Source organism: Mytilus edulis, chromosome 1 (genome assembly GCF_963676685.1).
Source record: "Mytilus edulis chromosome 1, xbMytEdul2.2, whole genome shotgun sequence".
Taxonomy (NCBI): domain Eukaryota; kingdom Metazoa; phylum Mollusca; class Bivalvia; order Mytilida; family Mytilidae; genus Mytilus; species Mytilus edulis.
In genome coordinates this window covers 4,625,330-4,736,212 of record NC_092344.1, presented here as the reverse complement: position 1 = coordinate 4,736,212, position 110,883 = coordinate 4,625,330, and the positions used below count along the sequence as shown (strand labels likewise).

General features: G+C 32.4%; 6 protein-coding genes across 8 annotated transcripts; 4 read left to right on the top strand and 2 right to left on the bottom strand.

Moving 5' to 3' along the window:
• The first annotated feature begins 3,133 nt into the window (after positions 1 to 3,133).
• Positions 3,134 to 17,003, top strand: LOC139522450 (PDZ domain-containing protein GIPC1-like). The gene is made up of 5 exons (XM_071315957.1): positions 3,134 to 3,942; positions 6,450 to 6,819; positions 10,105 to 10,205; positions 12,692 to 12,773; positions 13,630 to 17,003. The coding sequence occupies exons 1-5, from the start codon at positions 3,634 to 3,636 to the stop codon at positions 13,818 to 13,820; spliced, it is 1,053 nt and encodes a 350-aa protein (XP_071172058.1). The 5' UTR covers positions 3,134 to 3,633; the 3' UTR covers positions 13,821 to 17,003.
• A 4,753-nt stretch (positions 17,004 to 21,756) lies between these two features.
• On the bottom strand, positions 21,757 to 34,992 carry LOC139522439 (phenylalanine--tRNA ligase alpha subunit-like). Its single transcript, XM_071315949.1, has 12 exons — positions 34,593 to 34,992; positions 32,090 to 32,227; positions 31,313 to 31,402; positions 30,629 to 30,747; positions 29,344 to 29,436; positions 28,638 to 28,766; positions 28,186 to 28,301; positions 27,368 to 27,458; positions 26,684 to 26,783; positions 25,612 to 25,858; positions 23,601 to 23,715; positions 21,757 to 22,815 (listed from the first exon to the last, which is right to left on the bottom strand). The coding sequence occupies exons 1-12, from the start codon at positions 34,728 to 34,730 to the stop codon at positions 22,701 to 22,703; spliced, it is 1,491 nt and encodes a 496-aa protein (XP_071172050.1). The 5' UTR covers positions 34,731 to 34,992; the 3' UTR covers positions 21,757 to 22,700.
• A 3,811-nt stretch (positions 34,993 to 38,803) lies between these two features.
• LOC139522344 (phenylalanine--tRNA ligase alpha subunit-like) lies at positions 38,804 to 58,083 on the bottom strand. The gene is made up of 12 exons (XM_071315879.1): positions 57,900 to 58,083; positions 55,191 to 55,328; positions 54,147 to 54,248; positions 53,648 to 53,766; positions 51,463 to 51,555; positions 50,423 to 50,551; positions 49,870 to 49,985; positions 49,033 to 49,123; positions 48,637 to 48,736; positions 41,978 to 42,224; positions 40,279 to 40,393; positions 38,804 to 39,536 (listed from the first exon to the last, which is right to left on the bottom strand). Exons 1-12 carry the CDS (start codon positions 58,050 to 58,052, stop codon positions 39,428 to 39,430), a joined length of 1,512 nt encoding a protein of 503 aa, XP_071171980.1. The 5' UTR covers positions 58,053 to 58,083; the 3' UTR covers positions 38,804 to 39,427.
• A 122-nt stretch (positions 58,084 to 58,205) lies between these two features.
• On the top strand, positions 58,206 to 69,415 carry LOC139522366 (glutaryl-CoA dehydrogenase, mitochondrial-like). 3 transcript variants are annotated; one of them, XM_071315904.1, is made up of 11 exons: positions 58,206 to 58,371; positions 60,052 to 60,090; positions 62,740 to 62,874; positions 63,123 to 63,246; positions 63,915 to 64,024; positions 64,616 to 64,745; positions 65,792 to 66,014; positions 66,512 to 66,615; positions 67,486 to 67,611; positions 68,187 to 68,347; positions 68,873 to 69,415. In XM_071315904.1, the coding sequence occupies exons 1-11, from the start codon at positions 58,284 to 58,286 to the stop codon at positions 68,941 to 68,943; spliced, it is 1,311 nt and encodes a 436-aa protein (XP_071172005.1). In that variant the 5' UTR covers positions 58,206 to 58,283; the 3' UTR covers positions 68,944 to 69,415. The 3 variants fall into 3 exon arrangements, with proteins under 3 accessions (XP_071172005.1, XP_071171997.1, XP_071172010.1); XM_071315896.1 differs by having other exon boundaries at positions 62,737 to 62,874; XM_071315909.1 differs by having other exon boundaries at positions 58,219 to 58,401; positions 60,000 to 60,090.
• Positions 69,416 to 85,302: 15,887 nt separating this feature from the next.
• Positions 85,303 to 89,912, top strand: LOC139522332 (uncharacterized). The gene is made up of 5 exons (XM_071315870.1): positions 85,303 to 85,549; positions 86,188 to 86,331; positions 87,663 to 87,817; positions 88,346 to 88,494; positions 89,742 to 89,912. Exons 1-5 carry the CDS (start codon positions 85,347 to 85,349, stop codon positions 89,880 to 89,882), a joined length of 792 nt encoding a protein of 263 aa, XP_071171971.1. The 5' UTR covers positions 85,303 to 85,346; the 3' UTR covers positions 89,883 to 89,912.
• A 7,883-nt stretch (positions 89,913 to 97,795) lies between these two features.
• On the top strand, positions 97,796 to 107,574 carry LOC139522319 (uncharacterized). The gene is made up of 5 exons (XM_071315859.1): positions 97,796 to 98,042; positions 98,588 to 98,731; positions 103,753 to 103,907; positions 106,583 to 106,731; positions 107,405 to 107,574. The coding sequence occupies exons 1-5, from the start codon at positions 97,855 to 97,857 to the stop codon at positions 107,543 to 107,545; spliced, it is 777 nt and encodes a 258-aa protein (XP_071171960.1). The 5' UTR covers positions 97,796 to 97,854; the 3' UTR covers positions 107,546 to 107,574.
• Positions 107,575 to 110,883: the final 3,309 nt, after the last annotated feature.

The window sequence follows — 110,883 nt, the reverse complement described above, 5'->3', positions numbered from 1 at the left end:
CAAATTAATGTAATTAAAAGATTTAAAAACCTTATAGATTACTCACATTACGCACAGGTAAATTTGCTCTTTCTGCTAGCTCTCCACTGTAAATAAAAATTAATGTCCCTCATTAAAGGGAGACAACACAAATAAAGGTCTCTAATATAGGGTCAATTACGGGAATTGGCAAATAGCCTATTGTGTTGCTCATTAACTAATGAACATTTAATGAAGGGTGCGTCATAAAACTATCGTTAAATATTGGTTTTCCCCTAAATATTCCCCAAATTCCCCAAGTTGTAAACATCCGTCGTCTGCAAAGTTATCATCAACAAGTGTATGTAAATGCCTGCTGGTGCTTCTATAAAAACGCACATCAATAGATCTAAAAAAATAAATTAACTGAAATAACCTTGATCACGGAACTGGTACAGCAAAACAAATAATAAACGAGATTTAAACCAATTAATTGAGATCAACTGAAATAACATGGAACTGATACAGCAAATCATTTCATTATCAAATAACAAATTTAAGTCTAGTGACGGTACCAGTTCCGTGGCAGGTGAAAAGAAGCGTTTGGAATGGAAGCATATTACCGAAAAGGTTAACTCTTTAGGTGTGTGTCGCAGATCAACAACAGAAATGGCCCAACTTGCATTCAGTGACAAAAAAGGCATTTACGGAAAAGGCCCGTGACCAATAGAAAACTGGCGGTGGTCCACCATAAAAACCTTTGACGAAACACAACTTGAAGAGAAAATAGTGGCCACCTACAAGGATTGCGGCAATGCCCTAGTTGCGGAACCGTAGCTCATAGGTCCTTATGTTATCATTTGACTAATTGCGGACCATAGAGCTACGGATTTTTCCTATTTCAAAACGTTCAGAACTGTTTCCCAAAAATTTATTGTTTATAATCCATGCAAAGCTTGTTAATATATAGTTCGTTAAGTTATGGTCCGCAAATAGTAAAAAAAATAACATATGGACCTATGGGCTACGGTTCCGCAGCTAGGATTGCCGAGTTTGGGGATGGAACTCTGACCGAGGAGTGGAGTCACCAAATGAATTGATGCAATATTGACAAGGATTCCAGTCTTGCTACAACGGGATGTGCTAAAATGAGAAACAAATCAGTTAGAAACGCAATGAACCGAAACGAAACGAAATAACACTCATTTTATATGATGTAAAAAGGACAACACTGTGATATATGTATACATATTTGCTAAAATAATAAACGACAGACAATTATGACAGACAGCTACGATCGACAACAACTGAGTTACATGTACATAAAGAATGTGATAGGGTTTGAAATACGTTTGCATAATTTTCCGATTTGTAAATATTTACACATGAAGCACAGGATCTGCTAACCCTTCCCGAGAACATAGGATCAAGCATGATTATTTTATAGTAGGATTCATGTTGCTCAGTCTTAATTTAGTTTTGTATTGTTTTGTGAACTTATTTTTTTTTTTTTTTATTGCCATGGCACTGCATGAAAGTTTCTCTTCCACTTGTCAGTTTTGAAGAGTTCTTTGCCTCTTTTTTACCAATTCGTGGTATACTCGCGAACCAAATATTATATGGTCTCGTAGTCTAACATATATTATACCCCACGCAACGAAGTTGCGGAGGTTATAATGTTGTTTTACCGTCCGACTGTCCGTCAGTCCTTTTCTCGTCATCGCCCTTCCTCTTAAACCACACAACTGAATTTTATAAAAATATTGTACACTTTATTAAGGACATTCTATGTACAAAAATGTAGATGCATGAGCATATTGACAGGAAATTATAATTCGGGTTATTGGCTTCAATATACTACTGCAACAGTTTGTCATCGCAACTGAATTTTATGAAACTTTTTAGTTGATGAGGAAATAATTTGTAAATGTGCATATCCACAAGAAAAATTTTATCAGTTGACTTTTGTAGAGTTGTGAGTCTTTGGAATCTGGTGAGATTTTGTTTGTCCAGTTACAATGTGGGGTCGTTGGGTATGTGAACGTGCTCACAAAGGTCCGTTGCCAATGAAACAACTCTCCATTAGAGACCAAAACGAAATACAAGGTTGGCAACTATCGGTTACTGTAAGGTCTTCAGAAATGAGCAAAACCTTACCGTATAAATCGAAATAACAAAGATAAAGACAAAAGGTACAAATCTGAGAGTACTATTCTATATATGACTATCAATGGGACAATTATCCACAAGAGTTTCCTAATAAGTAATTAGCTAGTACTTCAATTCCTTCAATCCTAAATGGATTATATATGGCCGTGAAGTCGTTGTTACAAATAAGAATTTTAAAAAGGTCTATACCATGCTTAATCTGTTTTCAAAGACACAACTCTTGCTAAGTATTTGTCCTACATCCGTGCAAACTATGTTGTTTTCCCCACAAACAATATTGTTTTTGTTTGTGGATCATGTTAGTTTAATTACTGGACAAAGGAATTGCGCGGTACTGAGAATAAATTGAAAGAGAAAAAAAACATATACAGAACGATATTAAATAATGTTTCAAGTGTAGGAGCCAAGGTTCCTTGTCGAAGACCGTACTTTGACCTAATGGTTTACTTTTACAAATTGTGATTAAGATGGATATAGTTGTCTCATTGGCACTCATACCACATCTTCTTATATCTATTATAGTCTTCTTTTATTTGTATTTGTATAGTGATTAAGATTATAACACAATGTTGACTGCTGTACCCATATATTTGACTATTTTACCTATAATGTCTGTTTATTTTGCTAAAACAATATCAAACATTGTTGTCAATTTAATGGAATATGCGACTGTCATACAAGTGATAGATTTAGCTAGCTATAAAACCAAGCAGGTTCATTCTACCATTTTTACAAAAGGAAATGCGTGTACCAAACACGTCCTCCAAATATAACAAATATGTTGTCAATCAAGAGATCAAGTATCTTGATAAAGTCAGTTTAGAGAATTTTCTTTGAATCAGTTTGTATCTGACCTTCCTTATACATTTTTACTGAGACTATAGTAGTCTCAAATTTTTATTACCGTGATATCATACACGTTTTCCATTATTTCACAAAATTTCCAGACATGTTTCGCCACTGTGTTATATATACCGGTACCCTCACCGGTACCACTTTATTTTTTGAGGTTAATAGTATGTTGAACATCTGGTAATTAATGGTAAACAAACACAATGAAATCTTGATTGGGGAAACACCTGTCTTTGAAAAAGGCATTAGCTATTGATTATTGGGAGTATCAATCACAACAAATTAAAAGATTCAGGTAAATGAGAACTGAAACATTAATGTAAAATATGGATTTCGATAAATTTTTTAATTTCATTGAATTGATTTCCTTCTGAGCAGTATATATCTATTTTAGCCTACATGTATTTGACAAAATGTAGATTTCATATAAAATTTTAAGACGAAGGCAGGTTTGATCGATCTGAGTCGAACCGGAAATGACGTTTTTCGTAATCGACTGTGTAATCCCATAGACAGGTATAACTTCCGCTTTACCTATGTCACATTACAAAGGTGTAAAAACCAATATAACTAAGGAATATATAGCTTTTATTGATGGTTAGACTGGCTTAAAATAACCAACACCAGTGATTTATATACATTTAATACTTAAACATGCATAAAATATTCGGCAAGAAGTCTAAAAGTAAGGACAATTTAGCGGATTATACACAAAATTCCACGCAAAATGATTTGCCCCGCCCAGCAGCAGAAACCAACAGTGTGCCTGAAACAAATGGTACATCAAAACAGCAGCCACCAGTTGTTCAGAAGAATGACACTCCACCACAACCACCAAGACCAAAGCTTGTTTTTCATTGTCAACAAGCTCATGGCAGTCCAACAGGAATTATTTCCGGGTTTACAAACGTAAAAGAATTATACCAGAAAATAGCTGATTGCTATGACATGCCAGTTTCGGAGGTAAATAAACTTTTGTCAGTTTGTTATTTCCAAATGTTGTCTGGGAGTGAATATTTAACTCTACAAGATAAAAATAGATAATTTTACAATGGATAAAGCATCATTTTTTGAGACTGTCTTGTCATAGCTTTTGGAACTAAAGAACAAAACCCATACCTTATGTCAAAATAAAAAAAGATGTGGTATGATTGCCAAATGAGACAACTCTTCAAGAGAGCAAATGACACAGAAATTTACAACTATAGCCATAATAGGTCACCATACAGCTTTCAACAATGAGCAAAGCCCAAACTGCATAGACAGCTTCATGTATGAAAGGCCATGAAATGACAAATCAAGATATTAATGGTTCCAGGATAAAAAATAAAAGGAAAATCAATTCAAAAGCTACACTCAGAGAATGCTAGCTTAGGACAGTAGTGAAACATAAAAATGAACTGTGAAAATCATTTGGAAAGTGCTCGACTCATCAGATCAGTACAAAAACAAAAAAATGAAATACTCACAAGAGTCAGTTGAAGAGGAGGGTGGTAGTTACTGAAAGCTACAAAATGTAGCTCATTGACAAAGTTCAATTATTGTTGGTATCAACTTGGTAAGGTTATGTTTTCCTAGAATTAAATAACAATCCATGCACCTCCAATGGATTTAGTGTAACTTCTGTCATTTGTCTGTAAAGGTGAGATACATGCAGACATGTAAGCAGTTTGAAAAAAGTATGACCTTATAATTTAAATACAAATGACGTTGAATATAAACAGGATGTACAGTTGATGTAGTTTTTGATGTCGCAATAGCTTTATTTATTACTTTATTAACGTAATCGTTACATCCATGACTTAAAGCAGTGAACAGTTAGACTTTTTCCTCCATCCTCTATGAAATACAAGTAATGTACCAATTACCAAACCAAGTCTACATATTGATATTGTAAAATATGAAGATTTTTGGTGAGTGAGCCTAGCAAATGAGATCAAATAGCCTTCATATTGAGTCGATCAGCTGACATTTTACAATGTCAATATGCAGTTAATCTTATAATTGATTTTCCGGCTGTATTTGTGTCTTTTGGAAGTGTTTTCTTTGTTTCACCAGCAAACCAAAAGATAGCTTGATAAGTTCAGGTCAAACATTTTGACGTTGCTGGTAATTTGTCTGGGTCAAATTTATCAAGGCTGGGTCAATGTATTTGATGTCACAAAGCTGTGATAAGCAATGGTATTAGTAGCTGAGCAGATAGTAATATAGACAGTGGGACGACCAGTAAATGAAAGTATAAAAAATAATTACTTTCTGACATCATTATTATTAATTCTGTAATATGATATAATTATTCCATATTACAGAATTTTCTTTATTAAACAGTGATTACTCAATACCCACAACATGAACAATGAAAATTTATTATAGAAAAACTAATCCAAATATTCAAATTCAAAATGGGAAACCTGTGACCAAATTACCCAGCCGCAAACAACACAGTAATTAACACATATACTACACATACTCATTAAGTAATGTGTTGTTCCGTGATTTTTTTATTTACAAGATAATTGAATTGTTAGGTGAGTTATTCTATAATTTTAGTGTACATTTTGAGTGCATTGTAATTTGTATGTTTGTAGGTGGTATTATAGACAGAAAATTTCATGATTGAACTGTCTGTGTTGATTTAATCCAATACATTTACATGTATATATATTGATTTGTGCTGAAACAAAAATATACACATGAATGTTTATAATGGATGGGTATATTATTATCTATTATAGGTTTCTATGGCAATAGAAACTACTTATCTTAATATGTACATGTATATGATTAGAAGCTAGGTTCGATAATAGCATTCAATTTCTTCAATTTAATTTTTTACATGTACAATATACATTCAGCAATGTATGTTAAGGTTATAACTACATCTTGTATATATGACATAATATCAATTTGACAACAACTCAAAAAGCAATAAAAACAAAATATATCGTGCATTTGTATAATTTAGTCATTTTTTAAGTCTCAAAGTCTCTAATACTTGTTTAACCTTTACGCATTATGCTTCTATATATGCTTCTGATATTCTTTATAAAAATATTTGACTTTGAGTTATTGACAAGTTGATAATTTATGTCTATAATAACATTGTACAAATGTAGTTAATTACAGGACCATCTCTACTTACAGCATTGTGGTGTGTTGATTGTCTTTGTGTCTCCTTGGTAAGACAATGTAAAACAATTCAAACGAGAAAACAGTTACTGTTCTTGAGTTGTATGTATCCCTTTATAACTTTATTTGCAAGTGGGGCATCATCTGTGTCCCATGGAAACTGTCACTGTCACATCTTATTTACTTTTCTCAAGTAGAAAAAACATGTGATGGCAAATTCTTCTTGAAATATAATCTGCTGAATATTTTGGTTTCCTTAACCGAAAGGTTTTTCAAACAGAATAAGATATTCCATGGCTTGAATAATGAAATAGAACTACAAGTTCTTTTTTTCTTTTCAGATTTTATTTTGTACGTTAAATACACATAAAGTAGATATGTCCCGACTTCTTGGAGGTCAAATTGGATTAGAAGATTTCATTTTTGCTCATGTAAGAGGTCAACCAAAAGAATGTGAGGTCACAAAATCAGAGGATGCTCTTGGACTAACTATCACAGACAATGGTGCAGGATATGCATTTATTAAACGGATAAAAGAAAACAGTATTATGGACAAATGTCCGCTCGTTAGTCTTGGTGATCATATAGAAAAAATAGATGGTAAAAGTTTGGTCGGATGTCGGCACTTTGAAGTGGCAAAAATGTTAAAAGAAATTCAGAAAGGAACTACTTTTACAATTCGAGTTGTGGAACCAATGAAGTCAGGATTTTGTAAGTACATATTTAATGTATACAGTTTATAATTGTAAAGCCTTTTGATGATTTTTTTGTACTTGTCCCTTAAAATGGTTTTTCCTTTGAAGTTTTTTTCCTGATTTCCTTGTTTTTAGAAATGTAAGTAAAATATACATGATGTACACGTGTGTAAATGACATTGTCTATATATACAAGGAAACTTGTGATGTTTAAATGTTTAAAAAAATATTTCCTTTGTTTTGTATTCATTTTAAATTTAACTTTAATATTTTATTAAACATTTTCTGCACTTTGGATGAAAAATAGATTTGTAGTTTGAATTGCTAAAATTTGAGGAAATAAATTCCAAAAGGAGTTCAAGGATTATTTTCATTGTTTTTGTTGCACGCAGCGGACTTGTTGGGTAATTTGTGTTTTTATGGTTTTGTTGTGAAGTATGGAAACCTAAATTTTATTTTGTTTATTTATTTTCTATTGTCAACTGTGCAGTGGAGTTGTATATTTTAGATGTTTTATAATTTATCAAAAAGAATATTTTACAGAGCCATCAAGATTATGGGTGTTGACTATTTCTGCATTTTGTGCAGCTTCAAATTTAAAAAAATACCACAATTAAAAAAATCATTATCAAAATGATAACCATGGCAATATTCATAATGCAAACTGACAAATAACATTAAAAATGACATTACAATTTTAGAGTAGTCAATATTAAAAATGGTATTACATGTACATCTAAATAAAGAGCAGTCAACATTAAACTACATTGCACATGAAAGCCACAAACAACCGAAGGCCAAATAAGATGCTCTGACGTGTTAAGCAGTTCCTTTTTCTCTACTGTCACCTGACTTGTAAAACCTGATGATGAATTGTCTTTTAAAGTACATGTATCAAGCTGATAAAAGTCTTGTTTTTACATGCAGATGATGCATTTGTTTCTGAGGTAATTGTAACACATTCATCATGGGATCCACTAGTTAGGACATTTTATTTTCATGGATGAAAACACTTTGAAATTTTCAATTTAATTAAAGGTAAACTAATATTTAACCCATGAATGGTCATAGAGATGCCTGTCTTTTCTCTGTTTGATTACGATAGAATTGTTGATAGCAGAGTTGCATGCATCAATGAAATAATGTGTAAAAATTAAGACATTTAGTAAAAGACATTTATATTCTATAAAGAATAATAGAATTGAAACATGACCTAAGGCACCAATCTTTCATAATTTTTTCAAATTGTTGGATTTTCATTTTCACTTTCTCTGACAGTATGTTCCAGAGGGGAATTAAAGAATGAAAACTAATTGATTGAGATAAACTGTTGTTTCAGTATTGTTATAAAGACAACAGATTTTTTTCATTATTTGATGGAAATTGTAAAATAGTTGGTCAAATGATAGAAACTTAGAAACGTAAAATCAAAAGGGACCTTACATCAATGGATATAAACAATTCCACAAAGTTTCATGAAAATTGGTTTTAGTCTTTTTGAGGAATGGTTGATGTGTAAAGATTATTGTTTTTGCATTTTATTTAGACCAATACATTTAAATAGCATACATGTATTTCACTGTCATTCATCAAACATAAATAAAAGTTGGAATAGGAAAATTAACATGAGACTTTAATTGTGCATGTGATAGTTAACTGCCTGTATTGTATAAAATCCTCAATCCAATGAAGATCAAATACCAGTGTCTGTAAACTTGTATACGTAACATACTTAAAAGGACATGCAAAGATCATATCACATTGGGTAAATTGTTACAAGATTGGAAAACAAAAGGGTTTCCATAGAAACAAAAATAATATATCTCATAAAAGTCTGCAAATATAAGGGTGATATTTTGTTACATTAAATGTATCAAATGAACGGTAGACAGACAAGAAATTAACAAATAAACAACAAGCACTACTAATATCAAATGATCGGTAGACGGACAAGAAATTAACAAATAATTAAAACAACAAGCAATACTAATATCAAATGATCGGTAGACAGACAAGAAATTAACAAATAATTAAAACAACAAGCACTACTAATATCAAATGATCGGTAGACGGACAAGAAATTAACAAATAATTAAAACAACAAGCAATACTAATATCAAATGATCGGTAGACGGACAAGAAATTAACAAATAATTAAAACAACAAGCAATACTAATATCAAATGATCGGTAGACAGACAAGAAATTAACAAATAATTAAAACAACAAGCAATACTAATATCAAATGATCGGTAGACAGACAAGAAATTAACAAATAATTAAAACAACAAGCAATACTAATATCAAATGATCGGTAGACAGACAAGTAATTAACAAATAATTAAAACAACAAGCAATACTAATATCAAATGATCGGTAGACAGACAAGAAATTAACAAATAATTAAAACAACAAGCAATACTAATATCAAATGATCGGTAGACAGACAAGAAATTAACAAATAATTAAAACAACAAGCAATACTAATATCAAATGATCGGTAGACAGACAAGAAATTAACAAATAATTAAAACAACAAGCAATACTAATATCAAATGATCGGTAGACGGACAAGAAATTAACAAATAATTAAAACAACAAGCAATACTAATATCAAATGATCGGTAGACGGACAAGAAATTAACAAATAATTAAAACAACAAGCAATACTAATATCAAATGATCGGTAGACAGACAAGAAATTAACAAATAATTAAAACAACAAGCAATACTAATATCAAATGATCGGTAGACAGACAAGAAATTAACAAATAATTAAAACAACAAGCAATACTAATATCAAATGATCGGTAGACAGACAAGTAATTAACAAATAATTAAAACAACAAGCAATACTAATATCAAATGATCGGTAGACAGACAAGAAATTAACAAATAATTAAAACAACAAGCAATACTAATATCAAATGATCGGTAGACAGACAAGAAATTAACAAATAATTAAAACAACAAGCAATACTAATATCAAATGATCGGTAGACAGACAAGAAATTAACAAATAATTAAAACAACAAGCAATACTAATATCAAATGATCGGTAGACAGACAAGAAATTAACAAATAATTAAAACAACAAGCACTACTAATATCAAACTGGTTTAAAATGACTCGACCAATGTATTTATGAAGTTACAACGTGCATGGATTTTATGTTATTCCCTCTGTATATTTTACATATATTACGTTCAGTGTAACTGTTTTTTTTGTTTTTGTCTTATTAAATTACAGTATGCATATATATTAGACTTTAAAGTTGATTTTGATATTTAACTCCTTTATAGCATTTGTTGAACAAAAGCAGAGTAAAAAGGGCAGTAGTAATATCGGTTCAGGAAAACAGACATTACGACTACGATCAACAGGACCGGCCACCGTGGAGGACGTAAGTTGTTATAAATAAGATTGTCTGTTTTACTAATTTATTGTTAGCTTAAGATATGTTACATACATGGAGGTAGCTTTACATGATCTACAGAACATAAAATGAAAGTAAACGATTACATCCAAATATATAGTGATTATGAATATGAGTAATAGGAAATTCATGGTATACATCAGTGAGACAACCCAATAACAAAAATATTAAAAAACACCTAGAGTGCATATGAAGCAGGATTTTCATTTTGTTTCTATTGTTTTTTCATGATCATTGTACATACATGTTAAAAAAAAATGTTTGATTTCTCATCACCTTACTTTTAAAGATGAAAAATGTAACTTTTATTCAAGAGAAAAAGTAAACTTGATAGTTAACATTGCTATGATAAACTTCCTGAAACCAGAGATGTACATTGTTTAGATGGGTTTATACATCTATTATGAAACAAATTATTATTTTTATAGTTTTTTTTTTTTTTTTTAACCTTAAACTGTTCATAGTTATTGAACCATGAAATTTGAAAGTCAGTCACGTTTTTCAAATAGCAAGCTTCTGTTCATTTCAATGTTAAACACCAAATATAATTGACATTTCAAATTAGCAAATGTGCCATTGTATTTGTAAAAGATGATTTTCAAGAGGATTTTAAAATTGATTTAAGATTGATAACCTACTGAACCGTTCAGTTTAAATAATTTCATTTAAGAGGATGTTTATTTATCAGATTAAAGTCATGGTATTTAATTTACTTTTGGATAATTCTAGAGTAAAGTGGATTATACATGATAAAACAAGCCAAGCAAGTCATTTAAAATTTAAAGGGAGCCACACTATATAAATTCAACTTAACAAAGGGGTTTGTTCATAAAGGTCCCAATAGAGCCCCTACTTCTAATTTATTTTCAAATTAGGATTTAATGGCTGACATATCACAGTGAATCATATTTAAAAAAGGACTAGATAGAAAAAATTACATGTTGGTGGTCTTTTTATCATGTAAATTTCTCACCAATATATAGCAGATGGGGGGGGGGGGGGGGGGGGGATATGCCTTAATTACCTCTCCATTTTTTGTTCATAAAGAAGCACTCTTCTTATTCACTGATAATATTCCCATGCTTAAATCCATATTGATAAGGCTTTTGTGGATAGTTGTCTTTATTAAAATTCATACCAAATCTCCTTAATATTTACTGGAATCCAAGTTTTTGAAGTCAGAGATGTAAAAATCAACAATGAGTTGTTTGTTCAAGAGGGACACATATTATTGCCAATATCTGTTCCATATAGACATGTTTTTGTATAGATAAGACACTTGGATTTCCTGTTCGAATTTTTTAACACTAGTCATTTTTTGGGCCCTTAAGAGCTTGCCTTTCAGTGTGAGCAAAGGCTCTGGTTGAAGGCCTATAATTGTTAATTTTTTATAAATTGCGACTTGGATGGATAGTTGTCTCATTGGCACTCATACCAAATCTTTTTATTTATATTGACCTTGACACTTCTCAATAGCCTTTTATTACTTGTCATCTGAAATTAAACTTATGGTTTTAATAGATATTTTTATGAAAATGTATTTTAGAGTTCCAACTCTGATGAAGAATTAAATGAAACTGATGCAGACAAAGCTGTATGAACTTCCTCATATAATGAACACAAATCTACCAACCATGCACACATCCTTTTTTATTGTTTAATGATGTATTATGAAAAGGTTTTTTCCAAAAACTTCACTCTTGCCTGCAAATTATGATATTTTTAGTTTATCAGTACCCAGTATCAATTCTCTTAGTTAAGCTAGCTCAGTGTATACATAAAAGGTCTCATTGACAACAAACCCATATAACTTTTCCCAATACTTTATTATTGACACATTTCTCATACAATGTATATGTTAACAGCATTTCCATAAGTATATTGATACATTCAAGACATACATTTTGTGCATTTGAGTAAATTTTGACTTTATGTAGATTTCAGAAGAAGAAAAATGTTGCTATATAATTATTATCTGTATGGGTATTAGGTTATGTGTAATGATGATCACGAAAGCTGTTCACACATTCATTGTGAAGTTTTGTACATACATGTATCTGTCACTATTTGTGGGGGATTTCCCCCATGGAGGCTCCCAAATTGAAATTTCGAAAGAGCATTTTTGTCCACAATTTTAAACAAAACATATAATTTTACAATGACTTAAGGCTTATACAAGTATGAAGAAGCCAAAAAACAACATTAAAATGTATTTGAAGGCTCCCTTGAAGGTTTTGTAGGACTATGACAGCCATCTTGCATGCAAAACCCCCATGGGCATTTTGAAAAGTTGGCAGGTATGACAATGTATATGATGACAAATCTGCTTTCTATGTATTAATTGAACAGTTATTTTTTGCTACTCCTGTGAATAAGTTACAGTAATATTTACTGACTGCAGTTCTAGTAGTGTGATTTATGGTTGATACATTAAGGTATTTTTCTTATTTTAGGTTGACGACTCTTCTAATTTAGCTATAGACAAGATCAATGGTTTATTAGAGTCATTCATGGGTATAAATGATACAGAATTAGGTAAGACAAGATCAATGGATTATTAATCATTCATGGGTATAAATGATACAGAATTAGGTAAGACAAAGAAGTACAAAGAAGAACAAATATATTTATGTCCCACCTACAATATTAGAAAGTTTTCTGATTTGTGTGTTATTCCATTCATCCCTGTTGTATTAATGGGTTAAAGTTTTTTTCAAAGTAATTTGTGAAGAAGTTCAGAGGCACATTAAGTTCACATGTTTATTATAGTGTCAACTTTATAAATGGTATGTCAAATTACTACTGTGATACGGTGAAAATAGTTTTCTCAAAATAAGGAATTTTATAAGGTTGTATACTATAAAATTATGGACAGATCAACTTGAAAATGATTACACATGTTCATTATGATGTGAATTATTTGTCAAACAAGGAAAATGATAATGCAAGGGGCATATATATAGTGTAACTGTGTTATTTATAGTCATTAGGGTAATTGAAACCATTTGTCATAATTTTGCTTCATTCTATGTCAAACTTAAAAACAATTCCGAAAGTACATAAATGGTTCTGTGAACTTGGTGTTCAACACAATGAGAAATAATATTTCAACATTGTCAAACAAGATTTCAATTACCAATTTATGAATGAACTGATCCAAGTGACCTAGGACCAATTTGGGAAAACGTGCCATCGGAAACTGTATAACATAGAGTCATGTTCTTCATGATATATTTTTTTCTGAGAAAGAACCAATTGGAAGGTTGTGTTTTATGATCACAGCAAACTAAGAAACAAACTTTTTAATAATCTCTGCAATTGTTTCCCTTTAAGATTCCACTCACAGTCTTAGATTTTTATAATGACAATTTTTATCTTTACTCTTTTACAGCACAACAAATATGGGATATGGGGAACAAACTAGACAACCCAAGTGATTTTGCCATGGCAATCGACAAATCAGAAATTAAAGATTTTGGATTCGCTGATGATTTCGTGTTTGATCTATGGGGTGCCATAAGTGATGCAAAGAGTGGAAGGTTGAATAAGTCAGATGTCAAAGACTTCAGTGAACAATTTTAAACATGGGAGAGAGATAGTTAATTTTATCATTGAAATAATGTTATCAAGATATGTCAAAATTAACCGGTGGGGCATAGCATTATTTTATTGACACAGTCCTGATATTCATACTCAAAAAGCTCTATTAGATACTGATAGCATTCCTGATCAGTTCAAAAAATAATACAAAAATAAAAGTTTAATTATGCAAATGTTTACGAAAGAATATCGAGCTCGTTTTGGTTTTATTATTAATATACATGTTCCGCCTTATAAGAATTTTGTTTTGGATGAAGATTATGATTATTAATAAACTTTCCAAAAAGTTACTTAAAATAAAAAAATTAGAATCAGAAATGGAGAAGTTGAAATAACTATTATCAAACTTGTTGAAGGTTCTGTGTAAAAATTATTATTTATAGTTTCATTATATTTTTAGAACGACAAGGAACTACCATTATATAACGCTCTAAGAGTTGATTGATATGTCCCAGAGAATTATGACAATTCAGTGTTTTTTGCGACCGTATGGTCTTCATTTAAATTTTGTGATATTTGTTATGAATTATTGTTTGTTTTATGACCAATTGTTTTATATGTGTGGAAATTTTGCATTTGTTAATGTCTCATTGCTGTGACTAATTCCATCAACGATGAAAAGAACATTGATGATTTGTACAATTGGTAATTAAATCGGCTAACACAAAAATATGTAATTTAAATACCTGTATATAGATTTATTTGCATAATTAGCTCACAAAAAATAATTAAAATAGCTTGTTTTATAGAAGTTACAATGAACCAATTCAGAAAGGTGTTGAATTGTGGGAAAAATCCACTCTTTTTGACTTTTTGTTTGTCTAGACGTCATTCATGAGGATTCTGACACTGTCCAACATTATTTCCAAGGACGCAAATTGAATTTCTGAATTGCTGCATTGTCTATTTTGTGGATTTGAAATTTTTTTTGAATAGCCTTGATTTAGAAATTACATATTATTTTTGAATTATTTATGCCATTTAATGGCAAGGGAATTTTTCTTTAAGGGTTCATATATATCTTAAAGAAAAGATTGTCTCATTAGCTAAAGAAATCCTTTCTTTTATAATTTTCATTGGGCTGTTTCTGTCTTGTTTTTTTTATGAGTTTTTAGAATTTACTTTATTATAGTGCTCAAGAGATTTGAAAGAAGTGATGTCGTTGATAGGCAATTTTTAATAATGTTTAGATAGAAACATTTTAATTCTCTTACTTTAAACCAAAAATCATCAGATGCACTCATTTTAATTAGCCATTATTATAAGTGATTACAGTTATATTAAAAAAAAAAATGATCATAGAAATAGCTAAATATGAACATTTACATTCGGTGCATAAAATCATTTCTTCCATCTTACTTTACTGTTCTTTTTCATGTTTTTAAAAACTATTCATCGTTTAAATGCAAGAAGTATTTGCCACTGGACGTTAAGCAAATAACAATCAATTATAGCATTCAACAGTCGTCTGTCAGCCTGGTATTTACATTCATGATTCTTTTTATGTTACAAATATTCTGTAAATTCAGAAATTATTGCCTGCATTTATTATTGCGAGGTTTCAAGAATGATCACAAAATGTGAGATTTATTTTTGGGTTGTCAGGAAAATTTTTATATAGATATATTTGTGACTGAAATCAGAATGCAAGTTTTTGTCATTGCAAATGTCTCCCATTCACATTAATGGCATTAATAAAAACCTTGAATTAACAGTAGTAGCACATGAATGTCAAGAACTATATTTCTAGAGGTTTCAATTTAATAGCTATCATCATAAGGCAAACTTACTGAAAATATCATATACACAAATGTTATATTTAAAAAAATATTATAATGTCTATTGGTATATTCACTGAGAGGTTAAAATACAAAAAATATTTCAGAATGCAAGTTTGAATGAAAGAAACATTAATAATTATGATTTTAAAACTTATACTTAACAAGTATTAAGTATATATTTCATTTCATACATAAATTATCTTAAGTTACTTAAAAAGCAGAAATTAGTGACTAGCAATTTCTGACTAAGAGGCAATTTTACATCAAATTAATAGAATGTTTTGAAAAGTTACCTTATAATTTTTTGAGTAAATAATGTAATCTAAATTGTGAATGTTTAGTACATACAGCTGCTAAGACAGGTTGATATTTTGAGCTTTACGTCAGAAGTTTATTGTTGTGAATGTTAACATGTGTGATATCATTGTGGTAATTATTGTGTACATTCCTGTTATTTTACAATCTATTTCGTTCATGTGATTACATGTTTGTTCATGTTGTGTTTGTTGTCCATTCAGAATTAAGGATTGCTCACATGTACTTCACACATTCCTTGCCATAAATTTACTTTTCTAGTTAAAAACACACTCATTTCTTGACATACATTTACTTTTCTAGTTTAAAATGACTTAAAAGTAATTAAGCAAGCTTCTGTAGAAACTTATTTATTTGATCATTTATTTCATTTCTCAACCTTTGAATATTGTTCTAATCATCTTAATATTTGTAATCTAGAACATGTAGAAGAGGTCCACAAGTTATTTCCTAATGGATTATATGAATAGTAAAAACAATTGGTGTTTGTATGCTTCTATCATATATATATTCAGTTTAATATTTTAAATGATAATAGAAGAAATAACGGTTCAAATATCTAAGGAAAATAAACTGATAGAAACAGTACTTGTATAATATGAATGATTGATGTTACTTTTTAACAGCAAAAGTGTATTTTGAGCAAGCACCTGCTGTGCATTGATCACCATTAAGGAAAATGAAATATGACGATCATAAATGGTAATATGCATATCAGATTTACTTGACTAAGATAAAAGATTATCTGCACAAACAAAACCAATCATTTCAAAACTATTTTAAAATATTTCACTTGTGGAACAGGTTTTACTGTTACAGAATTTTCCTATAGATATATTTTTACTATATACTTGTTTAAGTGTTAATTTTGTTGTCTCTAATTCTCTATTTAATTTTTTACCAAAATTATTTTTATTGGAAACTTACAAATGGATTTTCAATCAAATAAATTGGAAGTTGAGAACCAATTATCTTGAGTGCTGGTCACTTTACCATATATATTTATTGATCACTCGACTCATGCTAGAATTGTGACAAATTGAGATAGGAATAAAATGATGAATGTTCATATTTGACTTCTATTATTTTTAGCCAATGCAGAAATTTAAAATGACTAATGAATCATGCAAGTTGTTTGTTTAGTTTGTCAAAACTACCATGACAGACTTACATATCTGTTAGCCTTTACCACTATGGTATGAGTTTGGGCCTTTCTTGGTTACATAAAAAAATCAATTGGTGCACCTCACAAAGGCTCACATACTGTAAAAATGTCTGTAAAAATCTTGCTAGTAATTTTCCAAAGATCATGGTTTCATTTTGATAATGATGAAGTTATTGCAAGAGAACTATAAAATTATAATTTTCTAATGATGGATTTTATCAATGTTCTGGGTCATTTGTGTTGTTTAGCTTCTGGTTGATTGACATTTTTTGTACATCCAAAACAATTTCCACAACACCATGATATGAAAAACAATGGCTTTTTCTGTTGCCTGTACAAAATCTCTAAACAAGGAAATACATTTTCTCCTTTCTAGCTGTCATCAGTGATTTTATGGGGAGATCATTTGCATTGATTGGTTGTTGCTTTATAAGAGCCAATCTGCATGATAATCTTGCAGTGGTGAAAACATGACAAACAAAAACAGGCTAAAACTTACATTAATCAAAGCTAAAAAAAAAATTAAGGGGAGATTACTCCGTAATTTACTATCATTCTAACCAAAAGTTTCTTGATTTAAATTACAAACATGCAGAAATGATACACCAACGATTTTGATCTCAGGATGCTGGTAACATCAAATATGATTGTAAGGATGGCTGGTTTTTTGCTGCTGTGAATTGAAATTCTTCAAAATTGCCTGATTCTTACAAAGACCGGCATGTAACTTTAAGTGACAAACATTTAATGCATATTTAGGACAATAGACTAATTTAAAAGTGAATAAAATATACATATGTAAAAAGTCCAAAGCCATCTTTAGTAGTGGAAATTTGAGAATGGATGTCCTTATAAGTGTTAATTCACGAAGTTTTCAAAGTTCCAAGCCCATAAATGCTGCACAAATCAGTGGAATGGAACCATACATAAACTCAATCTGTAACTCATCATAGTAAACAAAATCAGCTCATTATGTGAAAGCATTTATAATTGTTAATTTCACAAAAGTCCAAAGTCTGGATTCGAGCAAAAGTCAATGAAGTAGAATCACAAGTACAATAGATCTAACTCACCATAGTGGAATAAATTACTAAAAATCAGCTCAATATGTGAATGTGTTTAGATAAAAACTCTACATTACTGTTATTTTCATAGAATGTTCGAAGTCCAAAGCCTGCTGTTTGTGACAAAAAACTGTGGAGAGGAACTAATTGCAAACTTATCTGTAAATTATCATAGAAGACTCTATTCATGAAGGCATTTAGAAAAAAAAGTCTATAAATGTTTGTTGTGGAATGATGGTAAGGGTACAAATAAAAAGATATCTGGTATGAACAGCAAAGAGACAACTAACCATTAAGATAAAAATACCTAGATATGGCAAATTCCAGGTCAACATATAGCCTTCAACAATGACCAATACCTATATTGTATAGCCTGGTATGAAAATCTAATTAAAACGATGTACCAGACTTATACTTAAAAAGATGAATGAAAAACAAGTATGGTAGATGACCAATGATTACCACATGATAACACTGGTGCCTGTTATTATGAGTAATGGAATAATTATATTTGTGTACCATGCATTGTCATCATGCATGTTAGACAGTTTTCACTCTACCTCATTTCATGGATCAGAGAAAACAATTAATAAATGGTCGACAAGTTCATATCTCAGATACTATAAGCTAAAGGTCTTCCTTAGATAATGTATGGAATGATATTAAGATGAACATATTTTTCTGTCAGGTATCATCTGACCTTGACTTAATTTTCAGGGTTTATTGGTCAATGTTACTTTTTGCATTTTGGTCTGTTTCAAATACCATTGTCATGGATCAGATGATGATCCTGCTTGCATATAACATTTTATTTTACCTCCTATAGATTTATGGGGATATGATTGGTTAATGGGCTACACGTGGTGACTATGTATATTTGATATAGGGTGTCCTAAAAAATACATGCTCTAATTGTATAGTTTTATTGTTGATATTCACCCCAATTTGTATCTAGTGTTAAATTATGTACTTATATGACAGAACTTTCTTGGTATTCCTATTTATTGGAAGAGTTTAATACACATAAGTAGTATACCTAAAACGACAAAGTTATTCTTCATTTACCTGTAGATATATAAAAACTGTTTTTTTCTAAAGTGATTATTTTCAAAGGGTTAAATATTTCACGGTGGAGTTTTGCCATGGCTTTGTTTGGACTATTTTGTTTGCTTTTTGGCCTTGTATGTTTGTCTGTAATATTTTATTAACTTTGCATTCAGGTATCGCAGATCAAATTTGTTCGTTCATAGTGTATTAATTTACGTTTTTTGATTGAGTTAAGCCTTCCAATTGATATTTTATCGTGTGGTTTTCTATGTTGTGATGTTATGCTATTGTTTCAGAAAAAGGGAGAAGGTTTGGTACCATTAAAACGTTTAATCCCGCTGCAAATGTTTGCACCTGTCCTAAGTCAGGAATCTGATGTACACAGGGGCGGATCCAGTCATTTTAAAATGGGGGGTTCCCAACCCAGAGTAAAAGGGGGGGGGGGGGGGGGGGGTTCCAGCTATATGCTCCCATTCAAATGCATTGATCAGCCAAAAAAAAGGGGGGGTTCCAACCCCTGGAACCCCCCCTCTGGATCCGCGCCTGTGTACAGTAGTTGTCGTTTGTTTATGTAATTTATATGTGTTTCTCGTTTCTTATATAGATTAGACCGTTGTTTTTCCCGTTTGAATGGTTTTACACTAGTAATTTTGGGGCCCTTTATAGCTTTTTGTTTGGTATGAGCCAAGGCTCCGTGTTGAAGGCCGTATATTGACCTAAAATGGTTTACTTTAATAAATTTTTTATTTGGATGGAGAGTTGTCTCATTAGCACTCACACCACATCTTCCTATATCTATTAGTTACCGTTTAGGCTTAGCAACCATATGGGGTAATATAAGGAGTTACTTCCCTTTCAAAACAAAAAAAATGCCACAATCCTTTATAACAAGAGTGCACAAGCTGAAATATCTCGCCTTCTTTTCTAATCGTTGATATTATGTTGATAGTCCTAAATATAAAGTTTTATAACAACTGTCACATAAACTTAACATTAACAAAGAAAGTTAGTTAAACATTGAACAATGAACAATAAAAAATGAGGTCAAGGTCAGATGAACCACGCTAGGCATGCATGTACAGCTAACAAGTCTTTCATACAACAAATATAGTTGACCTATTGCTTATAGTTTAAGAAAAACAGACCAAAGCACAAAAACTTAACACTGAGTATTGAACCATAAAAATGAGGTCAAGTTCAAATAAAACCTGCACGACTGACATATTGATCATAATATATTTCCATACACCAAATATAGTTGACCTATTGCATATAGTATTAGAAAAAAGACCAAAACTGAAAAACTTAACTTTGACCACTGAACCATGAAAATGAGGTCAAGGTCAGATGACACCTGCCAGCTAGACATGTACACCTTACAATCATTCCATACACCAAATATAGTAGACCTATTGCATACAGTATAAGAAAAACAGACCAAAAACACAAAACTTAACTATAACCACTGAACCATGAAAATGAGGTCAAGGTTAGATGACATCTGCCAGTTGGACATGTACACCTTACAGACCTATTGCTTTTGCTTATAGTATCTGAGATATGGACTTGACCACCAAAACTTAACCTTGTTCACTGATCCATGAAATAAAGTCGAGGTCAAGTGAAAACTGTCTGTACACACATACCAAATATAGTTATCCTATTACTTATAATAAGAGAGAATTTAACATTACAAAAAAATCTTAACTTTATTTTAAGTAGTCACTGAACCATGAAAATGAGGTCAAGGACGTTGGACATGTGACTGACGGAAAGTTCGTAAAATGAGGCATCCATATACAAAGTATGAAGCATCCAGGTCTTCCACCTCTAAAATATAAAGCTTTTAAGAAGTTAAATAACGCCGCCGCTGTCGGATCACTATCCCTATGTCAAGCTTTCTGCAACAAAAGTCGCAGGCTCGACAAAAACAACACGGTGTTGAGGAATAATCTGAAAGGATTCAACAGACGAAGAAATTGATGATGAAAGGTTGAAATAAGTTCATAAAACATAATTAAAGTTAACAAGTTTTTTTATTGTTGGCATACCGAGTTGCTTCCCTTTCAAAACATAAAAAGAAATCTGAAAGGATTCAACAGACGAAGAAATTGATACACGTAATGAACGTTTGAAATAAATTCATAAAACAAATTTACAGCTATAAAGTTGTTATTGTTAGAATTTGTTTTCTGTATTGACAAATGGAAGTAGGATCTTATTACTAAGTATTGAAGACTTGATCACTTTGATAGGCCGCTAGTCAAAATACTACTTGTGACGATAGTCAATAAGATAAATTCTTTACACGGTGTGCTAGTGACCTAATACAATATATATGGGGTCACTAACACACCCTGTCACTAATAATATAGGGACATAACTCATGAACAGTAAAAGAGAAGCTACCAAAATGTGTACCTGGAAAAGGGTAAAACTACAGCAGGGGCAAAGAAATGTACTCAAATTTTGGACATAAAAAAGATATATTGTAGCTTTAACAAGCTCATATAATTTTCCAGGGATAAAAACATAATAATATATAAATGTCTACATTTTTATTCATACTACACAAAAATATACTCTCAGTTATAAAAATAGTACAAAAAATAAATGTTATGAAAATTTACCAGTGAAGATATTTACTACATGTGAAATCAGCTGTATTTTGATATATACAGAATTGTAATGAACATGGTAACTTATCATAAAACAATTATATTTATGAAACAAAACATTACAACTAAAATACATTGTTTGAACAATTGGTTTGAAATTCAAACAAAAAATTTGCTTGTGTAATACAAGGAGATAATTGCAATTTTCAAAAACTTTGTCTGTTTCAACATAAAATATTTTTTAGAACGGACTACAGATACTCTAATATCTTGTTATATAAATTTGATTTGTAATCTAGGAAATGTGTCAAAAAGAGTTAATATATATTGTCTCAAAAATGTATTGGAGAACCATCAACAGATTCTGTTTGAATTCTAAATTGTCTTTGTATAATACATATTATATAATGTTCTGTTTGAAAAAATAAGAAGTTCCATTCAAGCAGCATAGATCATTACACTGAGCAGTGGAATAATATAATATATAAAGCAAATTGAAAAAAAGGTCTATAAAACAATCTAATGGAATGTAAAGTTGCCATTTAAATTGTGATAAACAGATAAAATTGTCCCAGCTCTCTAGTATCTTTAATAATTACATGCAAGACATTAACAGCATTTGATGTGCTATGATTTTTCTTTACTTTTTTTTTAGAGAATGTGTGAATTCCCTCTATTTTCTAAGTCTTAACATCTAGAAAATTATTTAGAAATATTAACATAGTCCACATTGTGAATGGCACACAAAACACAACTAAACAATTCAGTTTATGAAATATTAACAAAAGAAAGACAATAATATATCACACTACAAATGTCTAAATCTGAGACAGTCTGAATTTAACACAGACGAATGCTTTAACGTCATATTTTTAGATTGCTGCCTTTTCCACCCTACACAGTGGGTTATTGTACACCATCTGTAGATCTACTCTGGGTCCTATTAATGTTCTGATATCCTGTATCTTATACTTTATCATGGTTGGTCTGAAATAATAACATGGATACGAGTTAATTGTTAATTCAATATTTCTAAGTTAATATCAAAATCAATACAAATAATCTATTTTGACAGGTATTTAACTTTTCTCATGTTCTTTGAAATTTACAGATATGATAGACATAATTTTTCTTAGGTAAAATGGGATTATTTCACCATTTTGGTTAACATATGACCAATCGAATCTTTTTCAAAATAAGCAAAACATTCATTTTAACAAAAACATTTCTTTCAGTAATTTTTTTTCCTTCACAAATACAGAATTTTTGTTTTATTGCATTTATTGAGATAACATAGATAATAATTTTCATAACAAAATGAACAGTAAATCTATCTATAGTTAGTTACTGATCAGAAAAATATGTATGAGGACGACATTTTTCTTTATTTTCTAAAAGAATTTGGAGAGAGTTATCTTTCCTTAATTCATTTCAAATGCTGACATCTATATAGTAGTTGTTCGATTAACCTAATAACACCTTTTTTTATAACTCAAAATTACTGTGATGTCTACATAACAAAGGTATAACTGATATTACATGATTGGTATCAGATATTTAAATCTAAATGCAAAAGTTTGCCAAGTGGATCATGGCTAAAGTAAAGAAAGTAAAGGTCATAGTGAACAATGTTATTTAAATGAATTATCCTTTATAAAAGGATAGATAGTGGTGAAATATCATTGAGAATTTTGTGTAGTAAAATAAAAGACAGAGTCTTCACGATATGGTGATGCTTTACTATGTATTATTCTATACGTGATTTAAGTTACCTCTCAAGAGAAAGTCCCCATGCTATAACAGATACATCCTCAGGTAAGCCCATGGGTAACAACATCTCTGGTCGGAAGACACCAGAATTTCCAACTTCTACCCACTTTTTCAAGCCTAAAACATATGATGAAATACTGACTGATTTTCTCAAGTAAGTTTAAAATGTAATATGCACATAACAATGTTGTTCAAATGACTAAAACCTGTTTACAGATCTGGCACGTATTAGACAGGTTTTCAATAAAAACAAGTAAAACTTCTTAAAAATCAATTGCATACAGAAGTTTAGCTTATAATGTCAAGAATAACAAGAATGTGTCCAAAGTACACGGATGCCCCACTCGCACTATCCTTTTCCATTTTCCATGGACCGTGAAATTGGGTAATAATCGAAGTTGGTATTAAAATTAGAAAGATTATACTATAGGGATCATATGTACTAAGTTTCAAGTTGATTGGACTTAATTTTATCAAAAACTACCTAGACCAAAGACTTTAACCTGAAACTCCCACTTTCATTTTCTATGTTTAGTGGACCGTGAAATTGGGGTCAAAAGTCTAATTCGGCTTCAAAATTAAAAAGATTATATCATAAGCAACAAGTTTACTAAGTTTCAAGTTGATTGGACTTCAGCTTTACCAAAAACTACCTTGACCAAAAACTTTAACCTGAAACTCCCACTTTCATTTTCTATGTTCAGTGGACCGTGAAATTGGGGTCAAAAGTCTAATTTGGCTTTAAAATTAGGAAGATCATATCATAAGCAACAAGTCTACTAAGTTTCAAATTGATTGGACTTCAGCTTCATCAAAAACTACCTTGACCAAAAACTTTAACCTGAACGGACGGATGCACAGACGGATGCACAGACGAACGCACAGACGAACGGAGCCACAGACCAGAAAACATAATGCCCCTCTACTATCGTAGGTGGGGCATAAAAAGTAGATGTGGTATGATTGGCAACAAGAACATAATTTGTCTGTTCAATTTATCATAAAAATTATGTGGCTTTGCCTGTCCCTTTCCATCTTCGCTAGCCAAGGGTTACGATCCACTCTCGCTATCTCCACCCTTGGCAGATTAAGCCAACATTTGTAAAAACAATGTTGCGCCATCTATCGGAGGATTAAAGTCTCGCCCATTCCGAATACATTATTCTTGACCAATGGTAGCACTTAAACTCTTCAATATATGGAGGTAAAAACACGGTAGCGTTAAAGCCGGAAACGAAAATATACGTCAACATTCATGCATTTGTGCATGAAACATACACAGGAACTTCTAAAAGTTGATTAAAAACATTCAAGTTGTCACTAAATATAGTAGTATGTTTAGGAATGTAAAGACTTGTTGCACAATAAACACGTGGCAATTGTTTACAAACACCTTCTACATTTACACGTGATCATGTAATAGACGCTTTTTGATTGGATGCAGCGAGTTTCGACTGCAACCAATGAAAATCCTCATCCTGTGTCTCCGAAATTTTATCTCAATCCGCCAAGGGTGGAGAGAGCGAGAGTGGATCGTAACCCTTGGCAAGCGAAGATGGTCCCTTTCATTTTGACCAACCAATCAAGTGCCATAATTCAAGAACAACAAATCAAGACTTTAAAATAATCTGAATTCTAATTAGGACTTATAGGCTGATTTTTGTAAAATTTCATGATATGAATTTTTTTTTTTTTATTAAGTGCACTTGTTTTGCTTGAACACACACATGGGCCTGTCTAACAGTGCATATACATCCCAAACTTGTTTGCAATGCTGTGTCTGTATTGATGTCTTGGATTTTAATGAATGAAATCTATTGAAAACTGGTTTATCATTGAGTCTAGGATTTTTCAACCATAAATCTCATGAAAACCCCTACTAAATTCTTTACTAAATACAAAGATTTGGTTTTGAAGTTTGTCCCAGAAAAATCATTTATATTACTAGAGGGATATCACATCATAATTTTGAGAATGATATAGTTAATGGTTATTTAACCTTGTTTAACTTACCATCATGGAAGCTGAATATTTCCATACTTGGCTCTGTGTAAGGATTGTAAGTAGGTTTGAAGCGAAGTTTAGTCAGACCAAGCTTTTTGAAGAATTCATTAATAACTCCCATTAGATTTTCTAGTGTTAATCCTTTATCTGCTACCAATCCTTCAATTTGATGGAACTCTGCTAAATGTGTGGAGTCGGTTGTCTCATTTCTGAATACTCTATCTATTGAAAAGTACTTCACTGGTTTGAACTCTTTCTGAAAAATTCCAACACTTTTGTGTTAATACATTACTATTGACAAATTATGCTGAACCAATCTACATTGACATTTGAAGGCATACAATTTTTGTTAATGTTATTTTTTTCTATTTGTCAAAGTGAAGGAAATAAGTTAGTTTATATTAAATTATTTAAAGAGTACAGCACTGGAATGATCAAAATCAGAGAATGTGACATTTAATTTAGTTTTGTATGGTCGACTGAACACCTTTTTGTACACCCTTTTTATTTCTGTGGGTTTCATGGGTATAGGAAATCACAAATTTACATGTTCAATGAATTACAATTTGTTCTACAAGCTAATATGCAGACTTTGGGCAAAAACTTGAAATCAAATATCCACAAAAAGATTTTTTTTTAATCCAAAGAAATTGGTATTCACGAAAATAAAAGAATCAACAGTAACAATTACCAACATGTTTAAGAACACACGAATTGACACACTTATAATCAGTTTTTCTTAATATTTAAATCTAATTATTTATTTTCCATTAACATGAGCTATCATTCAATGATCTATCTCTATCCACAACCTACCTGTTGAGCTAATTTATACAGCATTCTAGCACTGACAGCTGTAGTATATACTATTTATAACCTACCTGTTGAGCTAATTTATACAGCATTCTAGCACTGACAGCTGTAGTATATACATATTTATAAACTACCTGTTGAGCTAATTTATACAGCATTCTAGCACTGACAGCTGTAGTATATATACATATTTATAACCTACCTGTTGAGCTAATTTATACAGCATTCTAGCACTGACAGCTATAGTATATACATATTTATAACCTACCTTTTGAGCTAATTTATACAGCATTCTAGCACTGACAGCTGTAGTATGAGTTCTCAGGATATTTTTCGTGGATTCCTCAATTTTCCAATCATATTTGTGCCTGTTGTAAAAAGAAAATTATCAGTGAGTCGCTTTTTATCTTTTATTTAAAACAATTAAGCATAAATTGCTAATCTTTAACCAATCTGTCTTAAAACAGTAAGCAGTGGCGGACCCAGAACTTTTCCTAAGAGGGGGCCCGCTGACTGACCTAAGGAGGGCCTGCTCCAGTCATGCTTCAATGATTCCCTATATAATCAACCAAATTTTTTCCCCAAAAGGGGGGCCCGGGCCCCCCAGGCCCCCCCCCCTGGATCCGCCTATGGTAAGGGTACTGAATTTTCCTCAATTTCTAAATATCAATGTGTTCTTCAAATTAGCTTATCATTAGAGCCTAAAGTAGCAGACAAGATGAAACATTGCATAAATATCATTGGTAATTTGAAGTAAAGTCTTTACTATCAAATTAAGTTCAAAATGCATTTGAATAGTTTGAAAATTTGTGTAAAATAGCTAACCTTAAAAATTTTCTATATTTTCCTAAAAAAACAAGAAAGATTATGTAATGTATTTTTGTATGAAATTTTAGCTTACAACTTGAGGAAACCCAACAAATATGTGATACAATAGTAAAACACACCATACCCTTGAGATCCATATCCTCCTTCAGAATGTACTTTCTTCACACGTTTTAAATAGTCATCTGGAATCATATCTATGTTAGCATCACATGGCTCTGTAAATACATATTTGTATTTTGTACTAAGAGGAATAATTCAACAACTACTGGAAAAATTTGTGTAGAAATCAAGATATAATTTGAATTTTTAGGATAATTACTGGTACCAGAATTATAATTTGATCTGAAGCTATTGAAAGAATTCACCCTGTTTTTGTTAAGTTAAAGAAAGAAAGGACTCTATTCACACACTGGCCATTCATTGTTTAGGAAGGCATTGTTTTTTCTCAAGATACATCATTTTTCTTCTGCTTTAATGAAAATCAAACTACTATTTCAAATAACACATAGTAACTGTACGTCATATCTATTGCCCATTATCTGCCAATGGAAATAAATTATTTTTTAAAGTATAAAAGAATGATGCATTTAAAAAATATATTTTTTTAAACTATTTGATCAAATACAGTATTATCACATATTTGTTTTTCGTTCATTTTTTGTACATAAAATAAGGCTGTTAGTTTCTTGTTTGAATTGTTTTACATTGTCATTTCGGGGCCTTTTATAGCTGACTATATGGTATGGGCTTTGCTCATTGTTGAAGCCGTACGGTGACCTATAGTTGTTAATTTCTGTGTCATTTTGGTCTGTTGTGGAGAGTTGTCTAATTAGCAATCATACCACATCTTCTTTTTTATATGAGAAAATAATCTGATATAAAGAAGGTGTCATGGGTGTCTCTGGCAGGATGTTGTATGTGTGTGTGTGTGTTAAAGTTTACCTGATATAAAGAAGGTATCATGGGCATCTCTGGCAGGATGTTGCTGGGGCTGGAAAAGTGCATCGAAATTCCAGAAACTGCTTTCTATGAAGTTATTGGTTGGCATCTCTGTGAAACTGGTAAAACAAAAATCAATTATGAATAGTCAGCCTACAAAAAATCAAATTCAATTTTTTTGTTGTTGTCATAATACAATCTTCTGTCCAAATTTCATGAAATTCCATGAGATTTGACAAAGTTATTGAAATCTTAATACATTTTAACCACAGATTGAGGCTGCCGCTGAAGGAATCTGGGATCTCTTTGTCTTGCTTTCACTACATAAAATGTGCATATATAAAGGTAGATGAGAAATATATAGAATTTTGCTGATAACGCTAACCCCATCTCTAAGAATATATGTCTGTATTCTGACCTCACTTTCAGAATAGACTAATGCTTACAATACTTACCCCATCTCTAAGAAGATTTGTCTGTATTCTGTCCTCACTTTTAGTAATGGATGGAGATGGCCAGCATCTGGTGGGATACCTAAGGCATCCATATCATAGGACTTGAACTTCTTTTCTCTCCAGCTACCACTGGAAAATCACACAAAATTCAGAATAAAATCCGGGGTATATCTAAACAAACTAGAGAGACATTCTGTGTTATAATTACAACCAACAAATCTTATTACCGGTAAAGTTATATATCAGTATGTATGGTCAGATTATGTTTCTGTATGTAAGAGAGAGAGTTGTTCCCCTTTTGTCAGTAATCTTGTATTTATGTTTGTGAGGTCATCTTTGTCTGATTAAAATGTAGAAATGGAAGCTGATGTGTTTTTATGTGTTCGTATATAATCGCCTCCATCCATGCTACCAGAGCTATTCCCCTAGTCTGTAATAGTAAGGTTATTATAAAGATCGTTAAAAAGAAACAGCATTTTAACATTAAAATTTGGATAAAATCTATAAAAAATTATTTGAACTGCAGTTCTGTTATTTTCATAAAGAATAAGTAATTAAATGAGTTTATTATTTAGGAAAATAGCAGTGATCTGTTAACTGAGGAACTCCTTTGAGAATACTATCATGTGTTCTGGTGGCATAATTGGCAGCTAAATAAAAATTACTGTAATTTAAAATAAGTCACAGAGTGATAGACATCGCTTACTTAGCAATCATCTCTGGTGTTAGTTCTGTTTCTAGTCTCTCTATATCTAGTGTAAACATCTCTCCTTTGCTAACTTTGTATACTGTCATCTTCCTGAAAAATAATAAATCAGGTTATATTTATGAAGAGCTGTATTATATTTGATAATTCTTTCAAAACTGCTGTAAAACTCTTTTGCATTACCCAGTCTTAGAATAATCCAAAAAAGATGAACTACTTATAAAAATCTCTGAATCTAATGTCAAGAACATAATAAATTGTTAATATGTCCATCTGTTGTCCCTTTCACTCGCAACAGAGGCCTCTTTCTAAAAGCAACATAACTTTTTAAACTAGAGGCTCTAAAGAGCCTGTGTCGCTCACCTTGGTCTATGTGAATATTAAACCAAGGAAGCAGATTGATTCATGACAAAATTGTGTTTGGTGATGGTGATGTGTTTGTACATCTTATTTTACTGAACATTCTTGCTGCTTACAATTATCTCTATCTATAATGAACTTGGTCCAGCAGTTTCAGTGGAAAATGTTAGTAAAAATTTACAAATTTTATAAAAATTGTTAAAAATTGACTATAAAGGACAATAACTCCTTAGGGGGTCAATTGACCATTTCGGTCATGCTGACTTATTTGTAAATCTTACTTTGCTGAACATTATTGCTGTTTACAGTTTATCTCTATCTATAATAATATTCAAGATAATAACCAAAAACAGTAAAATTTCCTTAAAATTACCAATTTAGGGGCAGCAACCCAACAACGGATTGTCCGATTCATCTTAAAATTTCAGGGCAGATAGATCTTGACCAGATAAACAATTTTACTAAATGCCAGATTTGCTCTAAATGCTTTGGTTTTTGAGTTATAAGCCAAAAACTGCATTTTATCCCCATGTTGTATTTTTAGTCTTGGTGGCCGTCTTGGTGGCCGTCTTGGTTTATTGGCCGGGTCACTGGACACATTTTTAAACTAGATACCCTAATGATGATTGTGGCCAAGTTTGGTTTAATTTGGCCCAGTAGTTTCAGAGGAGAAGATTTTTGTAAAAGTTAACGACGACGGACGACTGATGCCGGACGCAAAGTGATGGGAAAAGCTCATGTGGCCCGAAGGGCAAAGTGAGCTAAAAGGACCAAATACTAGACCCTAATTTAAGAATGAAAGAACTTTAAATGGAAACGCCTTTTTAAATTTTTTATTAGTAAAACTGTAAGCATATCTAATGTAATACTACATTTTTTCAATGGTTTGTCAATAATATGATTAGAGATGTACATATAAACTTACCCTTCATTGATGAGCTTTCTTTTCTTACATTCTGTTCTTTGTTCATCAGATAGATCATTGATGTTTCCTGTCTGCACTTTCTTCAACATACTTTGTATTTTATCATCTATTCTATCAATCTTCAAAAACAAATTAATGTATCAATAATAACACTTTTTAAGGGAAACTCTATTTGGTATTTTTCATTTTCTCATTTCATGTACACTTTCTAATTTCATTATTTTACGAAAAAAAGTAAAAAGGCCTTATATTTATACTAAGTATCCAAGCTTGTAATCTTTGAATATTTTACAAAAGACATTGAAGGTAGACTCAAGAAATTTATGTATTTTTTTATCTTTTCCAACTGAATAATTTGAATAAGCAGTTCAATGAAGAAGTATGTCACTAATCCTTTCTTCCTTTGCCTGAATATTACCTAACAAATTAGATTTATCACCAGGTTTGTATCTACATGAGCAACACAATGGGTGTGGAGCAGGATCGGCCAACCCTTCCGAAGTACTTGAGAAAACTCCTGGTTTTTGGTGGGATACATATTACTCAGTCTTTAGTTTTCAATGTTATGTTTTGTGTACTGTGGTTTGATCTGTTTGACTTTTCTTTTTTAGTCATGGTGTAGTCAATTTATTTTAGACATATGAGTTGGAGTGTCCCTTTTGTCTCTCTTTTATTAAAACTTACCTTCCTATAAACCTTTTGATTATTCATTTCTATCCATTTCTCCTGCATTGCCTTACTGAAACCAATATCACCATACTGAGAAACAGATTTCTGTAGTAAAATTTCATAAAATGTATTACATTATCCAGTGTATAGAAATATTATGTATGCTTGAATCATGTTTTTGATAAAGTTAAGAGCAAGCAATTTACAAAGTAAGAACAAAACAAGGGAAATAAAACAATCAGAACATTCCATATCAATCTCTGTAATAATTTCAGATTGCTTTTTTGCTACAATGCTATCAGCTGAGATTTACTTTAAAAAAAACACAAAAATCTGCCCATGACCAACAATAGAGCATTGACTTATAACGCTTAATGCAAGACTTGTGCTCACTCTTATCAAATTTGTAAAAAACAGTTACTGGAAATAAATTCAATTTCCCCAGGGTTTAGTATTAGATATAGTATGATGAACATCCAAAGCACAAAAATGCCTGAAAGACCGAGGGGAGGTGTTACTTTGCTCATTTTGTGATAGGGGTGAGTAGCTGAGACATCCAGTAGATAGTACACCACCATTTTCATACATCATGAATATCAAACATTCATACCCCATCCTACATATGTTAACAACTTGATTTAATTGTTATAAATTGTTTCAATACAATAACATACCAGTAGGTCCTCGCTAGTTTTTCCTTGTGGTACAGCATTATATACCCTGGCCTCATGACTTCCATACTTAGCTACATATTAACTATTTGATATAATTGTCTGATGTATAATAACATACCATTAGATCCTCTCTAGTGATACCCTGTTGTGGTACAGCATTATATACCCTGGCTTCATGACTTCCATACTTAGCTACAATATCTCCTTCCTCAGTTAACTGCCATCTTGTTGTATTTATAGGCTCTGCATTGATAATCTGAAACACAATTTAAACTTTGGAGTTACACACCATTTATGTTTATTCATCATAAGTAAATCTAAGGATAAGCAAAAAGTGAAATATTTTCTGAAATATTTTTAAAGGAAAGGCAAAGCTAGACAGAGTGGTCAGTGGCTGGACTCACATGTTTATTTTAAAATATAAATCAATGACAGACAATTCTGTGGTTGTATCATAAGATTAAATTGAAATCATGATGACAAATTCATCAAAATTAATAGAACAATTTGTCTTCAGTGTGAAGAATATCCAAGTCAAAACCAGACCAAAAACAAGTTTTAAAGATTTGATTTGATTTGATTTGATTTTTGGTGTTTTAACGCCACTTTTAAGCACCACATTTAGGCTATTTCATGGCGGTCAGTTTTATTATTGGTGGAGGAAGTTGAGTGCAAGGAGAAAACCAGACATTGATAGGAAAACTGACAATCCAAGTCAATTAAGATTGGAGTCACAAGAGGGGTTCTAACTCACAACCTCAGTGTTGAATGGCTAGGGATTACAGTAGTAACTACTTAGACCACTTGGCCACCTAGGCCCCAGTTTTAGAGATAGATAACAACATGAGAAAGATAAATGTGCAGTCTTATGAAAAATAACTACAACTCTACAGGAATGATGAAACAAGTCTTGTTATATGTTGTTAAAATTACCTTTGTCAGTCATTAAGTGACAGGATTATAAAAGTATCTGAATTAATTTTCCCTCTTTATCCCATAAATAAAGCTAGAGTTATCTCCCATTTGGGTCTGTTTATAAATTGTATATTCTATTTAACTAACTATGTTCAATTGTCACCCACTTGCTGCAATTTTTATTACATTTCCTTAAACATATCATTTAATAATGATGCTATGGACACTAGGCCAAGAACAAATTTTATTCACAATATTGTAGAATATGTTACAAATTATTAAAATAGATGTATTTAAATTTTCCAACTTTCTTCTATGAAATACTTTTTCCTTTTAAGTTTATAAAGAAAACAGTAATTTAAAATCATGAGGGGCCATACTCTACAGTTTGCATAACCAATTATAAATATTAACCAACTGCTGGATAATAAATTGAAATATAAATGATACAAAAAAAATTGTTAAAAATGCAAACTCTGTGTAAGTATTTTAATAACGTGTCATATATGTTTTACAAAATTACCCTATATAACTAATAAAGTATTTCTTAAAAGTTTAAAATTCATTTTAATTGAATGACATTCCTTGCACCAAAGTTCTTTGTATTTGAAAAATATTGCATGGATCTATATTTAGAATAATTTGCCTATTGACAAGTATAATCAATATCCTGGATTTTTTGTTCTATAAATAGAACTCTAGTAGATTTAAATTTCTAAAAAATATGACATAAGAGGAAAGCCTCAATCTTTTGTTTGAACATTTAAATAAAATCAATATAATTCAAAATCTGACATTTGATATATTACATAACAGTTAACATTTTTTGGGTTATTCAACTATGAATAGATAGATGTACCCTTTTGAGATGGTTTCTTTAAATGACAAAAGAAGTTTTTTCTAAAAAAAAATTAACTTGATGCCAGAAGTCCTGCTTTAAATTATGATTATTTTTTTTCAATAAAAAATTGAAACAGTTTTTATTTATACATGTACTTTAAAACAGTGGAAATCTAATATCTTGTAAACTCCAAAATTATTGCTCAATGTAAATTGCAATTTTTGTAGAATTGACAAAAAGGTGAGTTCCAATTTTTGCGATATTCTTCTGGTTGCATTATTTGCAATAATAAAAACTTCACAATAATTTCTGAATTTACAGTATTTCATATGGGAATTTCAGCTGTTTTTTTAAATTTATGTTATAATTTACAATTAGAAATATCTGGTTACACTTGCACTTAAATAACACAAGATTGGTACAAACAATGTTCTTGAAAAAAAAAAGCAATTCAGTGATACATGTATAGAGTTTTCTATCGTCAGTGATACATCATCATGTATAGAGTTTTCTATCGTCCAGAGATTTTCAGAATAAAAAAAAAACCAGGGGAATAATTTAGTTTTAGATCTTGGTGTAGCAATATACACCCAGGAAAATATTCTTTTAGTAAATTTTCTCCAATTGTTCAATGGTTAAAAAAATACACTACTGGATTATTTTATGAAGTAATATCAAAATACAAAAGATATTGCATTCACTTTTATCTAAAGTCTTAATTTGAATATCCTCATATTAATTGATAAAGTTTAGGTAATCTTTTTCTTGTCGTGATAAAGATATATTAAGTACAAATGAATGATGCAACTTTGAGAAAACTATCTTAACAAAAAATGTTATTGTATACTTTGTGTAAATATCTTACCTTATAAAGAGTCTGTAAACTTTTGATAGCTCCAACAATTTTTTGATGATCTTCTTCCCATTCCCTAGCTAGATCTTCAGAGTTGACAATATTGTTCTCTTTCAGAGCTAACAACAACCTGCCTTGTAGGTCTGCCATGTTCTTATGATTGCCTCACTTCAATTTTAAGCTATGTCCAATTTTAAGTATTTTGGGATTTCTTCTTTCACTTTAGACAACCACATGTATGACTAACTTTATTCAATAGTATGATGCAATATTTTTTTTCAAATATTACTTCCTCTTTTATTGTTTTTAAAAAGATATAAAATCACTTTAAATTTATCTGTGACCACTGATTGGCCTATCTCCCTGTCACTTTTACTTTTAAAAGGATAAATTATAGTCTTGAAAGTTTAAATACTTTTGTTTTGCACTTTCTCTATTTGTACTTTTTTCAAAAAGTCTTCAGTTCCTGGAATTAATGAATTTATAAAGGGGGTTGAATTCTTTTAAGTAAGATTTAAATTTTTGAAATCAGTTACCTGGTTTTGTTGTCATAATGATTATTCAGAGTTCAAACACTCAGTACAGATGTTTATCTATACATGAACTATGATATTAAAACTGTTTTGAACAATTGCAAACAAGAATGTGTCCCCAGTACATGAATGCCCCACTCGCACTATCATTTTCTATGTTCAGTGGACTGTGACATTGGGGTTAAAACTCTAATTTGGCATTAAAATTAGAAAGATCATATCATAGGGAACATGTGTACTAAATTTGAAGTCGATTGGACTTCAACTTCATCAAAAACTACCTTGACCAAAAACTTTAACCGGAAGCGGGACAGACAGATGGATGGACGGACAAACAAACAAACGGACGAACGAATGGACGCACAGACCAGAAAACATAATGCCTCTTTACTATCATAGGTGGGGCATAAAAATGGGTCAAGTTAGTCTTTCTAGAGCAAGTAAAGGGGCCAATTGATGTTTTATCCTGTCAACTTAATTGTTGAATATTTTTACTATCAAAAGATTTTCTTTATCAAATATAGTTTCCCAGAAATTTCAATAGGGGGTCACTCTGCCATTTTGATATTTATTTTTTCCTTCAATGCAACAAGTTGTTTAGTATACTTTAAATCAGAAATTTTTGCGTGTATTTATTATTGCGATTTTGTCATTCTTGACTAAAATGTGATTTTTAATTTGCAACATTGAGAAAAATCCTGTTTAATTCATATAAAAACAAGAATGTGTCCATAGTACACAGATGCCCAACTCCCATTATCATTTTCTATGTTTAGTGGACCATAAAACTGGGTTTAAAACTCTAATTTGGCATTTAAATTAGAAAGATCACATCATAGGGAACATGTGTACTAAGTTTCAAGTTGATTGGACTTCAGCTTCATCAAAAACTACCTTGACCAAAAACTTTAACCTGAAGCGGGACAGACGGATGGACGCACAGACCAGAAAACATAATGCCCCTATTCTATCGTAGGTGGGGCATAAATATTAAAATGAGTTTAAATTAATGCCAGTATAACCCTGTTGCATTTATCGCATAAGTAATACATCACAATAATTTCTGAATTTACAATAGATTTAACCTAATATGGGTCAATTGACAGCTTTGCCAAAGTTGACTTGATGTATAGAATCTTATTTTGCTAAACACTTTTGAATATATAGCAATATCTAAACTATTGAAGTTTCTACAAAACAAGAATGTGTCCATAGTACACAGATGCCCCCCTCACACTTTCATTTTCTATGTTAAGTGGATCATAAAAGAGCAGGGAAAGATACCAAAGGGATAGTCAAACTCATAGATCGAAAACAACCTGACAAACCATGGCTAAACAAGAGGCTGTAACAACAACAGCAAACCGGATTTATTAACATTTATTTGTGTCCTGGCAATATTGCAAGAACCATTACTGATGAATGGTGAAAGTGAAAATCGTCAATATCAAATTTGACCTCCATTTTGTCATCAGTATCAACATATTAAAATTTGAAAAGCTTAGATTGAATGGTTCATGAGTAAATGCAACAACATGAATGGAAACGCCATTTTACAATCTTTCAAGAACCATAACTCCTGAACGGTAAAAGTCAAAATCGTCATTATTGAACTTGACCTCTATTTTGTCATCAGTAACAACATATAAAAATTTTAAAAGCTTTGGTTGAATAGTTCATGAGAAAATGCACGGACACGACTGGAACAACAACGTGAATGGAAACGCCATTTTTCAATCTTTCAAGAACCAGAACTCCTGAACGGTAAAAGTCAAAATCGTCATTATTGAACTTGACCTCTATTTTGTCAGCTTTGGTAGAACAGTTCATGCGTAAATGAACGGACACAACTGTAAACTCCATTTTTCAATCTTTCAAGAACCATAACTCCTGAACGGTAAAAGTCAAAATCGTCATTATTTAATTTGACCTCTATTTTGTCATCAGTAATAACATATTAAAATTTGAGAAGCTTTGGTAGAACAGTTCATGCCTAAATGCACGGACACGACTGGAAACTCAATTTTTCAATCTTTCAAGAACCATAAGTCTTTGATTGCCGCCCACCCGCCGTACATCCCCAATTCAATAACCGACATTTTTGTCACAAAAATCCGGTTAAAAAGAAAAAGACAAACAGACAAATAATACTACACAAGACAAAACATAGAAAATTAAAGACTAAGCAACACTACCCCAGCAAAAACTGGGGTGATCTCAGCTGCTCGGGAAGGGTAAGCAGATTCTGCTCCACATGTGGCACTGGTTGTGATGCTCATGTTAAAAATAATCTGGTAAATAATCTAATTCAGTAAATCACTTTTGTGAAAAGGGAAGGGGATTGTAGTTACGACATAAGGAACATATCCGATATCATCGGTGCAAGTCATTCAATAACGATCAACTAACTTGTGATGGTGTCCGTAAACTTAACAAAGGGATGATTTCAACTGCACCATTTGGAACTCTTGGTTTAATAACTTACTTGTGAGCAGCAACCCTCTATCAAGGAAATCAAGATAGGAAATACATGCTCGGGGATATCCTATCAATTGGGAGACATATACTTTAAATGCAGGCATTGCTTTAATGTTGCTACATAGAAATGGAAAGTTCACAATTGAGAAGAGAAACGGGACAGACAGATGAGCGAACTAATGGTGAAAAGAACACAGAGGAACTAACGCACAGACCTAAAAATATAATGCCCACTTAATACCACTCAATGAGTAAATTATGTCTTAAAAATATTTCCGTCGCAATAAAACCAAATTGGCTCATTTTTCTTAAGATTTTGTAGGAGATAGACACTGACATACTGATCAATAGACCATTTGCCAATTACTGATTTGATTCTGTTATTACACACTTTTTAAACAAATTGTTTTCCTATGTCAATCCTAGACTGGTTCTATACTGAACAAAACATTTCCCCTACGTTTCATTTTATGCAAGAGCAGAGGATCAAATCCCCTGATTCAATTTTTAAAGTAGATATTATAAGGAACATCCAGGTAAAGTTTGGTAACATTTGGTCCAGTAGTTCCAAAGAATATATTTTTTATGAAGTTTACAACAAAATGAGTTAAATAGATCTTTGAATGGATATAACTCCTTTAAGGGGTCATTTGACAATTTCTGCCAAGCTGACTAATTCGAAGATCCTATTATTATGGACTTTAAACGGTTTAAAATTTCTTGCAGACTGTTATGGTTTTTCAAGAAAGTACTAATAACTTTAAAATTTGAATTTGATATTTCAGGTGCAATAACTCCATAAAGGTTGACAGAATTTTCTGAAATTTTAGGAAATAGACTTTGAACTGCAGATAAATTCCTGGTCAAATTTGCTCTAACTGCTTTTGTTTTTGGCATTTTGACAAAAACTTATATTTCAGATGAAATAACTCCCAAATGAAATGTCCAATTTTTTCTTATGATTCAACAGAGGTTATACCTTGGCCCTCATGATGATTTTTATCCATGTAAGATTTGCTCTAACTGCTTTAGTTTTTTATGTATATGCCAAAACTGTATTTTCCGATTGTTTTATAACAGTGGGCATGTTTGGTGATTGATCAAATGACAACAATGCTGATAACGACAATGTGATACCAATATACGACCAAATTTTTATTTTATTCTTGCAGTCTTATAAAAAACTGTATAAAGTAACAAGAAACATCACAATGATATTGCACAACTTTTATTCATACATTCGTAATATAGAAACCAAATACATTTCATTTCAAGATCTCTCATTACAGCATTTACCATATCGATGGTTTCACGGTGCTACTTTATAAGACCACAGATTTTTACTGCATTAGAAAACATTGGCACCACATAAAACTGATATTGATGGACCAAGTAGGATAACATGTGTTTTGGTTACTTTTTTGGAGGGTTGTAATTTTAAGTTCATATTTTATATGACAAGATGAAAATTCTTTATCTCAAATTTTTACAAGATGCAATTATGGCACATGATTACCACTCCTGACAGGAAAAGGTGTGACGTACAACATTCGCAATTAAATACAAGTATTTCTTCTTCACATAAAGTAGCCAAATATTAATCCTGTATACAAAACAATAAATCAGTAAGCTGATTACAGTTGCTAGCACAAATAATTACAATGGATATCGAAAAGACATCAATACCAAAGAGGACTGACAAATTACACTAAAAAAATTCTGTGTATTATTTCTGCCATTTTTTTATTACCTGGTTACCTAGGTACTGAACTGGTCTGAATTTGCTATCACATTATTCATTTAGAGCTAATAAATTAATATAAAACTAATTGTACATTAATGTTTCTCTACTCGACAAATTGGATTATCATAAACCATTTGAAGATCTACTTTAGGTCCTATTAATGTTCTGATGTCATCAATTTTATATTTTATCATGGTGGGTCTGAAAAAAAAGAAAAACATTAATTGATACACTAGCCTAGTGATATAGTTTAATTTTTGATACAAGAGTCATGGTAAAATTCAGTTCTCTACAAACATCTTGTTTTCAACCTTCAACCATGTCAACCTGTCTATTTAGCCAAAAAAATAATTTCTAAGACATGCGAGATTTCAAAAGCATTTTTGAATCATTGCTTAAATTTTCCCCTTAAATTGAAGATGTTGCATTATCTACTTAAATTGACTGGTTCGCTTTATCTTTATTTCTTCATTAAAATCATCAACAGCTCAGTTAAAATGTGTAGAATTATTTTTCAAGTTATTTTTTTCCTGATGCAGTGGTATCTAAGAACCAGATAATTTATTTTATATCAACTTATATAAATATGACATGAAGATAAATTTTCATGTATTTTCTGTTGTTGGGTAGCTATCTCAATGACTTTAACACTGCATCTATTTCTAATTTTTATATAAGTTACAGCTGATTTGGTTAGCTTGCTAGCTGAACTGTGAAGTCATTATTAGGTTAGGTAAACTATCCTCTTTTAAGAGTAGGCTAGTTGACATAACCAATCTATCTGACTGTAGGACTAGACTTCTTTGAAAGGATAATAGTAAACCAAACCTTATAATGACTTCATGGTTCAACTAGCAAGCAAGCTAACAAAAGATATTACCTTTACCTACACATTCAATGCAATCAGCTGTAACTAAAGTTATAACTTTAGTAGTGTCCTTACCTTTCCAATGAGAGTCCCCATGCTATCACAGACACACCCTCAGGTAGCCCCATAGGTAACAACATTTCTGGTCGGAAGATTCCTGAATTTCCTATTTCAACCCACTTCTTCAAACCTATCAATAAAAATTCAAGTCTCTTTAAATCTACTATATATATATATGCATTCTTAAAATACAAAGTTTTACTAACCATGCACTTGACTGTCAGCATCAAAATAAGTATAACTAAATTTTCTAGAACTTCAAAATATTGGACTGTCTAAATGAAAAATATCTTTACAATCAAGAGTTCACTTTGTTTTCAAAAGTAACCATTATACATTATTCTGCTTTTATCATAGTATTAAATAAAATTTACATTAATATATTTAAAATAGAGGACTAATTATTGTGAATTCATTTCATCTATGAGGTACCATTTTTTTTTTTAAAGATTTTGTGTGTATAGGGGAACAAATAATCTAGATAAAATAGTAATTTCCAACTGGCTAGCTTGTGTATTGTCAAAACCACAAAATCGAAGAAAACAAGTGAAACTGCGAGCTACTGCTCACTGATGATACCCCCGCCGCAAGTGGATAATATTAATAGTGTAAAAATATGCAAGTGTTCGGTAAACAGGAAGTTGTCGAGTGATGAATCTGAAAACGCATCACACGGTATAGCTGACTTATAAAAATCCTGAAATCAAATTTCAGAAATCCTTGTATTGTAGTTCCTGAGAAAAATGTGACGAAAATTTTTAACTTGGTTATCATGTGTAAAATCATACAAGTGTTCGTTAAACAGGAAATAGTCGAGTGATGAATCTGAAAACGCATCACACGGTATAGCTGACTTATATAAATCCTGAAACCAAATTTCAGAAATCCTTGTATTGTAGTTCCTGAGAAAAATGTGACGAAAATTTTCAACTTGGCTATCATGTGTAAAATCATACAAGTGTTCGGTAAACAGGAAGTTGTCGAGTGATGAATCTGAAAACGCATCACACTGTATAGCTGACTTATATAAATCCTGAAACCAAATTTCAGAAATCCTTGTATTGTAGTTCCTGAGAAAAATGTGACGAAAATTTTCAACTTGGCTATCATGTGTAAAATCAGACAAGTGTTCGGTAAACAGGAAGTTGTCGATTGATGAATGTGAAAACGCATCACACGGTATGGCTGACATATATAAATGTTGATACCAAATTACAGAAAGGGTGGATGTGTAGTTCCTGAGAAAAATGTGACGAAAGTTTCATGGGACGGACTGACTGACGGACGGACTGACTGACGGACGGACTGATGGACAGACAGAGGTAAAACAGTATACCCCCCTTTTTTAAAGCGGGGGTATAAAAACAATTTCCTCAATCTACTCAGATCAGAACCCTATTAACATGATTAATAAGATTGATTGTTGGTGTTTTAACACCAGTTTTAACGCCACTTTTGTGCTATTTTGTGGCAGCCAGTTTTTATTGGTTGAGGGAGCTAGAGTGCTCAGAGAAAACCAATGACCTTCGATAGGAAAACTGACAATCCTAGTCAATTAAGATTGTAGTCGAGTGCATCCGCACGAGCGGGGTTCGAACTTACAACCTCTGTGTTGACTGACTAGTGATTACTGTAGTAGAACTATTTAAATAACTTGGCCACCGAGGCCCTCTTTTCGGGAAGTGAATCCCCTGTATACTGATAGTATTCTTACCTTCATGGTAACTGAATAGTTCCATACTTGGCTCTGTATACGGATTATAGGTTGGTTTGAAACGTAACTTTGTAATGTTTAATTTTTTAAAGAATTCTTCAATAATGCCCATTAGATTTCCTAATGTTAATCCATAATCTGCTACAACCCCTTCAATCTGGTGGAATTCTGCTAGATGTGTAGCGTCAGTTGTCTCATTTCTGAACACTCGGTCTATTGAAAAATATTTCACTGGTGTGAATGTTTCCTGAAACAGACAGATTTGACATGCATTATCAAGGTAAATCTACTCTTATAACATTTGTATACACTAAAAGTATAAAATCATCAAAGAGCTGAAAGCTCTGAAGAAAAATGACGCCACTGTCTCTAATATTGGGATAGTTTTTATGCAAGTCCTTGATTTTCACATACCGTAATTAGTTTAACAATGCAACATGTATCGTGAGCATATAATTGATATTCGTATATGTGTGTGTGTGTGAAGTGAAGGTGACAACTGGCTGTTTTTTTAAGACAAATGAATAGGTCAAGACTAGCTGAATTGTACAAATAAATACCGTAGAAAGGCTTGTATATTTCTCACTGGTACATAGTCTGAATCTGGGTCCGTTCGCTTCCATTCACGTTTGCGCCCACTCATTTTCACCCCTGTCACTTTCACACCCTACATTGTTCGCACCCAATCTTAATTGGTTTTGTGTTTAATAACTCTGTAAGCAAGTGTTTTCTTATAAGTATAATTGTTGTCATTGTCTCAAAATAAAGTGAGACAGCAATTTTTTTTTGTGTTGAATAAATCTTAATCATGTTTTGGATAAGGTATTGCTAAAAATAATAATAATCCTTTCTAAATAAAGTGGTATTTTGTCAACGTTTTATTTTGTGTTGAATAACTCTTAATCATGTTTTGGTTAGTGTATTGCTATAACTTGTTTCATTGACTTGTTTCAAAATGAAGTGAGATTCTGACTATGTTTGTTTCTGCGTGTTGAATAAATTTTATCATGTTTTGGTTATATTAGTGGATTGCTATGTTTTATTGTTTCGTTGTTTCAGATCAATGGGACCAAGCTGTTAAAAACAATTATCTTTTGTGTTTTTTCCTTTTAAATCTTCAATGTTTTACTCATACCAAGCTATAAATACATTCAGTATTTACACCAAAGCAATTTAAAACAACAACCATGATTTTCCAATTATTCAACTTGAATTTGAATTAAAATTGGGCGCGAATGAGTAGAGTGTGAATGTGCGAACGTGTAGGGTGCGAAAATGTATTGGGCACAAACAGACCTGATACCACACAGTCTGAACCCCCTTCTCCCACAAAATATTAAGTAAATAATCTTTTTGTTACTGCTATCAAAGGTCTAATGAAACTCAGATAGTTTCAAACATTTGTCAAAGAATTCTAGTCAAACTGGCACCTAGTTAAATTGGCACCTGGACAAATCAGCACCTGGTTAAAATCGACACCTGATATAGTCAATTCGTCACCCATGTTAAATATATATTTTTAACAGTATTTTACGCAATAGGGTAAAAATAAGAAAGGGGTTGCCAGAATTTTTTTCAGTATTTAAGCAAAAAGAGTTAAATACTAACTTTCACATTTTTGGGTGTTCATGTACATTTTGTATATATTTATTTTTCTCAACTAATGACTTTTTTGGTGTATTTTTAATGATATATATATATATATGAATAGTCCAAATAATTATTACGTCTGGCAAGGCTTTTTAATTTTATTCTGGAACACCTTCCTATAACCGCAAGGATATGTTAATTTTTTTTCTGGGACGCCTTCCTACGAACGTCGTCCCAGAAAAATAATAAAATAGCCTTGCCAGACGTCATAATTATTTGGACTAATACATGAGGTATTGTGTATTTTTCTGCATTATTTCAACCAGTTGAGCATTTTACAGGATTGTTGGTTTAATGCTGTTTAAACTTTACTGAAAGACAAACACCTTAAATTTGCTAATTATTTGGCATGAAAGTTTGATTTATTGAAAGGGACTCATAGTTTTCCATTTTATTTTAATAATTGACTTGTTTTTACAATTACACAAATTGTCTAATTGTTAAAACAACAGCTTTTGTAAGGGCTTCGTTGTTTACCTTTATACACTACATATTCACTTTCGTTTCGTGGTTTACCAAAATACACAACAACATATTCACTATGTACTTGGTAACAGTAATTAATTAATTGAATAGAAAATATTATAACAAATATTATTGGATGCCGAATTGACGTCAAATAGGTGCCGATTTGACTAGATGCCAATTTAACCAGGTGCCGACTTGACTTGTACGTTTCAATTCCTCTGCGATCGTTTGCGGTATTTTCTTGAGAAAACCTATTTTCCATCATCAAAGAGAAGAAGAAACTGCTTTAAAATGATTCTGGAACGCTTCATGATTGTTAAAATAAGTTTAATTCACTCAAAAACAATTTTAAAACTTGCGATTAAACAGGAAGTTTCCAAAGCACGTGTAAAAGAAGAAATTAACCGGTGAGAGTGGAAATCCGTATATGACAGATATCCCTATAGTACGACTTTGAAAGTAAAACAGTTCAATCCTTTTGTAAAACAATCTTTAATATACCTATCACATTAATGTTTGAAGGGTCTTAAGCTTATTCAAACCATATAAGTCGGTATGAAACACCAAAACGGAATGAACAATAACCGATTACGTTTTGTAGTTTACAAATTTTAAAACTGGTTCCCGTCAAACTACAACACTTTGTTCGAGTGTAGTGGAATACAAGCAAAAACCAGTGTAAACTGGGTCCTGGCTGTATTAATACTACACAATGATGATGGAGATAACACAAGCAGATTCCAGTTTGTATGGAAAATAGGAAATACGAAACCAAGCGCGGTAGGCAGAGAAATGTAATGAAGTTCAGGTCGGCAGTTATGGAACAATGACTGCGTCATTTTCCAATAAGCCGTAAATAGAAAATTTTTCATGCTGAAAATATAAAATGAATGCCTTTTTTTCATTAAATGTTTTGATACATTTGTTTGATTTTGATAAGGTTGATTCAATGTTTTATCAACCCCAAAGATTTGATATTCACTGAGGCCAATGGCAGAGGGTGAATGTCATATCTCTGGGGTTGATAAATCATTGTATCAACATAATCAAAATCAAAAGTCAACAATTGATTTATTAGAGGTCTTTTTAAACCTCTCCAATTTTATAGTATTTTCTCAAGATAATTTGTTAGTCTTGTATGTTTTTTACTTTTGGTTCATTTTTGTTTTTGTGTTTAGTGTGTCGTCAATTTTCTCTGAAAAAGTTCAAATTTTTGTTTAGGGGCCAGCTGAAGCTCCTCTCAGAGTGCAGGATTTTCTTGCTGTATTAAAGACCCATTGGTGGCTTTAGGCTGTTTTTAATTCTTTGGTCAGGTTGTTGTCTCTTTGACATATCCCCTGTTTCCATTCTCAAATTTATGTTTGATAGGTGCAGACATGATAATTGCCATATGATCAATGGTTTGTTGGATAGGTACAGAATTTTGTCTATGGAGCCATCAAAGAGATTGTGCAAATGTTCTTGAAAGTACATAGGCTTTCTTTATGTTATACATATTTGTGTTTTGTTCATTAATTAGGCCGTTAGCTTTCTTGTTTGAATTGTTATACATTTTTGATTTCTGGAACTTTTATAGCTGACTATTCAGTATGGACTATGCTCATTGTAGAACAGAAGCCTGTAATTTAGTGGTTGTCGTTTGATGGATTGTTACATATTTGTTTTTCATTCATTTTTTTGTTCATTAATAGCAAATTACAATATACAAGAGGCTCTCAAGAGCCTGAATCGCTCACCTGGTAAACAATGCCTTATTGAACATATTGAACCATGCCAGGCAAACATGTACAGCTAACAATTCTTCAATATTACAAATATATATGACTTACTGTTTATAAATAAAGAAAATGAGACCAAAACACTTAAAACTTAGCAATGGACTGTGAAAATGAGGTCAAGTTCAAATAAAACCTGCGTAACCGACATATAGATCATAAAATATTTTCATACACCAAATATAGTTGACCTAATGCATAAAGTATTAAAAAAATAGACCAAAACTAAAAAAGTTAACTTTGTACCCTGTGTTCTATTTTTAGCCATGACGGCCATGTTTTTAGACAAAATAGAAAATAAAACACAAACTTTATTTTATACACCCTACTGATCATTCAGTTGAAGTTTGGTTGAATTTGGTTGAGTAGTTTTAGAGGAGAAGATTTTTTAAAGTTAGCAAATATGATGAACAAATTGTGAAAAAATTGTCATTAAAGGACAATAACCCCTTAAGGGGTCAATTGACAATTTTGGTCATATTTAACTTATTTGTAGATCTTACTTTACTGATAATTTTTGCTGTTTACAGTTTATCTTTATCTATAATGATATTCAAGATAATGACCAAAAACTGCAAAATTTCCTTAAAATTACCAATTAAGTGGCAGCAACCCAACAATGGTTTGTTTGATTCGTCTGAAAATTTCAGGGCTGATAGATCTTGACCTAATGAACATTTTAACCCCATGTCAGATTTGCTCTAAATGCTTTCGTTTTTGAGATATAAGCCAAAAACTGCATTTGACCCCTATGTTCTATTTAAAGTAAGGGCGGCCATGTTTTTTGACGGATCAAAAATCGAAGCACACACTTTGTGAAGGATAATCTAAGGAACTATCATGCTAAGTTTCATCCAAATCCATTCAGTAGTTTCAGAGGAGAAGATGTTTTAAAGTTAGCAAATATGATGAACAAATTGTGAAAAATTGTCATTAAAGGACATTTACCCCTTAAGGAGGCTCGCGGGTATAAGATTTTCAGAAAAAAATTAAACGTTAATTTTTCATTACAAATTTTATTGATTACCTTTAGTAGCTGTTACTTTATCATATGGTACAAAAATCATTCCAAAAAATAAATTCGTGTTGGCCCCAGCGGACTTTTAAAATGTAGATGTCATTGAAAAAGCTTCAAATTATCTCCCTTTGGTGCAAAAATGCCATTTTTTGGCATAAAAATTGAAATATCTTTTCTAACTCATCGGTGACCTATATTTTTTATTGTTGTTTTCGAATAAGCTGTACATAGACTAAATAATTGTAAAATTTTAGTGATTTCTGTAATTTAGTTCTTTTTTTATTTCGATATTGCCGCTATTTCTCCTATTAGTTCAACAGAAAAAAAGGACATTAACAAAAATGTATGCTCCTTTCGAAGGCAGATTGTGAGCGTAAATGAACGGTGACCCCATTTTTTTATTTCATTTTTCTATTAAGTATAAGATAAAGTTCATTTATAGAAAAATATAGAGAAATCCTATATTAAATAAAAAAAATCATTTAGACCCGCGAGCCCCCTTAAGGGGTCAATTGACAATTTTGGTCATATTAACCTATTTGTAGATCTTACTTTGCTGATCATTTTTGCTGTTTACAGTTTATCTTCATCTATAATAATATTCAAGATAATGACCAAAAACTGCAAAATTTCCTTAAAATTACCAATTAAGTGGCAGCAACCCAACAATGGTTTGTTTGATTCATCTGAAAATTTCTGGGCTGATTAGATCTTGACCTAATGAACATTTCTACCCCATGTCAGATTTGCTCTAAATGCTTCCGTTTTTGAGATATAAGCCAAAAACTGCATTTGACCCCTATGTTCTATTTTAAGTAACGGCAGCCATGTTTTTTGATGGATCAAAAATCGAAGCACACACTTTGTGCAGGATAATCTAAGGAACAATTATTTTAAGTTTCATTCAAATCCATTCAGTAGTTTCAGAGGAGAAGATGTTTGAAAAATTGTTAACGACGACGACGACGACGACGCACACACTTTGTGAAGGATAATCTAAGGAACTATCATGCTAAGTTTCATCCAAATCCATTCAGTAGTTTCAGAGGAGAAGATTTTTTAAAGTTAGCAAATATGATGAACAAATTGTGAAAAATTGTCATTAAAGGACATTTACCCCTTAAGGGGTCAATTGACAATTTTGGTCATATTAACCTATTTGTAGATCTTACTTTGCTGATCATTTTTGCTGTTTACAGTTTATCTTCATCTATAATAATATTCAAGATAATGACCAAAAACTGCAAAATTTCCTTAAAATTACCAATTAAGTGGCAGCAACCCAACAATGGTTTGTTTGATTCATCTGAAAATTTCTGGGCTGATAGATCTTGACCTAATGAACATTTCTACCCCATGTCAGATTTGCTCTAAATGCTTCCGTTTTTGAGATATAAACCAAAAACTGCATTTGACCCCTATGTTCTATTTTAAGTAACGGCAGCCATGTTTTTTGATGGATCAAAAATCGAAGCACACACTTTATGCAGGATAATCTAAGGAACAATTATTTTAAGTTTCATTCAAATCCATTCAGTAGTTTCAGAGGAGAAGATGTTTGAAAAATTGTTAACGACGACGACGACGGACGCCAAGTGATGAGAAAAGCTCACATGGCCTTTTAGGCCAGGTGAGCTAAAAACCTATTTCATTTTATCATTTTCCAGGATGATCGCATTCTACATTGTATTATCTACGTTGTTATCATTAACATTAAGAGTTTGTCTATACATATTAATTAACCTTACCTGTTGAGCTAATTTATACAGCATTCTAGCACTAACAGCTGTAGTATGAGTTCTTAGGATATTTTTCTCTGCTTCTTCTGTTTTCCATTCTACCTTATACCTGTAATAGAATTGAGTTTATGTATGCCAAAGTATTCAATCTACCGTAGTTATACCTTTAAAAAAATATTATGTTATGTATGCCGAAGTATTAACTTTTTGTGTGCATCATATCAATTCCACAATTAACGAAATATTAAATGATGAAATTCAGGTAAATCTAGTGCGAAATATCCAATCAATGTCTAACAAACTAATTTTCAATTTAAACTCATAAACAACAAGGGAATCAGATAGGACCTGCTCATTGGTAACCACACTGAACAAGATAAGATATTAGATATATTAATATATTACCCTTGAGACCCATAACCTCCTTCAGCATGTACTCTTTTAACTCTTTGTAAATAATCTGGAGGAACCCGTTTTATATCTGAAACCTGTGGCTCTGTAAAAGATTAAATTCCTATTACATATATATTAACTACATACAGTAAAATATTATCAATGTTCTTGCTCACTACATAACCATTTTAAAAGGCTAAGGACACTATATATCATTCACCTTTACATCATTGTTTTTTGCAGAATATTTCTTAAACCTTGTGAATGGTTAAAAGCCTTAATACTATTGATTTTATTAACCATATAATGCCTGAAACAGAGAATACACCAATATTGTCCAGTAACCTTTGCTATCACAGAGACCACTAATGCACAAGGTACAATTTTATGTCTTTAAACATCGTATAAATGATTTTGTTAGTAAATATGATAACATATAAACACAAATATTGAAAAATAGTTTTGACTGATAAATTCATCCATTTTGACATATCTACAACTGTTAGGGTTTTAAAACTTGATGTTATTGTGGATGGAAAATTACATCAATACACATATAACACTAAAACAAGTGTGTCTGTGTGTGAGTGTGTGTTCAAGTTTACCTAATACAAAGAAAGTGGCATTGGCATCTCTAGCAGGATTCTGTTGTGGTTGGAACATACATTAGTGTGTATGTATGTGTGTGTGCATCTGTTTAATTTGACCTGATACAAAGAAGGTGTCATAGGCATCTCTTGCAGGATGTTGTATGTATGTGTGTGTGTTTAAGATTACCTGATATAAAGAAGGTGTCATGGGCGTCTCTGGCAGGATGTTGTATGTGTATATGTGTGTAATAAAGTTTACCTGATACAAAGAAGGTGTCATGGGCATCTCTAGCAGGATGCTGTTGTGGTTGGAAAAGTGCATCGAAATTCCAGAAACAACTCTCAACAAAGTTATTGGTTGGCATTTCTGTGAAACTGATATATTATATGACAATTTTAATAAGATGCTGCGCACACAAAATCACATAAAGAAAGTCTTCTTTTTTTTTCTATAAATCATGGATCAACTTTTCATTATAATTAACTTTTATTGTATTTAAATAAACATAACTACGTATACTATATCTTATTATAGTAAAGTGGATACATAGTTCACAATTACATCTTTTTTTATGCATTTATCCTATATCCGTATACATTAATTGTACATACATTTTGTGCTAAAAATACATTTTATCTCTATTTTTCTCATTACTTCTTCCTTTCTTATTCTGGATTCTACACAAAAAGACATTTTTTCTCCACGTTCAAAAGATGTAAAAATTGAATGGTATTTGTCATTCTAGAGTACAGTGTCACATGTAAACAAGTTAACATTCATAGACTTTTAATATTTTTTAAAATGTAAATACCCCATTTCTAAGAAGATCTGTCTGTAAGCTGCTCTGACCTTCAATAAGGGATGTAAATGTCCACCATTTGGTGGAATACCTAAAGCATCAAAGTTATATTCCTTGAAATTTTTTGTTTTCCATGAACCACTGAAATGAAAAAGAGAATGTTTTACAAATTCTGTCTTTAAATACTCTTTTGACTCTATGTCACTCTTTTTACTGTCGTAAACTTATAGAGTAACAAGAATTTGTCCATAGTACACAGATGCCCTATCCGCACTATCATTTTCTATGTTCAGTGGATTGTGAAAGTGGGGTAAAAACTCTTATTTGGCATTAAATTTAGAAAGATCATATCATAGGGAACATGTGTACTAAGTTTCTAGTTGACTCAACTTCAACTTCATCAAAAACAACCTTGACCAGAAACTTTAACCTGAAGCAGGACAGACGAACAAACAAACAGACCCACAGACCAGAAAACATAATGTCCATAATGGAGCATAAAAACAGAAAATTGTTTTCCCCCCTTGTAATTGGTGTAAAAATTTAAAAAAAATATATATTCTTTAAGACTGTCTACCTAACATCAGAAAAAAGAAATAAAGAATACTTTTTTCACTATGCCATCTACATTTAATCACACATTTTGTCATAACACTATCTTTTTTATATAGCTTACTATAATGTATGGTTTGTTCATTGTTGAAGGCTGTACAGTGACCTGAATCTGATTACATCTTTGTTGTTTGATCTTGATGGATAGTTGTCTCATTGCCAATTATACCACATCTCCTTACTTTCATATGAATATCAATTACTTTCAATACCTGTTCATAACAATAGTCTAGATAGATAAATGGTTTAAACCCAAATTTTGTGTCTGAATCTACAGGTAATATAGACGGTTTGTTGTATGTCTTTGTATGTACCTATATCTTCTCAGTTGTTGTTTTTCATATTAACTGTTGTACTGTTTAATGTGTTTTAAATTTTTCTTCTCATTTTTAAGTATAATTTTAGGTCATAAAGAGATGAAATCAATTAAATATCTATACCTTTGTAACATTTCCGGTGTGAGATCAACTTCTGGTTTCTCTATGGTAAGACTGAAGTTATCTCCCTTTGTGATTTCATAGCTTGTTATTTTTCTACAAAAAAATGATAAATATGTATTCAATTTGTTATCCTTTTAACTTTAATTTAAATAATAAAGTCATTTTTGTTGTCTGTAAAGTCTACTTAACATAGTTTAAACTAAAACTGAAGAATGACTGAAATAAAAGACACAAAGAACTAAACACAACATATAGAAGTAAGCTATTTCAAAAACAAACCAAAACAATTTTTTTTTTCTATAAATGACTGTTACAATGATAAACTTTAACAAACAGCAAATTTTCAAAAGAGGATATACTTTTCATGTCAATAAATATCAGTTCTTCAATTTAAAAACTCAAATGCAAAAATTACAAATGCAGTTTTCATGTCTTCAATGAATTTCAATTCTCTTTTAATTAGGCCAACTAAAATTAATTAGATTTTCATCCAAATTTTTGAAAAAAATGGGGCGGGTGGGAGGATTTTATTTTTTAAATTTTATTTCATATGAAACCGTCTGGTCACGTGTTATTCATATATGCAAGTGTAATAATAAGCTTATATCATGTAAATACATCCATAAGGTGTCTTGTATAAGACAATAACAATTAAAACCAAGGAGTAACCAAAGACTCATTAAACCAAAAGACATTTACATCAACAGTTACAAATAATAAGTAGGAAACAACACGAACTCCACTAAAAACCAGGAGTGAAATCAGGTGCTCCGGAAGGGTAAGCATTTCCTGCACCGTATACGGCACCCGTCATGTTATTTCTTTGTTCAGTTCGGTAATGATGGAAGGTTATTATGACTGAGGAAGAATATCACTGAGATATGATTTCTGACACACTTTTGTCATAATGGCCAATCAGCTCATGATGGGACCATAAAATTGCTTGAGTGATGACCTTAATTTGATTGACTCATAGCCCTGTCTTTGCAACTTTTGAGAAAGCAGTATTCCTCGTTCAACAAAATCATCGTAATTTGAGCTACCTCTAGAGTAACGTATCAATTGAGACACATATACTCCATATGCTGGTGCCGCTTTTTCAAATTCGTAAATATATATCTCTGATTGGCAATCACTGTTATTCATGTAATTGCCGCTTTAGGAACCTATTTTATAGTAAACAGCAGAAATGTGGAGAAATTTTCTCTTCAGTTGGACTACCTACATCAAATGTATTTTGCTTTCTAAGCAATGTTTTGTTGTCCTAATAAAAATGAAGCAAATGCATTGGTATGCAACACAAGTACGATAAGTACAGAATAAAATGAAACTCAAACAGTGTTGAAATAATCGGTCCTTAGTATGCAAGATGCAAATATAATTACGATGTAAAACATAAAGTTGTTTAATGACTCTATCTTGGGTATTGTGACAGAGGATGTTTGCTGTTTTTCTACAAAAAACGAAAGGCATGGCTAAATCTAAATCTAAGAGCTTGCTATAAATTAATAAATTAAAAATGCGTATGTTTGTCGATTTTCTGAACTCAATATACAGTCACCAATCTAAAAAGTTCATGCTTGTGTAAATTTCTTTATTCCAGTCAAATGTGTTCCACGATTTTTACGCTTTTGGGTTTCATTCACAGTCAAAATTTCTTGACACAAAGTCATTGTATAAATAAAATAAATCCAAGGTGTTTTATTTACAAACATTTGTGTCATTTGTGACATACGACGATTTGCGTTCTTGGACACAGCGTATCTCGTAATCAATCTCTATTCTCGGTAAAGGATTTTGTCATCATAGATCAGAATATATCGACTTTATGATTTCAGTAAGAATACTCTGTGAAATACGAAAACCGTATTTTGAAACAGGAAGTTTTACATGAAGCGAAATTATCGACAGTTACCGGTAACGGAAATGAACAAAATCCAGAAATCATAATTTTTTCAAAAATTAAAAAAATCGGGGCGGGCGGGGATGAAAATCTATCAATTAATTTTAATTGGCCTTATTGTAGTGACTGAATGCAAAAGTTTAAAGATAATTTTAATTTTGTGATGTGAGAAAGCCAAAACTATGAATTTTGCAAAAGATGCGATAGGTAAATTAAGATTTTATATCACTATCTATCATAAAACAAATCTCATCTATTAGTGTAAATAAATTATAAACGTACACTTCTGTAATAAGTTTTCTCTTCTTGTATTCAGCCTTTTGCTCATCTGTTAAGGAATCTGTCTGATCCTGTTGAAGTTTCACGAGGTTCTTCTGAATAACGTCTTCTATTTTGTCAGCCTGGAAAAAGGAAGAACAGGTCAGATAAGCTAAAAATAGTCTTCTTTTGATTATAAGTTTTTTTTGTGATCTTTTTAATAAAGGGAAAATTTCAGAGTTTTATATTGTTACTTGAAAGACTTATGCAAGTAATTCCAAACATAAATTTATAATGTATCTTGTTCAGTTTGAACACTGATCATGCAGCTTTCAACATGTAAAATGTATGTATGAAGGTATTGCACATTATTAAAATTTCCAGTAAGACCAATAACAGTAATCTATGTTAACAGAATTTATTAATACATTTTCTGAGTCAATCAAGGAATCCAGATAATCATGAAAAGAAGAGTACTTATAAATCAGTACAAGAAAAAAATAGTGTTCTATTCTAATCTTACCTTTTTGTTGACCTTTGGTCCTCCTTCAGCCTTTTTATCCATCACGATCCATCCTGCCTGCATAGCTTTACTGAATCCAATCTTAGCATTAGGTACAGTTTTCTGTAAGTACAAGCATTGACAATTTTAATAATGTATTTGTTTATACATATATCTTGGAACAACTATGTATAAAGGTCAGTCTAGGTAACAACTGAATATTTATTATTCAGGTAAAATATTGAGGTCCCTTGTCTTGGATCAACTATGTATAAATGTCAGTCTAGGTAACAACTGAATATTTCTTATTCAGGTAAAATATTGAGGTCCCTGGTCTTGCATGATGCATGTGGAAAAATATAATTTGACAGTTCATTGAAAATTGGATAAATCTTGCTAATATATTTGTAAGTAAGAAAACCTCTCAAAATTAGATGGCGACAACTTGACAACATACATTATAACTGAAGGCCAAAGAATTTTTTCACATTAGATTTCAAATTCAGTATCCTTTTATTTAAACTGTTAATTTCATATATATATTTACAGCTGAAGTCAACAAAGCAAATTCCTCAAGAATTGATTATTCTACTTTCGATTTTGAAATTATATGTCCTATAAATTTGAATGATGAGTGAAACGCATTACATTAAACCTTTGTTTTAAATTCATTCTTGTAACAGTATAAAGTATTGAGCATGTGGTATTATTATTGTTTGTGTTTCATTAAGTAGAAATGATAAATGTTTTACTCTTGTGATAAAGTATTGAGATGAATCATGAGTATTTAAACTGGTAGACATACATGTTCTTTTGCATCTCAACTAGTTCATACGAGTAAGATGCATCTGCAAAATCTTCCTAATCCACTAACAAAAACAAAATAATTAATTTTTAAAAACAAGACTCTGTATTGATGAAGGTCGTACTTTTACATGTATCTTTAATTTTTACATATTGTGACTTGGATGGACAGGTGTCTCATTGCCACTCTTACAATATCTTCTCATTTATATTAACAGAATCACAACTTTGATTGGACTTGGTAAGCAGATTGATACATACCATAATTTGTGCTTGTGAAGTTCCAGCATCAGGGATGGCATAGTACACCCTGGCTTCATGACTCCCGTTAGTGGCAACATCTCTTCCTTCATCAGTTAATTCCCATCTTTTATTAACTATCTGTTCTGCTTTTATTAACTGTTAATACAGAATTATGTAATTTAGTATATATGTTAGCTTTGCTGAGGACAAATGCTTTAAAATTATGTAAACTTTCTTGTAGCTAAAGTATGCATGTTTCGGTTGATACCTTCATTATTAGGAGCTCCCATCAGAAGCTTGGAGGGTACAGTGGTATCCATGAACACTCCCTAACAGGATTAATGGAGATGTGTCACTAACATATGTACAACCCACCACCATGGACAAATCCCCAACCCAACACCATTTTTTAATTTTAATGGATCCCAATTGCCGGAACGTTTGATTTACATTATCCGGAAATTCGGGTCTGTTAAATTTTAACGGATTTTAAATTTTATAATCACTGGAGTGGAAGTGACGTTTCGTTGGTAATTGTGGGAAATCATTTCCAAACAAAATAAATATCCCCCCACTTCAAATGGAATCATATCTTATTTAATCCTTTCTTTTGTATATTTCTGGAAATATTTTAAATCAATAAGCACAATCAAAGAGCTGATAGCTCTGAAGTGGAAGAAGGTGAATAAAAGGTAACTTGAATTACCATAAAAGCAGCCCCACTTACCCAGGCTGCTTTGTTCCATTATCGTTAAAATGTATTTTTTTTCTTCAAACAAGAAAAGGTCATAAGTACATGGATTTCCCATCCGTACAATCATTTTCTATGTTCAGTTGACTATGAAAATTAGGTAAAATCTTTAATTTGGCAGTAATTAAGAAGATCATATCAAGAGGAACACATGTGTACTAAGTTTCAAGTTGATTGGATTTCAACTTCATCAAAAACTACCTCGACCATAAACTTTATAACCAGAAGCAGGACGGACGGACAGACTAGAAAACATATTGCCCATAAATGGAGCATAAAAATAGTAAGACTTGTTACATACCTGCCAACTTTTGAAAGTTCCCATATGGGTTTTTACTGCACAACAACAAAATTAAAGGTTACAATTTTTAGCGATGTATTTTGCAAGATCTGGATTGTCTAGAAAAAGTGTCATATTTGTATGAACTTACATGACTTACATGCCTTTTCCTTAAGTCTGTTTGCATAATTCTAGTTGTATATTAAATCGGTAGAAAAATTATACATGAAGATAGCAGAAGCTAGACTATTAGCCTAGTTGCACATATTTTATGTTGATTTCTAACCAGTTATAAACAAATTTAGTATATAAACTTCAATTTAATCCTTGAAAGGAGGTCTAAATTAATAAAATAATTTATAAATTTTAATTTTTTTATTTGTCCAAAATCATTTAAATTCATTTAATCAACATCCTTTTATGATTATTTGATTAAAATATTAATCATTTATAGTCTTTTTACCATTTACATTTTTAAAAGCAAAATAACTGAAAACAGGATAAAACAAAGGGAAGTAACAAAAAAGTATTTCAATATTCCCAATACACATCGTTTTGATAACACAACGGCAGTTAGCCGGAGGTAAACATCGTTGATTACCAGTATGTTTGACACCCAAGCTGTCAAGTGAAGCCATATAATTATACATCTTCTTTGATGTTCAGGTAAAATTTAACACAGGTGTCAATTACACCCGTACAGTAGTAAGAAATGATCAAATATGGCGTCTGAAAAATTTCATACACGGGAGTTTTTTCTCCTAAACGGGAGGTTCACATGTATGCTACGAAGGGCATCTAATTCACATGACAAAGGAAACCCATGAATAAAGATAACACTTTATATATCCTTTTTATTTATATAAAAATAAAATCTTCTTGTCTGCAGGATTGCAAATTCGTAACTTCAAGGGCGAAATTGTAAACAGGGCGAGTTGTACCGATACCAAATTCACGCATGCGTAATACAAATATTTACAGTTAAAACATCCTGTTACAAGTAAACAAATTACGTTCATGTGGATGAGATGAAATCTAATAATTTACATAAATAAAAGGGTCATATTTACGATAGTGATTGTTTTACAATCATAATTTACAAATTAAATGATTCAGATGCCCAATCATGTGTAAAAATCGGTGTCAGGAATCTAAGTTGTTTTGAAATTGTAATACACGAAATGAATGCGGCATACGGAGACTCAAAGCCAATGGTCGGCCCCTTAAGTCTTCAGAAGACTTGACGTCTTCTTCCACTAAAAAAGATAGGACTTTGTAACTACGTAATTTTTTTTAACCGGCAACGAAAAGTTCTCGTCAAAATTAGGTGTCAAAGTTCCCCCCCAAATTTGCTCTCAAACTCAAGACGTAAAAAATGGCTTCAGCGTTATGACGTCGTAGGAAGGCGTCCCAGAAAAAAAAATAAAATAGCCTTGCCAGACTTCATAATTATTTGGACTAAGGTAATGCCTGCCTCATATTGCACAGCTTTGAAAAAGTTAACTAAGGAAATGGGACAACTCGGATGGATTAATGAATTAACTTGGACTGTCTATAAAGTCATCTTACGACATAAGGAAATAACATACACATTTACAATAGGGCCTTTACAATAACAGAATGATTCATTTATTGCATCATCTGATATTTTTCGCTTGCAGAATTGTTATGTGTTGGTTTCGAATAAAGGTATCACCTCTCCAAATGACTGAAGACTCTTTATGGCCCCAACAATTTTTTGGTGGTCTTCTTTCAACTCTATTGCTAGTTCAAGTGAATTTATATGCCCCTTTTTATCAACATGCTGTAAAACCACTTCGGCCAGAGTCTCGGCCATGTTGTCGCTCATGCGTTTCTGCGGTCCTGTAAAAGTGCTAGTTTGAAAAAATATTTTTTCTGCAAATAAGAAATTAATTGTATTTTTGTTGCGAGTTGTTTGTATCAACATCAATATGCAGGTGGTTGTGTTTACTATATATTAAGAACCGAATATTTTATGTTCCGCGGCAAGTTTTAAGAAGTTCAAGGTCAGATAGATTTATCCTCTTACGAAACTTTTTATAGAACTATTATTTTGGAAATGGCGTTTATAGCATCAAGATTTCGTATTTCAAATGTAATACGACACAAAATTACAGCCATCTCATGTAGATGCCAAGGAACTGCTCGTATCCTTTGATAATACAATAATAATAAAGGTAAACAAGACAAAAATGGGCCTTGTCCCAATCATCCAATGAAATCGAAACAATTTAGATGACTTTATTCTCTTGCTCAATTAAAAAAAAATCAAATCAAATCCCTTATTTATTTATATTTACAAAATAATTAAATACCAATCCAGTTTTCCCTAGTAAAAATCTAAAATGTCCTTATTTTTACCACTGCCACTGGTGAGGGGGTTGGAGGGGCCTATTCCAAAAAATTGTGACTGGGAAGGATATTTTATTTATTTTTCTGGGAAGCCTTGTCGTAGGACTAGGAGGGGCACTGATCCCGAAATCCCAGGCTTGAAAAATTAAATCATGATGTCCTGAATTAAGAAATTTAAATCCCGCCATCACGAATCTCAAAAATAGAATTCTCGTATCCCGAAAGAATGAATCCTGAAATTACGAGCTTAAAAACACCTGATCCTGACGTCCTGAATAAGATTCTGCCTTCCCTCACTGGTAGTACTAGTACTTAGTACTGATCTATACTACTAGAAGAATTCAAGTTAAGTTGTGACTGGAGAATAGAAATATTGTTACCATTGGTGAGGGGGGTAGGAGGAGTCCTGATCCTGAAATCCCAGGCTTAAAAAATAAATTTAAACTCGACATCCTTAAATTTTGAAAAAAAGAATTCCCGGGTCCCAAAGGGTCAATCACAAAATCCCTCGCTTAAAAACACCTGATCCTGGTGTCCTGATAAAGTTCATATCCCCACTCATTGGTCTTCCTCCGACCAGAAGAAAAACCCTATCAAAGAAAGGGGGTTGTCTGTTTGGCTGTTAAGGATGTTCAAATTTGAAGCCACTTTGGGTAGGAATGGAGCGTGAAATCTGATGCCTTGCGTAAAGAGAGCACCAAGGGGTCCATAGGTGGCCTGTTGCAAGACTAATTTCTCAAACCAACTTCATCTAGAACAAACTCTATTGTAGAACATGCCTATTGTACTTATTGTTTAATTTTTCTGAATGTCCTGAACATCATGAACATGCACAAAATATTAATTAATCAGTCTTAGTTGTGCAAGTAATAATTTACTTAGGCAGCAACCATTTGATTTTCTGGGGGGGGGGGCTATGGTTTTTTTTCTGGACAAATTTTTTTTTTCGCCTGCGGCGAAAAACAATCTATTTTTTTCGTGACAAGTCGAAAACAATTTTTTTCTTTCAATTTTAGCATAACATATAGTGGCACCTGAGGGTGAAACAAACAAATTTTTTTCTCAGAATCAAAAACAAATTATTTTTTTCTCCAAAAACTGGAAACAAACTTTTTTTTCCAAAAAAAACCATAGCCCCCCCAGAAAATCAAATGGTTGCTGCCTTATAATAACAATGTGTGTGTAATTTTCTGTAATTTGCATATTATTGTAGTGTTATGATATACATGTACATGTACATGTCAGATATAAATTATGTTATACATGTAAATGGTAATTTTATTTGTAACAATTTTTTGAGAATCTCTTTGTGTTGATAGACTATTAAGCACAGATGTAAAAGAGAAAAAAATACAATTATTTATAGATATTCAAAAATATTATTTTACATGTATGTCATGTATGTATTTTTCATACAGTGCAGAGTGAATTATATTTTCTGTGAAAAGATGGATATTTCCTTAACTAATCTACAGAACCACAGACTCAAACTAAAGATAATGTTAAAACTGAAGGTATGTTATTCTAAGGAAGCAGTATTTAAAATTAATGCTACATGTAGTAGCAAGAGGTTTTTGTTTACATGATTAGACAGCACAAACATACAGCAATATGTAAAGTTCATTAAAAATAATCTTTAGCTCACCTGGCCTAAAAGGCCATGTGAGCTTTTCTCATCACTTGGCGTCCGTCGTCGTCGTCGTCGTCGTCGTCTGTCGTCGTTAACAATTTTTCAAACATCTTCTCCTCTGAAACTACTGAATGGATTTTGAAACTTAACATGATTGTTCCTTAGTATATCCTGCACAAAATGTGCGCTTCGATTTTTGATCCGTCAAAAAACATGGCCGCCGTTACTTAAAATAGAACATAGGGGTCAAATGCAGTTTTTGGCTTATATCTCAAAAACGAAAGCATTTAGAGCAAATCTGACATGGGATAAAAATGTTCATTAGGTCAAGATCTATCAGCCCTGAAATTTTCAGATGAATCAAACAAACCATTGTTGGGTTGCTGCCACTTAATTGGTAATTTTAAGGAAATTTTGCAGTTTTTGGTCATTATCTTGAATATTATTATAGATAAAGATAAACTGTAAACAGCAAAAATGATCAGCAAAGTAAGATCTACAAATAAGTTAATATGACCAAAATTGTCAATTGACCCCTTAAGGGGTTATTGTCCTTTAATGACAATTTTTCACAATTTGTTCATCATATTTGCTAACTTTAAAAAATCTTCTCCTCTGAAACAACTGAATGGATTTGGTTAAAACTTAGCATGATTGTTCCTTAGATTATCCTGCACAAAGTGTGTGCTTTGATTTTTGATCCGTCAAAAAACATGGCCGCCGTTACTTAAAATAGAACATAGGGGTCAAATGCAGTTTTTGGCTTATATCTCAAAAACGAAAGCATTTAGAGCAAATCTGACATTGAGTAAAAATGTTCATTAGGTCAAGATCTATCAGCCCTGAAATTTTCAGATGAATCAAACAAACCATTGTTGGGTTGCTGCCACTTAATTGGTAATTTTAAGGAAATTTTGCAGTTTTTGGTCATTATCTTGAATATTATTATAGATAAAGATAAACTGTAAACAGCAAAAAAGATCAGCAAAGTAAGATCTACAAATAAGTTAATATGACCAAAATTGTCAATTGACCCCTTAAGGGGTTATTGTCCTTTAATGACAATTTTTCACAATTTGTTCATCATATTTGCTAACTTTAAAAATTCTTCTCCTCTGAAACTACTGAATGGATTTGGTTAAAACTTAGCATGGTTGTTCCTTAGATTATCCTGCACAAAGTGTGTGCTTTGATTTTTGATCCGTCAAAAAACATGGCCGCCGTTACTTAAAATAGAACATAGGGGTCAAATGCAGTTTTTGGCTTATATCTCAAAAACGAAAGCATTAAGAGCAAATCTGACATGGAGTAAAAATGTTCATTAGGTCAATATATCAGCCCTGAAATTTTCAGATGAATCAAACATCCAATTGTTGGGTTGCTGCCACTTAATTGGTAATTTTAAGGAAATTTTGCAGTTTTTGGTCATTATCTTGAATATTATTATAGATAAAGATAAACTGTAAACAGCAAATATGATCAGCAAAGTAAGATCTACAAATAAGTCAATTTGACCAAAATTGTCAATTGACCTCTTTAGGAGTTATTGCCCATTAAAGACTTTTTTCACAATTTGTTCATCATGTTGACTTACTTTAAAAAATCTTCTCTTATGAAACTGCTGTATCAATTTCAGCCAAACTTAGGCTAAATGAGTTTCAGAGTTTCAGAGTATCTAGTATAAATTTTATATTTCATTTCCTTGTATGTCAAGAAACATAGCTCCTATGGCTAAAATAGAACATAGGAGAAAATGATTTTTTTTTGCTTTTGAAGAAAATAGGACGATTCAAAGAACATTTAAATAAATTGAAAAGCCAAAATAATCATTGATGAGAGATTAAACCAAAAAAATTCAGGTGAGCGATTCAGGCTCTTGAGAGCCTCTTGTTTTAAGATATACATCATTTACATGTATTGAAATTATTTTTTTTTTCAAATATAACTTTGCATCACTTATTCCTTAAAGCAGAGAAAAAAACAATTTATAAAACTTGTTTATTGTATTCTAACATTGATATACATGTAAACAGAAAAAAATAACTTAGTAGTGACTGTGGTGTTTCTAAAGATAGAAACATCATTTATATCAGCATTTTTATAGTCAAAGCAACATTTGAAGAACTATCACCAATAAAATACATTATGGTACAGGAGTTATTATTTCAATCACAAACAATTGGGAGAAAAATGAAAAAAAAACCTAAAGTAATCTCTTAACAAGCCTTTGTCAGTGTTGTGTGATAACAGTATTCAAACTGTAATAATGTTTGAAAATGACATTTTAAAGACTTGACAAATATTTATAATGTGTTTGTGTAATATGTATCAAAAGCATAAAAGAATACAAATTTGTATTTTTTTCCCAAAATCTAAGGAATTTTTGAAAGATAGTATATATAGGCCTAATTTCAGCTTTCTATATGCAATGATGATAATCCCACATAAGTGGCAACATTAAAAAAAGCCCTAAGTATTTTTGATTCCAAAGAAAATATTTTGGTTTATTTACAAATTTATTTTGTTACAGCAGCAACCTTTAACTGGCAGGATGCACTGAATTTGGAGAATCTATTATTAGAAGATGAGATACTGGTTCGGGACCAGTTCAGGGCCTACTGCCAAGACAGATTAATGCCAAGAGTCCTCATGGCAAACAGAAATGAAAGTAAATATATAATATTATATATACATCTAGTAAGATTATCTGATTATAATGTAAAATTAAAAAACTGTTTTAATTCATTGACTGCATCTTCATGTCCACCTTGTGAATGTTGTGTTTATTCATCAATTTCAATCCTGTCTCTTTTAACATGTTTATTTACCCCCAAAACCTTTAAATGGATTTTGAGATAGTCGTGATAAGTTTGATAGTTGTGACATACAAATATGACTCTACATATCTTTTTTAAGAATTTGATAGAGAAATCATACCAGAAATGGGATCTATAGGAGTACTTGGACCACATATACATGGTTATGGTTGTGCTGGAGTGTCATCTGTAGCTTATGGTCTCATAGCTAGGGAAGTAGAGAGGTAAGGTGTAAGATTTGGTTGCCCCTAATACCATGAATACAGCTATGTGAAAATACTTTGTTAAACAAAACCATCAGAAGAATGAATAATTGCCTTAGAGGATAACATAAAAATAAAAATATTTTTGCAAGTTTGGTGATAAAAGGCTTTTTCATTTAATATTATTGATATTCTGAATATAATATTGATGCACATCATATTTTAGATACAATGAAAAGTTGTTATAAAAATATTTATTTTTAGGTTATTAAAATTCATGAAATTAGAGGCAAATGATGGACCTGTATATAAAAAGTGTATTTTAGACTGGAATCCATCCTTATGCTATACCGTAATTGGTTGTGTAGAGTCCACACTTTTGTACCCAAAATATGAAGTGGGTGCTAGGGGTGCGGATTATACATTTTTTGATTTTTTTTAATTTAAAGATATTTTTTTTTTATAAATATTGATTTTTGTGAAAGGTGTATTTGCAGGCTCTCAAGATGTTTCTAAAGTGGATACAGTTCTGAAAATAAAGAAACTTATAGATAGGTGACCTTTTAAACTAAAAGGGGGTGTACCCTACTGGAGCCCAATTTCTACTTTGTTACATTATTCCAGCTGATCATGCCAGATCTATCTTTTCTCTACAATATATATTCATACTTCCATGTAATATATTTAAGGGTAGACAGTGGATACAGATCAGCCATGAGTGTCCAGTCTTCATTAGTTATGCATCCAATAAATGAATATGGTACAGAAGAACAGAAACAAAAATACTTACCGAAATTAGGTAAGAATGATATATATACATTTATATAGACAAGTACAAAATTGAAATCATTTGTATGCCAGTACAGAATTAGTTTCCTTTGTAGACAAGTGCAAAATTAAATGAATTTATAGGCAAATTCAAAATTAGATAAATTTGTAGGTTAGAACAATATTAGATAAATATATCATAAGTACAAATTAGAATCATTTGAAGGCAAGATAAAAAAAAAAGATACACTTGATGTACAATATTTGATATATTGTTAGACAAGTATAAAATTAGATACGTTTGAAGGAAAGTTTAAAAAAATAAGAGACATTTGTAGACAAGAAGAAGATTTTTATCACAACTTAAGAACTGATTGAATAATTATTACTGAGTTGCTGCAGAGGAGGATTTAGAACAGGGCATGGTGTCCCAGTACTCACATTGCCCTGTTGGCACAAACTTGTATACTGTTGATCAGAAATTTTGTTTAAAACAGGTATTGACCTTTAGCTGTTTTAGTCCTGTCATTTTGTACTACATATCTTTATTTTTATGTAAGCTATTATAAAAGATATAAATACATTTAAAAATTGTTAGAAATGATACTTACTTTTTTCCCAGCAAAAGGGGAGCTTATAGGGTGTTTTGGACTAACAGAACCTAACCATGGAAGTGATCCTTCGTCTATGGAAACTAAAGCCAGATACAACCCATCCAGCAAAACATTTACATTGAATGGTACAAAATCTTGGTAAGTCATGTCTATAGAAACTAAAGCCAGATACAATCCATCCAGTAAAGTGTTAACATTGAATGGTACTAAATCTTGGTAAGTCATGTCTATAGAAACTAAAGCCAGATACAATTCACCCAGTAAAGCGTTAACATTGAATGGTACTAAATCTTGGTAAGTCATGTCTATAGAAACTAAAGCCAGATACAATTCACCCAGTAAAGCGTTAACATTGAATGGTACTAAATCTTGGTAAGTCATGTCTATAGAAACTAAAGCCAGATACAACCCATCCAGTAAAACATTTACATTGAATGGTACTAAATCTTGGTAAGTCATGTCTATAGAAACTAAAACCAGATACAATCCATCCAGTAAAGTGTTCACATTGAATGGTACTAAATCTTGGTTAGTTGTGGCAAAACTGTTCATTCACATGATATATATTGATTATTTTTGTTCAAAAAGTTTTGCTCATTGTCAAAGGCTGTACTGATTCCTTTTAATTGAGCATATTTTGCTTGTTTTAATTACCATATCAGTCTTCATGACAAACTTTTAAATCTACAGGCCTAGAGCTAAAGTTTTGGAAAATTGTAGTTACATCTGTTGGCCTATAGGGACTATTTTTACATGCCTGAAAGCAATTTTACAAGTATCAAAGAAGATATTTTATTTCCAATTATGGGCCCCAAAGGGCATAAACATTACAATATCAATAATTTTTATAATACAATATAAACAATGAGATAATATGAATGAGAACTATTTAAGTTCTATATGAAGACTGCCATATATGCAGGTCTAGATAGGGTATGCAAATGAGAGAAAATTATTACAAAAAAAAAAAAAAAAAAAATAAAAGTACAAAGCCTTAGGGCTTCTAAAATATAAAAAATAGATAATAAAGAGTGTATTACCAATACTATTTTTTCATGGTATGACCCCCTACCAGTTAATTATGCTCAGTCAGAGATGTTATGGATCACCCCTGATAGAACATGCCTATTTGATATTAATTGATGACACTGTACAAGTTCTATAGTAGATTTTTGTTTTTGCAGGATTACAAACTCCCCTATTGCAGATGTATTCATTGTGTGGGGTAAGTGTGATAGAGACAACAATAAAATAAGAGGCTTTATATTGGAGAAAGGAATGAAAGGTTTAACAGCTCCTGTCATTCAAGGCAAGTTTTCACTGAGGGCCAGTATCACAGGGCAGATCTCTATGGAAGATGTAGAAGTACCTGAAGAAAACATGCTACCAAATGTCATGGGACTAGGAGTAGGTTTACTAGCTTTATTCTGTGTTAAAACTTTTGAAGGAAGAGTTGTATAAAGATTTCAAGAAAATGTGCCTGGTATTGTTTTGTAAATTTTATTTGTTTCCCAAGAATACTTTTAATTTTCATAACCCATTGAAGTGCAATTTTTCCAAATTTCCATAACATTGCAACAATATTTTGTCTTTAGTTGTATTTTGCTTCTTCCTTCATTTGTCCTTTATAGAACTTTCCACTTGATTTGTGTAAAAGTAATACTGTGATTATTGAATGTAAAATTCATACAGAGATAACAAATTTTTATGTTTTATATTTTGCACATTCAAAATTTCTTGAAGTAGAACACTAATGGATATTTTGTTTTGTTTTGAAACACAAATGAATTATTAATATTTTTTTTCTTCAAAATAACACATTTCTTTTTTATTAAATCAGTTTTCAAGATTAAATCGACCCTGATCAATTATTAGTAGTTATTTACAACTCTGTTACTTTCCAGGGTCCCTTTGGTTGTTTAAACAGTGCACGTTATGGTATTGCTTGGGGCACATTAGGGGCAGCAGAGTTTTGTTTGGAAACAGCCAGGCAATATACATTAGACAGGTAAACAAGAGAAATGTTAAATAGAACTTCTATGGATTTTATTCTACAATTATTTAAGGTAGATGGGGTGTCTAAATTATAATCCATAGAATTTTGTAATAATTTGCCAAAATGTAGTTTACATCATGCTTTTTTTAAAAGCATAATAAAGAGAATGGGTATGAGGCTTATTTTCACGCTACATGTTATGCAAAATTGATAGATTTTGTATAGATTATGCATGGAAATCACAATTTTCTGCCATGAAACGAAAATTACACAATAGAATTTTGAGATAAAATATGAGAAAATAACTAATATTATGCTTCCAGATAAGCAAAGGAAAAAATGGGGTCATGGGACCCGTTTTCTTGCTTCATATTAAAATAGGTAAACTCCGAACACATTCTATTGTAAAAGTAATTTTATGAGAATTATCTGCCCTTACATTTTAGGAGCCTCCCCTTAAGTGTCAAAGTTGGAAAAATTGAATCAAACAATAGTATTATGTTTTTTGTAAAATACAACCATAAATATGAAAAAACTTGTCATTTTCTATATCGAAATGAAAATTCTTACACACGAATAACATACTACTCTTAACATTTGCACATTTTATTAAAGATCTAGACCAATTCCTGGTATTTCAAAATCTAAGATGGAGGAAGACACCCTATCTACCTTAAAAAATTAGTCCAAGATACCAATTATTGTGAAAATTAATCCACATATTTTTTGTGAATTTCAGAATACCACAAATATTAATTATTTTACATGATATTTAAAGTCCAGACTGTTTCAATTGCGTAGTTTAGTACAAATCAAATCAAATAAGTGTCAATATTGTTGAAGCAATCAACAAGATATATATATTCCATATTTTCATTTTAGAATTCAGTTCAAAAAACCTTTGGCTAAGAATCAGCTGATACAGAAAAAAATGGCTGATATGTTAACAGAGATTTCTTTAGGATTACAGGCCTGTGTACAGGTGGGCAGGCTGAAGGATCAAGGGAAGTAAGTCAGTAAATATTCTATAGATTACAGCATTCTTATGTGGTGCTGTTATACCACTCTCCCAGGTAAGAGAATGGTTGGGCACTTCCAAACATATTTAATCCAGCAACATCATGTATGTGTCTGTCCCATGTCAGGAGCCTGTAATTCAATTGTTGTCTTCTTTTTATGTGAAGAATTTTATACATAAATTAGTCTGTTGTTTTTTTTGTTTGAATTGTTTTACATTTGTCATTTCAATGTCTTTTATAGCATTGTATATTGTATGTGTTTTGGTCATTGTTGAAGGCTGTTGTTGGAGGTATTTTTTAATGACAGAAAACTTAACAGACAAATTTTGAAAGCATAAAAGAAAAAGGCTGCCTGATGTTAGCATGTAAGATAGTGTCATTGAAGTGTCCATTGGCTGTGGCTGTTTATGCTCACACTTAAATAAATATCAAGCAGTTTGGCTGCAAACATTAATTAGTTGCATTTAACAGATTGTTGAATATCAATGTAGGTGAGTTTCTTTTCTCATGTCTGTGCTTTCTTAATAAAACTTAAGCATTAAGACTTATCTATCATTTTTCCAGGGCTACACCAGAAATGATTTCTATGATAAAGAGAAATTCTTGTGGTAAATCTTTAGACATAGCTCGTATGGCAAGAGACATGCTCGGTGGAAATGGAATCTCAGATGAATATCATGTCATCCGACATGTGATGAACCTGGAAGCTGTCAATACATATGAAGGTTAGTATAGTATACAATCTGACCATGCGAGGGGTGTATAGCAGTTCAAGGTCGTTTAAAATCCCATCATCATCATAGTATACAACTGGCAAGAATGTGTTATTTAAAAAAAAAGGGGAAGGTTTCATATATTATATTTGTTCAAGCATGATCCAAGTTTGTTACATACCTCTGCAGTATGACTTTCACTTCAAAGCTCTTTTCCCGCCCAAAAAAATGTTATAAATAAAATTATTAATATGCCGTATATAAAATTTTACTAGGATGGAGAGTTGTCTCATTGGCACTCATACCACATCTTCCTATTTCTATATATTATGCTGTCAAATGTAGTTTCAATAACTGAAATTTACTGCAGGGGCAGATGCAGCCATTTTTACAAAGGTTTCAACCATATGCCTAATTTAAAAGCGTAAATAAAAAAAAAGGGGGGGGGGTTCAACCCCCTAAAACTGCACACACCTGGAACTATCATAGGACTGTGAATAAAAGTAAATATTTGATATTTTTTTATTGTTTTATTAGGTACTCATGACATTCATGCATTGATATTGGGACGAGCTATTACAGGAATCCAAGCGTTTACATCAGATTGATAAAGTGTGTTGTGACTTCTACCAGTCTTCTAGTCAGTCTGTGGTGAAGACAAACTTATTAATGATATCATCTATGTGGAAGATACTGGTATTACCTCATTGCTACAGTGGCATTACAGAAACAACTGTCCACCTCATTTTGTTTGCTTCAAACATGTCAAAAGAGTTCTTTAAATTATATATATATATAAAAACCATCAAAAATTGTATTTTATAATAAGCAGTGTGCCAAGTCTATGTTTTTTATTTATCTTATTCAGATTGATAGCATTGTCATAACTATTCAGGTTTCATATAACTTTTGACGTTGATATTTATAAGCCAGTCATAGTTGTTGGATGTAACTATAAATTTTTTATTCGTCTTGTATGTTACATTTTAAGAAAGTTTTTTCTCCAAAACTAAGAAAAGAAGATGCAGAGGGGCAGGCAAAAATAAAAAGTTAAAGGAGGATAGATTACAATATTTAAAGGAGGACAGATTACAATATTTAAAGGAGGATAGATTACAATATTTAAAGGCTGCAAATATATCACATAGAAAACTTGAGATTAAAAAACCAGGTTGAATATACATTTAAATTCAGGTCCTCCTGAAAGTTCCTGCTCCACTGTAGAAACTGTACATTTTGCTTGTGACCAGTAAAGGCCTGGTTTATGGGGTTTATGGTATACCATTGTCAGGTTGACCCAGCAACTCTAGAGGAAATCAAAGTTTGCTCTTAGCAATTTATGAATGTTTCACACTTGATTTCATATAGACAAGCTGATTTTCCATTTTGAAGACTTTCAGCATGTTCAGATTGGAGTAGCTCAACTTTAATTTTGAAAATTCAACATTTCCTGCAAGTTTCATGTTAACTCAAGTTTGTTTGAAAGTATCTTTTAATATTTTTTACAAAGTTCTTTGTTCCATAAAGACATGATTTGTGGTCCCAAAGTTTAGGGACTTTCAATTATGAAAAATATGACAAAATTTAAAAATGGATATCATGACTCTTGATGCAGCTGTTTCTTTTTTACAGAAAACTTGGAGTTAAAATAGTACAGAATTGTTTTAATCACATTCATTTCTCTCATATTTTTAACAAGAAATGATTTGTTAGTGTGTTTATGGCTGTGATACTTTTTATTATTATTATTGTAAATAAAGGAGATCATGAGAATTATAATGTGTACTTATTTTATGCAGTCTATTGTTTTGAAAAAAAAATGTGTTTCTTACTGGAACCATGCTATAGTATATGTATACTGAAGATTTAATGATATTTGTGAGTTCAAATTTTGTGGATGAAAGTAAAATTGAATTTTTAGTACATATTTGATTTCAAATGAAAAGGAAATTTGGTTTTCCTTTAACAATTACATCCCTGGCCCACTTGTAACAACAACTCGAAAAACATGTCTAGATACTGTGAAGAAACCTTTTTAATTGAAACATTTTTGTTGCCTTTTTTATTAGTTTTGTAGGGAGTAAGTTTAAATTTGTTACTTTGTGGAATTTTCCATATGAAAAAAAATCCAAACTTGAAATTATTTTTCTAGAGTGGGTGGCACATCTTTGCCATTAACACATTTTCACAGTTTTGCTATTTTTTCTTTAAATTTGTGTACCTTAACCCAGGACTTACCTAAGTAGATGGCAAAGACTGTTTGTAATGATCGAATGGTTGATATTCCTCTTTATCCCATTTCCAAGGTTATTCGCACATATAAAGAAATATGCAGGTGTTTTTAAACATTTTTTTAGCTATTATGTAAGATTTATATGGCAATCATGCGAAGTCTAAAAGTAAATATTTGGAAGAAAAATCGTATAGGAATGATCTCTCAAGCTTAATAAATTAATTACAAACTTTCGTTTTTATAATATACCAGTATAATGAGGATGGTCATATCATACATTGCTGCGAAAATTTGTCCCCTATGATACACGAACAACTCGATTTTTCTCTCGAGTTTACATTCATTTTTAGAACAATTAACCAATGTTTTGAAGATAATTCCTTTATCAAACATTTTTTTCATATAGTAAAATTTCAATAAATAGTTCCAAATATTTGAATGTAGGTCGGATGTAAGTGGAAATGAATGAATTATGCGGCAAATATGGGTCACTAACTCTATTTCTGAAACTCACATATAATTTTTTTTTGAAATTATAAAAAAGATATTTTAAAAGTTTTTTTTACATTAAAGGTACAGTCATTACTGTATTTGTTATTTGTTTAGAAAATAAATGAATTATTAATGAACAAACAATATCTCAGAGAAGGATATTGAAAGAATAAAAAATCAATTAATTATCAGCATTTTAATTTTTCTTGTATTTTTGAATAATAACTTAATGATATTTGATTTGCAATGTTTATGTATATAAAATGTATTTTTGAGTTATGTTGTTTTAATTTCATAATTGTTTGAATGAAAATGTTTTTCAGTAATAATGAAAAGTAACAAAGGTCAGTGCAAAGGTTAATGTTCATTTGACTCTTTTTTTTTTACACATGCTTAAATGGTTTGGGTTTTAAATTGGGAACTGGAAATGGAATTGAATATACTATATGGGTGACAGTTGCCATCAAATAGCCAAATCAACCAGCCTTCATACAATGTTTAAGCCTTCTGCTTCAATAATATAATTGAACTTTGCTGACTGCTGTGGTTATGGTTTTACTATGTTGTATCATGATACCATACTGATTTTCAAAATAAGGAGGTTTTAGGTTGGCTTCCCTCAAAATATTCAATATGCCTTTGGTAGTATACAAATACAATGTATTAACAATAATTTGATGACCTATATTTACTCTGGGTTTCCTCCTTGTTCTAGTGTTTGGGTACATGTTGAGTTTCCAAATGAATTACAAATGTTTTATTCATTTATCCAGCATTCAATGTAATATGCTTTAGGCACTAATATGATGTTGTTTTGGGCTTTATCTGCAGGGACAATAACATATTCAATGTAATATGCTTTAGGCACTAATATGATGTTGTTTTGGGCTTTATCTGCAGGGACAATAACATATTCAATGTAATATGCTTTAGGCACTAATATGATGTTGTTTTGGGCTTTATCTTCAGGGACAATAACATATTCAATGTAATATGATTTAGGCACTAATATGATGTTGTTTTGGGCACTAATATGATGTTGTTTTAGGCTTTATCTGCAGGGACAATAACATATTCAATGTAATATGCTTTAGGCACTAATATGATGTTGTTTTAGGCACTAATATGATGTTGTTTTGGGCTTTATCTGCAGGGACAATAACATATTCAATGTAATATGATTTAGGCACTAATATGATGTTGTTTTGGGCTTTATCTGCAGGGACAATAACATATTCAATGTAATATGCTTTAGGCACTAATATGATGTTGTTTTGGGCTTTATCTGCAGGGACAATAACATATTCAATGTAATATGCTTTAGGCACTAATATGATGTTGTTTTGGGCTTTATCTGCAGGGACAATAACATATTCAATGTAATATGCTTTAGGCACTAATATGATGTTGTTTTGGGCTTTATCTGCAGGGACAATAACATATTTGTCCAGGTGTTTTGAAACATACAGGTCTATAAAGATTGATGTAGCATGGGTATTCATAGACCCATTTAGTTCTTTACTTTTGATATGTATCAGCGACCTCACAGTCCTAATCCAGTCAGAAAGACTATCTACGTCTTCTTTCTCATGTTTAAACGAGCACCTATCATGGTCCTCAACTGAATCAATCAGTATTTTAAAGTTTGTGTTTCCAATTGATTGATTTAGGCTCACAGTACTTCAGGCCTTCATAAAAAAGATTTCGCAGAGAAGTGTTATTGACAAGGTTTGGACCCCAGTTATAATGTGCCCAGCCAGATTATACATAAATGGTGAACTAGCACAGATGCAATCAAGCGGTTTAGACTTGGAAGTGGTCAATATTAAGATCCTGCAACATGTGAATGTATTGAAAATTTTAGTTGCAATTGGTTTGGTATAAGTATACAAATGTTAGGTACATATTGATATTTTGAATAGGGAGGTATTTTAGAGTGAACTGTAGGATGAAGGATATTGCCCAAGTTGATGACATTGAGACATTAGTTTGTTAAGAAAAGTTTAATTAGGATCTTTTATCTTCTTCATCTTATCGAATGCAAAAAAAAGTTAAATATCAAAAATACTCACACAAAAAAAAATTCTAAACAGAAAGTTCTTTATCAAAAAATAAAATATCAAACGAATGGAAATAACTGTCATATACCTGACTTAATACAGGCATTTCTGTATGTAGACAGGGACTTTGTATACTATAGAAAGTCCCTGATGTAGACAATGGTGGATTAAACCTGGTTTGTGACTGTGACTTGTTATATCCAAGATGATAACAGTAAGTTTTTATTGATTTGAATGGGGTTTGTAACAGTTGTTTCCAATCATAAGTTGTACAGAGGATACGTTTTTGGAGGGGGTAATGAACAAAGCTACACGCGAAAGGTGATGAATACCTAACGGTTTTTATACGACCCCAAAAATTAAGAAGATTTTGGCAGTATATTGGTATCACGTTGTTGTCGTCAGCGTCGTCCGAAGACAGTTGGTTTCCGGATAATAATTTTAGTATAAGTAAATAGAAATGAATAAAATTTTAACACAATGTTGATAACCACAAGAGGTTGGGATTGATTTTGGGGGTTACAGACAATAACTTGTGTTTGAGTGTATGGATCTCTCTGAAATTATACTACAAGGTTACTTACTACAAAGAAAAGGCTGGAATTGAGTTTTTGGGTTCTTGCTCCAATAAGTTAGGGGCCAAAAAAGGGGCCCAAATAAGCATTTTTGTAGTTTCCAGTCAATAACATGTGTTTAAGTGTATAAATCTCTCTGAAATTATACCACAAGATTCCATACTACAAAAGGATGGTTTTAGTGGAGGGGGAGGGGGTTATGGCTCAAATCATATATCAAATATGGGCTAAGAAGGGGAAAACGGGTTTTTCTGGTTAAAGGACAATTTAGACAATTAAAAGCAATAGCAATTCCATTTAAAGAATATTATGTGTTTGATAACCTTCCTTACACTGCTTGAAAATTATGTATTAAAAAATGATGATTGTCTTGAAATGATTTTTTGCAATGAATAGCTGTGAATTTATCTTTAGAAGTTTATTAATTATTTGATTTTAACCATGTCTGTATGTCATTTCAGATTTCAAAAATTAAAACGAAATTTCTTCAAAATATTTTTTTAGGAGGGGATTAATTTTCAACAGCATAGTTTATTGCTCAAAAGCAAAAAAAAAATAAGTTCATTAGACCTTAATGATGACTATGTCGGGGTCTACGGCGATGAAAAGAGTTTAAAATGTTCATGACATTCTGCAGCTCTTGGAAGGACAATATAGTGTAATTTTTATCATTAATTTTGTCATTTCAACCATATGGTAGGCTTCTTTGTTTTGTCTTCGGAGAGGTGTTGCAATATAGGGATGGTAGTTCTTTGTTTTGTCTTCGGAGAGGTGTTGCAATATAGGGATGGTTAGTTCTTTGTTTTGTCTTCGGAGAGGTGTTGCAATATAGGGATGGTAGTTCTTTGTTTTTTCTTCGGAGAGGTGTTGCAATATAGGGATGGTAGTTCTTTGTTTTGTCTTCGGAGAGGTGTTGCAATATAGGGATGGTTAGTTCTTTGTTTTGTCTTCGGAGAGGTGTTGCAATATAGGGATGGTTAGTTCTTTGTTTTGTCTTCGGAGAGGTGTTGCAATATAGGGATTTTTAGTTCTTTGTTTTGTCTTCGGAGAGGTGTTGCAATATAGGGATTGTTAGTTCTTTGTTTTGTCTTCGGAGAGGTGTTGCAATATAGGGATTGTAAGTTCTTTGTTTTGTCTTCGGAGAGGTGTTGCAATATAGGGATTGTTAGTTCTTTGTTTTGTCTTCGAAGAGGTGTTGCAATATAGGGATGGTTAGTTCTTTGTTTTGTCTTCGGAGAGGTGTTGCAGTATAGGGATTGTTAGTTCTTTGTTTTGTCTTCGGAGAGGTGTTGCAATATAGGGATGGTTAGTTCTTTGTTTTGTCTTCGGAGAGGTGTTGCAATATAGGGATGGTTAGTTCTTTGTTTTGTCTTCGGAGAGGTGTTGCAATATAGGGATGGTTAGTTCTTTGTTTTGTCTTCGGAGAGGTGTTGCAATATAGGGATGGTTAGTTCTTTGTTTTGTCTTCGGAGAGGTGTTGCAATATAGGGATTGTAAGTTCTTTGTTTTGTCTTCGGAGAGGTGTTGCAATATAGGGATTGTTAGTTCTTTGTTTTGTCTTCGGAGAGGTGTTGCAATATAGGGATTGTTAGTTCTTTGTTTTGTCTTCGGAGAGGTGTTGCAATATAGGGATTGTTAGTTTTTTGTTTTGTCTTCGGAGAGGTGTTGCAATATAGGGATTGTAAGTTCTTTGTTTTGTCTTCGGAGAGGTGTTGCAATATAGGGATTGTTAGTTCTTTGTTTTGTCTTCGGAGAGGTGTTGCAATATAGGGATGGTTAGTTCTTTGTTTTGTCTTCGGAGAGGTGTTGCAATATAGGGATGGTTAGTTCTTTGTTTTGTCTTCGGAGAGGTGTTGCAATATAGGGATGGTAGTTCTTTGTTTTGTCTTCGGAGAGGTGTTGCAATATAGGGATGGTCTTCGGAGAGGTGTTGCAATATAGGGATGGTTAGTTCTTTGTTTTGTCTTCGGAGAGGTGTTGCAATATAGGGATGGTTAGTTCTTAGTTTTGTCTTCGGAGAGGTGTTGCAATATAGGGATGGTTAGTTCTTTGTTTTGTCTTCGGAGAGGTGTTGCAATATAGGGATGGTTAGTTCTTTGTTTTGTCTTCGGAGAGGTGTTGCAATATAGGGATGGTTAGTTCTTTGTTTTGTCTTCGGAGAGGTGTTGCAATATAGGGATGGTTAGTTCTTTGTTTTGTCTTCGGAGAGGTGTTGCAGTATAGGGATGGTTAGTTCTTTGTTTTGTCTTCGGAGAGGTGTTGCAATATAGGGATGGTTAGTTCTTTGTTTTGTCTTCGGAGAGGTGTTGCAATATAGGGATGGTTAGTTCTTTGTTTTGTCTTCGGAGAGGTGTTGCAATATAGGGATGGTTAGTTCTTTGTTTTGTCTTCGGAGAGGTGTTGCAATATAGGGATGGTTAGTTCTTTGTTTTGTCTTCGGAGAGGTGTTGCAATATAGGGATGGTAGTTCTTTGTTTTGTCTTCGGAGAGGTGTTGCAATATAGGGATGGTTAGTTCTTTGTTTTGTCTTCGGAGAGGTGTTGCAATATAGGGATGGTTAGTTCTTTGTTTTGTCTTCGGAGAGGTGTTGCAATATAGGGATGGTTAGTTCTTTGTTTTGTCTTCGGAGAGGTGTTGCAATATAGGGATGGTTAGTTCTTTGTTTTGTCTTCGGAGAGGTGTTGCAATATAGGGATGGTAGTTCTTTGTTTTGTCTTCGGAGAGGTGTTGCAATATAGGGATTGTTAGTTCTTTGTTTTGTCTTCGGAGAGGTGTTGCAATATAGGGATGGTAGTTCTTTGTTTTGTCTTCGGAGAGGTGTTGCAATATAGGGATGGTTAGTTCTTTGTTTTGTCTTCGGAGAGGTGTTGCAATATAGGGATGGTTAGTTCTTTGTTTTGTCTTCGGAGAGGTGTTGCAATATAGGGATGGTTAGTTCTTTGTTTTGTCTTCGGAGAGGTGTTGCAATATAGGGATGGTTAGTTCTTTGTTTTGTCTTCGGAGAGGTGTTGCAATATAGGCAATATAGGGATTGTTAGTTCTTTGTTTTGTCTTCGGAGAGGTGTTGCAAGGTCGGCCGGTAAACGGACAGAAAGTCACAGGACAAAAAGTCACAGGACATAAAGTCACAAATTTGGTAGGACAAAAAGTCACAGGACAAAAAGTCACAAATAATTTGTTGACAATTTTTTGAATATATAAGAGAAATATCTTGAAATATTTACTTTTAAATACATATATTCATACTTAAGTTTAGGAAATGTGTCATTATACCTGAAAAAATCAAGGTATATTTAATTTTAATCATGCAAAAGATATATTTCTTGGCACTATGAAGCCATTTAAGGGACAACCCACTTTGACATTTTGTTTTTTTAACAATTAATTGATCATCTTTGAATTTTTTTTGATAAATATTGTTTACAAAGTTAGTTTTTATACAATAGTTCCAGAAAAATACAAAAATATTTTTGTAGAAATAAGCGATTTTTATTCAAAGAAAATAATCAGAAAAAATGAATTGTGACTTTTTGTCCTGTGACTTTTTGTCCGTGACTTTTTGTCTGTGACTTTTTGTCCTGTGACTTTCTGTCCTACATTCGTGTTGCAATATAGGGATTGTTAGTTCTTAGTTTTGTCTTCGGAGAGGTGTTGCAATATAGGGATTTTTAGTTCTTTGTTTTGTCTTCGGAGAGGTGTTGCAATATAGGGATTGTTAGTTCTTAGTTTTGTCTTCGGAGAGGTGTTGCAATATAGGGATTGTTAGTTCTTTGTTTTGTCTTCGGAGAGGTGTTGCAATATAGGGATTGTTAGTTCTTTGTTTTGTCTTCGGAGAGGTGTTGCAATATAGGGATGGTTAGTTCTTAGTTTTGTCTTCGGAGAGGTGTTGCAATATAGGGATTGTTAGTTCTTAGTTTTGTCTTCGGAGAGGTGTTGCAGTATAGGGATTGTTAGTTCTTTGTTTTGTCTTCGGAGAGGTGTTGCAATATAGGGATGGTAGTTCTTTGTTTTGTCTTCGGAGAGGTGTTGCAATATAGGGATGGTTAGTTCTTTGTTTTGTCTTCGGAGAGGTGTTGCAATATAGGGATGGTTAGTTCTTTGTTTTGTCTTCGGAGAGGTGTTGCAATATAGGGATGGTTAGTTCTTTGTTTTGTCTTCGGAGAGGTGTTGCAATATAGGGATTGTTAGTTCTTAGTTTTGTCTTCGGAGAGGTGTTGCAATATAGGGATGGTTAGTTCTTTGTTTTGTCTTCGGAGAGGTGTTGCAATATAGGGATTGTTAGTTCTTTGTTTTGTCTTCGGAGAGGTGTTGCAATATAGGGATGGTAGTTCTTTGTTTTGTCTTCGGAGAGGTGTTGCAATATAGGGATTGTTAGTTCTTTGTTTTGTCTTCGGAGAGGTGTTGCAATATGGGGATGGTTAGTTCTTTGTTTTGTCTTCGGAGAGGTGTTGCAATATAGGGATGGTTAGTTCTTTGTTTTGTCTTCGGAGAGGTGTTGCAATATAGGGATGTTAGTTCTTTGTTTTGTCTTCGGAGAGGTGTTGCAATATAGGGATGGTTAGTTCTTTGTTTTGTCTTCGGAGAGGTGTTGCAATATAGGGATGGTTAGTTCTTTGTTTTGTCTTCGGAGAGGTGTTGCAATATAGGGATGGTTAGTTCTTTGTTTTGTCTTCGGAGAGGTGTTGCAATATAGGGATGGTTAGTTCTTTGTTTTGTCTTCGGAGAGGTGTTGCAATATAGGGATGGTTAGTTCTTTGTTTTGTCTTCGGAGAGGTGTTGCAATATAGGGATGGTTAGTTCTTTGTTTTGTCTTCGGAGAGGTGTTGCAATATAGGGATGGTTAGTTCTTTGTTTTGTCTTCGGAGAGGTGTTGCAATATGGGGATGGTAGTTCTTTGTTTTGTCTTCGGAGAGGTGTTGCAATATAGGGATTGTTAGTTCTTTGTTTTGTCTTCGGAGAGGTGTTGCAATATAGGGATTGTTAGTTTTTTCGTATATTTTTTTCGATGATGTAAACTACTGCATAGAAATAAGGCACTGGCTACGGTAACATGGAAATGTAACAATAATAATAATAGTTATCAAAGGTACCAGGATTATAATTTAGTACGCCAGACGCGCGTTTCGTCTACATAAGACTCACCAGTGACGCTCATAACAAAATATTTATAAAGCCAAACAAGTACTAAGCTGAAGAGCATTGCCGGAATACAGGGGTGGGTAAGGATCCAATTAATGACGAATGTAACAATAATATTTGAGTCTACGGTTACATAACGCTATCGTTACACATTAATGCACTCCAATCTACACTAGTTTTATTAAACTTAAACCTTATAGTTTTGATGCTTAATTTGTTTCGCCAATAAGAACAAAATTACCATTACATGATATCTGGACTCTGAAAAAGATTCCACCAGTTTCAACATGACGACAAATGTTAACATCACTGAATTTCCTTCACAATATAATATAAACATTACTCACAAGAGCAAAAAAAATATGTTTTCATATGAATCATGACAGACATTGAAAGTTTCTTTAACTTCAAAAAGGGATAGTGCAAAATGGAATTGTGCAGTATGCAATTCAGACGAATTGCTGCATCACTCGTCTTTGTCAAATATGTTCTATTTATTTGTATTGTAGTCCTGTAATGTTGTGTTGTCATGTTAATGTTATATTTAACATGGCCATTAAAGCGGGAGGTTTGGCATGCCACAAAACAGGTTCAACCCACCATTTTTTTCATTAAAAAATGTCCTGTACCAAGTCAGGAATATGGTCATTGTTATATTGTGGTTCTGTTCTGTGTGTGTTTTAATTAATTAATTGTATTATCTAACCATTTTAACGTTGTGTTTCTTTTGTGTCTTTTGTTTCCTCTTATATTTGAGTGTGAATTCACATTATTATAAGACGTGTCACGGTACTTTTCTATCCAAAATTCATGTATTTAGTTTTGATGTTATATTTGTTATTCTCATCGGATTTTGTCTAATGTTTAGTTCGTTTCTGTGTGTGTTACATTTTAATGCTGTGTCGTCATTCTCCTCTTATAATTAATGCGTTTCCCTCGGTTTTGGTTTGTGTCCCGGATTTGCTTTTTCTATCGATTTATGAGTTTTGAACATCGGTATACTACTGTTGCCTTTATTTGTGATGATTGCTTAGAGTGGTTTTACCAAAATGCGTCGGACTAAAACATTCTTCCATACACAACACAGGCACAGGCGGGATTTGTAGAAACTGACATTGTAAATAAAATAAAATAAAATTGTATGCAATATTGCAAAAATTCAAATAAAATTTTCAAGTTTTATTGTACCCTAATGTAACAATAACGCAATGTAACCGTAGACTCAATAAATATTGTTACACTCTTAATTAATTGGTTCCTTATCCTTCCATTCCGGCAATTAGTATCCAATATAAAAATAATTATTTTATTATTGTTACATTTCCATGTCACCGTAGCCAGTGCCTAGAAATAATTGAATGATCAGGCTTATTAAAATGCTGGTAAACAATATCGCTGGCATTGTTGTTGATGTTTGATATATGGAATACTTCGAATTTTCTACACCAGGAATATATTACCTTGACTGTTTTTGGTCTATTAAGTGTCACTGATGAGTCTTTTGTAGAAGAAACGCGCGTCAGTGGTACACCACTTTTATTTTGGCGAAGTTTAAGCCTGATATATATGTCGAGTTTATTGACACGACGGGTGCCACATGTGGAGCAGGATCTGCTTACCCTTCCGGAGCACTTGAGATCACCCCTAGTTTTTAGTGGGGTTCGTGTTGCTTATTCTTTAGATTTATTTTATGTTGTGTCATGTGTACTATTGTTTGTCTGTTTGTCTTTTATCATTTTTAGCCATGGTGTTGTCAGTTTATTTTCGATTTATGAGTTTGACTGTCCCTTTGGTACCATTCGTCCCTCTTTTATTGACTATGATGTCAGTTTTGCTGTCGATTTTGGCGATTATCCCTTGTTTTCTAAAGAATAACGGAAAGAAAATAAGAAAGGTGCATCGTTCTTCATAAGGATTTTTGTGAAGTTAAGCTATATATAGTATAAAACTGGGAGATTATCATCGTCATTCATAATGCTAAAACTAAAGTAGAAAAGTACTAAAGATCTGACGTGTGAGCTATGAAACATCTATTCAACATCAAACGCTTACTGACTGTACATTGTCTTAAAAACTAGTTATCATTTTTACTAGCAGGTTGTCTTAGGAACTCTAGTTTATATCTAGATACAGGAAGTATATGGCTGTTTAAAAGTAAGTCATAACTTGATTGATCAAGAGAAAACAAATCCGGGTTACACAGACTAAAACCGGGGGTAACACATCATCTATAAGAGGAAAAGAAGGAAACAACAGAAACGATGCGTTTTATTATTTGCTTTTGCCATTTGAATAGGGACTTTCCATTTTGAATTTTCCTCGGAGTTCAGTATTTTTGTGATTTTACTTTTTACACTGACGTGCAAAAAAACACCGACGATGCAACACACACAGAAACGAACTATAAGATAACAACTGCCGTTTTCCTGACTTTCAGAAAAAAAATGGTAGGTTGAACCTGATTTTGTGGCAACCAAAACCTCGCGCTTTAACGGGAATGTTAAATATACATGTACCACTAAAATGACAACATTACATGACAGGAATACAGTAAAAATAAATGCAAGAACATTCAGAGAAATACAAAAATAAACCATACTACAGTAAATTTCTACATGCTCACCACAGAATAACAACGAACACTTAAAACAACCTACGACAGCACAATATAACTACGAACTGTCCGTCACACGACTGTATCAACGACACAAAGGTGACGTGACAGGTAAATTTCTAAAAATTGGATATAAATCAAGATTAGGTTTGTAATCATGTTATTTGATGTATTTTATAACAATTACAAGAAAATTAATATGGAATTGTGTTAGTTATTAGATAATTAATTGTATTATCTAAACATATCGGTATTTCTTCTTAATCAAACTTTAAAACAAATAAATCGTGTACATATAGTTGCTTTAAACTAAAATGTTATAAATGAAAAGGCTGGTTAATTATCTCTACATTTACATTCGAATAGAAAATTAAAAAAAAAAGTAGAATTAAAACTACAAACGGTGTTTGTGACATCAGATCTTTTATATTTTATAAAGGAATATATTTATTATACATTAGCAATTATTACGGACAAGATGGTATAGTAAAAACTATGTTAACGCAAACAAATCTAACAAGTGCAGTTGCCAATATGAACGACTATTTCTTTCAGAATTGTTATCCAACTGTAACAAACATGTAATACAAATCAGGCATCTTGATGAACCTTTTTAGTTTGTATCAGAAACTGTTTTGTTACAAAGTATGATTAGTCGATTCTTTTTTTTACAAAGTATTATTATTATTATTATTATTATTATATTGATATTTTGGGAGGCGACTTTCCTGATATGGAACTTGCGCCCTGAGTTCCATATCAGGAAAGTATTAGTCGATTCTAAAGATATTTATATCTCCGTTGGCATTTCTTTATTATATGACAAAGTTTCGGCTAATTTATTCGATCATCTTTTTAGTTTATAATTATTAATGCTTCTAAAACTCGTAGAGATGATCAATGTGTTTTAAAGTATGACTCCACCTAAGAATCATGCAGAGGGTGATACAGTGATAGTTGTCAAATTTACTTTTTTGGGCTTCATATGTTCTTTTTTGATAAGAAACTAAAAAAAATAACAATTACACATGTGTTGTACATTTGGTTGCTATGGTAACGATGGCACCATAACAACCCTTTAATTTTAGTCCTAAAACCTTAAAAATGTCTGTTTTTCATCACAGATTCTTTTATAAACTGCTAATTAATTTCGATAAAACAAATATATGTTATCATAGTTCCACATTTGCTCTAAAAATTAAAGTTGATAAACAGAAATTGCAACTATGGCAACTCTGGTTTCCATGGCAACCAATTGTTGCAGTTTTCATTTTCTTAAAAGGAGTGAAAATTACGTTTTTCAAATTCTATTTTCTTTCAAGAGCAGGGTCCTATGGATAACCTGTTTGTTTGCATTTGTTCATTGGACCTTTGTCTATAACATATCAAAAATAATCGTTTGTAGCCTCCTTCAGATTTTTCAGAAAAAAAGTTTTTTTTGTCTAATTTTTTTTTCTTACAATAAGCTTAATTATCTTCATGTATTTATAGCACAATTCATTTGATTGTGTCTTTTTAGCTTGTATAACACCTAAATATTGAAACAAAGTAAAGAACACAGTTACTTATTTATCATTCCTAAAATCAAACTACCAGTTTCCTTGGAAACAGTACACACCGATTTTGAGAATTACTTATTTTTGATAAACGTATGCTTTATAATAATAACATTTTAATCAAGCATTTATTTTTTTTTAAATTTTTCCCCATGTAATACATTGTAACATCAAATTATTCAAAATAATGAAATCAAGTTGAGAAGGAAATTTGGTCATCATGGAGACAAATGCCTAGATTTACAAAATCTTCTTTTAAAATCACTTAAACAATATTTGTTCAAACTATCATATTCTGTACAAAATCATTGTAAGGAGCAAAAATATTAAATATTGATGCTATACTTAAACCTTTCAAACAACCCTTTGAAGATATTTGTCCCCCTTCTTCCTGGATGTTAACTCTGACAGTTAAGCTCTATAATTAATCAATGAAAGCTTTTCAGATATGTTTGTAGTGCAAGAAATAGCCTTTAAATCATGAAAAAAGAACTTATTCCTTCTTTTTTTTTCGAGAATTCAATGTGAAATTTGGACAAGAAAAGGGGGGTATGAACCCTATCAATATATAAGTAATGGTTCAAGATAAAGCTCAACACTGTTTCTAAAAAGGACAACAAATTGGTTGCTCTATAGGATCAGAATACACATGTATCTCATCAACTAAACATTTTTCAAAGATCCATGACAATGAGCCATTTCGTTCAAAGTCAGACAGACATGTACACCTTACAATTGTTCACTTCAATACACTAAAGAAGTTATATCTTGTTTTGCTTATCTATAATACTAAAATAACGAGGTCCAATTTGTCAGCCGACATGGGGTAAAAACGACAAATCAAATATTCAATTTAAAAATACTATAGCACAAAAAGAGAGAATTACACCATGTTTTTTCTTAAAATAAACTATACCGAGTCAGCCCGAGAACACAGTTATTTCATAGCGCATTTCATTTAAACAATTAATGAAAATAAAAAAAATTTGATTAGGCACTTTCCGTTTTAAATTTTCAGTTCAGTATTTTTGTGATTTTACTTTGTTTTACTTTCGGGGCAAATTATATTAAAATTATAGAAAACTTTAGCATGCAGCTCCAACTAAAAATATGGACAATTCAATTTTAATATAAGGGGATCTTTTCTATGTAGGTAGGCGTATGTTTTAGTTTGTAACCCAGATTTGCTTTCGCTTAATCGATTATAAACCATGGATGAGTTATACTACTGTTGCCTTTATTTAGATTGTAATATGTACACCGTTCACACTAGCATTTTTTTCTAATCGATCTAATTTGAATCGATCTAAATAAAACCAGATGGCGTTTACATTATCTCTTATCAAAACGATCTCTAATGGTCTAATCTGAACCAGTGCATTCACACTACATTTAAAATCGCAATCGACATTGCGTATAACATGTATAAATAGAACCAATTTATCAAATTCATGTGTTGATACACGACTACACACACTTGAAAAAAACAATCGGACTCAGCAATCGGATGAAGTTATTGTTTGAATTTCTCTTGAATCACAAGTTAAAATTTTTGATACTGGTGTTTTTGCAGTTTCTTTAATTTTGAAAAACAATGAAGCAACAAAGTTACAACATGACGAAATACTGCGGTTCGTCAGTGAAAAGAAAAAAAATCAATAAATGAACAGAAGACAAAAATTTTGCAAATTAATGCTACGTCGAAGACGTTCACATTTAAAGTAAGATCGGTTTACTTTAAATCGATTCAAACTAAACTACCTCTTTTGGTGTTTTAGTTTAGACCGATTGGAGATCGATTGAAAGCGTTCACATTAGCCCTCAAATCGATCTAAAGTGAACCTGTCTAGTTAAAATCGATCTAAATGGTCTAGTGTTAACGGGGTATCGATATCTGCTTCAAATCGTTCCTAGAGTGGGAAATTTCACAGCAATATGGTATGAGGTTTCATGGAAAATTTAATATACTAGTAACAATTTTGTAGTTTTTGCAGCTTATTTGAGAACGCTTGAAATACACGCATACCTTATTAACCTCAAACTTACACTTTTAATGCAATATTTAAAATAAAATAAAATAAAATAAAAAAACCAAACTTTTGATCTGATATCTATGTAAAAAGAAAATTATATATTTCGAATCGGTAAGTTTCTCATCAAATGACAAAATCAGAAGGTCAAAAAATTCAAACGAATAGAACACAACTGTCAACTTCGCGACTTAAAATAAATAATTACAGGTCACGACCCTCTCTTATGATAACTATATACATAGATATAAGCAATTGCAACTGATAAGAAAATAGAGCATTGAACAAATATACTTATTAGGTATTAGATGAATGATTGGTTTAAAAATGTCGCCAACTTTTGTAATTTTCATTTTGTGTTTTTCAATTTCACATGCATCATGGTGGCACCCACATCCGCACATGGCATGGAACGATGTGATTAATGAAAATTACATCAACACTGGTGTTCATGGAGAAATGTTTGTCGTCGATTTGTTTGAAGTGCATACAAGTATCATAGAAGATCTCCACAGGTTTGTCATATTGTTTCTAGTTGACAAAAAATGGTATTGAAAAAAAACTTTTCGGGAATTTAGTCCGTTTTTTTTTTTTAACTTGATATGCAAATAATTCTAATAAAAACAAAATAAATATGACTAAAAATGGTATTTTTTGGGGCCCTTTATAGCTTGCTGTTCAGTGTGAGACAAGGCTCAGTGTTGAAGGCCGTACTTTGAACTATAATGGTTTACTTTTATAAATTTTGACTTAGATGGAAAGTTGTCTCATTTGCACTCATACCACATCTTCTTATCAAGTATGTCTACTTATGTCGACTTAGGTCGATCGTACTGGTGATAGACCATGTATGCTCTGGATTCTAAACAGTCAGTGACGGTATCATAATGTGTTGCAGACGTACGTTCTCAAATTCATCGATACATTTTCTTTTATTATCATTTGATGGGTTTGAGCTTTTGATTTGCCATTTGATAACGGACTTGCCGTCTTGGAATTTCCTCGGAATTCTGTATTTTTGTGATTTTTTGTTTTATTATAAATGCACCATCTACCGCAAACAATTTGACATAAACTGTGTTTGTTATTTTATTTATACCATACACCCATTTTTTCTCAAGTTTTCTAATCAATATGTTTCCTCCGAATTCAGGAAAGGGAAGAGAGTGATATGTTACTTTTCTGCTGGAACAAAAGAACATAGGCGACCTGATTACCTCGACTTCCCATCCGATGGACTTGGACTTCCTAATGAAGACCGACCAGGCGACACATGGGTTGATATAAAAAATAGTCAGTATGTATACCTATTTTGTTAGCACACATTGCGTCGGTCGTCGTATTGTGTCCGTCGTAAACTTGTTCGAAGATCTGTTCGGAATAAATTTCAACCAAACTTAGCCTTTATGCTCCTTTGGCCATACACTATCAGTACAAAGTTCGTGTTTATTTTATTCTAGACAAACCTCTAACACGACAGCCATGGATAAAATTAGAACTGACATCTTGGGTAAAATGATCAAAATGTCAAGATCTACCTATTTTATATTTTTACCAAAAGTTATCAGTTAATTGTTTCAAAAAAGATATACATAGGTAAAAATTATAAGAGGCAATATGATCAGTCATATGAGATACACCAAAATACCAATATGACCAAATCATTGGATGACATGAAAAGCAGTTTTTTGCTCTGAAATAATTTTGTTTTCTCAATTTTTGTCGAGCCTACGACTTTTGTGACAGAAAGCGCGACATCGGGAGAGTGATCCGGAGGCACCGACAGCGGCGTTAACTAATTATTTAAAAGGTGGAATACCTGGATACTTAATACTTTGTATATATATATATATATATATATATGTCTTTTGTTGCGAAGGTTCCGTCTATCACATGTCTATTGTCCTTGACCTCATTTTCATGGTTCAGTGACTAAGATTTGTTTGTAATGTTAATTTTTCTCTTGATATGAGTAATATGATATCTATATATTTGGTATGTGCGTACCTTGCAAGGTCATCATGCCCGTCCGACAGTTTCCACCTGACCTTGACCTGAATTCATGAATAAGTGAACAAGGTTAAGTTTTGGTGGTCAATAAAATTGTGAATGGATTTGGGGAAGGTTGTCTATATTACAGATACTATAAACAATAGGTCTAGTATATTTGGTGTATGGGAGGATTGTAAGATGGCCACATGTAACTAGCAGATGTCATCTGACGTTGACCTCATTTTCTAGTTCAGTGGTTATAGTTAGTTTTTTGTGTTTTAGTCTGGGTTTTTTACTGTATACAATAGATCTACTATATGTTTGGTGTATGCAATAACTGTTAGGTGTGCATGTCCAACTGGCATGTGTCACTGACCTTACATCATTTTCATGGTTCAGTGGTGAAAGTTAAGTTTTTGAGTTTTTGCCTTTTTGACCTAATAAAAGTCCCCAAATTACAAATGTGAAACAATTCAAACGAGAAAAATAACGGCCTACACTATGTATAAAAGAAGGATCGAAAACCAAATATGTAACACACCAACAGACGACAAGCACTGAAGTTGCTGTGCACATATTCATAATGGAGCTTTTTTAATAAAATATTTCGTATTTTGTATTAAGTTGTTTTTGCAGGGTAAGACGTATAATGAGGGATCGATTTGAATACGCACAATCTCGGCATTGTGATGGTGTATATCCGGATAATGTTGATGGATGGGTAGAGAATCAAGCAGGACTTTATTTGACTCCAGATGATCAATTGGACTATAACAGATATTTAGCAATAGGTAAAACATTTATATATGAAGATTTATATTCCGGAAGGACAAATACCGACGTTCCTCACTTTTTACTCAAGTTTAAACTTTGCAATTTCCCTCGGACTTTGGTTGTTACTCTGATTTGTTTTTGCTTAATCTTATTATGACTATCGAACAGCGGTTCACTTCCGTTGTCGTTATTCAGCAAACACGTAAACTATTCATATGTTACACTTAAGCATTTTCCTCTCAATATGTTAAAGTCCACATTTTCTCCTCAAAGAACAATATTAAATTTTTTTTATCAACTGCTAATATCTAAATAAGAGGGTGATATTAAATATATCCAATTTGGTCTGAACGAAGGTGATTCAAATGAATAATGTTTATTGTAACATCTAACTTTTGTAAACCACCTGCACACAACATATGATACTGAATCTCGTACAATGCCTCAGGATAATAGTTGCACGTCGGGGGACAATACACTTACTATTCCATTTATACCCAGTTAATAAGTATACACTACTAAAACCTTTTAAAATTCCTTTACAGAGGCACACGGCTATGGTTTAGCTATCGGACTGAAGAACGATGTGAGCCAACTTGATGACCTTGTAGGCGACTTTGATTTCGCTATAAACGAATCCTGTATGGATTTTGACGATTGTAACCTGTACAAACCATTTTTTGATGCTATTAAGGTATACCGATAAAACTTATATTCATAGTTTTCTTGTTGAGCTAGACACCTTTAAATAGCATACCAATTACGGAAAATGAACTATGTAATATGACATTTTATATCATTACCGATGTCGATTTGATTCAGGAAGAATGGTTTATTAAAAATTTCCCCTATATACATTCAACCATTCAAATATTCTTTGCAAAAGGTTGTTGGTTTCTGATTGTTAAATCAAATTAATTAACAAGATCCACATACATGTTTTTAAAATATAATCATTAGGAGAAGTAATAATTGAAAAAATCTTGCTTTTGGGATTGCAAATGTCACATTCTCATTTGGGTAAAAGAAGATGACCTAGACCCAATTTTCAATAAGGTTGTCATCGTTAGTTTGTTTTAGGAAGTATAAGAATTAACCATTTGGGGTTGAAGTCAACGATACACCAATCTAATCACAAGAGAACCACTGCTCAAATATTTTCTGATAAAAAGTTAGGAAAGGAATAGGTCCGGTAAGGGCCGATTTTGGCCTCAAATTTCAGGTTCATCTGACGAAAGATTTTTGACACTTTTTAAACACTTAAGTGTCTATTTCATTTGATTCAATTAGTTTATGTGAAAGATTTTTTAATTGATTTAGTCATTAAAAACGCTCCGATTCAAGCTTAAATATGAAAAATCTATCAAGTATGCCAAAAATGTCATTTTTTCAGATTTGTTTTGGTCAAAAATGAAAGCGGCCGCATCCGTGTTCATCCACAACCTTTATTTATGGTATGTATTATCGTAAAATACAACTTCAATATTAAGAATGAACACAAATGCGGGCACTTCATTTTAGACGGACACCGTCTAAAATTTAACTAAAATGCTAAAATTCTGAAGGTTTCAATAAAAAGTAAAATCACAAAAATACTGAACTCCAAGGAAAATTCAAAAAGGTAAGTCCTCAAACAAATGGCAAAATCAAAAGTTCAAACACATCAAACGAATGGATAAATAATTTAGCATGACTTGATGATGCTATTACCCGAAAGATGTGCATTGTATTGTCAAAAACAGCCCATATTTATGTAGCAGAAGCATTCTACTTTTAAATAAATAACTAAAAGTTTACATTTTAACAATTTTGTAAAACTGCTATATTTTGAGGTCAAAACGGGGTCTTACTGGACCTACTCCTTTTGTATTATTTATTAATTTTTTTTTCATGTTAGTAGGCACCATAATATAATGTACATAAGTTTTTATTTTATTTAAGCCGGTGTTCCACATCCAATACGTGAATTCTACGACAGAGGGTCACCGGAAACAAGAGGAGATATGCTCATCGTCAAAACGACCGCATGACATGAATACTTTGATTAAGCATGGGATGGTAAACTGGAAAATTGGTTGTTAATTTTTTTCTCAGTAAAAATTATCTTCCTGATGTGGTTGTTTTTATTGAAAATCATCTATTGTAACGACAATTTTATTTTATATCATTGTATTATTTTGTATACTGAATATGTTGCATCATTATATGTTTTTCGCCTAAATTGCAGGTGATAATCTAATTGATAAATTCATGACCGCCAGTTGTGAAGCTTCTAATGAGGCAGGGAGGACACTACCTCATCAAGTTTTTTTTTACCAAATTTTGTTTCAAGGTAAAGACAAAGAGAGGTCAAAATGTCAGACGTGCACTATCTAAGTTTAGATTTAAAGCCACATATTTCATTTTGCTTTCCATGACACATGTATTCCTCATAATTAACTTTAAATACATAACCTTACTTATAAAAAAGAAGATGCGGTATGACTGCCAATGAGACAACTCTCCAGAAGAGACCAAATGACACAGAAATTAACAACTATAGGTTGCCGTATAACAGTAAGCAAAGCCCATACCGTAAAAATCAGATATAAAAGGCCTTGAAATGACAATGTAAAACCACTCAAACGAGAAAACTAACGACCTAATTTATGAACACAAAAAGAACGAAAAACAAATCCTGACTTTGGACAGGCATATACATACAGAATGTGGCGAGGCTAAACACGTTAGCGGGATAAGTAAGTCATGACATATCAGAAAACGGGAGCGATGATAGATGGGGTTTTAATTAGATTGCATCTGCTTCACATCGTTCCTAGGGTACGAATTTTTGCAATAATATGAAAAGAGGTTTCATGGAGAATTGTTAGACCTAGTAATATAAAGTTAAAAATTTTGGGAGCCTGGTTTACACTGTGTATAAACTACCCCGTCAAAAAGTGGTTAAGACTCGGTGGTATCTAATATCCGGCACGGTAACGGAACACCAAAAGACAGAGAAAAGATAGTTTTCTTTTTTATTTATTTGTTCTTTTTATCATATCGAAGAATTTATACACGTATATAACTATTTTCTATTGTGAGATATAAATTTTCTTAACTTTTCTAGATTAACGCAGAAATAAGTAAAAATGCACGTCAAATAACGAATTGAGTGAACCTTCCCTCGAATTTGTTTAATTCCCCGTTGCTTTGTTCACATGGTATGGAAAGAAAGATATTGACATGAAGATTGCAAAACAAGGGACTTTGAGCACCTCGATACTTTTATTTCTGTGTATTGAATGAAATAAATGGGTCATGTCAAAATGGAAGCATCCGGTATCCATTGGGGATCCAAAATTCCAAAAAGTTGTGCCAAATACGGCTAAGGTAATCTATGCCTGGGATAAGAAAATCCTTATTTTTTCGAAAAATTCAAAGTTTTGTAAACAGGAAATTTATAAAAATGACCACATTATTGATATTCATGTCAACACCGAAGTGTTGACTACTGGGCTGGTGATACCCTCGGGAAAGAAACGTCCACCAGCAGTTGTTAAAGAGAAGATTTGTTGTCTCGCTTGACGGAGTCAAAAAGCGAGGACATAGGTATGCTGTTTCCGGCGGCGTCGGCATCAACAATGTATTAGTTAGTGATTAGGTCTAGTTTATGGTGATCCACAAGTGGTAGGTCAATGATATGTGGTATTCAGTTGCATAAGCCTTGGCACATCTCATTTTTATAGAGATTAGTTGGCCCTGCCCATCGGTCATGGTGTAATGACTTTGAAACTTTTGCTTAGTTTACATGTATTAGTTTCTAATAATGTCAATTAATTGGGAATTACTAGTAGTAGGTCAATTATATTTAGTATGCAGTTTTATAAGCATTGGCATATCTCATTTCTATGGAGATTATTTGGCTCCTCTCTCAGTCATGGTCTATTGACTTTGAACATTTTGCTTAGTTTACATGTATTAGTTTGTGATTAGATCAGTTATGGGGTACCATTAGTGGTAAGCAAATATTAATTGGTATTTAGTTGTATTAACATTTGCACATCTTATTTTCATGGAGGATATTTGGCGCCACCCCCTCAGTCATGGTCTATTGACTTTAAAATGTTGCTTAATAGTTTGTATGTATTAGTTTGTGATTAGATAAAATGCTAATGTTAAGTCAATGATATTTGATATAGAATTTATTGGTATTTTCAAATCTTATTTCCATGAATATTATAAAGCCAACCCCTCATCATGGTTCATTGACTTTGAAACTTTTATATAGTTTACAAGTTAATGGTTATGTTTATGTTTGCTTAAAGGGAACGACTTATAATAAGTCAATGGTATTTGGTATGCAGTTGTTTCCCTTGGTTTTGGTTTGTTGCCCCGATTTTGTTTTTTGTCCATGGATTTATGAGTTTTGAACAGCGGTATACTACTGCTTTTATGTATCAACATTGACACATCTCATCTCCATGGAGATTGTTCAACCATGTACCTTCAGTCAGTTCATCGACTTTGAATATTTGCCTCACTTATGTAACATGTCAAAGTATTTTAATTTCATCATTTGCATAATAAAAATTACATAAAAGTGAGACATATATCTGTGATAACAGTTTATGTAATTTATTGGCAAAAACGCAAAAAAAAGGTCAACAGTTCTTGTAAGGATATCGACCAAGTCGAATTATTCGTATACATTGTCTAAAAGCTAAAACCAATCAAGAATTCAAAACAAGATTGCATCGTACTAGAATAAACAAAATTGTTTAACAATTCATAGTTAAGGATTACATCACGGTGGGTATGGTTGTCCTGCGAGAGAACGTACTGTGCTGGTGATTTGGTCCTGTCAGGTGCTGGTGGGTCCTGATTCTGTGCTGGTGGGTTTGTTTACATTGTATCAGAACGGCAATAAAACGACTGTTTTGTTGCTTAATTTTTCTCTGATGCGTCATAAGTACTAGGCAAAGTATATTACAACAATATTATATTGCAAAAGTCGTACAAGTTCGTTAAACGGAATTGTCCTGACGCTGTGCTGGTGATAAGAAAAACGGTCCTGGTACTGTGCTCCAATGTCCTGGTTCTGTGCCTTTATATTTTAGTTAAAAGAAGCATATATTCAAGATCATTGATGCTGCATTGTTATTGACTAATTAACTGTTGTCTGCTTTCTTGAAATTGACATTGTTGTGAATCTGTTTACTGTTATTATGAGAGAAAAAATACACCTTTTTTTTAAAAAATTTTTTTTAAATTAACTGTAACGATTTTCGGGATTACAATCATTTTGCAAGATTACCAAAATACGTTGTAATTTATACAATACTTATATAATGCAGATGATGTGGTATGTTTGTTGTCAATGGAAAAATTTCCGTAAGAAACCAAAGAAAGTATGTGTTAACAACCATACGTCATCGTACGACCTTCAACAATAACCGATAAAATAAAAATGTAAAAGGTTTTGCATAAAAATGGAGAGCAAAAATATAGAACAAAGGACTTACTGAGCGTTTGAATCATATGTCTTTAGCAGCTTTAAACACATTTGTTTGTGAACAATTGAGTGCTGACTATAAGAAAGACAATAGTATTGCGGGTTTGCTTGTTTTGGAGGTTTTTTTCGGGGGGGGGGGGGATGGGGGATAAGTTAAAGCGAGGTTACAGTGAAAGTTTTAAGCTTGGAATTGTTTCCCGTAAGATTTAAAAGTTGTATTTTAAAAGAAAAATGTATCTTATAGCTATTAAGAATCACTTGCTGTATCTGTAAGATATTTTCAACATTTTGTTTTTGTCTGAAGGGTTATCAGGTATTTTTTTTCGAAAACCTAGTACACACTAACAAAACTAAGATTTCTTAGCTTTTTCATTTCAAAATTCCAAAATAGCTTGTTAGCTAAACCGTGAGGTCATTTTTAGGTAAGGTAAAGTACCCTCCTTTCGAAGTAGCCTGGTCCTACAGACAGAAAGATGTGTCATTTGTCGGACTAGTCTACTCTTAAAGTAGGGTAGTTAACATAACTTACAATGACTTTTCTGTTCAGCAAGCAAGATAACCAAAGTAATCCCTTTGTCTACACACTCATTGAAATTGGCTGTAATATTGCAAAAGTTCAAGCGATAGGGGCAAACTTACCGAGTAAAAAAAATCAAAATGTCTATCTACCTTGCACATTTTAGAAAATTCAGATCAGATAACGAAACTGGGTCCAGCAACATTTATAAGCAATTTAAGATTTTGACCCTCACAGTTTCCATTCACCACAAATATTCTCGTTACAACGAATCATTTAAATACAAAAATACGAGTTGCAGCCTTTGGTTATCTATTTTAAAATAATTGTATACGGATACAGATATGAAAGGCAGCAGGGTCACCTGGGTGAGGAGTCCATGTCATCTGAAATAAATGCTAAGCATATATCTAGATAGCGACAGATAACCATGACATTAAAAAACTCTCTTCTTTTCGATTTTTTTTCGAACAAATTGACACATAAAATGAATTATATAGTATTGTGGAATTTTTAACTTGTGTTCAATTCATTGGTTACACCTTTTACTAGAATAACAATCCTGTCAAGTATGAGCTGGGTAAAATATTTCAGAAAAGAAGATGGAAATGTGAAAGTTTCGGTGCGTCAGGTGCAACAGCATACAAACAGCTAACATGCCTCGTCAGGGTGGAAGCTAAAAAGTCCACGAAAATTTGATTTAAAACCTTTATTCGTTCCAACAAACTTAATGATATTTTGTTGAGGATTTAACCATCTACGACAACAAGATTTTTTTTTTAGAATTTACAGCTCTTCTATAAATACATGCAAAACAAACCTTGTTTAAATTGCTTGCTATGATTGTTTGGATGGTTGTAAACGACAGGTAAGTAGTATGTTTACTATATACTAGAATTTGTTTGGACAATAAACATTAACTTCAATTCCTGTCAGTTTGTATTTGTCCAATCAAATCCCAGTATGTATTGAAACTCCGCCTACCTATTGTTTGAAAATATCCTTGGAGCAAACATAGCAAGCAAGTCAATCAAAGCTATTTTTTGCATGCTTTTAAAGAAGAGTTTTACTATATAATGCAAAGATTCACTGCACACTTTTAATTAAAGTTCTGCTTAATCAAACATTAAAATGTGAACTTAAGTTTTGAGACTTTTTTAATCGACACGATTGGGATTTTTGCATATGAGAACATGTTTTATCTATTAGTTGAAAATGCGGCTTTGAACTAGCTTTCAGTACCTGTGAGCATTTGTTGGTCAATAATGTGTGTCTTTGTGTTATTATTTTTGTGATAAATTGTTGTGTTGCTACACCACTGTAACAATGAAGGAGGAAATGGGGGGGGGGGGGGGGGTTGAGTAAGTGGGGAGGGGTATGCGGAGCGCTAACAAACATGTCTATGCAGCATGGGCTTTGATCATTGTTGAAGCATCAATGTAAGGGGCATTTAATATCTTAATAAAAATATTTTTATTTCAGATAGTATATATTGTTATCTGATATTGGACGAAAGAGGTTGCCCTGTTATGCAATTGTGTAATATAAGTAACGATCATTTGAAAACACATATTAAACAGCCAAATGGATGCACAAGAGCTGAAATAGGAGTCATAGATCCTATTGACAATAATTATCTGCCCAATTTTATTGCTTTTGTAACATTTGTTTCAAATATGAGCAACTTCTTATCCAAAATCACCAGCACCGTATCAGGACCCACCAGCACAATGACAGGACCCACCAGCACAGTATCAGGACATGAATAAATTGAAAAAATGCTAAATTTTAATAAATTGCAATGTTTTTTCACAAAATAGTTTTGTCGTGTGGATTGCGGTATAGAAAGCGGACTCTATGAGCATTTTTGTTTTATTTTTTCAGTTCGAGATTTTCTGAAAATGAGCATTTTTGTGTTACGCTTACTGAAACAGTTTAGAGGGTCAACTTTTTAATGCTTTACATATGAACCCATAAGAAACAAAATTGAAAAATCTCAACTGTTTTTTTCAATTTTTTATGAGTGAAAACGTCAAAAATCATCATTTTCGTCTTTGTTTACATTTTTTCATTGATCACCAGCACCCGTCAGGACCGAATCACCAGCACAGAACATTCTCTCGCAGGACAACCATACCCACCGTGTACATATGAACAGGTAATCAGACAGGGCAAAATAACTTCAACAAAAATATAAATGAGTTATTCATACAAGAGTGAGAGTACGCACTGATATAATGCGATTGCTGGATTGATCGTTATTACATTTATTTTAAAGGTTTTTAAGATAAATAATTAAATAAAAGTATCACATAAAATTAACATTGTTGATGGAACCATAAAAAACGATAATTGATTTTGGTTTAGTAAATTTTAAAGTTGGAATTCAAGTATTCACAGATTCAAATAAATAATAAGTTGTCTTCTGAATTTCAATTATGTTATGTGATTATGCATTTTTTCTTTGATAAAACCGGGTTATGTCTGATGAAATATAGGACGAAACCGGGTGCTTCCATTTTGACATAACCCATTACTTTCGTTTCATACTTAGAAAGAAAAGCATTGAGGTTCTCAAAGTGACTTCTTTTGCAATCTCCAAGGTAACTCCATTCGTGCATTTTTACTTATTTGTATGTTAATCTAGAACGGTTGAAGAAAATATAACATCTCCCAATAGAAAATAGTTGTGTATGTATATGTATGCTTCGATATGATAAAAATAACAAATAGATAAACAGAAAACTATATTTTCTCTGTCTATTGATATTCCGTCGCCGTGCCGAATATTAGAAACCATCGAATCCAAACATTTTTTTGACCGGTTAGTTTATACACAGTGGTTTAGGAAATCTTGTACTACACATATTTTATGAACCGCATGAAAAGGCAACAGTAGTAAACCGGTGTTCAAAAGTCACAAATCGATTGAAAGAAAACAAATCCAGATTGCATACTAAATCCGAGAGAAATACATCAAACCATAAGAGGAAAACAAAGACACAACAGAAACACTGAAGTGCAACCCAAACAATGCCACCATATCGTGTACTTTCAGATCTGTTTTAAGTGTCTTTTTGTTGTTGGGATGTACTAGTACCCGGCCACATCCACCTTTATTTGTAGTATTTGTATTTTTGTCCATCTGATTTTCAACAGATTTTGATACTTCGTTCTTATGTTGTACTGTTACACCACTGCCCGAGGTTAGGTTGAGAGCTGGAATCCCACTAACATGTTAAACCCCGCCATACTCTGTATGTATGTGCCTGTTTCAAGTCAGGAGCCTGTAATTCAGTGGTTGTCGTTGTTTACGCGTTACATATTTGTTTTTCGTTCATTTCTTGTACATAAATTAGGCCGTTAGTTTTCTCGTTTTAATTGTTTTACATTATCATGTCAGGGCCTATATATCTTACTATACGGTATGGGCTTTCCTCATTGTTGAAGGCCGTACGGTGACCTATAGTTGTTAATTTCGGTGTCATTTGGTCTCTTGTAGAGAGTTGTCACATTGGCAATCATACCACATCTTCTTTATTATATAGAGAGACACACTTTTTAATAACAACTGCCTATTCCTGAAATGGTATATGACATTTCTAGAAAAGACATTGTAAAAACAATATAGCTCAAATTACAACATCACGTTACAGAAATACAACAAAAACACAAACAAGTACACTTATCACAGAGAAATGCACAAACAAATAATTTAATAGTCGACACAATCACAGAACATATTCCATCAACGACAAACACCAAAAAAGCGACGCTGACGTGACGAACATTCAATCTCGAACTTTAAACAATTATTTTTACAATACCAGTCCAATTAATATTCATGACAAGGAGGGCGTGAAAGGCTATTTTATAATTATTTGGACTAAAACGATGACTAAATCTACATAACGTGCCCTATCTGCTAGCTATGTATGAAATTACCTAGAGGTTGTAACCCTGTTCTGTAACCAGAGGTCCCGACTGATATGAAAGTTAAACATTAAGCAAAGATACCTAACAGTGAATAGACTTGTTTGAACATGTCGCCAACTTTGGTAATTTTGATTTTGTGCTTTACTTCTCTCCAAGCAGCATGGTGGCGTCCACATCAGCACATGAGCTGGAACGATGTGATAGCCGAACATAATATCAACACGGATGTTCATGGAGACATGTTTGTCGTTGATTTGTATGATGTGCATACAAGTATCATTGAAGATCTCCACAGGTTTGTAATATTATTGCAGGCAGGCAAAATATTTATTTTTGTTGAAAACATTTGGTAGGTGGGGTTTTGGATGAATTATTTAGAAATGAAAAAGACAAAGTAATACTAAAAAAGCAAAGCATATCTGTTGCAAAGTATACAAACATTATGCAATTTCAAATTATAATGAATGTGATACCACAATTCATTTGGAATTTTTCTTGCAGGTTTGCATTATTGATTCACGATTACTTGGTCGACAAATAGGCAACAATAGTATACCGCTGTTCTAAATTCATAAATAGATTGAGAAAAAAAATATTCGGATTACAAACTAAAACTGAGGGAAACACATCAAATATAAGAGGAGAACTACGACACAACAGAAACACAACATTGTTGATTTACTATTCAGTCTATGTCTTCTAAATAGTCAGTCATGTTGTCATTATTTCTTGTAAACATACATTCCCTGATGCAACTCATAAATTTGACATAACAAGTTTTTTGCCAACTCATATTTTTGTATCAAAGCTTTCTTTGTAATATGTTTTCTCCGAATCCAGGAAAGGGAAAAAGGTTATATGTTACTTTTCTGCTGGAACGAAAGAAGATTGGCGAAATGATGCCGCCAAGTTTCCGTCCGATGGACTTGGGGTTCCTAATAAGGACTGGCCAGGCGAGACATGGGTTGACATAAGAAATATTCAGTATGTATACATAATTGTTTAATCTAAATGTCTACTGTCGTCGTTTGTTGTCGGAAACTTATTCGAATATCTCTGGAACTACGGAATTAATTTTAAACAAAGTTGGCCTAAATGATCTCTACATGCCTTGGGCAATCTAGTATAAAATTCGTGTTTATCTTTATTTCAACAATCAACCAACATTGCAGCCATGGATTAAAATAAAACGGACACCTTGAAAACTACAAATAAAAGGGAAATCATATATAATATGATCCTAAAATTTCAAGGTCTACCTTTTTTTTTAATGTTTAGCTAACTTTCTTGTTTCAAAACATTAATAAATAGATAGAAATTGTTAAGAGGCAAACATGATTTGTCATACAAAATCACAAAAAAGCCCATATAGCAAAATTATTAGATGACATAATACAGAGGTGTTGCCCTTAAATGATTATTGTTATTTAACTTTTTTCGTAGATAGAGAGTAACTGTAAATGAAAAAAATCATTACAAGATCAACAAGTAAGATAGTTATGTTGGTAATGAATAATAGGCTAATTATTGACACAAAATCGCCTGCACTGTAGACGTCCCGCTAGACCACACGACCACCTGGCCTTCAAAAAAATGAAGCTTTCGGTGGCCGGGTGTTACCTTTCCACGTCAGTTTTAATCTAGCGTCGCACTACAGTACATGATATATAAGGCATGGAGATGTAATTTTTACAGATCAGCTAAATTATCTATAGTAAAGAATTCCTACAAATTAATGTAAGATACAGTCACAGAAATAATTATATTTATAAGTACGTCTGAACCAGTGACAAATCTACAACATATTTATCCATCGGATCACCAACAGTAATGGTGATACATGGTAATGTACATTCTGTATATACAACTCGTCTAAACATCAACCCAACAATGTTAGATCTGTGAAAGCATTTTTTTTTATTCTTCCCTCGCCGGGATACGAACCAATGCTACTGAGATATCGTAACAACAAATCGCCTGCACTGTAACCGGCGCGCTAGGCAACACGACCACCTGGGCTTCATTAAAAAAGAAGCTTTCGGTGGCCAGGTGTAACCTTTCCACGTCAGTTTTAATCTCTTGTCGTACTACAGTACATGATATATAAGGCATGGAAATGTTCTTTGTACAGATCAGCTAAATTATATGGAGATGTTATTTTTACAGATCAGCTAAATTATATGGAGATGTTATTTTTACAGATCAGCTAAATTATATGGAGATGTTATTTTTACAGATCAGCTAAATTATATGGAGATGTTATTTTTACAGATCAGCTAAATTATATGGAGATGTTATTTTTACAGATCAACTAAATTATATGGAAATGTTATTTTTACAGATCAGCTAAATTATATGGAGATGTTATTTTTACAGATCAACTAAATTTTCATGAAGCCCATGTGGTCGTGTGGTCTAGCGTGCCGGTTACAGTGCAGGCGATTTGGTGTCACGATATCGCAGTAGCATGGGTTTGAATCCCGGCCATGGAATCTAACATTGTTGGGTTGATGTTTAGACGAGTTGTATATAACGAAATTTAACAAATTTCGTTGTAGAAGGGTCTAAATACAGCACACACAACATTTTCAAAAAGACCAAAAAAGTGAAAAAGTATATTTAAACAAAGCGCATTTGACTAACAGGTCGAACAACTGATGTTCTTAAACCCTGCTGACTGCCATTGGCGAATGCCAAATAAAATTGATCACGAGATGTAACAAAATGGAACTTAATATAAATTCAATACTAAACAGAAAACGATAAACTTGTGACAAGATGTCATGCCACAAACACAAGGTGTCAATATTTTTTTTGTACACCAGATCTAGATTTCGACAATATATGTCTCTTCAGTGATGTTAGGGGTCGAAACGGTATTTGGAAGGCCATATAATTTATCCTCAATTTCAGAGAGACTCTTGAATTTAAAGAGTCAATATAGGATGAACGGATCATACAAACCGGAGGGAAAATATGATACAAGCCCAAACGAAAAATATAAACGAGTCTAAATTGAAAACTACGTTCAAACCTATGATTGCGTTGGAAACCACGTTTTAAATATCTAAAACCGGAAAAATCAAAGCCGGGGCGTTTCTATCTTCTGCCCAAAATACATAAAGTCAATAATCCAGGTAGACCAATTGTTTCCGCCAATGACCACCCTACAGAGAAAATATCAGAATTTATTGACTTTCATCTCCGACCACACGTAGAAAATTTACCATCATATATACAAGACATAACACATTATCTTAAAAAAATGGAATCTTTGAACCCTCTCCCACCTGAAACGATCCTTGTCTCGCTTGATGTTACCTCCCTCTATACTAATACCCCCCATGACGATGGTATTGAAGCCTGTAGGGAAGTCTGGAACTCTCGTAACATCTTACATCCACCAACTGAATGTCTCATCCAGCTTCTAACTTTGGTATTAAAATGCAATAACATCACATTCAATGGTGAACACTTTCTCCAAGTTAATGGAACAGCAATGGGAACAAAGATGGCCCCGTCTTATGCCAATATTTTTATGGGGAAATTAGAACAGAGAATTCTCAATTCTTTTCTTCATCAACCCCTCTCTTGGTTCTGATTTATTGACGATATTGACATGAAGTGGGATAATACTGAACAAGAACTAGATTTGTTTATTCAACATGCCAACGATGCTCATCCCTCAATAAAATTCACATATGAAATCTCTGACTCTAAGATCACATTTCTTGACACTACAACGCAAGTGAGGGATGGGAACATATTTACAGATCTGTATTGCAAGCCCACAGACAAACATCAATATCTGTCTCCGTCAAGTTGTCACCCTAAACATTGCACCAAGAGCATTCCCTACAGCCAGGCCATACGAATAAAAAGGATTTGCTCCACCAACGATGTTGCCAAAGACGACTACAAGAACTTCGCGGTCACCTAAAACATCGAGGCTACAAAAGGAAAGACATTGATAAAGGTTTTTCTCGTGCTAGCAACATCAGCCGAGATGAACTTTTACAATATAAAGTCAAAAAGGTCAACAGGAGGGTGCCTTTTGTGTTGACTTACCATCCAAAATTTGACAACTTGTCTCACCTTATCCGCGAAAGTTGGAAAGATATCGAAAAACATCCTAAACTATCCAAGATCTTTCCCGAACCACCTGTACTGGCCTTCCGCAGGCCCAAAAGCCTTAAAGACTTGCTGGTGAGAGCTGAGTTATCCTCTCAAGCAGGCTCTTCGTCAGTGGGCTCTTGTAAGGGTTGTGGAAACACACGATGTCTGACTTGCAAACAAATACTGGATACCCAGACTTTTAACAGTCACTCCACTGGTACAGAATACACCATATTTTGCAATGTTAATTGCAAGACTACAAATGTTGTGTATCTCCTACAGTGTAAATGTGGTAAACAGTATGTAGGCGAGTCAGAACAGCCGTTTCACAAACGAATGAACGGTTATCGTAGCGACTACCAATGCAAGCCAGACCTCCCTCTTAGTCGACATTTGAAATCCCCTGGCCACACTAAGGCAGATCTCAATCGACTGACCATTACTATCATTGACCACAACTCTGCTTGGTCTAGGGAAGATAGACTTACTCGGGAAAGATTTTGGATAAGAACATTAACAACTTTGGCACCAAATGGGATAAATGAAAAGATGTAGTTCGACACCATGCAGTGCTTCACATCTGGGTTATATTACTTATTATTACAGTCTCCGTTTCTATTTCTTTACCTTACTCATCTCTAAAATAAATCTGTTGAATATAACAATTTAAATTGCTTAATTTTTTGAGGAATGTATAAGTACCAACCACGTCCAACTATTTTACTTTAGTCAAAATTTGTTATTATGTTTTAACAGCCGTTTGTTTTAAACATTGCAGACTCTAATGTAACTATACTACAGTTGTCAAATCTGAAATATTTAGAAATTTAGACCGTTCAGTGCTGTTTATTTGGAATTCTTATTGACGCAATCTTTCTTGTAACATCATAATATCGACACCGTTAAAGCTTTAAAATTGTGCTAGTTCACACCGCACATTATTATTTTTATCTAAAGCATATATTTGAACTCTCTGATGTAATAAGTCATATAACCTATGTCATATTCAACAAATTTTTAGAATGGTGCAAGCGTCTTAACTGATGTTCGGTTTGCCTTTTTTATTGTATAAATTTCAAGATTTAGTAAAAGTTTAATCTAAGAAGACTTAAAGATGATTCATTTAACACCAGAATCTGACTGACGAAGGATATCTGTTATCCGAAATATTTATAAATAATTACATTTATAGTTCCTTTTTATATATACAACTCGTCTAAATATCAACCCAACAACGAGTTGTATATATTTATATATATATAATTATTTTCTGTGACTGTATCTTACATTCATTTGTAGGATCCTTTACTATAGATAATTTAGCTGATCTGTAACAATAACATCTTCATGCCTTATATATCATGTACTGCAGTACGCCGCTAGATTAAAACTGACGTGGAAAGGTAACACACGGCCAGCGAAAGCTCTTTTAAAGAGAGCCCAGGTGGTCGTGTGGTCTAGCGGGACGGCTGCAGTGCAGGCGATTTGGTGTCACGATATCACAGTAGAATGGGTTCGAATCCCGGCGAGGGAAGAACCAAAAATTTGCGAAAGCAAATTTACAGATCTAACATTGTTGGGTTGATGTTTAGGCGAGTTGTATATATCTATATATATACAACTCGTCTAAACATCAACCTAACAATGTTAGATCTGTAAATAATAATATATATATATATATATTAAACCGTTGGTTTTCCCGTTTGAATGGTTTTACACAAGTAATTTTGGGGCCCTTAATAGCTTGTTGTTAGGTGTAAGCCAAGGCTCCTACCGTACATTGACCTATAATGGTTTACTTTTATAAATTGTTATTTGGATGGAGAGTTGTCTCATTGGCACTCACACCACATCTTCATATATCTATATATTATTACGTTGTTTTTCAGTGTAAGACATATAATGAGGGATCGGATTGCATACGCCAAATCACGCCTTTGTGATGGTGTAGATCCGGATAATGTCGATGGGTATTCACAGAATCAAGCAGGGCTTCATTTAACACCAGATGATCAATTGGACTTTAACAGATATTTAGCGACAGGTAATACATTTATATATTAAGATTTATATTCCGAAAGGACAACTGCCGACGTTCCTCAATTTTTACCCTTGTCTAAAATTTGCAATACTGTGTCAAAGTTGATGTGTTTCCTTTGGCGTTAGTCGAAACTCAGATTTGTTTTTGCTTAATTATCGTATTTGGGCTATTGAACAGCGATATACACTGTCGGGTTGTTGTCGCTTTGACACATTCCCCATTTCCATTCTCAATTTTATCTTTATTCAACATTCAAGTTAAGTATTCATGTGTTACATTTAAGGATGTTCAGCTTAATTTTGATATCAGAATATAGAGGTAGATATCACCTATTCATTAAAACTTTTTATAATTTTATAACTTTTTTTTTACTGATGAGTCTTATGTAGACTTAACGCGCGTCTGGCGTATTAAATAATAATCCTGGTTCCTTTGATTTACACCACTGGTTCAATGCCACTGCTGGTGAATGTTTCGTCCCCGAGGGTATCACCAGCCCAGTAGATAAACTCATCATAGATACCAGGACTACATTTTGTATATACGCCAGACGCGCGTTTCGTCTACATAAGACTCATCAGTGACGCTCGAAAAAAAGTTAAATAGGCCAAATAAAGTACGAAGTTGAAGAGCATTGAGAACCAAAATTCCTAAAAGTTTTGCCAAATACAGCTAATATAATATATGCCTGAGGTAGAAAAGCCTTAGTATTTCAAAAATTCAAAGAAACAGTTAATTTATAAAAATGACCATATCAATGATAATTCATGTCGGCACAAAAGTGCCGACTACTGGGCTGGTGATACCCTCGGGGAAATAAATCTCCACCAGCAGTGGCATCGACCCAGTTCGGTGTTGACATGAATATCAATATTATGGTCATTTCAATAAATTTCCTATTGGCAAAACTTTAACTTTTTCGAAAACTTAGTGTTTACCTATCCCAGGCATAGATTACCTTAGCCATATTGGGCACAAACTTTTTTGAATTATAGGTCCTCAATGCTCTTTAAATTTGTACTTGTTTGGATTTATAACTATCTTGATCTGAGCGTCACTGATGAGTCTTATGTAGACGAAACGTGCGTCTGGCGTTTTAAATTATAATACTGGTACTGGTACTATGCACACATCGTTTCGTAATTAACCTTCATAAAGTACAATTGAGACCAAAAGTTTGGAAGCATAGACATATGAAACGTTGAAGAGCATTCAAACAGGTTTGGAGGTAGACCTTTACAGTAAAGGAAAGTCCAAAGTATTCTTATGTCATAGCTGACTTGGAGGGTTCAAATAATAAAATACACCCTACCAGATTTCCATTGTTTAAGAGTAACGTAAAATATAAAATCAAAATTGAAATAGTGAGAAATCGGTGTTGGCCATTTGTATAGAAATAGCGAGAAATTTAGAGAAAACTCTCTGTAACAAGCAACATTTTCTGTGCCAAATTTAGCAAGGGGTGTTCTTCGTTCATACTATTTCGAAAATTCCGGAACCGTTGAGTATCCTTAAAAATACCATTTTTCTATCAAAAAAGCTGCGGCACAATATGTGTTTTACCATTTCAATTTGATAATTCAGAATTCGAAAGTTTTTTCAATGGATCTTTGATTGTAAAAACGCAGGAGCAAAAAAAAAGGCTACCATTGTCGCCTATGTAAATAGTTAAATTTTTGTAATATAAGGAAACTTCTTCAAAGTTGTGGAGATAATAAGTAAAAAAGATGTTTTTTTCTTCTTAGATTTTCAACCTATAAAAATACATTATAATTCTTATAGCATTTTACTAATCCTACCCAATTTGTGGAATAAAAGAGGAACGAAAGATACCAAAGGGACAGTCAAACTCATAAATCTAAAAAAACACTGACAACGCTATGGCTAAAAATGAAAAAGACGAACACACAAACAATAGTACAACTGACACAACATAGAAAACTAAAGAATAAACAACACGAACCCCACCAAAAACTAGGGGTGATATCAGGTGCTCCGGAAGGGTAAGCAGATCCTGCTCCACATGTGACACCCGTCGTGTTGCTTATGTGATGACAAATCCGGTAAATAGTCTAATTCGGTAGGTCACATTCATGAAAGGGAAGGGGATTGTAGTTACGACGTAAGAAACATATCCGATATCATTTGTGAAACGGTTATTCCATAACGGTCAACCAACTCGTGATGGCGTCCGTAAAATTTACGAAGGGATGATTTCAACTTCACCATTTGGAACTCTTGGTTAAATAGCTTCCTTGTGAGCAGCAACCCTCTATCAAGAAAATCATGATAGGAAATGCAAGCACGGGAATATCTTATCAATTGGGAGATATATACCCCGTATGCAGGTGGTGTTGGAATGTTGCTACTTAGAAATGGAAAATTCACAATTGGAAAGCTGAAATCATCTCTTTTGTCGTAAAGTTTTGTTTTCAACCGACCCTCATTGTCAATTTCCAGATGTAAGTCAAGATATGAAGCCGACTTAACTGTATCTGTAGTATCCTTTATCTCTAGTTCGATGGGAAGTTAGTTACTGCTATGGCACAAACCATTTATAAGGTATTGATAAAATAAGAGATAAAAAAAATGTGTGCTAAAATTCATCGGTCCAATAAATTTTTTCTTGTGTTATACACTATATTTTTCTACTGAGACCTTTTAAAATAAATTTACAGAGGCACACGGCAATGGTTTAGCTGTCGGACTGAAGAACGATGTTAGCCAACTTAATGACCTTGTAGGCGATTTTGACTTCGCCATTAACGAATCCTGTATGGATTTTAACGAGTGTAACCGGTACAAACCATTTTTTGATGCTAGGAAGGTATACATAAATTATTTATATATCAAAAAGAAAATGTGGTATGATTGTCAATGAGAAAAATCTCCACAAGAGACCAAATGACACAGAAATTAATGTATAGTTGCCTTATATTGAAATAGACACCTTTACAAATCAAACCAGTTACATAATTTAAACACTATTTAATATGACAGTTTATATTTTCGCCGACCTGTAATGCTGATTTGATTCAGTAATAATTGTTTATTAAAAAAACTCTCCCATAAACACTCAACTTGTGATTCAAATATTTCTAGTGTTATCTACTTACCACATGATGCAGTGGTGGTGTCTATATGAAGTTCGTCATAATGTTTTCATTTTAATCCAAAAAGAGTGTCTTCAAGAATTGAGAGTGACTTTTACGTCATATCTGAAAAGACACCAAATCTTGATTGGTACTGCAATTGCCACATTCTCCTTTCGTTGAAATTTTAGATGACTTAGACTCAATTTCAAACAAGGCTGCCATCAAAGGTTTATTTTAGGATGTACGAATAAAAGATTTAATTGGAGTTTAAGTCAACAATACACCAATCTAATCACATAATTAACAACTGCTCACATATTTTCCTGATTAGTTTAGAAATTTGATATCATTTATTACTTTTTCTTTTAAGTAAAGTCACCATTTTACATGTTATTATTATTTTAGCCGGTGTTCCACATCCAGTATGTGAGTTCTACGTCAGAAGGTCACCAGAAGCAACATGAGATATGCTCATCGTCAAAACGACCTCATGACATGAATACCTTAATTAAGCATGGGACGGTAAACTGGAAAATTGCTTGTTAATTTTTTTCAGTAAAAAATATCCTCCTGATTGTTTTGTTTTATTGATTTTTTTTGGTCATATTATTTGTATTATTTTGATTACTGCATATGTTGCATCGTTATATGTTTTCACCTGAATTTCTTGGGATCATCTAATTAATCATTTAATGCCCTCAAGTTGTGTAGCCTCTATTGATAGTTATAAAAGGTATTAAGATTATAATTGTATACGCCAGACGCGCGTTTTTTGTTCCTCAATGCCCTTCAACTTCGTACTCTATTAGGCCTTTTAAATATTTTTTGATTAGAGCGTCACTGATGAGGTCTTTTGTGGACGAAACGCGCGTCTGGCGTTAATAAAAATGTTTAATCCTGGTATCTATGATGAGTTTATTTGTCTACATATGACTCATCAGTTACGCTCAGATCAAAATAGTTGTAAAGCCAAACAAGTACAAAGTTAAAGAGCATTGATGACCCAAAATTCCAAAAAAGTTGTGCCAAATTGAGGTAGGGAGGCATCTGCCTCACCAAGTTTTTGACCAAATTTTGTTGCTAAAGAAAGACAAGGAGAGTTCAAAATGTCAAACGTGTATTTCTTAGTTTAGATTTAAAGCCAAATATTTCACTTTGCTTTCGTACTCACATGTATTCCTCACCATTATTTTGTATAAATAGACTAAAGGCATAGTAAAATTTAAGGTCCAACTTTATTTCGCAAAAATCTCTACAGTTGATTCAATCGTCTGTTTTGAAACGAACAAAATACATTTATAAACATTTTAAGATTATAAGAATAAAAACTCTGATTCAAACAACATGTAAGATTGACATAAAAAACTGAAACGATTACTGATTGCATAGTTTTTCTATAAACATTTGGTAGACATGTTTTTCAACAAACAGTCGGTATCATAATAGAAACAACTGTGTCCCACTTCGTGCCCACGTATTCCTATATTCACATGGGATAGATTTTATAATTAACCCATTTATAATCTGATTTTTCAAAACCACTACAGGTACTTTAAAATTACAAAACATTTGCTTATCTCTACCTTTTCCATCAGATTTTTTTTGTCAATTTCGGAACTGTAAATTTCTTAACTTGAATGGATGATTGTTGCTTCCATAATGTCATGATTCATATATTCCAAACACATAAAAAACACAATCATAATAAACACAATAGGCAGGTTCTGCAAGGAAGGTAGACGGAACGAAATGCACATTTTTTGAAGACTGCCACTCAAATTGAGGTTATATTACATAGACAGAAATAGATAGTTGATCTTGTAACAGTCCACCAACGGATTCCTCTGTAAAAAAGAAAATCACAAAAAATTCAAAACGGAAATCAAATCAAATGGCAAAATCAAAAGCTCAAACACCTCAAACGAATAGATTACCTCAGCTGCCATATTCCTGACATGGTACAGACAGTTCCTTATGTAATAAAATTGTGGATTAAATCTGGTTATCTAGCTAAACCTCTCACTTGTATGACAGTCGCATAAAAAATTCATTATGTCGACAAAATATCGCCCGTATTTCTTCTCTCATACTCAATGAGATATCAAATTCAACGTTCTTCTTTTGACCGGATGTTGCTGAGTATGCATCATGCATCAATGAGACAACCCTACACAAGAGACCAAGTGACACAGACAATAACAAGTATAGGTAACCGTTAAGCTGTTTTTGTGTACTGTCCTAAATTAATTTTAGTTATTCGTTGCTATTCTGTGGTTAACATGTCGAAATTTACTATTATTTTATTTATTTATATATTTCTCTGTTTTTGGTGGTATTGTATTTATTTGTACTGTATTCCCGTCATGCAATTTTATCATTTTAGCTGTATATTTAACATTGCGCGGAGTTTTGGCTAGCCCCAAACCAGATTTAACCCACTAGTTTTCTTAAAATGTCTTGTAGCAGTTCAGGAATATGGTTGTTGTTATCTTATAGTTCGTTTCTTTGTTTGTTGCATTGTTTATAAAAAAAAAAGATGTGGTATGATTGCCAATGAGACAACTCTTTACAATAGACCACAATGACACAGAAAATGACAGCTTTAGATCACCGTACGGCCTTCAACAATGAGCAAAACCCATTCCGCGTAGTCAGCTATTAAATGCTCCGAAATGACAATGAAAACAATTCAAACGAGAAATCTAACGGCCTAATTTATGTAACAAAAACGAACAACAAAATTATGTAACACATAAACGAACGACAATCACTGAATTACAGGCTCCTGACTTTGGGCAGCCAGTGGTATAACAGTAGAACATAAGAACAAACTATAAAAATTAGTTGAAAAAGACTTAACTCATCAGATGAAAAATTGTATGTTTTTGTTGCAATTTAGTGTTCTAATGTTTCGTTATTTTCCTCTTATGGTATGTGTTTCCCTCAGTTTAAGTTTGTAACTCGGAATTGTTTTCTCTCAATCGATTTATGACTTTTGAACAGCGGTGTACTACTGTTTTACTTTATTTACTATCAGACGGGAAAAGTCCATGGATAATCATATTTATATACCCTTGTCAACCCTTACATTGGTTTGTCTAAATTTAATCCATAGGATCCATAAGTTTTGACTAGCAAACTAGTAAATGTAAAATGCAACGCGCATTGGGAAATACAATAAATTCTTCCTGATCATAAATGAAAAATTTCGACTATTTTAAAGTCTCTCCAAACTTACCTCAATAAATTATCTTTTCCAATTGACGGGATATGTTGTTAATTCCCCCTCGTTCTGAATAAACCTAATGAGCTGTCTGTGATGCAGCCACGTTCTATTGGATTATTCATTTTTGTGAACTTTTTATCAATGAAATCGTTTCACAGATGATATCGAATATGTTCCTTACGTCGTAATTACAATCCCCTTCCCTTTTCATGAATGTGACCTACCGAATAAGGCTATTTACCAGGTTTGTAATAACACGAGCAACACGACGAGTGACACATGTGGAGCAGGGTCTGCTTACCCTTCCGAAGCACCTGAGATCACCCCCAGTTTTGGGATGGGTTCGTGTTGTTTTGTGTTTAGTTTTTTATGATGTTTCTTGTGTACAATTATTTGTCTATTTGTCTTTTCTTTTTTGGTCATGGCCTTGTCAATTTATTTTCAGTCTATGAGTTTGAATGTCCCGCGGATATCTTTCGTCCCTCTTTTGTAAAGACAACACACATATACGAAAAATTTACTATAACGGGCAATAAGTCACTAAGGGGTCAATTACCAATGTTGGTCTTATTTGTATACCGTACTTTGCTGAACATTCTTGCTGTTTATAGTTTATTTCCATCTATAATAATATTCAAGGTAATAAGCAAAATCTGCA

Excerpts from the sequence above, each read along its gene's own strand:
- LOC139522450 (XM_071315957.1), top strand. The coding sequence starts at position 3,634 with ATGCATAAAATATTCGGCAAGAAGTCTAAAAGTAAGGACAATTTAGCG. Across the intron at positions 6,820-10,104 it reads ACCAATGAAGTCAGGATTTT|CATTTGTTGAACAAAAGCAG; the intron begins GTAAGTACATAT and ends ACTCCTTTATAG. Across the intron at positions 10,206-12,691 it reads GACCGGCCACCGTGGAGGAC|GTTGACGACTCTTCTAATTT; the intron begins GTAAGTTGTTAT and ends TTCTTATTTTAG.
- LOC139522439 (XM_071315949.1), bottom strand. The coding sequence starts at position 34,730 with ATGGCAGACCTACAAGGCAGGTTGTTGTTAGCTCTGAAAGAGAACAAT. Across the intron at positions 29,437-30,628 it reads AGAAAGCTCATCAATGAAGG|GAAGATGACAGTATACAAAG; the intron begins GTAAGTTTATAT and ends ATTATTTTTCAG. Across the intron at positions 22,816-23,600 it reads TGGGGACTTTCTCTTGAGAG|ACCAACCATGATAAAGTATA; the intron begins GTAACTTAAATC and ends TTATTATTTCAG.
- LOC139522344 (XM_071315879.1), bottom strand. The coding sequence starts at position 58,052 with ATGAGCGACAACATGGCCGAGACTCTGGCCGAAGTGGTTTTACAGCAT. Across the intron at positions 48,737-49,032 it reads GGAGGTTATGGGTCTCAAGG|GTATAAGGTAGAATGGAAAA; the intron begins GTAATATATTAA and ends ATTCTATTACAG. Across the intron at positions 40,394-41,977 it reads ACTATTCAGTTACCATGAAG|GTTTGAAGAAGTGGGTTGAA; the intron begins GTAAGAATACTA and ends TTTTATTGATAG.
- LOC139522366 (XM_071315896.1), top strand. The coding sequence starts at position 58,284 with ATGGCGTTTATAGCATCAAGATTTCGTATTTCAAATGTAATACGACAC. Across the intron at positions 66,015-66,511 it reads CAAATGTCATGGGACTAGGA|GGTCCCTTTGGTTGTTTAAA; the intron begins GTAGGTTTACTA and ends GTTACTTTCCAG. Across the intron at positions 66,616-67,485 it reads AGGCAATATACATTAGACAG|AATTCAGTTCAAAAAACCTT; the intron begins GTAAACAAGAGA and ends TTTTCATTTTAG.
- LOC139522332 (XM_071315870.1), top strand. The coding sequence starts at position 85,347 with ATGATTGGTTTAAAAATGTCGCCAACTTTTGTAATTTTCATTTTGTGT. Across the intron at positions 85,550-86,187 it reads ATCATAGAAGATCTCCACAG|GAAAGGGAAGAGAGTGATAT; the intron begins GTTTGTCATATT and ends CTCCGAATTCAG. Across the intron at positions 88,495-89,741 it reads CATTTTTTGATGCTATTAAG|CCGGTGTTCCACATCCAATA; the intron begins GTATACCGATAA and ends ATTTTATTTAAG.
- LOC139522319 (XM_071315859.1), top strand. The coding sequence starts at position 97,855 with ATGTCGCCAACTTTGGTAATTTTGATTTTGTGCTTTACTTCTCTCCAA. Across the intron at positions 98,732-103,752 it reads GTTGACATAAGAAATATTCA|TGTAAGACATATAATGAGGG; the intron begins GTATGTATACAT and ends GTTGTTTTTCAG. Across the intron at positions 103,908-106,582 it reads TAACAGATATTTAGCGACAG|AGGCACACGGCAATGGTTTA; the intron begins GTAATACATTTA and ends ATAAATTTACAG.